We start from the raw sequence: 139556 nt of genomic DNA on the forward strand, positions 1-139556 counted from the left end.
CAGGCAGCCCCTCCAGGGCCGCAGTGGGCACCTCTTGCAGCTGGTTCCTGTCCAGGTGCAGCTTCTCCAGCTCCTGAGCGGGGCCCAGTGCCCCGGGGGACACTTGGGTGATGCGGTTCCCACTCAGGTAGAGCCAGCGCAAGGCCCGCATGCCTGCCAGGTCCCCCAGTGCCAGGCGGTCCAGAGCGTTGTCCTGCAAGTGCAGGGAGAAGAGGCTGGGCAGGGCGCGCAGGGCGGCCCCTGGCACCTGCAGGAAGCGGTTGCGCTCCAGGTACAGGTAGCCCAGGCAGGGCGCCCCTTCGAGGGAGGCAGCGCTGAGGCTGGAGAGCGTGTTGTCCGAGAGGTAGAGGTAGAGCAGGCTGCCCAGCCCCGCCAGGGCGCCTGCCTCCAACTCTGTGATGCCGCAGTGCTGCAGGTGCAGCGACACCAGCTGGCCCAGGCCCGGGAAGGCCTCTCGGGGCACCAAGGGGAAGTGGTTCTGCCTCAGGTCCAGGAGCTGGGTGTCGTTGGGGAAGCCGCGGGGCACGACCTGCAGGCCGCGGCCCTCACAGCCGCTGTGCCGGGACTCAGGGGCGCACACGCAGGCGCGCGGGCAGGGCCCGGCCGCCCCAGCCTCCTCCTTGGAGGTGCCGGCAGGGGCACGGGGCCGCGCGGCCGCCACCTCCTCCTCTTCCTCCTCCGACCCGGCTCCGGGGCAGCGCAGGTCCGAGGGCCGCAGGGCGTCCAGGGCCTCGCCGCGCAGGCGCCGCGGCTCCCCGCACGCGCCGTCCGAGCGCACGCGCGCCCGCGCCAGCCACTGGAGCAGAGGCCGAGCCCGGCAGTCGCACCGCAGCGGGTTCCCCTGCAGCCGCAGCCGGCGCAGCTGCCCCGGGCCCTGCAGCGGCTGCAGGGCATCCAGCTGGTTCCCACGGAGGTCCAGGGTGTGCAGGCGGGGGCAGTGGGCAAAGGCCCTGGGGTCCAGGTCCTGCAGGGCCCCATGGTCCAGCCTCAACTCCCGCAGGCCGGGCAGCACCAGCCCGTCCTCCTCGCCCGTGTAGGTGAAGGGGTTGTGGCCCAGCTCGAGGCGGGCCAGGCCGCGGGCCTGGGACAAGGTCGCCCCGGGCAGGGACTGCAGCTCATTGTGGTGCAGGCTGAGGCGGCGCAGGGCGGGCAGGCCGGCCAGGGCCTCGGGGGCCAGCACGCTGAGCGCGTTGTGGGACAGCTGCAGCCAGCGGGCGCGCACCAGCCCCTGGAAGGCCATGGCGGGCAGGTAGACGAGGGCGTTGTGGGCCAGATTCAGCGTGGCCAGCGCGCCCAGCGCCCCGAACGTCCCCGGCCGCAGCTCCTCCAGCAGGTTCCCCTCCAGCTCCAACCGCCGCAGTGAGCCTAGCCCGTCCAGCGCCTCCTGGGGCAGCGCGTTCAGGCGGTTGGAGGCCAGGTTGAGGAGGAGCAGGCGGCCCAGGCCTCGGAAGGCACCCTCGGCCACCAGCTCCACCTGGCAATGCCGCAGGTCCAGGTGTGTCAGGTAAGGCAGGTCCCGGAAGGCAGCTGGGGGGATCAGCTTCAGCATGTTGCCCTGGAGGTCCAGCCGCTGGGTCAGCTGAGCAGGGAGAGGTAGGGGAGGCTGAGCGGCACCAGGACCACGGCCTGTGCCCCTTGCTAACCCTGGCCTTTGCACGTGCAGTTCCCTCACCTGGAACACTCTCTTCCCCCTCACGTTTCCTTCATTCTCTTCATCCTGCTCCCTGACACCTCCTCCTGGAAGCCTTCCCTCCCAGCCGCCTGGGTATCCCCTAGTCTAGCACTTTTCACATTGAATTGTCACTGCCCCTTTACTTTCACTCTTTTCCTCTAGCTCTTGACTCCATAGGACAGAGACCATGCCTTAGTCCAGTATATCCCCAGTTCTCTGCTACAGGTCCTGTAATTAATTCAGTGCTGTATCTATATAGGTCACCTAACTTGTTCTAGTTGCATAGCATTTTAAATAGATTGTCTCCCTGTTGTTGGTTATTATCATTTCCATTTTACAGATGTGAAGACTGAGGCTCAGAGAGGAAAAGTGACTTGCCAAGGCCTCCCAGCCCGGCAATGGCAGATCCACTGGTGCCAGCCTGGGCTCCTCCTGCTATCCCCCCCACCCCATCTTGTGCTGACCTCAGGGATGGCATTCGGCACCTCGGTGAGGTTCTGGTGCCGGCAGGCAACATGCCGCCTGGAATTGTCGCAGACGCAGGTCTGTGGGCAGCGCTGGGCAGCTGCAAGCCAGGTTGGCCCCAGTGGCAGCAGCAGAGGAAGCAGCAGCACCACGGAGACACTCTGGGGCCTGGCAGAGACAAGAAGGGTCAGGTGTTCACAGGAGCAAGGGTCCCACACTGTCCACTCACTGAGCCCCAGCTCTTGTCCCAGGGCCCCTCAGATGTCTTCCTCCTTTGGCCCGGGGAAGCTGTCATTACTCTGAGCCTCCAACCCCTCCACAGAGCAGAGATTGCATTGTTATCCCTGTTTTACACCAGAGGAAACAGGCTCAGAAAGGCGACCTGGAAAGTCCCTTTGATTGTCTGCCCAGTGGCTCAGTGAGGCCTTGCCGAATGCACTTCAGAGGTGTGCCCAGGCTGTGCAGAGGCCCCCGGAGTCCAGGGGGAGTTGTGTCCTCCCAGGGTGAGGTTGGCAGTGGAGAGAGAATCAGCCGTTCCTCAGAAGGAAGTGGCATCAGCACCATGGTGGCAGGGAGCGTAATGGCACCCACCTCGAGAAGACAGCCTGGCAGCCGGAGGGGAGGACCCAAGGCTGGCACGACTTGGCGGACCAGGTGTCATGGGATCCGAAAGCCCTGAGGAGCCTTAATGGCTGGTCAGAGCCACTCTGACAGACAAGCAAGTGGCTCCGACTTCTCTCCTGTCTATTCGTCTGTTGTCCTCTCTTCATCTTAGTGCCACCCCGCTGGCCTGGCCTGGGATGGGGGGAACTGTGGGTATGGCCTGGGGCTGTGCTTTGGGCAAGGTCTGTCCACTTTCCTGTCTGTCCATCCACTCCCCGTCTACCCAATACCCAGCTGGACCCCTTTACCTCACAACTACTGCCTGCCTCTCCACAGGGAGGCCCACGCCACGGTGGCACTCCTGGCTTCCCCACTTCCGCTCACCACCAACAACCAAAGGGAACTTTCCAAGATACAGATGGGCCCTGACACCCCCGGCTGAAAACCCTCCAGCCTCTCCTCACTGCCTTTGCTGGGAAATCCTGACTCCTGATTCCCCAACTGGTACCCGCTCAGACCCTTCAGTGTCACCCCGGGCTCCCCCACCATCAGCACGCAAAGCAGCTCCCTCCTCACTGCCTCACCAGCTTTTCCCTCTGTCCTCCGCTCTCTAAGCAACCCTTCCGGACCCCTGGGCTGACTCCCACCCTGAGCCTCCCGTTTCCACTCACTGGGTTGGCTGTCACCATGCGGTTTTCAGTTTCCTTGGGGTCCCAGGGTCCAGCCCGGCCTTGGGGCTGGTGGCATCCTGTAGAGCTGTAGTGAGGCTGAGGCTCAGGGCAGGTCGGGGGGTGTGGGGACAGATCCCTGAAGGACAAGCGTCCAGGCCTCAGGCCTGCCTAGCGCTCAGACAGGCTCCTGGAGGACTAGCCCAGGGGAACTCCTGGGAGCGGCCACGTTCACCGTCTTCCTCGGAACCCATTTCAGAGAGACCCTTGGAGAATCTCTGCCCCGGGAGATCCCAGAGCCCCTGTCCCCCAGCCCCTGAGAGGCCCAGAGAGGGGCAGGGGCTTGCCTATAGGCGCTCAGCTTCTCTAACCCCCCTTGCCACCGCAGGGCCCAAAGACTCACCCCGCCATGCCGATCGCACGGCCAGTCCAGCCTGGAAATGCAGCACAGGGGAAGGCTGGCAACGGTCCCTGCCTGGACGCCAGCGGGAGCCCCCCTCCCAGCCTGCAGACCTGGCAGCGGGGACAGGGCTGAATGGGAGGCATTGTGAGGTGAGGGAGGGGCGGGCATGGCGGGAGCAGCGGCTGAAGTTGCAGGGCCTCTTGCTCAGGATCCTGGCCCAGGCCTGAGACCTGAGTTCCTGGACTGGCCAAGCAGGGAGGGGCCTCAAGGGGCTGGCCAGTGGGTCCCAGACCTAGGCTTCCTCCGGCTGTGTCCCTGGGCAGGGCTGCACCTCACCAAGCCTCAGTTTCCTACTCTGTGAAAAGACAAAGTATCAGTAACTAGCTCATAGGGTTGCTCTGGGGGTTAAGGTAGGCACCTGGCACATAGTAGGTGCTCAAGAACAGTTAACCCTGCCCTGTTTGTGCTTATGATACATTTACATACATTGTTTAACACTGTACATAAATTATTCTGCAAATTTTTTTTCACTCAACATCAGGAAACTATCTAAATTGATTCTTCTTAGTTATACTCATTCATTTTGACTTGTATAGTATTCCACTGTATAAGTGTATCAACTTATTCATTAATCTTGGATGTTTAGGTTGCCTCCAATTTTTTGTTATTACAGTGTTGCAAAGAATACCTAAATACTTATCTTCCTGGGGACGTGCATTTTTTAAAAAATGAAATAGTTCATCTAGACCATAGCAAACATTTAAAACCTTTATGTATGCTATGATTTTTCAGATCCTGTGATATTTTAGATCTGTGATTCTGGTGGAAATGCAGCTTTCATTACTTTTTTTTGGCTTTTTAAAACAAAACAAAACAAAACAAGAAATAGTGTCACACCACACACAGACTTTTTATTAACATTTATTTGGCTGTGCCGGGTCCTAGTTGTGGCATGTGAGATCTAGTTCCCTGACCAGGGATCAAACCTAGGCCCCCTGTATTGGGAATGCAGAGTCTTAACCACTGGACCACCAGGGAAGTCCTCACACAGACTTCTGCATGTGCTTTATTTCACTCAGCAAATTCTATCAACAGTATTGCACAGTGTGCATCCTTTTTCTCCCCCCTATATTTGTTTATTTATTTATTTGGCTGCGTCAGGTCTTAGTTGCAGGATCTTCGTTGCAGCACGTGGTCTTCTAGTTGCGGCCCGTGCGTGCTCAGTAGTTGCGGCATGCGGGCTTAGTTGCCCCGAGGCATGTGGGATCTTAGTTCCCTGACCAGGGATCGAACCCTGCGTCCCCCACATTGGAAGGTGGATTCTTAACCACTGGACCACCAGGGAAGTCCCCAGTGTGTATCCTTTTATGTCTGGCTTTTTTTTTGGCTGCATTGGGTCTTTGTTGCTGCGTGCGGGCTTTCTCTAGTTGCGGCGAGTGGGGGCTACTCTTCATTGCAGTGCACTGGCTTCTCATTGCGGTGGCTTCTCTTGTTGCGGAGCACGGGCTCTAGGTGCGCGGACTTTAGTTGTGGCACGCGGGCGCTAGAGCGCAGGCTCAGTAGTTGTGGCGCACGGGCTTAGTTGCTCCGCGGCATGTGGGATCTTCCCGGACCAGGGCTCGAACCCGCGTCCCCTGCATTGGCAGGCGGATTCTTAACCACTGCGCCACCAGGGAAGCCCTGTCTGGCTTTTTAAAATCAGTATTATTTTAGTGAGATTCACCTATGGTGCATATTGTAAAAATTCGTTCATTTTTATATAGCATTCCAGCATTCCCTTCTATAAATATTCCCCAACAGCGGCATGGGACAGAGGCAGGAGCGCAATCGGCCCCAGACACAGGTAATGAGGAGGTGTACTGTCTCATTCTCTCTCCTCCCTTTCTACCCAGAGGCAACCACTTTCATGAAGTAGTATAATTTTACGATATAGGGCATTAAATTTTTTAAATGTATCAAACAGTGCATATTATTTTGAAAACTTGTTTCTTTCACTCAGCAGTGTTTTTTGAAGATTTACTCAGTGGATACAGGTAGCTTCTGCATCGGGTTTACTCATTTTAACTGCTACATATGATCTTACTGCATGCATGTGCTATTATCTAACTATTCTACTTACGAACATTTGGTTATGTCTTAATTTTCTGGTATCCCTCATCAGGCTGCCGTTGTACTTGTCTCCTTGTGTACACATACAAGTTTCTCTCAAGTAGATCCTTAGAAATGGAATTTGGGGTCACGGGCTACATGCATTTTCAGCTTTCTCAGTATCTGCCAAATTGCTGTCTAAAGTGGCTTTTATTAGTTTGACATCCCTCCAGCAATGTGTAAGATGTGCCAGATTCACCTCTTTCCTGGTGTCACCTCTTTTAATCGTATTTGACAGTCTGGTCTGAAATGATATTATCTGTGGTTGTATTTCACATTTCCTTATTTTCCAGTAAAGTTGAACATAATATCCTTTTTTTTTTAATTAATTAATTTTTGGCTGTGTTGGATCTTCGTTGCTGTGCACGGGCTTTCTCTAGTTGCGGTGCGCGGGCTTCTCATTGTGGTGGCTTCTCTTGTTGCAGAGCACAGGCTCTAGGCGCGCAGGCTTCAGCAGTTCATGTGGGATCTTCCCGGGCCAGGGCTCGAACCCGTGTTCCTTGTATTGGCAGGCAGATTCTTAACCATTGTGCCACCAGGGAAGCCCGAACATAACTTCTTTTTGCTCTTCAGGTCTCCTCTTCTGTGAACTGCCTGTTTATACCCTTTGCCCAGTTTTCAACTGGATGTATATTCTCAACATGAATCCTTGTTATATATGTTGCAATGTCTTTCTACTCTCTCACCTTGTCTGCTTTTATGGTATTTTTGGTCATTGTTTTTCACTTTTTATTTTGAAATAGGCAAATTTTCTTATGGCTTGTGTTTTTGTGTCAAAAAATGCTCTCCTGTGTTTAATTTTCCTTTAAAAAATATGGCTCCTTAGGCAAATGGATTTGGATCACTTCGAATCTTGGTGCACGACGGTGGCCTGTGCTTCCACCGCGTCCTGTCTCCTGCCCTCCCCAGACTAACTCCTATCCTGAAAGCTGGGTTTGTCACACGCATACACATGCCCAAACCCATGTTCTGTTTACTGGCTTCTGAACTAAGGGCGTTAAGACAGATTTTCTTCTCTCGACGTCACTATTGATCCATCCATGGCGTGCACGGTGCACGCTGAGCCGCAGTGGATGCATTTTCACTGCTGTGTAACATTACGTTGTGCGGCTTTGCTCCTGACCCATTTTCCTGATGTGCCTGCAAGTCACTTCTAGGTTCCTGCCATCAGACAGTGCTGCTAGGAGAGCCTTCAGCCGTGCTTCCTGGGGGTTTTCCAGTCTGAGCTTTTAAAATGGAATTGATAGTTTGTGAGCTCCTGGCCCATAGCTGAGCTCCTTTTAGTGGGAACAGCCTGGTGCTGAGCAGGCCCTTCGTATGTGGGGGTCACAGGCTGCCCAGGCAAAGGCATCTGTGATCTTGCAGACCCCAAATCACGGTGCTTAGGGACCTGGAGCCTGTGTAATCTTAGGGTTGGCGTTTGAGTCTGGGGAGAAATTCCCTTTCTCAGTAAGCAGCAAGGAGAGGCCCCCAGGCCCTCCCCTGCACCGGGAGCTGCTCTGAAGGGCTGAACAGGGGCAGGCACCCTCCTCAGACCCTGGGTCCCAGGAGTCAGGCACTGCCGACCTGTTGCAAGGTTAAGGAAATGAGATCTGTGCTGCTTCTGTCAGTCTGATCTGAAGCTTGGACCCGCATTAGCTAGGAAGGAACAAGGGCCAGCCCTGGGTGGCCTGGAGGGAAGGAACACCCAGGCCAGAAAACCTTGGACAGACCCCTGTGCGGCTCCAAGCTGCAGTTTCTCCGTCTCTCAAATATTACCTGTGAAAAGTCCTGTTTGAACCTCAAGACTCAGCTCTTGCACCCCTCGCTCTTGAAGGCTTCTGTGACCTCACTGCCCACAGTCCCCACTCTGGGCCACACATGGTCTCCTGCACCAGACTGGGGCATCTGCAGCCCCAGCGCTCAAAACAGGGCCAGGCAAGGAGATGGGGGCAGGGTTGGTTGGACCTCCACCTGCCTTATCACCTGGGAGGAGGGGAGGGCAAGGGCCTGGGCATCACTTCTGCCACCGGCCTAGAAAGATGTTACTGGAGTAGTCCGTGGCCAGTAAAGACACACTGCCCCCTAAAAAACATCGGAGGGACCTCTCTGTTCCTGTGCCTGCTGTCTAGGAGGGGCAGTAAGTGCTGGGCTATCCTCACACTGCTGTGGCAGCCGGAGGGGAGGACCCCAGGGGAGGTGCCCTCCACTCTGGGCCCCGTGGCGGCTTCCCAGGCAGGCCCGGGGGCCCCTGCCTGTGCAGCCAGCAGGGCCTGTGGCAAACTCTGTGGACACCGTCCAGCTCAGCCAGGCCCACCAATGGAGCAGTGAAGGGGCCAGTGGAGCAGTAGCCCAGAGGTCGGGTAAAGGGGGAAGTGGGGCCAGGCAGGTGAGACAGGCCCCAACTCAGATCCTCCCCTGCCCAGAGCAAGAGTCCCACCACCCTCCCCAACCCCTATGAGTCGCTGCCCCTCCTGGGTACCACCCACACAGCTGTCCGAGGGGAGCCGGCATGCCCACAACAGAGGAAGCATCCAGGTCTGCCCCAGGTCATGACACAGGGCTGGCCTGGCAGCTCTTCTGCAAGATGGACTGCCCCCTACTACAGACCAAGATGGGGTCACAGTGGCCATGCTGAGGTGGGACCCCAGGTACCAAGGCCTTGAGAATAGCCCACTTTAGGTGAAAAGCTTCTCAAGTCTCCGCTGCTGCTACACATGACTTTATTTGTGAAGCCCTGGGCACAGCCCAGACACACGAAGAGCATGAGGGGAAGCACAGGTGTCACAGGGCATGCCCAGCCCCCACCCAGCCCCTGCCCCAGGTCCTTAAGGGTGCCCAAGATGCAGCTCTGGCATCAGTGGGCCCTGGCCCTGCCCTCCCAGGCTGGAGAACAGGTTTGGGCCTGCCCAGATGCCCCCTCCAGCTCAGCCCACAGGCCTGTCATAGACACCTCCACAGCCAGAGAAGAGCCCACTGGGCACGGAGCCAGCACCATCCAGGCAAGTCCAGCTCCTAGACCCTAGTGTCTGCCCACTGGCTTCTCTTCCTGTCCACACGGTGTGGGTGCCAGGGTCTTGCCCTATGCTCGTGGCCCCACGCACAGCAGTCTCTGGCCTTCAGGCTGAGGGCTCAGCACAGCGTGGGTGGATGGTAGGAAGAGTGGTGGCTGCAGGACCAGGACTGGGCGACAGGAAGCAGAGGCAGCCATCGAGTGAGCAGCCCCAGGCACGGCAGGAAACACCCAGCCATAACACGGAGGGAACAGCACACGGACAGCAACACCCCAGGCTTTGGTGCAGCCCCAGAGGATAAGGAAGGCGAGGTGGGTGGGGACAGCCACCAGGGCCTGGCGCCTGCGGCACAGATCAGCACAGCGTCCTCACATGGTGGTGAGTTTAATGGCAGAGCAGCCTGCAGCCCTTCTGCCTGGGGGCCAGCTCCCCTCCAGCGGGACCAGGGCCAGTCCAGCAGGGAGACATTAAAAATCCGAACCCCGACACGAAGCACACACCTGCACATACGCCGCACCAACACACATACTCAGGAGACACGACACACGCGACAAAGATCCTCCCTGTTGCTGGCCAGAGTCCTTCCTCTGAGTCCCTTCCCAAGGCACCGGTCCAGGCCGAGGGATGGGGAGAGACCAGATTTGCGTCTAGACCTTGTAGAGCGTCTGCAGTAGATTGTGGCGGGCAAAGGAGCAGGATTCCAGGGCGCCATTGGGCCTGCAGGGAAAGAAAGGTCAGCAGGTGGGGCCGGGAAGCTCAGGCTACAGCAGGGCCAGCTTCCCAACTGTGGAGATGGAGTGGGGGCCGTTTTTGAGGTCAAAATATACGCCAGACTCCACTGTTCTCATTTTCAGTGACTTTGCAAGGGAGACGGTAGCTCCCACCTTCTGCAGGTGGGGGTAGGTGGGGCTAAGAGAGGCGGGTGATACACACGAGGCCACACGGCCTAGAGCTGGCCAGAATACAGGCCCGCCAAGCTGGGAGGGAACCTGGGCCTCTGCTTTCCACCAGACAGGCTCTCCGAGGCCTCTCCAGTGCGCACAGGGCCAGGGAGCCCTCAGCAGCCACTAGTGCATGTGTAGGAGTGGACCACAGGAGACCCAGCTGGGCCCCTACGAGTGACAGGTTACCATCAAGATCATTAGTCTCACTGCAGAGAGAGAAACTGGTGAAAGATGCTCAGGGGGATGGGTGAGCCTGTGGTGCAGCCAGGACCGAAGCCCACAGACACCTTACCTGGTCCCGTCCGGGCTTGGATCCCAGACCACTGGGCTGGGACTTGAGGGAAGGGGGCATGCATATCACTCCACCGTAGCTCAGTCACTCCCGAGGCCTGGGGGGAGCTCTTACCAAGCCCCCCTCTTTTAAAGTGGAATAGACTGAGGCCTGCACTGGAAGGCAGGCAACAAGCCAGGAGGAGGCAGCCTGTCAACTGACCATCAAGGGCGAGGGTGTCTTCTGGGGGGTCCATGCCCAGCCCAAGGGCCACACAGGGGATGACGGGAATGCAGAGGGAACAGTCCCAACCAGGGGTTGGAAGGAGACAGGGGGAGCCGGGCTTCGTCAGGGGTTGGCAGGCGGGGGCTAGGGCCACCATGTGGGGACACCCCAGACAGCCCGAGCGAAGGCCCACGGGTTGAGGCAACATCTCCTGCAGAGGGAACAGGTGTGGGGAGAGTGCACCTCACTGCGGGGAGGCCAGGCTGCAGCCAGCACGAAATCCAGGACCAGGGTTTGGACTTGCCCTGGACTCCGGCAGAGGAGCAGCTGCAGTGCAAGGGGCGGTTTGGGTGGGGGGAGTGTGGTGGTAGAGAGGGGGGCAGACACGGCGAGGGAGTCAGGCCCAACTAAGGAGGCACTGCTATGCACACGGAACTAAGAGATGTCAGGTGGCAAAGAGGCCGAGGTGCCAACTAGGTCCTGGGGGACCGGCGCTTGCCCCTCACCCCCCACCCCAGGCGGGCTGCCCCACGACACTTCGTCACACGCTCTAAGCGCCCTGACTGATGGTCTGGACCCGCCGATGTTACATGTCCCCCAAGGCGCGGGCACCTCCTTTCTCCTACACCCCCTCCCACTTTCCCCCAAGGCGCTGGATTCACCGCCAGCGTGGCTGGTCAGAGCTCTAGGAGACAACCTCACCCACCCCTTGGTTGAGCAAATGGGGAGACTGAGGCCTGGGGATGGTCGGACCTCAACTGGGGGCCACACAGGGCCTCAGTGAGGATGGGGACAAGCCTCCCAACCTGCCCCTGATGGGCCCTGAGGTCTGGAGGCTCCTTTTTACTCGACTGTGGCCAGCACCCCACCATTCCCAGGACGCTCCAGGATGAGGCCAAGGTTTCGTGTGTCTGGGCACTTGGCGTCCCCAGGAGAGGGGCCTGCGGCTGTGGAAGGCCGAGTGGGCAGGCCCCTTCGGCCTAGGTAGCTGAGGGGATGAACACAGAACTGCTCCCAGAGACGCTGCCGGGTACAGGACCTGCATCAGCAGCACGACCGTGGGCCAACGCCTCCTTTGACCCGGAGCTCGCTTCCTCGTCTGCAAGATGGAGCCAGTGCACGTCCCCTGTCTCTCTCAGGGAGACACTGTCCCCGAGCCCTGTGTCCTCAGCTGGGCACAGGGGTGGTGAGACTCAAACACAGATGCCGAGAGCCTGAGAGGTGTGAGGGCCTCTGACACGCCCGTCACCAGGCCAGGGAAGCCTCAGCTGACCAGAGGCCTGCACGCGTGGTCACCGGCCATGGGAGCTGACGAGGGCACACTCACTTGGTCACGAATGCCAGCAGCAGAGGGGCAAGGGCCTTGGGGAAGTACTCCTGCTGCACCATGTGACTCAGCGCCATCAGGGGGCCACGTAGGTTGGTGATGGCCTTGATCTTGTCTTCACTCTGCAAGGGGGACACACAGCAGAAGGCAGGGTGAGCTTCAAAAGGTCACCTGGGGGACCCCAGGTCTCCACCACCCAGCCCCTGCAGACAGCCCCACGGCCAAGGTCAAGCTGAATCCTAAATCCTGTCACGAAGGCCGAGGCTGCTTAAGCAGACCCAGGCCTGGGGATAGTGTGGGTGACAGGTCCCGGCAGGACTCGAGGTGCGGGAGTGATGCAGCCTCTGGTGCACCCCACCCCCCGCCCCCCCGGGGCCCGCGCTCCTTCCAGCGCACCTTGAGCAGCCCCATGTGGATGAGGAGCCTGGTGAGGAAGGCATTGGAGTTGAAGGAGGATGAGCTGAAGGCCTTCTTCATCAAGGTATCTGCAAGGCAGAAGCAGCAAAGAGGCCTAAGGGCCCGCAGCCCCTGAGCACACAGGCTGGGCCCTGTCTCCTGCGCTCATCGGGAGGTGAACATGGGGGGTGGGATGTGGACACAGGTGGCAGACTGAGGGGACAGACAGCTAGCACCAGGCAAAGGGCTCCACCTGCCAGCTGTGATACCCTGGCCCTTCTCTGTCCTGGCCTCACAGATAAGACGGGCTTGGGCAGAGATAAGTGAGGCAGATCACCGCTGGGGGAGGTTTCAGCCATTCTGGGGGTGGCGGAGGGGGAATGGATGGGAAGGGAGGGGGGAGGCATGGCCAAGGGCCCGCAGGGACTGCCTGGGCCCCCGCTTCCGAGCGAGCGAGGCTGTTCTGGGAAACCGAATTCAGGTAACCCATTCCCACAAACGCCCACGGTGGGGCGGGGCTCTCAGGGAGCAGACACGGAGACTCCCACCCCCACCCCACCCAGCCTCCCCTCCCACGGACCCTCCCGCCTCAGTGTCACCCACAACCCTGGAGAAAGCCTCCCATGTGTTTCCACTCCCTTCTACCCTTTCCCTCCCCCCTCTGCCTGCCCAACCTGGCCACACTAGAGATCCTGGGAAGCCTTGGGAAAGATGTGGGGAAAGCAGGGGGGCCTCCAGGTGGAGGGTACTGTGTGTGCACAGGCTCAGAGGTGGGGCCAAGGGCTCGGCTCTCATCACCCCTCCTCTGAGAGGTCTGACCTTCCTGCAGAGGGCGCCACCTGGCCCGAGTTCTCACCATATAGAACTGTATGGCTTTGGGAAAGGCCTCAGTTTCCCCATCTGCAAAAAACAGAGAGGCGAGCACCCGGCCAGCTCTACGGCAAGAACCCAGTGGAAGAGCAGGTGAGAGGAGAATGTTCCGACCCGAGCCCCGGGGCAGCGAAAGGCAGGAGCCACGCGGGCCCCACCCACCCCACGTACCTACTGCATCCTGCACTGCCGACCTCACTGTGGCTTCGTCCTTGAACACAGAGGACACCTTCAGGAAAGCAGAGACCACCTTCTCAGGATCAGATGTGTCAGTCTGAGGACACAGGAGACAATGGCTGGTCACCAGGGGTGAGAGCCCCAGGGCCCTGGCACACAGTGGGGATGTGCCTGTGGCTAGAGGAGGCCTTGGCAAGAAATGGGCCTTCAGTAGGCAAGGACAGGTCCTGCCTCGCCCCACGCTGTTCCCTCAGAGCCTGGCATGGGCCCGGCCACAGCAGGTGTGCACAAACACTGAGAGAATTCACGTTAAAAATCATTATCCCGGGCTTCCCTGGTGGCGCAGTGGTTGAGAGTCTGCCTGCCGATGCAGACGACACGGGTTTGTACCCCGGTCCAGGAAGATCCCACATGCCGCGGAGCGGCTGGGCCTGTGGGCCAAGGCTGCTGGGCCTGCGTGTCCGGAGCCTGTGCTCCGCAACGGGAGAGGCCACAACAGTGAGAGGCCCGCGTACCGCAAAAAAAAAAAAAAAAAAAAAAAAAAAAAAAAATCATTATCCCTGTGACCCAGCGATCCCCTTCCTGCAATCTAACCTGATGAAATAATCCAGAATGCAAACGATACTTAACACGCAAGGAAACTTACCTCAATTTCACTGACAACAGAGAAAAGTGGAAATAATGTGAATCCACAGAAACAGTGGATGGCTTAAGTGCTACATCCACTCACTGAGATAAAGAGCACGAGAAGAGTTTTACTGACACAGGAAAATGATGAATGGTATTAAGTGAAAAGGTGGGCCACACGGACGTTTGCATCATATAATCTCATTTATCATGGGGGAAAAAAATAAGAGTACAGAAAAATATAAACGGGAGATAAAAAGCAAGAATATCAAGCCAGCTCTGCAAGTGGCCCCTTTTATTTCTCTGTATAGACGTACCGCAGAGATACTGCGGGTTTGGCTCCAGACCACAGCAATAAAGCAAATACCGCAGTAAAGCGATTCGTGTGAATTTTTTGGTTTCCTAGTGCGTTATTTAAGTCTGTTAAGTGTGCAACAGCACCAAGTCTAAAAAAGCCACATACGTGATTTAAAAACACTGTATGACTGAAACATGCTAACTGTCACCTGAGCCTTCAGCAAGTCATAATCTTTTTGTTGGTGGAGGGTATGAAATACTGTGAGAATTACCAAAATGTGACATTATCTAGAGACATAAAGTGAGCAAATGCTGTTGGAACAATGGCACCAATAGACGTGCTCGACACAGGGTAGCCACAAACCTTCAATTTGCAAAAAACGCAGTAACCGTGAAGCACAATGAAACAAGACGTGCCTGTTTTTATCATTTAACCTCTTTAAGCCTCAGTTTTCTCGTCTGTAAAATAAGAGTGGAAGGGTCTACATTCCAGGTTGCCAAGGTTAGATAAAATCATGCCCAAGTATTCAGAGCAGCAGCCAGCAGACAGGAGGTGCTCGATAACTGTCTCAGAATGAATGAAGTAACGACCCAACCAACGAACAAGTGAGGCTGGAGCAAGAACACAAGTAGACTGGGACCTGCACAGGGGCCTGAGGCAGGACAGCTGTTCTAGAAGCAGCTGGTCCTACAGAACACACAGAGGGAAGCCTAGGTGTGTGTGCTCACATGAGAGTCCTGGGAAGATTCCCGAATTCCAGTCAACACTGAGGTGCCACAGGCTTACCCTTCCTCGCAGCCCAAGTGTGTTTGCAGTGGGCACAGACATCCGCAACCACTGGTCACATCCATTTACACGTGTGTGTGTGTGTTACAAAAAAACAACACGTGGTAGTCCCCACTCCCCACGTCGACAGTGCCCCGCCCCCCAAATCCCATGCTCTGCCTGAACCTTTGCTCTGGCAGCTCCGGAAGCCAAGGCCGGAGCAGGTTTGGCGTCGGAAGCGCTGTTACCTGTTGGGCTATCAGCACGGAACTCTTGGGCCCGAGGCGCAGCAGCTTCTCCGGGGAGGGGAAGGCCAGGAAGGTGGAGACGTCTGCAGGAGGCAGGGAGGACAGGACAGGAGCTGGTTCCTGGGGGACAGGTGGCACAGGTGGCTCTGTAGAGGTCCAGATCCAGACTCCTTACCCAGAACATACGCCCCTCATGCAGACCAGTCAAGGCTCAGAGTCCAGAATTCCCCAAAGTTCCCCAAGGGTGGGGTGCCCACAGATGCTGGCCCTGGTCGGCTCCTTGTGTAGGAGCCTCTGGGGTCGGGGCAAGCCACCTCCCTCAGACTCCAAGAGCCTGGTGCAGCCAAGTGGATCCTCGCCATGACGTATGATGCTGCAGAAATGACGCCAGGGCTAAAGTGGCCTCACCAGGAACTAGAGTCTCAGCCCGGGTAAGCACTGCTGGCGAGCACCAGAGGGGCCCAAAGAACTAAAGACGCCCAGCCATTTATGGAACTGCTTCCATAAAACTGGACAATAAGCCAAATTCAACCGCTGTTGAATGTGTCCAACCCAAAGTCCTCCCGAAGCTTTATTTGGGAACCTCTGAGGGAACAGACGTGGCAGCCCTGAGTCCACCAGCCTCCCGGCCAGGAAAGGAACACCAAGTGTCTGAGCTGAGTCACCGAGCCAGTCAGTCTCTGGAATGGGGGCCATCCTTATGGGTCACCAAGATGGGTAGGAAAAAAACTTCTAGTTATGCTTGTTTTTTACCCTATTCTTTTAGAGATCCTTATATACGCCCAGCACAGTGGAAAATCCACGTACAACTTTACAGGTGGCCGTGTGTATCCACAGATTCAACCAGCTGCGGATCGCGCAGCGCTGCGGTACACAGTTACTGACCGCATGTAACGTAGCAGCGTCACGTGTGTTATAATTTATAAATGAATAAACACAACTAGACTAAGGTACATACAAATACAACTACGTTGGAATGGTTTCCTCTTTCCACAAGGAGTGTGCAGTCAAAACTAGTTTGCAGTCACTGCCTAAGAGGATCCCACACCCATGACCCCCGTGAAAAATGTGTCAAGATTTCACGCTTGGGGCACCAGGGCTCTGATGTGGCAAACACGGAACTCACCCCACTGTCAGGATCCAGCATCTTCCTGGGCGGCGTGATCGACTGCTCCCTTCGCTCTTCCTGCTGTGGCTCCTCCTCTTCCTCCTCCTCTTCCTCCTCCTCCTCTTCTCCTTCCTCATCCTCGTCCTCATCCTCGTCATCCTCACCCTCATCATCACTGCAGAGGAGAGGGTTGGCTAAAGCAGACCCTCCCTGCCCAGTGGCCCACGATGGCTCTGAGAACCCAAAGGCCCCAGCCGGGCAGGAGCCTGCACAGCGCAAGGGGAGCAGCTGCCGCCAGGGGGCAGAGTCAGAGTCACCAGGGAGCCCATCCCTCCTTGCTCACCACCCAGGGAAGCCCACGCTGCGGACAAGGACGACCTCGATCTCGTCCCTGTCCCAAAGAAACCCACAGGCCCACTGGGGAGACGGAGAAAAGGAAGAACACCGCCTGTCACAGCTGGGGCCCACAGCCTGGCAGGAACACTGCGCAGGCTGAGACGCCCGGGACTGTACCACCCACATCTCGCTGACCACAGGAACCTATGGTTAAGGACGAGGGAGGGGGCTGCCCTGCCTCTGAGGAAGGCTGTTCCATGTCCCCTGGACTGGGAGCCCCTTGAGCCCACCTTGGGCTAGCTCCTAGCAGCGGCACTGGGCCTGGCCCTGAGGGACACAAGCAAGGACCTGACAAGTGAATGAAGCCAACGCAGAGATTGGAGAGGCAGGCGGAGATGGGTGATGACGGCTGAACCAACTCCCATCCCGATGGAGGAGGCAGCCCCCCGCCACCTCACCCCCAGCCTCCGCGAACCCAGGAAGCCCCGCTTGCCTGCGTCAATCTCCTCCTACAGTCAAGCTCTAAGCCCGGTTTCAGGGACAATGCCGAGCCCCCCCGACCACTACCACTCGTCACCACCTCACTGCTGCCCCACCTTGCCCGTCACATCACCTGGATGATCAAAGGTCATCCCTTCAGAGGCCTCCCCAACTCACCCACTGCAAAGGGTGACCGATCTCAGCCCCCATTTGTCCCTCTGCTAAACATGTGATAACTTGATTATTCTGTCTCACTCCTTGATCCCTCGCCCACGGCAACGAGGTCTCATGAGTCAGAAACCTTGGCTGTCTTACTGTCATATCCCTGATGCCCAACACAGTGCCTGGCACATCACAGGGACTCAACCAACGTTTTCTGAATGAATAAAAGTAGTAACAAAGGAGCCACTGATCCAGATCCCCTACCTGAGGGACGCCAGCACCTTGGCCATGCTGAAGCCATCCAGCACTTCCTGGAGTTGCTCACAGCCTTCTTCTCCCAGGGTGTTGCCTGCTCTCAGGGGAGGGGACAGAGGGTCAGGACGGGGGCCGGGGCCTGCCCGGCAGGCCTGGGCTGAGGCCACCACCCCTATTACCATTGAGGTCCAGTTTCTCCAGCTCCACCTTGTCAGCCACGGCCTCAGCAACAGACAGAGCAGCATCTCTCTTGATTTCACAGAATGACAAGTTCAGCTCCTAAAAAATAATGGGAAGGGGTGGAGGCGGATGACAGAAACACGGGCTGGGAGGCCTGCCACTACTCTGAAGCCTCCGTTTCCCCCTAGTGAGGGCGCAGTATACTCCGCTATATTGCAATGACCTGCACCACTCTCCTCCTCCTTTTTGAGAAATGAGATTGCAGCTCAGAGGGGTGAAGAGACTTGCACGGAGTCACAGGCGGAGGGTGTAGAAGAAGCGGGCTATCAACCCAGGCCACCTGCCTTTGAAGGCTACAACCCTGCCACCTCCCCCCACAGCTGCTCTGCCCGTGCAGCTGTCACCCCGAACGCAGGGCAGCCTGGACCCCCGAGGGAGGAGGCAGCCAGCCAGCCAGCACCTTCAGCTTCGGCAGGCCCCCGTGGACGGCGTCTGCGATGGCCACGGCGCCCTTGGAGCGCACCAGGCAGTCCCCGAAGTTGATCACCTCCACCTGCCGCAAGGTCTTCAGTGTCTGCGGGAAGGGAGGACCAGGGTGAGGGCCCTCCTCGAGCTAGTGCCACACTCCATATTGGTCATCACACTCTGTCCCTTCTGTACCCAGTCTGGTGGACTCATCAGCTCTTCTTGTTGCCCCCAGGTGGCCTCCTGGCCTCCGGCTAAGCCCCCTTCGTGGCTCCCCGTTACTCATGGGAGCACGTCGCAAGAAGTCAGCAAGGCCACAAGGTCTTGCCTTCCCCCTCCAGCTCCTCCAGCCCTCCAGCACACCTCGAACACTGGCCTGTTCACACCAGGCCCAATGGAGCACGGCTCCTCCCATCTCTGGGCCTCCCCACGTACTGCCAACCCCTCTGCCTGAAACACCCCTCCCGCCCTCCTTGTCCAGACAAAGTCCACTTGTCCTGGAGAACTCAGCCAAAATGTGACCTCCTCCGGGAAGCCTGCCCTGCATCTGACTGGAACTTCCTGTGTGCTCCCCAACCCTTGCACACATCTCTGCTAACACCCCACGGCAGGCCTACTAGACTCCTGTGGGGTCATGGGACACCCGGCCAGCCACTGTGCTCATGGCCCTGTGCTGTTGCTGATTAGCTACTTCCTCCCCTCCTCGAATTAGGGGTCCTTGAAGGCAGAGTCTTTGACTCAACTCTATGTGGCCTGCACTTGGTACAGGGCTGGGCGCTAGACAGGGGCTCAATAAACAGCTGACGAAAGAATCAGTGAGGAAACAGGCTGAAGCAGCCTCCAAGTGGCCTCTGAGAACAAAACGAGCGCCGACAGCCAGGGCTGCATGAAGGCAGCTTAGGATGTGGCAATATGGACACGCAGAGCTGCCCGAAAGGGCACAGGCTAGCTTGTGACATACTCCCCGCTCTGGAGATGTTCTCATGGCTGAACCCACGGGATACACACCAGGTGGGTGGGTAGTGGGGAGAGCAGCCACCTGCCGATGGGTCCACCATAAAGGCAGCAGCCAGACCGTCTCCAGGGCCTGCTCTGGCCCGGCCGCACCCCCTCACCTTGGCCATGGCCATGGCACCCTTCTCGGTGAAGGTGTTGTCGTTCAGGTTGATGACCCGCAGCAGGGGGTTGATGGCGAAAGCCTGGGCCAGGGCAGTGACACCGGGGTGATTGATCCCATTCTGTGGCATGTGGACCTCCTCCAGAGTCCCGATGATCTGTGAGGGGCAGGAGGGAGACAGGTGGGCCCCCGAGGAAGGGGGACAGCCCCAGGCAGGAGGGCAGCACTACACATCAGACACCAGAGGGACTTGCCTGTTTGGGGCACGTTTGGGGCATGATGGCAAAGCACGCTTCGGGGCATGACCGCTTCTGATCCTCTCCACAACTTCACAAGGGAGACCTACCTGGGATTAGGATCACCGCTAGATAAGAGATGACTAGGCATCAGAGGGTCTACGTAACCTGCCCAGGGTCACTCAGCTCTGAGCTCAGGTGTCTTAGTCTGGTACCTTCTGCACTGTGGGGACCCTGGGCTCTGGCCTGACAGTCAGCCCTGGCTCTGCTCTATACAACGTAGCTCTGCTTGGCCTTTCTCTCTTGGGGCCCTACTGCCTTATTTACACAATATGACTGGCATCCCACACACCACGTCCTTTTCTGGGGGTGAAGAGGGTCTTTCCTCTCTCACTCTGGCTTTTGACGCCTCCTTTTCTCTGCCTGGAACACTCTGTCTCCTTATTTTGTTGGCATTTTCTTGATAGGCTGACTCCTTATGCATTCAACAGCTCTCATTTTGGATGCCTCCTCCCCCCAGGACAACTTCCTGAATTAACCCCCCAGCACAATCCAAGGCTCTTCCTCTCTGCCCCCAGAGCACCTCATCCTTCCTCTGTCATGGCGTTCATCACTCTGGAGTAGCGAAACCACCTTCTCGTCTGCACCCCAACAGCCCCCAAGAGCTCAAGGAGAGGCCCACGTCCCAATCTCCACTGCTACCCGGGACTGAGGACAGGCGGGCATAACTCTGTACCCAGGCACCTTCTGTTGTCTCTGGGCGCCCAGCACAGCATGGGGGTTCACAAATAAATACAGGCAGCCCAACTGAGGCACATTCTAAGTCAGGGCCTCTTAATATTTTCTGTGCCATGGACCCGTCGGGCAATCTGGGAAAGCCCCAGGGCTCTCCTCCTCAGGATGATTTTAAATTTTAAGTTAAATTATAGGATAACAAATTCATTTGGAAGACAATTATCAAAATATTAAGAGAAGCTGCCCAAATATGTGCTGTAGTAATATATGTACCTCTTAAGGCAATGAATAACAAGACCTAGGTGTACCATCACTGTGACCTTAATGTACGAGAAACAAAATTTCTATCTATCTCTAACAACTATTACTTGACAGGAAAGTATCTGTGATTTCTCCTGGTAACAAAGTTACAGGAATTTCTAAAGCTGCTGAGGTTTACTGTCTATATTCACAGTGGAAGGTAACACTGTATTTAACTCTGGTAGCAATAACAATCATGCAATTTCCCCCCAGCCATGTTCAAAGACTCCCTGAATTCTACCCACAGACCAGTGGGATCCCATGGACCCAAGTTAAGCGCCCCCCTGCTTCTAAGAGCACCGAGGACGCCTGCTGAAGGCCTGGCATGACGACGATGTACCCCGTCCCAGCACATGGAGGACAGCGACCAAGGGAAGGGGTGCAGAGAGGGCATAATCTTTAATGTCACCGTTGTCTATGAGGTAACCAGGCCACTCCAGCTACAGAGGAAGAGGCAGAAGCCCCTTGCAGCCAGGGGTCCAGTGAGACACAAGGCCCTTCTCCCCTGCAACGTCCACTCTCTTGAGGCAGGTGGAGTGCCGGAAGCAGCAGGACCACAGGGGATGCTGCTCTGGCCTGAGCATGGTTAATGCTGCTAGAATATCGTCTGCCAAAGGAAATGCTTAAATTAAGAGAAGCGGGAGATAGACCCCAAATTTCCTAGCCCACGGGGCAGGTGCGGCCCTCTCACTAGCAGAGACTCAGCAGTGTCCTGGGCCCGCTGGGAGGAGCGAGGGCAAAGCAGAGGGAGCAGCAGGGACAAGGACACCCAGGGGCGCCTCATCCGGCCGTGGCTCCTGCTCCTGCCCTCCCCGCTGGCTCAAGGGCAAGTCGGATGGGCTCCACAGGCAGAAACCACTCACCCCAAAAGCCTCTGCTAAGGCAGTGGCTCCATCGTTCTCCAGACGGTTTCTGCCAGCCACGAAGACCTTCAGGGCCAGCGGCTTGCCTTGGGCACTGGATTTCCGATGACACTCAGTCAGAGCTGCTGCCAGGATCTGGGGGGGAAAGGCAAGGGGCCCGGGCCTATGGCAGGAGGCCCTGGTCTTCAACAAGCCATGAAACCCCAGGATGGTGGACACGGGGACGAAGAGCTGCTCAGCAGCACAGAGGTCATACCTCACCCGCGCCCAGCACCTTGCAGGGACAAGGGCTTTGACATCCACCACTGTGTCTGCATGTCCCGTCACCCCATGGGGTTTAGCCCCGCAACAGAGATGGGGAGCCTGAACCCGGGAGAAGGGAGACACCAACGCTGAGTGGCCAACCTTAAGACAGGTCCTGGGGAAGGGGCCTCACAGCTCGCTTTACTGTCAGAAGCCCTCTGTCAGGTGGGGACCATCGCGATTCCCACTCTCCAGCTGAAGAAGCTCAGGCTCAGAGAGCGACAGAAACTCTCCTACAGTCACTAAGCAAGTGGCAGACTCTGCACAGAACCCAAATCTTCCAGGTCTTCCAGCATCTCTTCCACGCTCCACGATGCCTAAGGGGAGCCGGCCGAGTAGAGCAGGGCCCTGCCGCACCCATCTGACACACACCCGTGCTCAGGCCAGCCACACGTCAGGGGCTCAGCTGCTGGGGGTGAAACCCTAAAATCTGGTTTGCCCTGACCTTGGGGTGGTGCCAGGAGGTAGCCTCTCTCCCGTGACACCAACAGAGCAGGAGTTTAAAAATGCTGTCGGGTGCTGGGTTGGAACTGGAGAGACCAGGGTAAATAAGACATCGAAGATTCAGGGGAAGTGCAGCAGAAGCGAAATAACGTTTACAGAGCACCTACTAGGTCTGGAGCACCCTCGGCAAAGGTACTTCCACGGCTTGTTTTAACCTGAAAACGGGCCTGGGAGGCAGGTGGAACTGGCCTTACTCTATGACAAGGAAGCCGAGGCTCAGGGGGAGGCACATGAACTGGCTGAGCTCCCAGAGCAAATACGCAGAGGAGCTGCGACCGGCAGCTGGGTCAGTTTGCCTGCACACAGCTCTGTTCTTGGGGCACATACAGGACATGGGACACCACCAGCCTGACTCCGTGATGGTGGTGGGTCACGCGTGTGCTCAGGGCAGAGACTGCCGACTTCTGCTGTAGACCAGCCTCAAGGAATCTTTGCAGAGGTGGCTCTCCCAGCACATCCCACTCTGGGCTGGGCTGGACCTGTCTTCGGTGCTGATGCAAACATCTTTATGTCTTAACACATACAGCCTATTGCCCCCTAGATCGGAGGAGTGCTGGCTGAGATGGGTGCACGAGCGTGACCTGCCCCCACTCCTGCGGACAGGAGACAGGCCATCTGCAGGGGAGGCCCTTCTGGCTCCTCAGCCTGGGCCACCGTGAGCATCACATAGGTGGCGCCTCTTGCTGCTCTGAGCAGCCATGTGGATGCAGGTTCAAATCCCACATCCGTCCCACGCTAGGTACATCATCTGGGGTGCTCAACCCAACATCTCTAAGCTCAAGTGTTAGTTATCTGAAAACCTGGGGACAGCGTCACCCACCTTTCAGTACGGGTGAGAGAATTAAGGTAACACATCTTCAAAGAGAAGATGTCTCCATTCACTGTCTGTTCCTATGTCCTGGCCCTTTGCTCCTTTTGGTCAGAACGTGAGGGAAGGAGGATGGGAATGCAGATTGGTGCTCAGCCTTTCTAGAATCTGGGCCTAAAGCAGCCAGAATGGACCAAGAAGAGAATAAACAGGGCTGGCCTCCCTAGGTGCCTTTCTACATGGACCAGCCTGACTTGCTGGCAGGATGGGGGAGGCACCCTGGGCAAGGTCCTGGCCAGGAACAAAGGTGAGCTGTGCCCAGGCCTCCCAGACTGGTTTCTCTTTCTGGGCTCCCTCTCCCACATGCACACGCCAGGCCTTACATGGCTCTGCCAGCTGTTCTGAGGGCACAGCAGGTCTAGTGATGCCCAAGCCCTGCATTCTGCAGAGCCAGCAGGTCGGAGCACGTATGCAATACTGCCTATGTGTTGCCAAGGCAACACAAGAACTGAGGATGGTTGCTTGGCAACCCCACACTCACAGACTCCATCTCCTCTCCCCACTGGCCACAAGCTGCTGCCTTTGAGGCCCTTCTCCTTTGAAGAGAAAAACAATAGGCCAACCATCCCAGACCGTGGGTGGCCAAGGGCACATACTTCAGATGGACACAAATGTAGCAGGGGACTGGGCAGGGAGGGAGGCGGAGGACAATGGGGATGCGGGGAAGGGGGTTGCCGCACCCACCTTGCCGCCACCGATGCCCATGCCACAGTTGTTGAGCTTGAGCTCGTGCAGGGTGAAGCAGGTGGAGCTCTTGAGCAGGGCTTCGAAGCCTCGCACGCCGTCGGGCCCGAACGCGTTGTCACTCAGGTCCAGCTCCACCAGCTGGGCCCCGGCTGTGATGAGTCCCTCCCCGAGTGAGATCTGGGCACAGAGGGAGCTCATGTCCATTTCACAGACACGGACCAGGTGCTGCATCTATGCCAGGCCCCCCCTGCCCTCAGGGGGCACCCAGGCTGGTGGGGAACTGGCAGAGACACAGACCATTTCATTATAGAGCTGATCATGTTATATCAGACTGAAAACCCTACAGAGGGCTCTTAAATCATCCAAATCAATGTATTTAACCTGCCCGCTAACCCCAGCCTCCCCTGGTTCTCGTCCACCCTTTGAGGCTGCTATCTAACTGGAGCAGCTCTCCAGGGGCTTCCTAAATCCCCCACCCAGGGAGCCCGCCCTCCAGGGCCTCCATGGGGACACCTGTCACACCCTGGATGACCCTTAATTGTCTGCCGGACTGAACTGCTTTGGAAATGAGGTTGGTGCCCAGGCATCTCAGGAGCACCAGTGCCGGCTAGATAAACGGAGGCCTGAGAAGGCAGCGCTGGCACATGGACAATCGTGCAACAACTGACCATGAACCTCGCCCCGAGGACACTCTGTGCTAGGAGGATACACTGAGAGGCTGCCCGCTGCCAGCCCTGCCCCCTTCCCTGGAGCCATGTTCTGTCCTGTGACCCCTCCCATCCCTCCCACAAGAGCGCCTGTGCACACACAGGCTGGGAGCTCCACCCAAGAGGAGCTGAGCCCCAGGAATGGGGAAATGGAAAACAGGCAGAGGGAAGCCACCCACGAAGAGAACCAAAGCAAAAAGAGTGGTATCAAATGTAAACTAGATAGCTAGTGGGAAGCAGCCGCATAGCACAGGGAGATCAGCTCTGTGCTCTGTGACCACCTAGAGGGGTGGGATAGGGAGGGTGGGAGGGAGACGCAAGAGGGAGGAGACATGGGGATATATGTATATGTATAGGTGATTCACTTTGTTATACAGCAGAAACTAACACCCCATTGTAAAGCAGTTATACTCCAATAAAGATGTTAAAAAAAAAAAAAAAAAGAGTGGTATCGGAGAAAGGGAGGGGCTGGAGGGAGACGGGGCAGCCAAGGCAGCCTGTGTGCAGAATGAGGTCGAGAGGGACCACAGGGTGCAGGGGAGGGAGGGGCCAGGACGAGAGGGGTAATCATGTAGGGAGTGAGGTCCATGCTGCTTGCAGGGGAAACCACTAAGCTCAAGAGTGAACCCTGGGAAGTCTCTGCTGTACTTCCTGTCACCGGGCCGCCCTGTCTCACAGGGACTCTGAGTCCTCACTTCCTGGCTCCTGCTCGTCAGGACACAGGCGGAGGCTGTGCTCGCCTGGCTGCCATTTCAGCATCACAGGCACCCACAGGGCACTCAGTCTCTGGAAAGAAGAGGTCGTGAGAAAAAGTCCTGGGAAGTGCTAAAGGGGTCCCTGCAGCCGGCGGCACGAGCAGAGGCCCCATTCACTCACCAGGGCGGGTGGGATCTCACAGCGCAGCCTCCCCGTGAACATGTCGCTCCAGTGGCATCGCTTTGGAAAGAGGAAGAAAAGAGTTAGCTGAAACCCTTGGAGGTGGCCTTCGGGCAGCCCCTTGTCTCCATAGACTTGGATTACTGAGCACAACAAGACTGCTGAATTTGGGTGAAAAGTGGGACCAGCTCTGACCGAAGCTGATAGGACCTGGCAGCCCCTAAGGACCATGGGGGAATCAGCAGAAGTGTCAGGAAAATGTGCCATCTGTCCAACCCTCTGGTTCTCCAAGAGGGAAATCAGGCTGAGAGGGAAGGGACTGGCCCCAGGCCCCCTGGCAGGGCAGCGGCAGGAGCAGGAATAAGACACCAGACTCCTGGCCCAGTGCTCCTGCCCAGTGCTCGTTTCCCACACTGTGTGGGCCACAGCGACATGATTTTGGGCGGTGGAGGAACAGGAAAGGAAACAATACAGGATCCAGCAGTGAGGAAGTTACTGTCTTTTTCTTTTTTTAAAAATTTATTTATGTTTTGTTTTTTTTTTTTGGCTGCATTGGGCCTTTGTTGCTGCGCGCGGGCTTTCTCTAGTTGCGGTGAGCGGGGGCTACTCTTGTGTTGCGGTGCGTGGGCTTCTCAACGCGGTGGCTTCTCTTGTTGCGGGGTGCGGGCTTCAGTAGTTGTGGCACATGGGCTTAGTTGCTTCGTAGCATGTGGGATCTTTCAGAACCAGGGCTCGAACCCGTGTCCCCTGCATTTGCAGGCGGATTCTTAATGACTGCGCCACCGGGGAAGTCCCGGAAGTTACTCTCTTTTCAAGTCTCTTTTCAACCCTCCTGACCACCTCTAGAAGGAAGGCTCGGTTTGGGGCTGGTGGGTCTCACCCACCTCCCCACTTCCAGCTCATCTGCCTTTCTAACGAAGGGACAGCAGGCTTCAGGCTCAGAGTCTCTGGATGGCAACGGCCTCAAACTAGAATTTAATAATACTCTTTTATTTCCTTTATGGTAAGGGATGCCCTTTTCCAGTTATAGAAGGGATCATGTTTGCTTTTAAATTACTTCAAAATGAGCTGATTTAAAGGAAATATTAGGTAAATGTCACAAAGGTAGCAGCCACGTGACTGGGTCATGTATCATGCTGGTCAGCAGAGTTGAGGCTCCAAGCACACAGCCCTAATCTCTAACTCTGGTTGCTATGTCCACCAAAGTATCAACTCTGGCAGCTCTAGCCTTACCTGGGCCAAACCTGGAAATCATGGGACACAGGACAAGCAACTTTCCCCTGAAACCCAGTCCTTAAAATGTATGAACTAAACCCAACCTTAAGTACAAGAGAAGTTGATTTTTGAAGTAGAATTCTCACATCCTCCAATAATGCAAATCACTAACATACCTAGAGGCATTCTATATGGGTCTGCTCAGTGAGTTACACCTGCACACAGGTGCGCAGGGTCAGAACAGGTAGCCACAGCCTGAGCCCCTCCCAACAGACAGGGGCACCTCATCCTGAAGCTTCCCCAACCCAACTCTGATGGGCTGAGGTCAGCATGGGGCTCTGGGGCACAAGGCTGGCTTCTAGTCCTGACTTAGCTGATGCAGGCCTGCCACTCCCTGTCTCTGACCCCTTGTGTCTTATCTTTGAAATAGGCTTTAGGCCTCAATGATCTCCAAGTGGGCAGCAGAGCAGTCAAGAGACTGGGCTGGTATCTGGGCTGCAATCCTGAGATGTGTGACCCTGGGCCACACTTTCCTCATCTGTCAAGACCTAACTTGTGCACATGCTGCAAGAGTGGAAATAGCAACTTATCTCGCATCAGTACTGTGGCCAGAACAGCACCGGTGTCAAGGGCAGCTCTGGCCCTGCCACTGCTCCCACCCTGGGCTCCTTCCAGCACTGAAGCAGGCTTGAGACACGACATGGGGTGATTCAAGGCCCTGGGTCTACACAGGGTGACAAGATGCATGCGGTATTCCCACGGCTCAAGCTCTCTCACTACATGAGCCTGCATGTGGCTACCATGGCAACCTCTCAGGGAGGAAAAACTTCTTTGCATAAAGGAGCCCAGTCTCAGAGCTGAGTCCAATGCAAGGGTTCGTAATACAGCAAACAAGGTGGTGGTGCTGGGGCTTGAACCCAGGTCCTTGGATGCCAAAGCTCAGCTGCTGCGGCCTCCATGCCCGGGCCGCCTCTCCTCCGTTCCTGTCCTTCACAGGTCACTGAGGAGAGCTGAGTTCTTTCATAGGAAGATGTCCCAGCTTATGCTCAGGACAGGAGGCCCTGGGCAGGAGAGCAGAGCCAGTCCTGCCTTGGCTGTCTGTTAACCTGACCGTGATCTTCCTGAGGGAAACAAACATCAAGGGTCACTCTGACAACGAGCTCGGGGCCCTCCCTGGACAAATCCACTCCGCTTCCTCTCATGGCCCCGGCCCTGTATGCCTCCCCTTTCAGAAAGCACAGCTGTGCCACGGAAGGCGCATCGGACTTGGAAACGGGAATACGGCTCAGCCACTGACCAGTGGCAAGATCCTGGGCTGTTTGCTCAGCCCCCCTGAGCCTCAGTTCCCTTAACTCACAAAATGGACTTGAGTCGCCTTGAGGGTTAATGACACATGTAGAAGAGCCCAGCACAAGCCTAGCCTTGTACATACAAAGAGAGCCACTTCCAGCCTGTAAAGCAGGTCTCTCTCCCTCATGGCTCTTCAGAGGCTTTTTTTTTTTTTTTTTTTTTTTTTTGCGGTACACGGGCCTCTCACCGCCGTGGCCTCTCCCATTGCAGGGCACAGGCTCCGGACGCGCAGGCCCAGCAGCCATGGCTCACAGGCCCAGCCGCTCCGCAGCACGTGGGATCCTCCCGGACCGGGGCACGAACCCGTGTCCCCTGCATCGGCAGGCGGACTCCCAACCACTGCGCCACCAGGGAAGCCCCTCTTCAGAGGCTTTGATAAGCTAATACACACTGGGATTCCTGCGAAGGGGAGCAAGCAGCGACAGCCTCCGGACGGAGCAAACACATGATACCCCACTTTTCTCACGGAGCTTCCCGAAGGACCGGTGTTCAGGGGAACCCGCTTTGGGACACACCAGAATAGAAGAAGCTTTGTGTCGGCCAAGGAGGGGCACCTTCAAGAACGAACTTGCCATCCGGCTGTGAGGGGGGCAGTTAGGAGCTTTCCAACCACCGCAGCATCTGACCTGAAGTCTGGCCATTTCTGCCCAACACGAGACTCCTCCACGCGGCAAGCTTTGCTCTGGAGCTCCCCGCTGGGCAGGCTGAGTGTCCATCAGAACAGCTTCCAAACCCGAGGCTCCTGTCCTCCTCCCAGGTGCCAGATCCGCGTTGGCAGCGGAAGGCTCTCGCTGTCCGGTTCTGAGCCTTCCTCTTTATCTTTCACACGTTACCCAATAAACCTCTTACCCGCCTAACACCATCTCAGGGTGTGTTACTGCAGGGCCCAAACAGACACATCACACAGGCAGAGGGCCCTGGACAGTGCTCTGTTCTGGGGAGGCCAGGGCAAGAGGAGCTGCCCGAGGTGATCACCCACAGGGACCCAGGACAGTCTTGCACACAGGCATCGGCTGTGGGGCTGTGAGCGGAGGCTCGTCCCCAACCAGTCTGGGCCTACTCGCCCTGCAGACCTCACCTTCAACTCCGACTTCTTCTCCAAGGCCTTGGCGATGACCCTGGCTGCTTCCACGCCCACCGTGTTGCCCTCCAGGCGCAAGGCCTCTAAGCCGTCGAAATCTTCAATCTCCTTAATCACCTCTTTGGCTGCCCAGGACCAAAAAAACAGAACCTTAGACTTCTGGAGCCACGAGCGGCAGAGGCAGGAGCTGAGGCCCAGCGACTACCTCGTCACTCACAACTCCAAGGGCTACGGTGCACCTACTGGGTGCCAGACCCTGGCTCACCAGGGAGACTTGGACAGGCTCACAGTCTAGCAGGGGACATGGCTACACAGAAAATCCCTCTCTAATGAGTGTTAAAACAAAGCAGGTATGAAAGGCTTGGGAGCCAAGGGAAAAGAGGAACTGGCTGGTTCGGGTGAAGAAGGTGCTAGGGACACCTTGTGGGTTGTGTGTGTGTAGCCTGCCAAGAAGGGGAGTACACCAGGCCAAGTAGGGAAACGGCACAAGTCAGAGGCCAGCAGGCACGATGGCACACATGCTTTCATGGTGAAATCACTCACATGTGGGGTGCTCATTACTGTCCTGTTTCATTATGATGAAAAATTCCATACAACCTAAATGCCCATCAGCAGAGGACAGGTTAATTCACTGGGATACGTGATATAAATAGTTACACTGATGTCCTTGTGAATTGCGACACAGGTGATTACCTGACTTGGAAAATAATCATGTTATAGTGGTAAGTGAAAAATTAGGTTATCCAGTGGTGTTTGGTCTGATCATACTTCTAAAATGTTGTATGCATTCTCTCTCACACGCACACACTGAGGTCCAGAAACCAAATGTTAAAGGGGTTATTTCCAGGTGGTGGGATTCTGAGTGAATCTGTGTTTTTCCAGCACCTGCTCAATATATTCTCAATGCATCAGGTTAGAAAGCAGCTTTTAAAGTATCTGTAATTATGATCTCAATTATTTTAAGAAAAAAAAAAGAGGAACTCAGCTATATGTTTAGAAAAAAAACAAAAGACCAGAGAAAATGCATGAAAATTAAAAGTAGTTATATCCCTGGGCTGTGTTATAATGAAGATATGGTTTTTCGTCCTTCTTTCGATGCTTCCATATTCTATAATGAGCATGTATTAATTTTACAATCTGAAAAAAGCACGCAGGTTACACGAAAGACAAATCTAGTTTGGCTGGCACAGGATGGAGCGGGTGACGTGGTAGGGAAGAGACAGAGGAGTGTGAGAGAAGAGGAGAACACACAACCGGAGGGTTGTCGGAAAGCTTGTGACTTGCAGCCCATAAGGGGCTCCCTGAGAAGCCTCCGCACGCGCCTACCCGCCCTCGCCTCCGTGCAGCAGCACTTCCTCAGAAACCCTTGCCACCTGCCAACAACCAGGCTTCACAGCCTCTGATGTCCCACCTGCAGCCTGCTACAATTTTACACTCATCTGAATGGTTACTTTTTTTTTTTTTTTAGTTCCCCGGACCAGGAGTTGAACCCACCCAGGCCCTCAGCAGTGAAAACGAGGAGGCCGACCAGGGAACTCCCGTGACTCGATCGTTATACCATCTTCCTTACTGGGTCATGAGTTTGTGAAGAAAGGGACTCGCTTTGCCTCTGCTCGCTACCACCACATCTAAAGGTACTTACTGTTAGGTCTAGTCTACAGCTGAGTGAACTGAGACACAGAGAGGGTACGGAAATGCCTACTAAGGTCACACGGCCAGACAGCAGTGACCAGCACTCGTTTCACAACAAGAAAGACTGGACAGGTATGAGCCTCCCATTTTCTAGAAAGGAAAGCTGAGGCTCCAAGGAACTAAACCACTCTGCCCAGGAGTTCAGGGAAAACAGCAGAGCTGAGCTTCAGACTGGTTTTCCAAAACTGAACCTACGTGCTGCTCCCCAAAGCCTTGCTTCTGCAAAACCAAGGACTTTATGCAGGGCCCTGGCGGAGAAGTCCCCGAACCTCTCTCTCTGCTCTGGAGCTGCAATTCCAGAGCCCCAGGTGCCCAGGCCTCCCCTGCAGCTGGCACTCGGGGCAAGGGCTGGCGTGGCCTCTCAGCCCTTTGGAAGATTCGCTCCAAAAGAGAGTCCCCGTAGCATCCAGGGAATGGCCAGGTCACCAGGAGAAAGGATGGCTGCTCAAGGGAATGTTTACACCATTCTTAGAAGGCAGGCAACAGAGATGCCAGGGCTCCAAGGGGAGCCATGTAAGTGACACAGGTACAGAGATCCGAAGGTACTGCGCTTGCCACAAGTTTAGCCTGGGGAGAGTCACAAGTACAGAGTGAGCGTGGAAGGAAAAGCACCAAAACTGGAAGAGCAGGGACAGGACAGGGTGGGGGTCACAGCTGAGTTGCCTCTCTCACTTGATATTCAACCCATAACTCTGTTTAAACTCAAAAACAGGTGAGGGATGGGCCCCAACCACCCCTGAATAACCACCGAGTGTCACGAGGCTGCATGGAAGGGATCTGTCTGTTCAGCCTCTACTGCCTCACAAGGTAACAAGTTCCAGGTACACTGCCATGTAAGGCAGCAAGGCCTTTCTTTGGTCCTTAAATGACTTACTAGGGAGAGAAAAGGTCCTTGTTCTAATCATCAGCTTCACGGCCTCCCCTCACAGGCCCCTGCCCTCCCCAGACCTCACCCACTCACTCCCAGCCCAGATAGAGGCCCTTTCCGGGCCCACGATTAGGCCACCAGGCACCTCAGTGCAGCATTCAAGGGCCTCTGCCCTGGGCTCCCGATGAGATTCTGACTTCTCTTCTCTCAAGCCCACCCTATGTGTCTCAGCTCCTGGGCCAACTCACGTGCAGTGCCCTTTCTCTTTCAAATACCCACCTCATCCATGGAATGACTTCCTGTGCCCTCCTAAGCTAAAAGTGATCCCTTTCCTCGACCTTACTTCCCAGAGCTTTCTGTTCATGTCTCTCAGAGCATGTTTCATCTTCTCCCTCCTGTTAGTTGTCTGGGTACCTCATTCCTACTTCAGGTAAGGAGCTCCTGAGAGGCCATGGCTATAAGCTGGCCATCCCTGATGACCTCCAAAAGGGGAGGCAGCACATCCAGCCTGAGCTAGTGAAGTGGAGATGTGCATGGATTTTAGGACCAGACAAACTTAATTTTCTTCCCAGCTCCACTACTTCTAGCTGGGCCTTAGGAATGTCACATCACCTCCTTAAGCCTCAATTTTCCAATCTGCAATATGGGATGAAACCTACCTCAAGGCCTTTTGGGGGGGATAAACTGAGATACTCTTTGTATGGCACTTAAGACTGCCTGACATAGTGTTAATGACTAGTGTTTAATAGTAAATTCATGTTTACTGAGCTGAGCTGAACATCTACTGAGAAACACCAGAACGGGGATTCGGCTGGACCTCTGATAAAATCCCAGCTCTGCTATTTACCAGCTGTATGACCTTGGGTAAGTTACTGAAGTCTCCCAAGTCCTTTTCTCCTTATTTATAAAATGGCAACATTTTTACCTCCCTCCCTCAGGGATGATGCAAGGATGAAAAGTGACAAAGCACAGGGAGAAACTCTAAATTTTAAGGCCCTACAGAGACATTAGGAACATGCATCACCACACTTCCAGCAACCCAAGGACTCAAGCAGTCTCTGACCCGGCAGAGGGGAGCACGCCTGCCTGCACACCATGACAACCAGGCAAGTCCAGACCAGTTTCCCTGGTTGGGCCAGAACCTCAAGAGGCCTTACAAGTACTGACGTAGGTGCCTTTACTTCCAGATGCCAGGGGATTCAGGGTTGATCAGTGTCAGCCATGCCTTGGCTGGGGATGCTAAGACAGGGTCTGCCTTCCGATTCCTAGTTCTCTCCAGTCCTAATGCCTGTTTAGTCAGGAGCATCCATCCCTCTCCCAGGGCCATTCAGCTGCATGGACTAGACCTCCCAAGAGGGCCTGGATTGTTGTTTTAATGTAGCTCCATGAGGGCCTCAGCTCTGGGGAAGGTAACAACTATTCCCAGACCAGCTCTGGATCATGGGGGTGAAGGTGGGGCTGGATCTGAAGTAAGAAGTCAGGGCTGTATCTTGGGACTGCCGCTAACTGTGGTCCCTCATTGCCTACCATCCCTTCCAAGAGATAAAGGGGCCCTTCCCACCTTGCCAGCCTGAGCTGTCACCAGCAGGGATGCCCACCGTGTGCTCATGGGCAAATCATCTTTGAGCCTCACTGTGCTAGGACAAATTGTGTGATAATGAAGCTAAACCGGCCTGACAAGTGGGAACAGTAAGCGCTCACTCGCTGGGCCAGTCCGCACGGGAACTCACCATCTTCTGCAGTGTTTAGTTTGAGGCTCTTGCCCTTGAAACTCAGCTGTCCCCCGGCCACCTGGGTTTTGGCTAGCGTCTCTGCCAGCTTGGCAATGTCTTCAGAGGCCATGCTGGCCACGCTGGTGGGCTCCCCTGGAAATCTGCAACCTGAGGAGGTCAAAGTTCATTAAGAGACAGGATTCTCTGGGTGCCTCCAAGTTGGGGAGGGCAGGATAGGACATCAGCCATTTCAGCTACCTGACCCCACCTCCCCCTGCTAAGGAAATCCCAAGCACTAAACCACTGGGAGAAATGAAAATAGCATTTGGGAAGGAACAGTTCTAAAAAGGTGGAGGTTTCAGCCTCTTAAGAGTTACCATCTCACTACAAGTCCTCCTCTGCCCAACTGCCCTAGCTGGACACCAAGCAAAGCCATGTGAGTTGACTATTTCTTGGGTCCCCAGTGAATGGCAGTCAAGTCCCAGTCTGACGGCTACACAGAGTCTACCCAAAGCACACACAGCTGCCTGATCATCTTGGCTGCTCTCTGTTTGAGAGTCCCATTCCTCAAACGGGACATAGATGGCTATGGGATCCAGGTCATCCATCCCAAAGAATGCCCCACCACCTACGGTGGCATGGCTCTGGCGGTGGGGCACGAGGGTCAGCCCACTGCACGTATGGTTTCAGCCTTGGCCAGGAGACTGGGCAGCCCATGGTGGCCAGACTTCAAGGGTTCCTAGAAGACCAGAAGTCTCTACGTCACAACCACCAACACAACAGACCAAGGACAGAGTTGCTGAAAAAAGGAGCTTCCAGCCTGGAGTTCAGCAGACTGGCAGAAAGCATCACTACATTTCCCCAAAGAGGAATGACAGGTAATCAGGGAAGAACGAGGATATGTAGTGTCTCAAACAGTGATAAGAAAAAAATAAACAGGGAAAGGGGTAAGGAGTTTTGTTGTTTTCTTTTGGGGGGGGCTGCCATCTAAAATAGAATAGTTAGAGAAGGTATTATTAATAGATAAACAAAGACTTGAAGGATATCTGGGATTGGGTCATGCAGATATCTGGGGGAAGAGCATTCTTACAAAGGAAGCAGCAAACACAAAGTTTCTTGTGGGGGAAGAGGGGTAATTAGAGGAAGTGCAGGGAGGCCAGTGGGGCTGGAGCACAGACAGGGAGGGAGAGAAGAGGTGAGAGATGAGGAAAGACAGTCAACAAGAGGCCCGAGTCACAAAGACCATTTTAAGAACTGTGGCTGTTACTCTGAGTGACAGAGAGCCATTGGAGGGTTTCTAGCAGAAGAGAGACTGTGATCTGACGATGTTTTGACAGGATCACTCTATCTGCTGCATGAGGCAGGGCATTTCGAAGCTGCTCCAACAATGAATGAGGAGATGAAACTGAATATAAAATAGCCTCAACGCCCCCCCCCACTTGAGTTATGGAATGGGACAATTTAAGGCTAGAAAAATGGTGGTGAGGCCTCCAGATGGAATGGAAACACAAAACTTCTCAGCTGAAAGAGGACCCATTTCTCAGTCCGGTACGTACATACACACACACACACACCATCCACTGTAAAGACTAGGAAATTGAAGCACAGAGTGGTGAACTGATTGGTCCAAGGTCTGCAAAGGACCAGCGGCAAAGCACAGACAAACGGTAATTACACACACTCCTCTCCATTCCGCGCAGGAGCGTCGCAGATTTTCCTAGGTGCACATCCACGGCTCCTGCCAAGCGTCAGCAGAGACTCACGCCGGTCCGGGGGCTGCGGCGCCAGCCCAGGTGTGGGCCTATTGGGTGTGGGCCTATTGGGAGGCGGCAGCTGGGGAGCGACGCGCGAGTTCGGGCCGCAAATGACAGCCGCGCTGCACGGGAACCCCATCCCGGATCCCAGGCAGACGCGCACCGCCCCCAGATGACACCGACGCTAACAGGAGACGCCACTGCTGGCAGCTGCGGGCTGGGCGGCCAGGGTGGGCCTGACGCCCTCTCTAAGCCTCAGTCTCCCCACGTGTGAAAAGGGCCAACGCCCCCCAACTCCCTCACTCCCACCCCCATCGCGCTCTGCCATCGAGGGCACAGGGGAGAAGGCGGAGGGGGCACGCACAGAGTGCTCGGGGGCCCCACACCTTCCTCGTCCAGTTCCAGGGCCGCGCCGCCCCCCGCCCCCATCCCAGGCAGGTGACAAGGAAAGGAAAGGGACCCCGACCCTACCGTAAACAGGAGGCGCCGCCGCGTGGGGCGACCGGAGCGCGCACGTCCGTCCGGCGGGGCGGGGACTGATTTAGGGTCCGGGTCAGGTCAGGTGGGGGTCGCCGCCTCCAGTCCAGCGGCCCCGATGCCCAGCCCACTTGTCTGTCAGCTCTCCGAGCGGTCCTCGCCGCTCGAGCCTCCAACACCACCTGCTCCCCGCACGGCGGCAGATGATGGCGGAGGAGGAGGATTTTGAAAGCCGGCAGTTTCTTTCCTTCGATTTGATTTGTTGGAGGCCAAGGCCGGCTTCCCTTTCCCCCGCGCGCGTGGCCTATCGGGTATAACAGTCCAGTTCTCCGGCGCGGGGCGCGGCAGGACGCCGAAGGACCGTAAGCTTGAACTACCACTCCCGTGATGCACTGCATCCTAGAGCGCCTCCGCTCGTCCCTCTTTGCCCTCCCTTTTCGGCTTCTGGTTCTTTCTCTGGGAGGCCACTGGGCGGTGTTTAGCCGCGAGCTCCTAGGGCGACTACAGTTCCCTAAATGCCTTGCGTCCCGACCGCCTCAGCCCTTCCGGAAAGGTTCACGTTCACGTAACTTTATTGACAAAGGGTGGTACAGCGGAAGGCTCGCTGCTGCATCTATTCGGCAAGAACTAGGTGTCCATTTCCTAAAGGGAAAGCCTCGCCTATTTCGTCCCATGAAATTGGAAGGACGTTCGAGGATTTCACATAAATAGCCCCCAAATTACTTGATAATTAAAAAGGGGAGGAAGGGGGGAAATAGTAACTCTATAGTAGAGAAACTGCCACACCACCTTAACTAAGTGGTCCACTTAACGTCAATAACGGGACAAACTGACATCCATCGCACACCTCCCGCAGTGATGTACTGAGAAGGACACAGCATCACCATCCATTCAGCAACGCATAAAATTAATCGTGAGGAAACATCAGACATACCCAACTGAGGGACATGCTACAGAATAACGTGTCTGTGCTCTTCCAAAAATGTTTGTGTCATGAAAGACAAAGAAAAGCTGAGGAGCTGTGGCAGATTAAAGGAGACTAAAAAGACACGATGATTAAATGCGATACGTGGTCCTGGCTAGGATCTTGGGGGTGGGGATGGGGGGAATTACTATAGCAATATTGAGACAGCAAAATTTGTATGTTAGATCATAGCATTGTATCCACGTTAGACTTGTTGGGTTTTTTTTTTTGGCTGTGTTGGGTCTTCGTTGCTGCGCGCAGGCTTTCTCTAGTTGTGGTGAGCGGGGGCTACTCTTCTTTGTGGTGTGCGGGCTTCTCATTGCGGTGGCTTCTCTTGTGGAGCACGGGCTCTAGGCGCACAGGCTTCAGTAGTTGCAGCACGTGGGCTCAGTAGTTGTGGCACACGGGCTTAGTTGCCCCACAGCATGTGGGATCTTCCCGGACCAGGGCTTGAACCCGTGTACCCTGAATCGGCAGGCGGATTCCTGATCACTGCGCCACTGGGGAAGTCCCTGTTTTTTTGTTTTTATATTGTACTGGGTTATGTAAGAGACTGCTCTTGTTCTTGGGAAATATATGCTGAAATAATTAGGGGCATGATGTCTGCAGCCTACTCTCAAATGGCTCCAAAAAATGTGTATATACATATATATACACACATACATATATGGCAAGAGACTGCAAATGTGTCAAAATGTTAACAATAAGTAAATCTGGGGACTTCCCTGGTGGTCCAGTGATAAAGAATCCTCCTTCCAATGCAGGGGACGCGGGTTCGATCCCTGGTCGGGGATCTAAGGTCACAGATGCCATGGGGCAACTAAGCCTGTGTGCCACACCTACAGAGCCCGTGCACCTCAACTAGAGAGCCCACATGCCGCAAACTAGAGTCCACGCACTCTGGAGCCTGCGTGCCACAAGTAGGGAGAGAAAACCCACACGCCACAACTAGAGAGAAGCCCCTGCGCCACAAGGTAGAGCCCACACGCTGCAACAAAAGATCCCACGTGCCGCAATGAAGATCCCGCATACCGCAACTAAGACCCAACGCAGCCAAAAGGTAAAAAATAAATAAATAAAATAAGTAAATCTGGGCGAAGGGTCTCTGGAAGCTCTTTGAACATTTTCCCCACTTTTCTCTAGGTTCAAATTTTTTAAGGCAACTGGAACACAAACAGCTTTTCTTTTCACAAAGAACTTTTTAGCCATTATGTAAATAACATGTGTTCATTATAAACACTTCAAGCAATACAGAACAGGATAAAGAGAAAGGTAAACATTACTCAAGAAACTCTAGCTCCCAGACATAATCACCCTCAACATATGCAGCTTTCTTTTCCAAAGTTACCTCTCACAACTCAGCCCACACACGTGTTTTTGCTTTACCTGCAATTCAGGGTTAAATATATTATGTGCCAGATCCTTCCATATACAACTAATTTAATCTTTACAAAGGAAGTGGGCCTCATTGCCACCCTTCCCAGCAGAGATGAGAAAACTGAAGCTCCAGACCCCGGTTCACACAACTACTGAGATGTGGATCCTCTTTCCACCCTCCCTCTCCTTCTCTGCCTGCAAGGCCCGCATCAAATGCCACCTCCTCCAGGAGGATTTCCTGCACGACTCCAGCCAGAATGAGTCACCTTCCTCTGGGGCCCATAGCAAGCTGCAAGCCCCCAGAGCAGTCGGTCTGAGAGCTTTCTCACAGAGTTAACAGTCCTCTTGGCAGCTTCCTGGAGAGCCTCTGGGCAGGTACTGTTTCTATGTGAGCAGCGTCCTCTTGGGGTCTGGCCTATCATAGATGCTTCAGGTTTCCTCATTTGAACTGGATTCCAGTCAGGGTCACAGGGTGTTTCCTTAAAGTGAACCATCATCTGAGAAGGCTGAAAAGCTTCCACTTAGGCCTGATGCTATTCCTGTGCTGATTCCAGCTAGGACTGATCAAATCAGTCTGAATTTTCCTCGGGGTGATCCTCAGCCCTTCCATTTCCAGTTTTACTCTCTGAGACATTTCTCTGACGGAGACCTCCCAAAGGGAAGAGGTGGGCGGCAGAACATCTTAGGCGAGCGCCCCTTTCTCCTCCTCCGGGTGATGGATCATAAGGTTTTCACAACTGCAAGAGAATTCTTAGCAGAAACTCAATGGCCTTCAAAGCCCCGGGAAGTAATAGGAGGTAACAGGGGTCCAGTGGGGCTTGTGGAGAACCGGTGTGTAGGTGTTCTGCCTGCAGGTATTCACATTCAAAGCTAAAAATCACAAACCCAGGCCCTTAGCAAAGAGATTCTGTTACTCCTGAATCTAGATTTTCTCTCAAACCCCTTTAAAATGGGAAGAGGGCTTCCCTGGTGGCTCAGTGGTTGAGAATCTGCCTGCCAATGCCCGGAACACGGGTTCGAGCCCTGGTCTGGGAAGATCCCACATGCCGTGGAGCAACTAGGCCCGTGCGCCACAACTACTGAGCCTGCGTGTCTGGAGTTTGTGCTCTGCAACAAGAGAGGCCGCGACAGTGAGAGGCCCGCGCACCACGATGAAGAGTGGCCCCCGCTCGCCGCAACTAGAGAAAGCCCACGCACAGAAACGAAGACCCAACACAGCCAAAATAAATAAATAAATAAATAAATAAAATGGGGAGACTAGGGTTTAAAAAAGGAGAAGGGGGTTTGCACAGTGAGTCTGAAGAGTCCAGAACCATCAGCGTTTCCAATCAACACATTTGTCGTCATCTTTCTCTCTCTCCCTCCCTTTCTCCAACTCTCTCTCAAGTTACCACCTGAGAGCTAGTCTGTTTGCCTGGCCCCAGAAATGAAATCAAAGCTTTTGACAGACAGATAGAACCATCTTAGGCCATCCCTCTTCTCTTTTCAACAGATGGAGAACTGAAGCCCAGAGAGGTCAAGTAACCTGCCCGAATTACACAGTAATTTAAACAAGAGATAATAGAACCAGATCTCTGGGGTTCTTTTCAATACACATGGAAAACAAGTCAGTTTGTGCGTGTGAGGTGAGAATAAGGGGAGAGTGGATATTCCAGACCTCTTCTCTCTATTGTGCAGCGGTTTTTATTGTTTTCTTTCTTTCTTCCTTCCTTCCTTTCTTCTTTCTTTCTTTTAATATTTTGAAGAGAAAAGCAGACTGCCTCTGATTAGTTTGGTTTACATTAACGGAGTGTTTTAAATTCCATTCTTGTGCCTGAAAACAAACTTAATTGCCAATTGTAAATGGAATAAACGATATTTATTCTGGTTTCCTGTAGAGCTACCAAGGCTGCAGACTTGCCATTTAGTCAGATCAAAAACAAATGCCTGAACTATGTCAGACACGTGAGGAATGTAGAGAGAAAGTCCCAAGATCCAACTGGATGCTGGCCTTGAGCCCCAGGGGAGAGGCAGGTGGGCCTGGCCTACCCATATTGCTGGAGAGCCTGCCCCCTCCCCTGGTGGGAGGGGGTTGCTACATCATTTGTTAAAGATAACTCAAACCACATTCCCCCCTGGGTTCAAGCCCAGGGCTCCCTTAACTATTTTTTTTAACCGCGATAAACAACCATACTTAAAAGAATTCATGCATTCCATTACTCCATAACTACTGGATAACTACTCCAGTAGTTATCTACTATGTACAAGGCACTGTTCCAGAATCCAGTGTTGAATAAGATGGAAAAGGATGGTGTCTGGGGAGGAGCTTAAATTTGGGTCTAACGTGTATGAAGGGTTTCCTGGTACCAAATCCTTTTGGTAGATTATATTTCCTTTTAATAATTCTTTTGTTCCAAAATGGAAATTATTTCAGTTTTTAAATGAAAACTGACAGCAATTTAAAAAATTAGTACAAATGCAAAAGAGCATAAAGAAGAAAGTTAAAAATTACCTGTTTCGTTTTTAACAAAAATGTTATGTAGATTGATGAGTGGATGGATGGATGGAAGGATAAATATATGATAAAGCAAATACAGCAAAATCTTAACAAATGTAGCATAATATAGGGCTATACAGTTCTTTCAATTTTCTGTATGCTTGAGGGACTTCCTGTGGTGCTCCAAGGACAATGGTGCTTCAAGGACATAGGACGACCCTGCCTGAAAAAGTGTCAGCGTTACACACCCCCTACGGGACTTTAATCACCATCCCCACCACCATGTTGCGATGGTTACGAAATTCCTCAGCCCACCTGGGCAACGGGACCTGTCCCAAATAAGGAAAGGCATCTGCCCTGTCCCACTCTTACCCTATAGAAGGAAGGTGTAGGTGCCTTGACCAATCAGTAAACGAAATTTTCATCTCGGACCATTCCTTTGTTTTCTGGCTATAAAAACTGATCAGTAGCACGTGTTTGGGCTCCACTCTCCCTGACTACTAGGAAGTCAGCCCGCTGTTCTGGCAGCGACCCTTCCCGCTAATAAATTCTATCTTCTTTACATTCTGCCTTGTGTCTGGAAATTCTTTTCCAACCCGCGTTTGCACAAAGACATTTGGTGGCCTGTACAGGGACCTCCAGGGGGATCTCTTTCCCCACCTCCTCTCCTCATTCCTTGGGACTCTCTGTGAACAGGCAAGCTGACGTGAAAGCAACAGAGGAACTCTGGCCAGGGCAACATCCTGGTGTGCTCCGAAGGCTCCACGGCTCACTTCGCCCCAGTAACTGCCGCCCAGACGGGTGAGGATCCCTCTGTCTTCCTTCCGACTGAGGACTAGGCCGATTGGTATCCTGCGGGCACGGGTCAGGCATTTAAAAGCCGTTAGGGTGCCTGCCGCTTGAAGGCTCCCGTGGAAAGATAAGGGGGCCACGGAACGGACCAGGCTGTTAGAGTGTCCGCCCCTGCCAAGACGACTTCCGTGCAATGCGAGGCACACCGCGGACGAAGCAAAGCACAAAGCCCACAGTCCCTTGGCCACCGCCTCCTCGGCAGGGTTAGAAGGCGGAATCCTCAGTCCTCTTTTCTGTCTCTCCTGCTTCTTTCTCCTCAGCTCGGACTGACTCCAAAGGACCTCACTGCCTCTAGATTGTCCTGGGAGAGAGCTCCTTCCCATCCCTGAGAATTTTCTATCAGTGAGTCAATTCCCAGCTGGTTTCCGGGAATTCCCCTCTCTGGTCATTGGTGCCTTAGTCGCACTGAGGCTAAGAATGGGTTCAGAGACGTCTATTCCCTTAGACTCACCTCTTGGCTGTATTCTCAGGAATTGGAAGGAATTTGACCCAGACAATCTCAAGAAGAGGCTCATTTCCTTTTGTAACACGGCTTGGCCCCAGTACAAACTGAGGGACCAAGAACAATGGCTTCTTAACGGGACCCTAAATTACAACACAGTCCTCCAACTTGATCTCTACTGTTGGAAACTAGGAAAGGATTCCGAGGTTCCGTCCGTGCTGGCCTTCACGGCCCTCGGTCAGAATCTGAGCCTGAGGGACTCCTGTCGCATGTGTCTCTCCATTGCTGTTTTAATGCCTCATCCTCCCGCCCTCCTCCTTCAGCTTCACTACCTCGTCCCTCCCCATCTCCCCCTCCACCAGGTATCTTGGATGAGCCTTCTTGTCCCTGGTCTCACCAGTCTCCTCCTCAACCTTCTCCCCAACCCCTACCTCCGTACCCAGAAGCAGACCCTCCCTCCCCTCCCCACACTTGGTCACGAGCAGCCCAAAGCTCAGCATCCAGTCTCAATATGCTTCACCTACAAGAGGTCGCTAACAGAGCCCTAGGTACTATCAGGGTTCATGTACCCTTCCCCATGTCTGATCTCTCTCATATCCAAGGGAAACTGGGCTCCTTCAGCCAGGACCCCCCACCCCCACCTTCATCAGGGAATTCCAGGCCCTAACTAAAGCCTTTGACTTAACCTGGCCAGATATTCATGTGGTCCTAACTACCTGCTGCATCATGAAGAAAAGGCCAGGATCAAGGCCGTGGCTCAGGCCTGGGCAGATAAGGCACACGCCCGAAATCCTAATGAGAACCGAGCGGGGGCAGAGGCAGTCCCACGGGCAGATCCAGGATGGAGACACCAGGCAAATGAAAATGGGCCAGCAGGAGGGCTCACTAGGAGAAATTACGTGATTACCTGTCTACTAGAATGTATGAAAAAGGCAATCATCAAACCTGTCAATTATAAGAAACTCAGAGAAGTTACACAGGAACGCTCTGAGAATCTGGCCCTTTTTCAGGCCCAATGAGTAGAGGCTATGCACCAACCAAGACCCTGAGACCCCTAAGGATCAGGCTATACTTGCAGTTCACTTTATAAGCCAAGGCATCCCCTGACATCAGACAGAAATTACAGAAACTAGAGCAAGGGCCACAGACCCCATTTCCTGTTCTACTTGACACGGCCTTTAAGGTCTTTAACAACAGGGAGGAGGCTTCTAGGAACAGACGAGAACTAAGAGAGGAAGAAGAGTTACAAGGACACGCTCAGTATATGGCTCTTGCCATTGCTCAGTCCCTCCCAAAACAGACCCACGGGAGCCCCTCTCCTGTCTCAGAAACCACCGCTGAGCTGCCACCAGTGCGGTCAGCAGGGGCACAGTGTCAGGAACGGCCGCACCCCACCACCCGATCCCCCGTGCCCTTACTGTCACCAAAAGGGCCATTGGAAGACAAGTTGTCCCTGCCGCCTTCAAGCGGGGAGGCCAACGCCACGACCACCCAACACTCAGGGCATTTCGGGTCCCAGCCCCGTGGGCCGAGGTCAAGGCCAATTGCCCCTGTCGGTGGTAATTGACTAGCAGGGGCAAGAACCGGACTGCGCTCTAGATCTGGGGCTCCTGGATGCGGATGACTGCAGGTGTGCACGGCTCAATCTATAGGTGCCTATGTTCCCCATAAGACCGGAGGAGCCCCGGGTAACCCTGGATGTGGCAGGGGCTACTATAACCTTTCTAACTGACACAGGGGTTACTTGGCCCTGACCTCCTTCTCTGGTCCCACTCGCTGTTCCTCAATCCTCTTAATGGGAGTAGACGGAAAGCCCTCATATGGCCATTTTACACCTCCCTTACCCTGTTCCCTTGAGAATACTCTATTCACCCATTCTTTCCTAGTTCTCCTGGCCTGTCCAACACCCCTGTTAGGCCGGGACCTTTTAACAAAACTTGAAGCTACTTTATCATTTACCCCAGTAAATATGGCTTTAATAGCCACTGCGAAGCCTACTCTAGCTAAAATCTCACCCCATATCCTCCACCAAGTTCCCCTGGAAGTACCTCCATTGCCCGACAGCTGTCTCTTGAACTCACACAACAGATTGCCTGCCTAGCAGCTCAAATTAAGAACAAGACAAGAGGGCCTCCCTGGTGGCGCAGTGGTTGAGAGTCCGCCTGCCGATGCAGGGGATACGGGTTCGTGCCCCGATCTGGGAGGATCCCATATGCCGCGGAGCGGCTGGGCCCGTGAGCCATGGCCGCTGGGCCTGCGCATCCGGAGCCTGTGCTCCGCAACGGGGGAGGCCACAACAGTGAGAGGCCCGCATACCGCAAAAAGAAAAAAAAAAAAAAAAAAGAACAAGACAAGAACAAATAAATTCTCTAGCAGGAGTGGTTTTACAAAATAGAAGAGCTCTGGACCTCCTAACAGCTAATCAAGGAGGGACCTGTGCAGTGTTAAAGGAGGATTGCTGTTCTTTTGTCAACCAGTCGGGCAAGGTCCAGACCAATCTTCGAGCCATTATTGAAAGAGCTAATGGATTCTACAGGGGAGCAGTCTCAGGGGGACTCGACTGGTGGGACTTCAAGACTAATATCTGGTCCTGGTTCTCTTGGCTAACCCCTTTCCTAGGTCCTATAGTAGCCTTTCTACTTCTACTAATCTTCGGGCCATGTATCTTTAACCTCCTTGTTAAGTTTGTCTCTTCCAGAATACAACAAATAAACCTCCAAATGGTGATGCAACAAGAATACCGGCCAGACAACACTTGTACAACCTTTGAACAAGCTGCCATCACTTTCCATGCGGCCCGCACTCCTCCCTAGATACACCCTGACAGAGAGCAGGCAACGGGAACCCAGGGCCCCACGATGCCCCCGCTCAGCAGGAAGCAGCCAGAGAGAGTTTGTCGCCCCTTCTCCTCACAAAGGGGTTCCCGAATGCCTGAGAGGGAATTAGGCAGTTAGGTATCCATTAGGGTCAAGGAATTGGCCCTATAAATAAAAAGAGGGGGGAATGTGGTGCTCCAAGGACAATGGTGCTTCAAGGACAAAGGACAACCCTGCCTGAAAAAGTGTCAGCATTACACCCCCTACCTTAATCAGTAGCCTTCCCCACCACCATGTTGCAATGGTTATGAAATTTGGAGCCCACCTGGGCAACGGAACCTGTCCCAGATAAGGAAAGGCATCTGCCCTGTCCCACTCTTACCCTATAAAAGGAAGGTGTATGTGCCTCCACCAGTCAGTAAACAAAATTACACCTCGGACCATTCCTTTGTTTTCTGGCTATAAAAACTGATCAACAGTACATGTTCAGGCTTCACTCTCCCAGACTAGTAGGAAGTTGGCCCGCTGTTCCGGCAGCAACCCTTCCCGCTAGTAAATTCTATCTTCTTTACATTCTGCCTTGTGTCTGGAAATTCTTTTCCAACCCGCGTTCGGACCACCACACTTCCCTGGTGGTCTAGTGGTAAAGAATCCGCCTTCCAATTCAGGGGACGTGGGTTCAATCCCTAGTCAGGGAACTAAGATCCCACATGCCGAGGGGCAACTAAGCCCACGCACCTCAGCGAGAGAGCCCGCATGCCACAAACCACAGAGCCCACATGCCTGGAGCCCGCGCACCACAACTAGAGGAGAGGGAACCCACGCGCCACAACTAGAGAGAAGCCCGCACACCGCAGTGAAGATCCACCGCAGCCAAAAATAAATTAAAAAATTAATTAATTTAAATAAATAAATAAATGTGCTTTCCTCTAAAAAAAAAATCTTCTGTATGCTTGAACATTTTCAAGCATACTGGGGACAAATGTGACTATGTTTTATCACCTGCATTTCATCCACTGTATTATAACCTATCTCAGCTTCTAGGCTTATGGGTCCACCCCTCTCTTTTTTTTTAAATCACCTTCACCTTTGAGAATCTGAATTCTATGGACTGTTTCCCAGAAGAATGCATTATTTATTTATTATTTATTTAATCACACATTTATCAATGCTTTGCATGCAGGAACTCACTTAATCCTCTTAGTAACTCTATGGGAAAGTACTCATTATCCCCAACCTGAGCCTAAAATGGTGCACTTTATCTTCAAGGTCTTTCCCTAAACCCCAAGACGCCTTGCTGGAGGGCTGGGACCTGGGACTGTGCTGGAGCTGTGGGGAAAGGGGTTTATTTGCAGTCCCAGGACCTCGTGTGGGGCCTGGCAATGAATGTTTTTGAGTGAGTGAATGAACACTGTACATGGTTGCAGTTAAGACTGCCATGCACTCAGGCTCTTCCCAGGTGATAAGAAGGCATCTCTGGGGTCCAAGCCATGGCAGGCCTAAGCTTGGAGCAGGAGGTGCTCGCTGGAGAAGGGGTAACTGAATGATGTACCCGTCAGTTCCTCAAAGGTCAGAGCATGAGTGTCCACCTCCCATTCTCCAGCGACCCGCTCCTGTGACAGGCTCTTGGGGGTAACCAGTGATACATCCAGATTTAAGATATCCACATCACGATGCTGTGGTCTTACAGAGGGATGGGCCTGGGACTGAATTCTGTCTCTACCTCTTTCTTAGTCAGTTAACTGCTTTGTGTCTGTTTCTTCACCTTGAAACAGGTAAAAACAATCCCTACCTTACAGGGTTTTGAGGAGGGTAAGAGAATCAACATGTGCAAAGTGCTTGACTCATAAGTAAATAAAAAGTGGTGGCTGTTACTGCTATTTCAGCTTTAATGTGGGGACATAGGGCAACCTGTTGGTGCCACCTTTGGGGCCTTTCTCTCCAAAGTACCACCACCTCTGGTTGGGGTCTTGTAAGGGCCCATTTACCATCTCAGGCAGCTCAGATAGTTTAACTAGTTGATACGAAATTCAAGAGATGAAGGCAGCAGAGGGGAGGGCTGGTGTCCAGCTGAATCCTCCTTAAATGATGGACAGTCCTCAGTTCTTTTCTTTCTTTTTTTTTTTTTTTAGTTTCGGCATGTGGGATCTGGTTCCCTGACCAGGGATTGAACCCAGGCCCCCTGCATTGGGAGCGTGAAGTCTTAGCCACTGGACTACCAGGGAAGTCCCTCCAGTCCTTTTTTAAGGATATGTGTTATTCCACTGGCAGCCTGGGATAGTAGAATCACCACACCATTTACCAGCTAGTTCATTTGAGGCAAGATGCAGTAGTCCAACTGGCCTCAACAGCTTCACCCATAAAATGGGAGTGATAATAACAATGGAACCTAATCTGATAAATTGTCATGAGTGTTTCACTATAAATTGTACAGGAGGTATGGAAACGAACATTTATTCATCCCCGTGGGCTTGGCACTATACTATATGCTTTACAGCTATTATTTAATTGTAGTCCTTGAAACAAAATTTACGTTGATTAGGTTTTCTTATCCTTATTTTACCAATGAGGAGACTAATGCTGCAAGATAGGCTGGGGTCACACAGCTAGCAAGTGGCAGAGCTGGGACTGCAACAGACCTTGGTCTTTCTCATGCTGCCTCAGTGACAGCCCCACCATACCACCCAGGCTCCCTAAATTGCCAGGCTCATCCTGTATATGCCTTTAGCCCACGATCTTGGGACTATTACAGGTGACCTAGCCGTGCTTGTCAGAAATACTAAATCAGAACCTCTGGGAGTTCCCTGGTGGCTTAGTGGCTAGGATTCTGGGCGTTCACTGCCGTGGCATGGGTTCAATCCCTGGTTGGGGAACTGAGATCCTGCAAACCGCAGGGTGGCAAAAAAAATCTCTGAGGTGGTGGGAGGGGTTAAAGGTTTTCATTTTAAATAAGGCCCTCCTCGCAGTGAGTCAGGCCACTGGACTCTGCTTTTCGTTTCTGGACATAAATGTCCATCACCCTTATGCCAGAGGCTGCCTTTTTGTTTATTAATCTTAGCGTAGTGAGGGGAGAGATGGCACCCACAGAAGGAAGAGTTTGAGAAATTCCAGCGGTGCAGGTGCTTTTTATCCCTCTTTCAAGGCTCCCTTATGGTAGATAGTGAAAAGTGTGAGAGGTCATGTAAAGCATACAAGCTCTGGAGTCAGAACTGCCACCTTGGACAAGTCGCTTAATCTCTGAGGCTCAGTTTTCCATTTGTAAAACAGGCATGCTAAAACCAATCTCCCAGGATTATTGTGAGAAATAAATAGGCAAACTGTGCCAGTTTCTGGTCCCTCCTAGCATTTACCACAGCGTGTTTAAAATTTATCTCAGCGATGTATCTCTAGTCCCTAAGATTTTCTGGCACAAATGTGGAAAAGATAACATTTGTAGGGCTTCCCTGGTGGCGCAGTGGTTGAGAGTCCGCCTGCCTATGCAGGGGACGCAGGTTCGTGCCCCGATCCGGGAGGATCCCACATGCCGCGGAGCGGCTGGGCCTGTGAGCCATGGCCGCTGGGCCTGCGCGTCCGGAGCCTGTGCTCCGCGATGGGAGAGGCCACAGCAGTAAGAGGTCCGCGTACCGCAAAAAAAAAAAAAAAAAGATAACATTTGTAAAGATAAAATCTTTACAAATCTCACAGCTAATCCTCAATAAATAAATTAATATATATAAACACACACATATATATGTACCTATATGCACATATACATACATATGTGTGTGTGTGCGTGTAAAATGAAGAGGGTAGAGAACTCTCAGGAATCCACGGGGCAGGTGGTGGTAGGGTGGGATGACACCGTATTTGGAATCCGAAGCTCTGGATTCAAATCCAACCTGAACCTGGCCAGCTCTGTGTCAGTGCCAGGGATGCTGACAGCCGGTTTCTCCTTTGGTGACCTCCCCTTACCTTCTGGGTCTTCTAAGCAGCCTCAAATCCTTTCGGGAAAGATCCCATACATACAACAACAGTCGAGGGAGGTCCTGATTCCTCTCTGAGCCTTTGGTCCTCATCCTGAAAAGGGCACAAGGCATCTAGAGTTTTGGGGAGCCTTCACTGAAAGCATCTGGAAACCCCGGGGGCTCTTTACACACATGAGGAAGGGCGGAGGCGCTGAGTTAGAACAGCATCAGTCCAGAAATGCAGAATTGCCAAAAGAAAAGCCCCAAGAGGGAAGGACACTTTCAAAGAAGATAAAGGTGAATTCCAGGCATGAGCTTTCCAAGGGGAAGGGGGACTTCCCCGCCCCCTCCGCCCCCAGGTGCTCAGCCCGCGCCGCCCACCCCCGGCGCCCGGCGAAGGGAGCCGCGCTCTAGGACCCGAGGAGGAAGAACTGCAGGGAGACGGTGCCTCCAGCGGGTGCTGCCGCGAGCGGCCGGCCGAGGGGGCTGGAAATGAAAGTAAAGCTCTCCGGAGCCACATGGACGGAGCTGCCGGGGCGGCGGCGCCGGGAGCAGGATGCTGCCGCCCGTAATTAAATAGCATTTACTCTTATTATTACTACTAATAATAACGTAATCATACCTCTAGTCATAGCATACCATTTATCGGGCTCGGCGCAGGCCCGCGGGGAGCGCAGCCCGGCCGAGGTGAGTGAGTGCTGCGCGCGGCCCGGGCCCCACGGGGCAGAGGCCGGGGCCCGACCGCGAACCAGCGGCCGGCTCTGGAGGGCTCGGGGCGCCCGGGGGCCGCGCCGGGCTGGGAGGAGGTGCGGAAAGCCCTGACCAGGCCGGAGCTGCGCGGGGACACCCGGAGAGTGCATTTTGCAAAAATAAATAGTCCCCCAACCCCCCTTTCCTTCTTTCTGGGGCTCCCCCTCCCGGCCCCCGTGCCCTGCCCCAAAGTTTCAAAGTTATTGTGCGGGCGGGGGCACCTGCCGCTGGGAGATTTGGCTGCCTCTGCAACCCCCCGAGGGGTGTCTTGGAACTAATTGCGTGGGGGGCTCTCTCCTGGGCGTTCGAAGCTTTGGGGTGCGCGGATGCTTTGCCGATTCCCGCGATGGGGTTCGAGGCGATTGGCGGGGGCGTCGCTGGCAGCGCGCCCCTTCCTTTTGTGTGCGCCTTGGCCCGCAGCGCCGGGAGTTGGAGGGACCGCAGCGCGGGCCGAGGACCGCGGCCGCCGACGGGCCGCCCCTGCCGGCTGCGGCGGCCACGCGAGCCCGGGGATCCGGGGCCTGCGGCCCGGCCCGGGGGGAGAGGGCGGCAGGAAAGGGGGGCGCGGTCTGGGGGGGCATTTCCGGTCGCGGGATCAGTTCCTGGGCTCAGGCCTGCGAGGGGTCCGTCGTCCTACCAGGGGCGCACAGGGGCTGCGGGGGACAGCTCCAGCGCTTGGGGGGCCCCCCGGGAGATGAGTGCACGGGAGCCACCCACCCCGGCCTCGGACCCCCCCTCCTGCCCTCCGCGGGCCTCAGGGACTCCACCCGGCCTGCTCCTTCCTTTCCCCGATTTCCTCTTAAAATCTGTCTGGCTCGGATATTTATAAGGTGCCCGGTTTGGGGGTCTTTCACAGAGACAAAGCAGTATTCCCAGGGGGAAAAAAAAATGAGGATTCACTCTGATAGACTCTGATGGGTGTGATACCTACATGGCATTAATGGGTAAGAATAGGGGCTGGAGAAGGAATGGAGGGGCTGGAGAAGGGGCCTGGGCCCAGAATGAGGGACTGGGGTGTCCACATCAGCTTTCTCAGGGATGTCATTTCTCTGGGATTGCTTACTGGGACTTTTGATTCCTGGGTACAAGACTCTGAACTCCAACTTCTTAGCATATTCCTCAGTGCCTGCAATTCATCCAGTCCCATGAAAACAGCAGAATGCAGATCCTTGGATTTTCACACAAATGTGATAATTATAGTACATTTAGCAACTATTGGACACAAAATTCCAGCAGAATCTTTAATTCTACTACCAAGACTTCCCCCCCTCCCCCCGCATACTACCCTACCCACCTTGGTCGTCTTTCCCCATTTTCACTTCCCATGGAAATTGGTCTGCAAGCTAGAAATGATGCCCAGCCAATCGCAGTTGGAATAGATTTGTAGTGTGGGCTTCCTTGAGCTGGGAAGGAGAAACCTGTGTCCAGGAGGGCTGAGATCTGAAGGTAGGAGAGAGATTTTGTGAGCCCTGAGCTGGGATGAGGTTCCATGGATGCTGTGAATTCTAGGCTGTTGGCTTTTTGTTTAGGATGAACAGTTAAGAATGTGGGTTTTGGTGGATTATTTGGGGCTAAGAGCTGGGCTCTTGAGTCTTAGGTATAGGAAAGTTGAAGCATCAGTAGGTTTGGATTTGAAAATCTGAAAATAATAATCCCTTAAATAGCACTTTTTAGTTTATAACAAAAGGGCTTTCACATATGCTGGCTCGTCTGTCCTCCATAGCAACCATGTCAGCTCGACATGTTTCAGTCCTCATTTTCCAGATGAGAAACCTGAGGCTTAGAGAGTTGAAGGTTCTCCCTGGAAGGTCACATAACAGAGCTAGGATTCCCACCTGGTTTTCTGCCTCCAAATCTTCACCTTTTCCCAGAGTCCTGGCTACCTTAGCAAGTTACTTTTCAAGCGCTTCTTGTGAGCACAGTGCGATGCTGTGGGGCAGGCTTGGGTTGAGTTCGCCACTTAGAGGCTGGTTGGGAAGAGAAAGTTAACTAGCGAACCGATGAGAGAACAAGGAAATGGTCAATACTAGGGTCAATGCCGTGGGAGTGGAGAGAAGAGAGAGCTCTCAGGGTAACCTGGAAAAGTTAGGGAAGGCTTCCTTCAGCAAGTGGGTCTTGAGCTTGAAAGAATGGGGATGCTTGGCTGGGGTGGAGAAGAGGTAGGGGATTCTGGGCTCACCACAATTGCTTCCACTCTGGAAGGTTGACGTACATTCTGTCTAATTCTTACAGTGGCTCCTTGAGGGGTGGGCATTATTATCTCCATCTCACAGCTGAAGACACTGAGGAACACATGATTTATGTGACTGGCCCAAGATCACCTGACTGGATTTGAAACCAGTCCTGGGTGACTGTTAAGTGTGCTGCATGGCGTCAGAATTGGACCACCTCCATCCCAAATATGTAGACAAGAACAGAGACCAAGACAGTTTGAACTGGCAAATGTTCCGGGGTGGGGGCTTAAGCTAAAATGTCAGCAGGCTCCACAAGGCCAGGGAGTTTTTTTTTTTTTTAAGAAGATGTTGGGGGTAGGAGTTTATTAATTAATTTATTTATTTTTGTTGTGTTGGGTCTTCGTTTCTGTGCGAGGGCTTTCTCTAGTTGTGGCAAGCGGGAGCCACTCTTCATCGCGGTGCGCGGGCCTCTCACTATCGCGGCCTCTCCTATTGCGGAGCACAGGCTCCAGACGCGCAGGCTCAGTAGTTGTGGCTCACGGGCCTAGTCGCTCCGCGGCATGTGGGATCCTCCCAGAGCAGGGCTCGAACCTGTGTCCCCTGCATTAGCAGGCAGATTCTCAACCACTGCGCCACCAGGGAAGCCCGGCCAGGGAGTTTTAATGAACCAGCCCTGTGCCCCATGGCCTCACAGGTACTCTCAGGAGGTTTCTGGAAGCCTGACTGCAGAAGGCAGAATGGTGGTGGAAGGAAGACTGAGTCCTGAGTGTGGAGATCCGAGTTCAGTTCCTAGTGCCTGCCAGTGCCTGGCTTGATGCGGCGGAGGAGCTTGTGGCTTGGAAAGGAGAAAGATATGGATGATTGATTAACCTGAGCTTCCCAAGGACAGGAACTGGGTCTGATTCACCTTCTGTGTCCCAGGCCCCCGTGGAGGTGCCAGGAGGACGCATTCAGCCATTTTGTTGTCAAATTGAATTATGTCCCAGTGTAGAGGAAGATTTCTTTTGCCCTGGGGGGTGGAAGGTCTTCCGAGAAGAAGTGCCATTTAAACATTTGAAAAATGGGTTGAGGGCTTCCCTGGTGACGCAGTGGTTAAGAATCTGCCTGCCAATGCAGGGGACACGGGTTCAGTCCCTGGTTGGGAAGATCCCACGTGCCGTGGAGCAACTAAGCCCATGCACCACAACTACTGAGCCTGCGCTCTAGAGCCCGCGAGCCACAACTACTGAAGCCTGCGCGCCTGGAGCCCGTGCTCCGCAATAAGAGAAGCCACCGCAATGAGAAGCCTGCACACCACAACAAAGAGTAGCCCCTGCTCGCCGCAACTAGAGAAAGCCCGCGTGCAGCAATGCAGACCCAACGCAGCCAAAAATAAATAAATTAAATTAAATTTAAAAAAAAAAGAAAGATGGGTTGAGAAAAGCCAGAGAAAGGGCATTCTAAGGAGAGGCACTGAGCTGGACAAAGGCAGGGTGGTGTGAAGTAGGAACAGGCAGATCATCTGGTACAGCCATGGTGCAGGTGGCAGGTGTGAGTTCAGGTTCAAGTCAGGCTCTGCCACTGTGGTCCCTTGGGTTCTCCAGGCCCAGGTTTCCTTTTCCGAAAATGAGCCCTGAGGTTTGATGATGTTTGGTGGTAACCTCTCAGAGGAGCCCAGTGCCCCGGGATCGGGACAGGAGACTCAGATGAGAGGAACTAGAGGGGTTTAAAAATTTGTAGTAACTGAACAAACACCAATCCAGCAATTAGCTAGTGGCCAGCTGTCATGAGTGGTTTCTCCTAGATGAGCTCATTCAATCTTTATGATAGTCCTATAGGTGGGTGCTATAATTGTCCCCATTTTAAAGATGAAGAAACTGTGGCACAGAGCTTAAGTGACATCGTGTAAGTGACAGAGCTGGAGGGCAAACCCGGGCAGTTTGCCTCTTGAGCTGGCCCAGTGGAGGACTAGGTAAGGCTGGGAGGGAGGAGGCAGGAGGCTGACGGGGCTGGTGGTGGTGAGGTGAGACGGCAGAAGGTGGAGGTATCCTCTGAGGAAGTCTGGCTGCAGCCTCGACTGGAGCCTCAGCTGGGGTTGATGAAGTGACTGCTACGTGTCAGCTCCCAGGAGTCTCCACAGAAGCCAGCTCCTTTCATCACATTTAATGGCCCATAGAAAACAGGCTCGTTTTCCGTTCTCTGTCATCACCAGCTATGGGGCTCCTTCCCACCTTATTTATTTCTCCTAGTAAGTCTGTTTCTTTGCAGGCGCCCTGATGGCTTCTGCAGGTGTGTTAGCGCTGTTTCCCCATCAGGCTGTGGAGGCCCAGAGGGAAGGGGCGGCAGCATTTCTGCATCCAGGAGACATCTCTAGTTGACTTCAGTTCCGCAGCAATTCCTGAGCCCCGAATCGGAGGCTGAGACCCAGGCTTGATGGTGACAGTGGCAGTAGCGACAGCAGCCACCATGTCTGGAATGCGGCTGTGTGCAGGCCCTGTGCTTGTGCTTTCTGCGCTTTCTCTCACTGAATACGCTTAACGACTCTTTGAGGCAGGAACAACTATTAACAGCCCCATTTTGCAGATGGGGAGACTGAGGTTCCAAGATCACACAGCTGAGGTAGAGCAGGGGATCAGAGGGATCCAGGCCTGCTGGACTCCCGAGTCCAAGGTCTTAGCCGTCCTGCAGGAGAGATGCTGTCAAGCTCTTTCAGTCTCCATGGAGCTCTTTTCTTATCTGTCTGGAAACCCTAATGATCTAACATTTGTATCGTGCTTTTGCCCACAGTCTCTCATTAATCCTCATGATAATCTTTCAAGGTGAAAGAGGTCTCTGTTTTTCAGAAGAAACCCGAGGGGCCACCCACCCCCCAGTTCTTCCTGTCTTGTCCACACCATGACTCAGAGAGGGAACCGGGTGTCAGATTGCCGGACACTGAGAGCCGGGGTCAGCCAGCGAGAATCCATCGAGCACTTCCTCGAGGGCTGCAGGCAAAGTCGAGGCTCTGACCCTTCTGGGCTTTTCAGAGGCTCATCTAAGCTCTTGTTCTCTGGAGCATTCCATGTCATACCCTGTCCCTTTGCAGGCAGAGGAACACAGACCAGGGAGTCCAAAGTCCTGCCTTTCGTTCAGTCCCAGCACACACTTGCTGCATGAGCTGGGGCACCATCATCCCATCAGTCCTGGCCTCAGTCTCCTGTTCTGAGAAATGGCCTCGCTGATTCAGTCCCGTCTGCCTCAGGTTTGCTCTGAAACTTAAATGAAGGAACTTTGAAAGCTGTAAAGACCACCCGGTGTGAGGGCATGGTTGTGATTGCCATGAACATTTAATAACGTCCAGAGTGTTCCTGAATCTTCTCCACCGCTCACCTTGATCCAGGCCTGGACCACTGCAATAGCCTCCTAACTAATCTGACACCTTTCCCTCTTGTCATCCATCCTCAACACAGCAGCCAAGCGGATCTTCTTAAGAATGAGACCCTGTCACTCCTCTGCTGAAAACCTGCCAGTGGTTTCCTGGCACACATAGAGCACGGTGCTGGCTCTCCAGCTTGGCCCGTGTGTAGCTCTCTGACCAGCCTCAGCCTGTCCCTTGCCCCTTCCTTCCTGCTTGGCCTGCCCTCACTTCAGTACTGCAGCCTCCTTGGCCTTCTGTCTTTTCCTTGAATTCTAAACTTGTTCCCACCTCAGGGCCATTGTCTTCGCCGTACCCTGTGCCAGGTGTGCCTTTACCCCCCCCATGTTCCCGTGACTGGCTCCTAATTGTCCCTTTTAAATGCCACCTCCTTGGAAGGGCCTTCGCTAAGCTCCCAGCCCACCCCCCTCTCCGTCATTCCCTGCCACTTTTCCTATTTTAGTTTCTTTGTAACTCTTTTTTTTTTTTTTTTTTTGCCGTACGCAGGCCTCTCACTGTTGCAGCCTCTCCCGTTGCGGAGCACAGGCTCTGGACGCACAGGCTCAGTGGCCATGGCCCACGGACCCAGCCGATCCGCGGCATGTGGGATCTTCCCGGACCGGGGCACGAACCCGTGTCCCCTGCATCGGCAGGCGGACTCAACCACTGTGCCACTAGGGAAGCCCTCTTTGTAACTCTTAACTGTATCACTTGTGTATTTAACACTGGCCTTTTTATTTGTCTTTATATGCATGGACCACAAGCTGTCCAAGGCCAGGGACTTCATTAACCTTGTTCCCCCAGCATCTGGCAGAGCCCATTGCACACAAAGGTGTCCTGTGGTTATTTGTTGAGTAAATGAATAATAGTAGCAGGGTGGTCCAGAACAGCCCTTGCCAAAAAAGAGTGGCCTAGAAAGAAACTGCAAAGAAATTGGGGTTGACTGATTGAAAAGTACTTACAGGATAATTTTGAAAGTTGCCAAGTATTCTCTGATGGTGCACAGTTCAGCAGAAACACAAATTTCTGACCTCCTCTGTGTGTGTGTGTGTGTGTGTGTGTGTGTGTGTGTGTGTGTAGGCGGAGGGGACTATGTAAATCTACAAAATAGTCTTGGAAGGTGGATATCATTAGCTCCATCTTGTAAACGACAAAAAAGAGGCTCAGACTGATTCCCTGAAAGCTAGCATGGGACAGGGCTGGGACTAGAACCAGCTCAGGGCCCTGTGCAGAGCAGCCCATGAAACTCTTGGCGCCCAGGTGGGGATTTCTCCTCCCGTGAACAGGAGCAGTGACTTCAAATTGTTCAAAAAAAAAAAAAGAATGGTAACCAGTCACTCTGAGCTCTGGACTTTGGGCAAGCTCTGTGTTTTTGTTTGTTTGTTTGTTTTACAGTGAGCTTCTGTTACTTTTCTATTATATATATATAAAAAAGAGTTACTGTTTAAGTGTCTCACTTTAGCAGCCTAGCAGGTGGGTCTTGGAGGTGGAGAAGTAGGAGTAGAGCTTGGGCCCCTGGAGAAAGATGTGGGTTTGAACCCTTCTGTGCAGTTGGGCCCTTAGGTTGTTGCGAACAAGAAAGACAAGATGAAGAAAGTAAAAGCCTCTCTGGGGGACTTCCCTGGTGGCACTGGGGGACTTCCCTGGTGGCACAGTGGTTAAGAATCTGCCTGCCAATGCAGTGGACACGGGTTTGAGCCCTGGTCCGGGAAAATCCCACATGCCGCGGAGCAACTAAGCCTGTGCGCCACAACTACTGAGCCTGCGCTCTAGAGCCCACGAGCCACAACTACCGAGCCCACGTGCCACAACTACTGAAGCCCGTGTGCCTAGAGCCCATGCTCCACAACAAGAGAAGCCACTGCAATGAGAAGCCCGCACACCGCAACAAAGAGTAGCCCCTGCTCGCTGCAACCAGAGAAAGCCTGCATGCAGCAACAAAGACCCAACACAGCCAAAAATAAATAACAAAAAAAAAGCCCTTTGGAACCAGAATGCTGTGGGAGGGTGGAGATTACGCTTTGCAGCTGACTCTTAGTTTGGCTTATAGTGGGGCCGTGGAGGGGGCCTGGGGGAAGTTTCTTGAACTTTGGTTTCTATTCAAGGTGGCCAGTTAAAAGAAACAAACTGCAGGTTGCTGAGGCCTGCGGGTATCCATTGCGTGTTCATTCCTGGACAGATGTTCCTGGCGGAGCCTGGAGGTGCCAGTACCTGCAGCCTGCTTCCCATGCAGCAGTGTGGCCTTGGGCAAGTCACAGATCCTTCCAAGCCTCATTTAAAAAAAAAAAAGACTTTATTTTTGTAAGTCTTGCTTTTTGGTGGAAAGTGGGGATAATAGCACCTACTTTTGAGATTACTGTAGGGATAAATAACCTGATTCCTGAGAGCAGGGCTTCTCAAGCACCTCTGTACTGCAGACCTATCTGGCAGCCTGGGGAAGCCCATGCATGCCTTCTCAGAATACTCTTTTTTAAACGCATAAAGTAAAATACACAGGGTTACAAAGGAAACCAATTCTCTTGAACTACAGCTGGGCTTTTACATCAATGCACTAAAAAATAAGATCTGCAGTGAGTCTAATGTAACTACCGTAATTTTGAAGTTGTGGTGAGCGTGAACAATATTTTGTTGTGTCTGCAGTAGCTGAGATTTGACAGGGAAAAAGCTGTGATTTCTTGTGCTGATACTACTGAGTGTATTGCCTACATTCATAATCAAGTGGAATGTTAAGTATCAGGTAGGAGTTAGTGAAAAAAGTTGCAGATGTTTTCCCAGACCCCTGAAGAAAGGTCACATACCCCTGAATTCTCTCCCTGGGCCCCAGGTTCAAAACCCCTGCCATAGAAGCTGCTTCACGCCCAGCAGGTAACCTCCAGAAATGAGCTGAGACCCCTCCCTGACCTCCTTGGGGCAGAGGGTCCTCGGGCTCAATGCAGACCCAGAAAGCTGATGAGTGAGGTCGGGGACTGCGAAATTAAAACCTTCCTGGTCTCTCTGAGTAAGCCATTGAGGGCCTGGTGAGTCAGGAGAAGTACCAGGCATGGAGATGACGTAACCTCAGGTGGTGTTCATGTTGTGCGTGGCCTGTCTGCAGGCTGCACTGGGGCAGGTGAGTGCTCGGGGTGGGGTGGCGGGGTGCAGTGTGGGTCTAGGCTGAAGGTGGCCTGTGGGGGTGAGGGAGCACTTTTGAGTCAGGAGGTGACACTGCGTGGACTCCAGAGTCCAACTGCCAGAGTTGAAAGCCCAGCTCTGTCACTTAGTAACTAACCCTGGCAGGTCACTTCACCTCTTTGTGCCTTGGTTTCCTCATTTATAAAATGAGGATGATAGTAGTACTTTCTTAAGGGGTGTTATGAGGATCAAGTATTATACTTAAAGCTCTTAGAATAATATCTGGTAAGAGAAAGTGCTTAATAAATGATGACTGAGGGATTTCCCTGGCGGTCCAGTGGTTAGGACTCCATGCTGTCACTGCCCAAGGGCACGGGTTCCATCCCTGGTTGGGGAACTAAGATCCCGCAGGCCACGCAGTGTGCCAAAAAAAAAAAAAAAGATTACTGAAACCCACATCTTCACTGTTATTCTAGGATTTATGAGACTCCACTTACTCAGAATATGTTTCTCTGTGCTGCTCAGAGATGAATCAGACGCAGCTTCTGGCTTCAAGGAGCTCCTAGTTTAGGGAGAGAATGGGAACATGAGCACATAATTTCAGTTAACTAGGATCGGTGCGGTGCTTGTGGGCTTGGGGTGCTGTGCAAAGGTGGGGTTTGGGGAAGGAAGGCTTCCTGGTAGAGGAGCCACCTCAGTTGAGCTTTTTTTTTTTTAATTTATGTTAATCCTCTTATTTATTTATTTTTTGGCTGCATTGGGTCTTCGTTGCTGCGCGGTCTCTCTCTAGTTGCGGCGAGCAGGGTCTACTCTTTGTTGTGGCACGTGGGCTTCTCATTGCGGTGGCTTTTCTTGTTGTGGAGCACAGGCTCTAGGCATGCGGGCTTCAGTAGTTGTGGCTCGCGGGCTCAGTAGTTGTGGCTCGCGGGCTCTAGAGCACAGGCTCAGTAGTTGTGGTGCTCAGGCTTTGTTGCTCCACGGCATGTGGGATCTTCCCGGACCAGGGCTTGAACCCATGTCCCCTGCGTTGGCAGGCGGATTCTTAACTACTGTGCCACCAGGGAAGCCCTCAGCTGAGCTTTAAAGAAGCACTGGGCATTAAGGTTGTTCCAGAAAGAGCGGGCAGCTTGAACGGGAAGCTGGATGCTCCAAAGTTGCTGGAGTGTCACATTCCAGGCCTGGCCATGGGTGGGTGCTGTGTGACCTGGATGAGCAGCTTGGCCTTTGTCCTCCTGGTAGTGGGTGTCATGCAAGGTTTTGTTTGTTTTCTAACTTTCTTCACAGGAAGTTACAAAAATGGTAACAGAGTTCCCTTCACCCAGCTTCCCTTGATGGTGATATACAGCCAATATACATGATCAAAACCAGAAAACTGGCCTTGGTACATTAGTGGACTACAGAGCTTATTCACTTTCTGCCTTTTCTTAAACCTACATTCATTTGTGTGTGTGCAGGCACCTGGGAGGGTTTTGATGTTGCACGGGGGAGTGACGTTGACATGTACGTCAGATACCCCTAACCACCAAATGGCAGCAGATCGGAGGGAGCTCGATGGAGGCTGTTGGCCAAAGATGATGAGGGCCTGCTAGTGGAGATGATGGGAGAAGAGGGAAGAAGTGTTTGGGAGGTAAAGGTGGAAGGAATTGGAGTTTGAGAACAGGATGACGGTTGGATCTAGGACTAGAGCTGGGGAATAATGGAGGAGGAGCAGGATTAGGGGAGAAGCTGCTGAGTTAAGTTTGGGATGTGTTGAGTGAGAAGAACACCCAGCCCAACCGGGATGGGCGCCAGGGAGGACTTTCTGGACACGGAGGCATCCAAGCTGTGTCTTAAAGGATGAGTAGGAGTTGGCTGGGGGTGGTGTGGGGAGGAGGAGGGCGTTCCAGGTAGAGGGTTCAGGATGAGGAAAGGCACAGAGGTCATCAGCAGTCTGGGGATTGGACATCTGGGTAGCACTTCCCAGAAGGTAAGAGATGTGAATCTGAAATACTGGGGAGGGGGTGAGCCTGGTGGGAGGAATAGATTTGTGAGTCACTGACATGACTCATGAGATCATGAAATGCAAGCGCTCATCTGGGGAGAGCATGTCAAGGGAGGAGAGCAGGAGCACCATCCCTTAAATGGAAGACCTGGGCAGAGGAGGAGGAGGACCAGCAGACGCAGGCAAGAGTCCTAGAAAAGGCCAGCAAAAAACTGTCCCCCACTGGACTCAGCAGCTCGGAGGTCCCTGGGATGGGGAGGACCCTTGGCAGGCACCCTCAGTGGAGTGGGCATGGGCTTGCTGTGAGTAGGAAGTGAGGATGTGGGAACGGCGTAGACAACCCTTTCACGAAATATGACCAAGAGGCGGAAGGGATAAATTGGGAGATTGGGACTGACATATACACACTACTGTATATAAAATAAGTAACTAAGAAGAACCTGCTGTATAGCACAGGGAACTCCACTCAATACTCTGTAATGGCCTATATGGGAAAAGAATCTAAAAAAAAAGAGTGGATATATATGTATGTACAACGGATTCATTTTGTTTTTCTACAACTGATTCATTGTGCTATACACCTGAAACTAACACAACATTGTAAACTATACTCCAATAAAAAATTTTTTAAAATGTGACCAAGAAAGGGATCAAGGTTGTGCTAGCCAGAAGGGGATTCAGGAGCAGAGGAGGGAATTATTTTGGGGGTGGGGGAGCCTTGAGCATGATGACACACTCAGGGTTCTGGGGCTGGGTCTGATTACTTAATGGGCGACAGTATGGGTAATTATGGTGATGTGTGTGGGTCCTGGGGCCAGGCTGCTAGGGTTTGAATCCCAGCTCTACCTTGTTTCAGCTGTGTGACCTTGGGCAAGTCACTTAACTTCTCTGTGCCTCTGTTTCCTCCTCCACAAAATGCGAATGATAGCAGTCCCTATCTCATAGGATTGTGCAATCCTTAAGGAAGGTATTATGTGTATAGGGATCATGACAGTCCCTGGAACATGGTAGCCACTCAGGAAATGTTAATATTATTACCTGATTGTGAATTTAATCTCGGTCTCAGTTTTTCTCATTTATTTATTCAACACTCATTCATTCTTATCTAGGTAATGCTTGGATTGGATGAGTTGATACTCATTCATCCATTTCTTTTTCATCCAAACCACCGTTTCCTGAGCACTTCCTCTGTGTCAAGCATGGGCCAGACGTTGAGATTTTGGAGGGGCTACTGCAGTCCCTGCCTGGTCTGATGAAGATCTGAGTCTTTAAAATTCTGTCATTTTCAAACCCTTCTCCAAAATGGAAAAAACAATGTGTTTCCTTCATGGTTCTCAGGTCAACGGTTTGGTCTTTTTCTTGGGAAGAGCAGTCCGTGGACATTTTGGCAGTCCTGGAGCACTGGGCTTAAAATCAGGCTACTGGTTCCCATTTGGCCCCTGTCCTACTGTTGGCCTGATGTCAGTCATCTCATTTTGTATTTTAGATTACAAGGCTAATACTTGCTCTCTGCAAAAAGTCCAAACCATGCTGAGGTATATAAAGCAGAAAGGAAAGTGATCTGGGTGCTGTTGCCTCTTGGCAGATCCCAATTCCCGGAGAGAACCAGTTAAATTGGAGAATATCCTCTCACACAGATGTAATCATACAACCCAAAATGTTCTGAAATCTGCTTTTTTCCTTTCTCAACCATGTACAGAGACATGTCCATGACAGTACATATAGATTCAATAGCTGCATTGTATTCCATAATGCAAGTGATTGATTAAGCTAATTCTTCACTGGTGGACATTAAGGTTGCTTCTAGTTTTTCTCTCTTAAAAAAAAAAAAAAAAAAAAGACTCCCTGGGGACTTCCCTGGTGGTCCAGGGGTTAAGACTCCGTGCTCCCAATGCAGCGGGCCCGGGTTTGATCGCTGGTCAGGGAACTAGATCCGCATGCCTGCAACTAAAAGCCTGCATGCCGTAACTAATTCCACATGCTTAAACTAAAAGATCCCGCACGCAGCAGTGAAGATCCTGAGTGCCGCAGCTAAGACCCAGTGCAGCCAAATAAATAAATAAATAAAAATTTAAAATCCCTGTACAAATATAATTTGAGGGCGTGTACAAGGATTTTGGTAGGTTAAATTCTTGGAAGAGAAATTTCTGGGTCAAAGGGAAAGGGCATTTTATCATTTGGAAGGCTTTTAGCTGCAAGTAACAGAATTCCTTCCTCAAAATGGAGTTTATTAAAATCTCAAGTGATAAATGAGGCAGAGCAGTTCAAGGGTCAGTTTATTGAGTCAGTTTATTTTAAACACCCTTGGGCAGTCTTTCCTCTCTGCCATCTTCTTACTACACTTTGCCATACGGCAGCAGGAAAAGGGATTATTTCTCCTGTCCCATTTTAAGTGTGAAGGAAGTCTTTCCCAGAAGCCCCTTAGCTGATTTCCTCTCCTTCCTATTGGCCAGGGTGATGTCACATGCCCTCGTCCAAGCCAATCCTGGCGAGGAAGAGGACCGTTACGATTGGTCTAGCCCAGTGCAGCTTCACCGGGGTACCTGGGAAAGCAACAGTATTGGGGCAGTGCCAGGGAGGAGGAAGGGAAGCTGGCTGCTGGATAGGCGGCTTGCTCATTTTGGTAGACGTTGCTTCACAGACACCTCAGTTCACACACTCAGTGTATTGGCAGTGTTGGAGAGTGCTCATTCCTCTACCTCATCGACCTGGCTCTCTTCTCTCATTAGCCTCATGAGTGAAAAGTGTCGTCTTCTTGTTCTAACATGTGCTTCTGTCATCAGCGAGTTTTCCTTTTTTTTTGGCTGTGCCACGCAGCCTGTGGGATCTTAGTTCCCCAACCAGGGATCGAACCCAGGTCCGTAGCAGTGAAAGCACTTAGTCCTAACCACTGGATTGCCAGGGAATTCCCTGAGGATAGTTTCTTTTCTTTTTTTAAAAATAAATTTATTTATTTATTTTTCTTTATTTTTGGCTGCATTCAGTCTTCGTTGCTGTGCACAGGCTTTCTCTAGTTGTGGCGAGTGGGGGCTACTCTTCATTGCAGTGCACAGGCTTCTCATAGCGGTGGCTGTTCTTGTTGCGGAGCACGGGCTCTAGGCACGTGGGCTTCAGTAGTTGTGGCGCACGGGCTTTGTCGCTCCGCGGCATGTGGGATCTTCCTGGACCAGGGATCGAACCCCCTGCACCGACAGGCGGATTCTTAACCACTGCGCCACCAGGGAAGTCTCCCCGAGTAACTTTTCTTAATGAATTATATTTCCTATGAATTTCCTGTTCATGTTCTTTGCCCATCTTTTAAAATAATCATAATGATTATAAAATAAAAATAGTTGATATTAAATGTTTATCTTGTGTCAGACATCTTATTGAACCTTCACATCAACCCTTTACAGTAGATATTACTTTTCCTGTTTTAGAGGCGAGGGAAGTGAGACACCGAGAAATTAAGCAGCTTGTATGCAGCTAATAGGGAACACATCTTGGAGTTGAACCCAGGTGTGCACCTGGGTGTGAGGTCAGGTACTATGCTGATACATCGAGGGAATAATTTTCTGTTGGCTCTAATTCACAGCTGTATTTCTGAGAAGAGCCCATTTGAGGCAGATCCATCTTGAAATTCCTAAATTATAAGAACCTGGACCCAGAGTTGGGGGACTGCCCAGCTTGGCGGTGGGAATCTTTTTTCTTTAAAAAGGAATGAGGGGGGTTTCCCTGGTGGCGCAGTGGTTGAGAGTCCGCCTGCCGATGCAGGGGACACGGGTTCGTGCCCCGGTCCAGGAAGATCCCACATGCAGCGGAGCGGCTGGGCCCGTGAGCCATGGCCACTGAGCCTGCGCGTCCGGAGCCTGTGCTCCGCAATGGGAGAGGCCACAGCAGTGAGAGGCCCGCGTACCGCAAAAAAAAAAAAAGTATAAGAAAAGGAATGAGATTTGCTTGGCTTACATGCTCCTTGCTCCTCCACCAAGTGCCCTGTCTGAGTCGTGCCTGACCCTCACCCTCGAGGAACTCGCCTCCCTCTTTAGCTGAGAACACATGATCTTTTTTAACCACTGCCTTAGTCTGCTCTGGCTGCTATAACAAAGTATCATAGACTGGGTGTCTTAAACAACAGAAATTTATTTTCTCGCAGTTTTGGAGGGTGGACGAACCAGATCAAGGTGCTGGCGGATTTGGTTTCTAGTGAGAGCTCTCTTGTGCTTGCAGACACCTGGCTGCCTTCTCACTGTGGCCTCATCTAGATGGCCTTTCCTTGGTGATGCCTGCCTGCGGGGGGAGGGGGGAGAACTCTGGTGTCTCTTCTAATAAAGACACTAATCCTATCAGATCAGGACCCTACCCTTATAACCCCATTTAACCTTAATTACCTCCTTTGAGGCCCTATTTCCAAACAGTCACATTGAGGGTTAGGGCTTCCAACATAAGGTTTTTGGGGGACACAAACATTCAATCTATCAATTCTGCCCTTGCCCCGCCCCAAATTCATGTTCTCATCACATGCAAAATGGATTCATTCCATCCTGATAGCCCCCGAATTCTTAACTAATTCCAGCATCAAGTCTCAAGTTCAGAGTCTCATCTGAATCCGATATGGTTAAGACTGGAGGTGTGATTCATCCTGAAGCAAAATTCCTCTCCAGCTGTGAACTTATGAAACCAGACAAGTTATAAGGTTTCAAAATACAATGGTGGGACAGGCATGGGATAGACATTTCCATTCCAAAAGGGATTCATCGGAAAGAAGAAGGAGGTCACAGGTTCCAGGCAAGTCCAAAGCCCAATGGGGCAAATTCCATTCGATTTTCAGGCTTGAGAAGCATCTTTGGCTTGATATTCCCCCTTCCCGGCCCAGTGGGGCACAGCATCACCCCCACAGCTCTTCCAGCACTTTGCTCCCCAAGGCTCTGGGCCTGTTGAAAAGGAGGCAGTAACCCCACCCTTTGAAACCAAGGAGGCAGCCCTGACGATCTCTGAATTATCTTTGGGGTTGTATTTCCCTTTTGTTAAAGGATAGAGCATGTTTGCAGCCAAATCGCTCTGTGATCCTGTCCTGTAGAATTCCAGAAGTCCTGCAGCCTTCCTTCATTCCGTCATCCAGCCTTCTCTGTCCCCTTTAGTTCAAACTGGAATTACTTCTGCTGGTATAATTCCATCTCTATTTCTGACTTCTGCTGATGGCTGATTTGATCCATACTAATCTCCTTCCCAAACGGTTGCTCAGCCACACCCTAGGTGTTCTCTTCAGAACACTCCTCATTTTTTGCAATACGGATAAGCTGAGAATGTTCTAATTCTTCAAGTTCTGGTTCCTTTTGTTAAACGATTCCTTCTTCATCTCTCTTCTCTCGTATTTTACCATAAGTGGTAAGGAGGACTCATACCACAACTTCCACACCTGGCTTAGAAAGCTCCTCTGCTAAATATTGTTTCATCGCTTGCAAAGTCTACCTTCCACCAAACACTAGAACACTATTCAGCCAAGTCCTTTGCCACTTTCTAACAAGGATCACCTTTCCTCCAGTTTCCAATAACCTGTCCTTCATTTTCATCTGCAGTCTCACCAGAATTGCCTTAGTGTCCGTATTTTTACCAACAGTCCTTTCATGGCAGTCTGGGGGTTTTTCTAGCATGTACCTCAAAACTCCTTCGGCCTCTACTCATCGTCCAGCTCCAAAGCCACTTTTGTATTTTTAGTGTTTGTTATAGCAGCACCCCACTTCTCGGTACCAAAATCTCTATTCTTCTAGCCAGGCTACCAGAAGAAAATACTGGATCAGAGCCCTATCCTCCTGACCACATTTAACCTGAATTACTTCCTCAGAGGCCCCTTCTCCAAGTACAGTCACACTGGGGGTTAGGGCTTCAACATATTAATTTGGGCGGACATACAAACATTTAATTCATAACAACCACCTATAAAAATGTTCTTCCCAGGGCAGGGAAACTGAGGAAAAGGGAGGCATGTGGGGCATTAGGTGACTGGCAGTTTTGCTAATGAGATGAAATCTATTTGCCAGCCCTGGCCTAGGAACTTTACAATCAATAAAATGAATCTAGAGTGGTCGATATATAGATCCTGGGACAGGAAATTGAGAGAAACATATTTTTGTGTGGGAGCCTTCCCCCTAGTCACTCCACAGGTACATCTGCCTTCTGTGGGACACAAGCGCTCACGGACACCAAGCACAGGCTCAGGTGCCTGGGAAGGTTGCTGAGCGGTTCCGCCTCTACTGTGCCTTTGAAGGGGGAGGGCAGCAGTGTCTTTACCAACCTAAAGTCAGCAGTTGTAGGCCTTGTGAGCCGTCTGAGCTTCACTCTCTCCATCTCTCAAATGTGGGTCCCAGCATGGTCCAGCCCACCGTCAGGATCAGATAAAATGTGGAAGATGACAGTGATTTCATAAACCATCACATGCAGCCTGCCAGAAGACCTGCCCTCCCTGACACCAAGGAGCCAACTGCTACTCAACCTTCAAAACCCAATTCAGACGTTGCCCCTTTTGAGGAGCTTCCACTTTCTTTGTGCCTCATCCCAGCCTGTTTACCACAGGAGCCTGGTTTGGGGTACAGCTGCTGGGATATCTTTGCATGCCTCTAACTAGGTTGTAAGACCTGAGTAGGGAAGGCACCCTGGCCTTCTCATCTGCATATAATGGGCATATGGCAAATGTTGACTTGAATGTCCAGCACAGGAATTGTGATCTAATAGCCACCATTTATTAAGTGTCTGCGGTATACCAGGCCCTGAAATGAGTGCCTTCTATGTATTAATCCTGTTGATGGGTGCTAGTTGTAATCTCCAATTTACCCAGCAGGAAACTGCCACTCGGGGGATCTGAACCCCTCTCCATAGCCCACGTCCATGGCTGCGCTGCTCCTTTGGGATTTTGGTGGTCAGAGAAGTAGATTCACGCCCACCGGGTGAGGTGCCTTCTTCATGCTGCCTGGGGCAGAGAATGTTTATCCCCTGGCATGGGCTTCAGACTTATCAGGAATTACCACTGGGATGGTTATAGGCAGCATTTGTTACTGTTTGCTCAGACCTCAGGGCCTAGAGAACTGACTGAGAGATGCATCTCTGACCACTGAGGTTTTCTGAGAGGACTTCGGGCTGAACGAGGCCGCGGGTTGGGGGTGAGGGAGCGTAATAGGGCAGGTGTTCCCACGAGGCATGGGCTGGCGTGGGGAATTTTGTGTGTGTGTGTGTGTGTGTGTGTGTGTGTGTGTGGTTCCATAACTTTATTGGACAGTCACCAGTTAGTTCTCATCCACATTAACTGTAGATTTTTTAAAGTGGTGACAGGTACGTAGGTAACCAACTTATAGACTTTGTTTGGTGACTCTTCATTATGTTTTCTGGAAAACCACACATGGATACAGTATGGGACATTCCTTATTCCTTTGGCCTAGACAGTTTTGTTGAGCCTGGTGTCAACGCATCCATCTGGAGTTCCCACCTCCTCTGTGGCAGATTTCTGGATTTCTTTGAGTGCCCGAGGGGCGCGCTTCTTGAAACCCACCCCATGGATGCACCTGTGAATGTTGACAGTGTATTCTCTGGTCAGTACCTTGTTGATGGTGGACCAGCCCTTCTTCTTCTTGCCACCCTTCTTTGCGGGAGCCGTCCTGCCGGGCCGGGGTTGGAAAAGATGGTGTGGGGAACTGGACCAGCAAAGGTAAAGAGAGGCTCTAGGCTGGGTAGGACAGAGTCTGATTTGTGGTTTGAAAGACCCCTCTGATGACCTTGAGGAGATGGGGGCAGTGAGGAGTCTGGTCCTTGTCTGGGGCAGGTGGTGTGGAGGGATGGGCGTGGCAGCTGTGGCCACACCTGTGTGTGATGGCCAGCGGCACCTTCCCCCATCCCACAGCTCCCCTGCCAGTGCTGGGCCTCCCTGGGTGGTGATGGGTGCACCCTTGTCTTCCCCACCCGAAGACCCTCTCTTCCAGGGCAAGGATTGGGCCTGACCCCAGGCCCCCAGGAAATAGGGTGAATGAGTGTGTGATGGTCGTGTTGACGGGACCAGGAGCGTCTCCATGGAGGAGCCAGGCTTTGAAGGATGGATGTAATTTCGTTCACAGGCTGGAGAGGAGCATGGCTGCACAGGTGGAAGGAACTGCAGAGGCGCAGGCTAGGAGACAGGAAACCCCCGCAGCCTGTTCCGGCTGGACGTCTGCGTGGGGCGTGGGTGTGAGGATGATGAGAGCTTGTGTCACAGACAGGGACACTGAGGACAGAGAGACCGACCAGGAGACCTGCTCAGCGAGGCACAGGCGGCCCAGGGCCACTGCAGCCTGCCTCCTGCAGGAGAACAGGATCTTTGTGTCCATCCCAGGAGACACTTGCAGAGGTTTGGGCAGGATGGAGGAGCGGTGCTGGAGGACACACACTTCTGCGGTTGTTGGGCTGTTGCTCTGAGCCAGGCGCTCTGCACGAGTCTAACCCCTCACGACAGCCAATGCGGTGGGAGTGCCATCAGCCCCACTTTCCCCATCAGGAATATGACTGAGGTCCAAAGTCACGTTGTGTGCACATGCTGGCCTTCACACCCAGGTCTGAGTCCGGAGCCCTGGCCCAAGGCCCTGGCAGGGTGAGCAGGTGTGTAGTGAGCGCTTACCAGTGGCCCTGGCCCTGCCTGGGGTGGGGAGCTGCTGTGTGCGACAGTGTTCTGGGAGCCTGAAGACGTGGTGTGGCTCTACCCTTCCTGGGAAGGACAAGCAGGAGGAGGGAGGTTCCGGTGGCCTGAGCTCTTTGCTCCGTACTCTCGTCTCCTTGGAGCTTCACAGACACCCTGACGGCCCCGGGCCACACGGCGTCTCACAGCTCAGAGTGTGGGACAGGATGTGGCCCTTGACATGCTGGGTTTCCAGCCCTGTTTGCCCGCTCACTGGTCGAATGACCTTGGGATAGAGACTTCACTTCGTGCCCCAGTTTCCTCATCTGTAAAATGGGCTTAGTGACCCCTGCCTGCTTACCTTATGTGAGGACAACGTGGTAGAACCCAGGTGGAAATAAAGGACAAGAAATAGAGAATTTTTAGAAGGTGTCAATTTGATACACTTGCTGCCTCTCCAAAGTAGCTGGGTGTTTTTTACGCCCTTTTACACCTCTTTGCCAGTGAGGCAGTGAGGATCCACTCCCCGTGTCCGCATACCGGCCCTCTGTGGATGCTGTGCGGGGGCCGAGGTACAAAGCGGGAGGCCCGTCTCCCAGTCCCAGGCTGGGCAGTCCCACCTCCCGGCCTTGCCCGTATCCTCTTGCAGTAACGGTTTGATGGGGCAGAGCATGGAAAGGGCCCATGAATGGCTGGGGCAGAAAGTGCTGGCCAGCTGGGCCGTGGGCACCCCAGCCTCAGATTCTGACCCGGGGAAGGCCCAGCCCCCTCCTGGCTGTCACTGCGTGGGACCAGCTGACCTCCATGGTTGCAGGTAAGGGGAGCCAGGCGGGCTATCTGGATCTGGCCATGAGCTCCCAGCTCCTGGGGGCTCACCCTGGAGGTACCAGACCCCTAGCTGCTCTGTCTGAGCCTCCCTTCTCCTTAAGCACCCCCGCCTTCAGTTTTCACTCCCTTCATCTCCGGAGCACATCCCTGCACGAGTTCGGTGCCTTTCACTTGCTGTGCAACTTCGGGCCATCCCTCAGCCTCGCTGAGCCTCGGTCTCCCTCATCCGTAACGTGGGGAATTCCCTCCACCTCACTGAGATAGTGCAGGTACCGGGCCACCCCAGCCTGGTGCAGTGGGGGCCAGCCAGCTCGTGAAGGGGGCTCCCTGAGCTTTGGTTTCCTCCTTGGTAAACTGGGGACAAAATGACACCCGCCTCATGGCAGATTCAGTGAGACCCTCATACAGAGTGCCTGGCCCACGTGTGGCGCTACATTGTAGCTGTGATCATCGGCATTGTTTTTCTGTGTCTCTTCTCCCCAAATTGTGCTTAGTGGTAAAACAAGGTTTCTCCCTTGAACTTGAGGGTATCCTGTGCAGTATTGCAGCCCCAGCCATGCATGGGAAAGGGCAGGTGGCCTCCAAGCAGCCCGGGCCCATCAAAGTCACTGTGCAAACTCAAGAGTCCAGTGGGACATGGGTGTGGAGGGCAGAGCTGTGTACCTGGTTCAGACACTTTGTGTAGACCTCGAGACAGGTCACTGCCCTCGGGGACACTCCCGCCACCCGCCGCGGCACCTGTGAGGTGGGGTGAGCACGGGAGTGAGGGAGCACACGTTGGGGGCTTGGGGGTTGGACGGTGACTGGCCCCTGCTGACTGCCTGATGGACTGTGTTCTCTCCCCAGAGACTGATGGAGAGGCAGAGACGGAAAGCGGACATCGAGAAGGGGCTGCAGTTCATTCAGTGAGTGTGCGGTGGGCCCGGCTGGGCAGGGTCCTCCGAGGCATCCCCGGAGCACGCGCTTTCCAGCTCCCCCTTTTCTTGCTCGCTGAGCCTTTGCTGCTCAGGCTGCCTGTGTGTTGGGGAGTGAGGAGGTGGGACAGGCTGGGAAGGGGCTGGCACAGCAGGGGCTGGAGCTACCCCTAACCCTGAGCCATGAACCTGCCCCACACATGTGCGCTCCCTGACCCTGGTTACCCTTTGGTCTCATCTGGCATATCATTTTACCTTCCCCCTCCATGCCTGCTCCTACGCTCCCTGTTAATTCTCTTGCTTGTCTGTGCACATCTTATAATAAATCCCTAGTTCTTGCTTACTGAGCATGTCTTTCTGGCTCCGTGCTGGGCCCTTCACATCCATCATCTCTCTAATCTTCACAGCAGCCCAGTAAAGCAGGTGGTCTTGTCTCCATTTTGCAGATGAGAAAACTGAGGCTCAGAGAGGTTAAGAAACGTGTTTACAGTCACACAGCTATTAAGTGACGGAATTGTAACCTGGGTCTCGCTGACTCCAAGCCCACATCTCTTTGCATTATTTGCCCCCTGTACCCACATGACATGTTTGTTTTTTCATCTTTTTCTTTACACGTAAAATATTTTTCCTAACGCTTTTCTTTTATCTCTCTGAAATGGACCCTCAGAGGCACGTTCATCATGATGCTAATGAAGCATAAGCTCCTGGCCCCTCGCTTGCACAGGTTCTTTCTGAAGCCCTGGAAGCCTCCCTAAGCAATTCTTTGTTTCTAATTTTGTGTTCTTTTTCTTAAATATGACTCCCCACAGAACTGGGATTTGCAGCTACACACCCTCGTATACTCCCCAATTTTGTTCTCTCACACAGACCTGCAAAACGCAACCTGCCTTTTCACCACAAGCTGGGTCCCTTTTCACACACACACACACATGCACACACACACACACAGACAGGATCTGTTCCTGTTTATATTCACACACCACGCTCTCCTTCCTCAGCTTGCAGCACAGCCACTTTTCCTGGCTCTGGCCCGCTCAGAGCTGCCCTTCACTGGGGGTTCTTCTTCCATGTGGGGGAGGGCTTTGATTTTGGGAAAGTGCCTGAGTTTTATTCAGAGGCCAGTCTGGTGAACAAGGCAAGCCTTGGGAATTCTGTCTATTTTTAAAATTTTTACTTTACATTGGAGTATAGTCGATTAACAATGTTGTGTTAGTTTCAGATGTACAGCAAAGTGATTCAGTTATACATATACAAGTATCTATTCATTTTCAACTTCCTTTCCCATTTAGGTTATTACAGAGCAGAGTTCCCTGTCCTATACAGTAGGTCCTTGTTGGTTGTCTATTTTAAGAATTCTGGGGTTTTTTAAAATAAATTTATTTATTTTTATTTATTTGTTTTTGGCTGCATTGGGTCTTTGTTGCTGCGCGTGGGCTTTCTCTAGTTGCGGTGGGCGGGGGCTGCTCTTTGTTGCGGAGCACGGGCTCTAGGCATGCAGGCTTCAGTAGTTGCAGCACGTGGGCTCAGTAGTTGTGGCTCACGGGCTCTAGAGCACAGGCTCAGTAGTTGTGGCGCACGGGCTTAGTTGCTCCACAGCCTGCGGGATTTTCCCAAACCAGGGATCGAATCCGTGTCCCCTGCATTGGCAGGCAGATTCCTAACCACTGCACCACCAGGGAAGTCCCAAGAATTCTGTTTTTAAGTCACTGATTTTTGCGGACCTGGAACTCTGAGCCCCAGACCTAGATGCACATCCCGGTGTCCCTGCTTCCTGGTGGTCTCAGTGCCTGCGAAATGGAGATGATACCACTTCCCTCCCAGGGTCATTGTGCTTGGGATAAATGTTAGCCTTGTGTCCTCCTTCCCTTTCCCAAAGGGGAGCTCTGAGAAGGTTTAGCAACAGGCTTCCTGGGAACCCATATGTTGCTCTCCTGAGGGACTGCTTTGCAGCATACATAGTAGGACCTGCTCCTTTAAAAATGACTGTTTCCTCATGTACCAACTTCGTGTGTTTAGCAAACATTTATTAGGCACCTCTGGGCACCGAGCCCCGTAGGAGCCATAAAGTGGTCTGGACAGGTGGGTGGATGGCTTGTGTAGAGCCTTAAACACCAGGACGAGGCGACCTTGAGGACAGGGTATGACCTATTGAAGACGAAGCTGATGCTGGAAGAGGAGAGGCTGGAGGTGGGAGACCAGTTAGGAGGAGAGTGGTGGGGCCAGTGCTGGGGCAGGAGGGACGGGCCCTGGTCTCTGACGGTGGGAGGCAAGTGAGAGGGCGGGTGACCGGCCCCACTGTCATAATCAGGGACACCTCCTCCCACACACACAGGGGACCTCCGGCATCTCCTCTCGCCACTTGTCACTTACTAGCTTAGGCTGCTCTTTTTCGCCCAGGTGTTCGCGGTGGCTCTGGGCAACAGAAAGAGCCCCAGCCCTGCCCTCTGGCCCTGGCTCTGATCTACTCTGTGACCTTGGGCAAGTCACTGCCCCTCCCTGAATGTCTGTTTTCCCCTCTGTGACATGAGAGACCAGAAGACAAACCCCAGCTCCCTTCCAGCCCTGCCATTTAGCCTCAGAGATGTGCCTCAAGGCTCCTGGGCTGATGCTTTCTTCTGTACTGAGCTGGCATTTTTTTGGCCATGGGCAGGAGAAGGTGTGTAAGACCCCATCTACTTTTTGAGCTGGCATAAGGGGTTAGGTTCTGAGTGCTGGGCCTTGGCTGGGGTTGTGTGGGTTTTGCGGGCAGGGACAGAAGTGCAGAGACTCCCAAACTAAGGTGCCCTGAGGTGGACTTTGGGTGCCACCCAAGGGCCTGCAGTTGCAGGTTTGGTCTGGGGGGACATGGTCGTTCCCAAGGGCTTGCTTCTTAAGCAGAGGACAGCCGGCTGGAGCTGGAGCTCTTTCTCAGCATCTGCACCTGGGAAAGCCTGGCTGCCAGGCCCTGGGGCAAACACAAGACCTTCATCCAATCTTCCATCGGAAACAGAGGGCCAGCATGGTGTTGATTTAAGGAGAAAAAACTGCTATCCCCTGACCCCGGTCCACAAGGTGATGTCTGAGGTCCGAGCTGGGGAGCCGGCTTTAGGCACAGTCTCTAATCTGAGGCTCCAGCTCCTGGGCCTCCGGGAGGCTGGGAACTCTGGGCCCACCCAGACCTTGTGTCCTTCTCCTTTTCCTATAGGTCGACCCTACCCCTGAAGCAAGAAGAATATGAGGTGAGCGTCAGGGGCTGGGCTGGGGGAAGGTGAAGGGCGGAGTGTCCCTGGTGGGGGGCATGGGGCCCGGGTGCCAGGGCTGGGGCCGAGTGGAGAAGGCCCCCTGAGCCCCCCTGCACCCTGCCCGGCAGGCCTTTCTGCTCAAGCTGGTGGAGAACCTGTTCGCTGAGGGCAATGACCTGTTCCGGGAGAAGGACTACAAGCAGGCACTGGTGCAGTACATGGAGGGCCTGAACGTGGCTGACTACGCCGCCTCCGACCAGGTGGCCCTGCCCCGGGAGCTGCTGTGCAAGCTGCACGTCAACAGGGCCGCCTGCTACTTCACCATGGTGAGCTCCTCTCCTGCTCCCGCTGCCCTGACAGCCCAGCGACTGGGGACCCGCCACCATGATCCTCTGCAGCTCCACTGTCCGCTCCCGTGGCTTTCGACGCCAGCGCACAGCAGACACACCTGGAGAGCTTTTAGAGGGCTAATACATAATAAAGAAAGGTTTAAATGATATTGGTGCCCAAGCCCTCCCCCAGATGAGTTAAGTTAGACTCTCGGGGTGGCCTGGGCCCTGGCAGGAGTCTGTGGGCCGTCAGGGCTGAGGGCTGCTGCCCTCATCGTGTCCACTGCCTCTTTCTGCAAACCTCTGAGCGCTCCTGCCCCTGCCCCGGGGCTCCTGCCCTCCTCACACCCTCAACCTTACTCCTTTCTCCAGACTTCCAGCTTCCTCCTCCTTCCCTCCTCCCTCAGTCTCCAGCCTCCTCCTCTTCTCTGTCCTTGCTCACTGACACAGTCATTCCCTGACCCTGTGGGAGCCCTGCCGTGGGCTCTGTAGAGGATCCAGGCCGTTCTGGATAAACGGGTCTACCCGATACCCGTTCCCACCGTTCTGCGCGCTGAGCTGCCTTCCGCATTTCACTTCCTCTAGAGGTGCCTTTGTTCCTCTCAGTCCATGGTCTTCGGAGTGACCGGGCTCATCACTGTACAGTTTAAAGGCCTTTCCCCTCCATGTCCTGCCAGTGCCCCACAGCAGCCCCTTCAGCTGGACACACGGATGCCCTCGACTGAGCCTGAACGCCAGAGCTGTTTCCCGGAGCTCTCCAGCCCCTCCCTGACATCCTCCTCCTCTGCAGGGAAGGGAGGCTGGTCCTCAGTCCAGGGCGGGGCAGGAGGCTGGGGGAGGGAGGGTAACAGGCTGACCGGCCGCTGCCTGCTCCTCTCTGGCAGGGCCTGTATGAGAAGGCGCTGGAAGACAGCGAGAAGGCGCTGGGCTTGGACGGAGACAACATCCGGGCGCTGTTCCGCAAGGCTCGGGCCCTGACCGAGCTGGGGCGCCATAAGGAGGCCTATGCGTGCAGCAGCCGGTGCTCCCTGGCCCTGCCCCACGTGAGTGCGGCCCTGCAGCCTTGCCCACAGAGGCCAGGCTCCCAGCCCTCTGCACTGGCCCTCTCTGGCGCCAGGCACCACACCTCTCTGAGCCTCACTTTCCTCCGCTGAGACACTGATATTAACACCAGGCATTGCTGAAAATACAGTGTGTATTGACTTACTTAATCCTTGTGGTAATCCTTAGAGATAGAGATAGACACTGTTATTATACCCATTTTAAAGATGAGGAGACAGAGGCACAGAGAGAAAGAAACTTACCCAAGATCCCAGCTAGGGGCTGGCAGAGCCAAGACTTGAACCCAGGCAGTCTGACTCTTAACTTCCACACTCTGAGAGTACAGGGTTGCAGTGGGCACCAAACGGGGTGCCACATGTGCTGGGACCTGATGTCCAGGCTGTCATCAGGTGGGGACGGTCAATGGGAAAAAAACCAATCGAGGGTCTTGCTTGCCCCAGCCCATGCACAGCTGGGTGCACAGCCCCTCTGCATTCATTCGTCAGCTTAACAACTGTTTACTAAGTGCCCACAGAGTGCCTAGATCTGTGCCTGTCAGGTACCCACAGTCTATTAGGAGACAAATGGAGACAAGCCTGGGGTCTAGGCCTGGCTCCACTACAGAGCCCTGGCATGATCTCAGACAAAGCACCGCCCATCTCTGCACAGCAGTTCCACATCTATAAAGTGCCCTTCCTACTTTATCTCTGAAATAATGGGTGTGAAAGGGCTTGGAGAAGGGTAAATGCTGCCCAGGAAGGGCTGAGAGAGTTCAGGAGTGGTCAGGATCCTGGAGGGCTCCCTGGAGGAGGCAGGGCTTGAGTGGGGCTGGAAGAAGCAATTTGGGTGGGCAAAGCAGAGAGGAGGCTGTATGCACAGTGATTAAGGATGTCAGTGCCAGAGAATTGGCCTGCGTTTCGGTTCTAATCTTGAGTCTGCCACCTACTAGCTCTGTGACCTTGGACACACGGTTTAGCCCCTCTGAGTCTTATATATAAGACTGTAAAGTGGGGGTGGTAACATACCATGCATCATAGGGCTGTGCTGAGGATGGAATCAGAAAATCACACAGGGCAGTTGGCACAGTGGCTGGACACAGTAAGTGTCCTGGTATTATACTTTCTATTTATTATTCTTGCTTCTCCAATGCAGTTTACTTTACAATTGAGAACCTCTCATATGACCTAGTGCCCAACCTGTACTACATTTTCCAGCGTCTGAAGCAGGTCCACATCCGGGTCCCATGACTACCCACTCGTTGAGGGGCAGGGTGGCTCTCACCCTACTGTACAGGTCAGGGAGCTGGGCCCCGCGAGGGCTGGTAACTCCCCTGAGGAAAGTATCCAAACAAGGACTTCTGACTTCGAGTTGGAGAATTCCCCCATTTTCCAGTCCTTATGGGTAAACACTGACTGGGCCCTGCTCCTTGCTGGGCATCAGGACCAGAGGTGACCCAGACCCTGGACTCTAGGAGTTCGTCTGTGAGGTGGGGAGGTGGACGAAGGTACAGGATGTCACAGGATCCCTGTTGTCCCTTTGTAGCCCGGACTGCAGTCACTGTTTCTCTGTTTACTGATTGGTTTCCCCACTAGACTGGCGCCTCCGTGAGGCCTGGGCCCCGTCTGCCCTGTGACTGTGGTGTCCCCGGCCCCTAGCTTGTGGCTGGCACACAGCACACAGAAAGTAGCACAGACTTGGAGGGAGGAAGGAATGCAGGTTCTGTAACTGAGCACCAACCATGGACCAGGCGCATTCTAGACTTCACTTCACTCCTTTGGGCCTGTGTTCCATCCCTGTGACCTCATTTGCAGAGAGTTCCAAAACATTTTTTGATGAAAGAAGCACGTTGTAGAACAAATAATAGGTATAATATGATCTCACTTATATAAAAAAAAGAAAAAAAAAACCCACAAAGCAAAAGTAAGCCTCCTTTGTCGTCCATATGCGCGTATGTAAATTCCCAGGTAAGATCTGTAGGGAAACACAGCAGCACTGTTGGCTGTGCTCCCCCTGGGGAGGGGCCTAGGGTGAGGGTGGGGCTGATCCAGGGAAGCAGGTGCTCTTCCTCTAACATTTCAGCCTTCTACAGTGACACTGTTACTTGACGAATTGTGGAAACAAAAGGAAAATATTGAAATAAAACCCCCAAATTAGTCCTGTCCACTCCCCTCAATACAAGGAAAAACAGAAGCATGGGTTCCTGGCCCCAGCCCTACCGCGCACTGGCTGTGTGACTGGGGAAGCCCACGTCCCCTCCCAGGGTCCTGCTTCCTTATCCATAACCTGGGGTAACAGGGACCCCCCTTGCAGGGCTGCACAGGTGTCCGGAGCATAGCTCTTGAGTCAGGGCGGACTAACCACCCTACCCTGTGTCTTTCCTTCCCAGGATGAAAGTGTAACTCACCTTGGTCAGGAACTGGCTCAGAAGCTTGGGCTGCGAGTTCGGAAGGCGTATAAGAGGCCCCAGGTAGGTGGGCCCTGGGCGCTGGGGCCTGGGCAGGGATGGAGATGGGGAGACCTGAAGAGGGTGACCAGGAGCCTTTGGGAGATGTGCGTGGACAGGACCGGGGCCAGGACAGGACAGAGGGGGTGACGGCAGCTGATCTTCCCTGTGTTGGCTGAAAGCCCTGGGACGACTTCCAGAACCTTTTGGCAAAGGAAAGAACAGCCAAAGCTTCCAGCTCACCTTAGACACCAGCCATTCAAACCCGCTCCGTCCCCTGCCCTGGCCGATTTCAACACCCTGGAGATGGCCTCAGTTGACATTGGCGTCCTTTAGCCTCGTGTTCTCAAATCACCCCTGTGTGGTGCATATTTGAAATGTTGGTACCTGTTTGGCTTGTTCAGATCCACGTGCATTCATCTGGCTCCTACATTTGGCCAGGAAGCCGCACACCGGGGAGGGTATGGCTTTAGAATCTCTGCCGTGGCCTTGAGCAAGTTAGTTCTCTCTCCACCCTCTTTTCCTGATCTGGGATGTGGGGAAAATTATGCCCGCCTCAGAGGGCTCTTGGGGGATCAAAGGGAGAGAGGTTTGAGGTGGTGCCTAGCACAGTGCTGGGCTCACAGTGGGAGCGTGTATGTGGAAGTCCTCTGCCCAGGCCATGGTTGCAGGAAGAAACGCCTGAAGCTGACCCAGGTGACTCCCTGCAGGCCTGGGGGCAGGGAGCTCAGAGGGCACCGCAGACCCCACCCGCCTTGTTAGGGCTCCTCTGCTGCCCTGGCTGGTGGGACCCTGAGCACGTTCGCAGAATCGTCATCTCTTCTCACGTCTCTCCAATCTCTGACAGGAATTGGAAACCTTTTCTCTGCTCAGTAACGGCACTGCGGCTGGTGTGGCAGATCAGGTAGGATGGGGACCAGGACCCCGAGCCTCCCTCCCCCACCCCAACCCGCCCCAGGACCAACCTATCTTGGTTCAACCATCATGAGAGCTTTAGGTTCATTCTCTGGGTTATAAATGACCTCAAGCAGCAGGGCCAGAGGTATCACACTGAAGGGTTGGGCTCAATCTGTCCTTGTCCCCCCTGCTGCAAGGCAGGCCCCTGCCTTGGGAAGAGGGGTGACTGACAGCTTGGGCCCAGGCCAGGGTCTTGAGGGCAGCCCTGGGACCCACAGCACCTCCATGTCCCAAGAGGGGCCTCCTGTGACCACAGGGGCAAAGTATGAGGATGAGCTGTGGCTGCCGGTGCTGGGAATGGTCACTGCAGGGGAACCGTCAGGGTACGCTCACTCGTGGACCCCTGAGAAAGAAAACAGATGGCAGCAGGCAGGGTGGGAGTAGGAAGGAGGGAGAAAGGCAGCTGAGACCAGACCACCAGGCCTTGTCCTGGTTGGGGGCGGGAGTGGCAGGGCCCAGCACACACATCAAACCCCACCGCCCGCCATACAGGGACTGCTCAGGTGGACTTGGGGAGGGACAGGCCGTAAGAGCGCGGCTGGCGGCTGGTGTCCTGCCTCTTCGTTGCACGTAAGGGGAGAGTGAGGCACGAGAGTGAGGAGGGGACTTGGCCAGTGTCACACAGTAGGCCCCTGTCCCCCCAGAGCATGACAACACTTTCATTCATTCACTCAACAGACTCCCAGGGAACCACTTCTTGCTCCTGAGCTGCTGCTGGGCCAGAGCTGAGTTAGGCGTGTCCTTGCCCTTGGGGCCTACCAGGCTGCAAGGGAGGCAGATATGGACCTGCCTGTGTAGCAGTCATGATGGTTTGTAACCAAAAATCGTTAGGCCTGGCACCTACTGGGTCCTCAAAAAAAATAAAATTAAGTGAATGTCTGAGTCTGTTCAGGCTGCTATAACAAGATGCCAGGAATTCCCTGGCGGTCCACTGGTTAGGACTCAGCGCTCTCACTTCTGGGGCCTGGGTTCGATCCCTGGTCGGGGCACTAAGATCCTGCAAGCCGTGAGGTGCAGCCAAAAAAAAAAAAGCCACGTATTGGGTGACTTATAAACAAAAGAAATTTATTACTCACAGTTCTGGAGACTGGGAAGTCCAAGATCAAGGTGCTGGCAGATTCGATGTCTAGAGAGGACCCATGTCCCGGTTCATAGATGGTCTTCTAGTTGTAACCTCACATGAAGGGCAGAAGGGATCTCTCTGGGGTTTCTTTTATAAGGGCCATAATCTCATTCATGAGGGCTCCACTCTTATGACCTAATCACCTCCCAAAGGCCACACCTCCTAATACCATAATTTTGGGGGTTAGGATTTCAACATACAAGTTTCTGGGGGACAAACATTCAGACCATAGCAGTGAGTGAATGAATACATAATCACAAATAATTTCACAGTGTCTGGAGGGAGGTGCTATTTACCCACTATTACAAAGGAGAAACTGAGGCACAGAGAAGTTAGGAGACTTGTCTGAGTTTGTCCAGTATGTGCCAGGCACTGAGCTGGGGCCTGGGTACATACATGCTGAATAAAACAAACATGGTCCCTGCCCTCAAAGAGCTCACAGTCCAGGGCAGATGGACACTAGCCGTTTCTGGTTACAAACCATGAGGAGAGCTCTAAAGGCAGAGGGTGGGGAGCTGTGGGCCACTGGGCCTGGGAGGCCTGATTTAGACTGGGCGTCAGCAATCTGTAAGTTGAAACCCTAAGTTGAGAGTAGGGCAGGGGCAGGGTGTGTGGGTAGAAAAATTCCAGAGGGCAAGGTATGTACAAAGGCCCTGAGGCTGGGAGGAGCTCAGAGTATAGGAGGGACCAAGTGGAGGGGGCCCAGTGGGGCTGGAACAGTAGATAGAAGCCAGAGCACCTAGTCCCTGGTGAGGTCTTCATCGTAAGAGTGTTGGGAAAGCACTGAAGGCAGATAGCACTGATTTCATTCATTAATTCAGAAGATTTATTGAGTGCTTCTGTGTGCCCATCATAGAATTGATCTAGGCACTGGGGACACAGCAGAGGGAGAAACAGCCAAAGAGCCCCACCCTCATAAACCTTGGTCTAATTGGGGGAGACAAACAAAAAGGGGTAAACAAAAAGTGATCAGTGCCTTGGAGAAGGGAGCTGGGGAGGCCAGGCTATTGGTGGGGGGTGGATGGGTTGCAGGGTTTTTAAATTTTATTTTATTTATTTATTTTAAACCTAACTTTTTTTTTAAAGATTTTTTTTGATGTGGACCATTTTTAAAGTCTTTACTGAATTTGTTACAATATTGCTTCTGTTTTGTTTTGGTTTTTTGGCCATAAGGCATGTGGGCTCTTAGCTCCCGGGCCAGGGATCCAACCCCCGCTCCCTGCATTGGGAGACAAAGTCTCAACCACTGGACCGCCAGGGAAGTCCCTGGGTTGCAGTTTTAAACAGTAAATAGTGAGAGGGAGATACATGAGCAAAGACCCAAAGGAGATGAGGAGTGAACTATGAGGGGGTCTGGGGGACCAGACAGAGGGAACAGCCAGTGCAAAGGCCGTGAAGCAGGAGTGTGCCCAGTGTGTGCGAAGAACAGCCAGGAAGCCAGCACGGCTGGAGAGGGCTGTGCAGGGCTCCTCTTCCCACCTGCCAGAGGTGAAGGGGAGGCAGGGAGCCATCCAGGCAGATCTTATACAGAGTTCCCAGATCTCGGGCTCCTGCCTCATTCCTGGAGCCAGAGAAACTAAGGCTCCCTTTTGTTTTCTGCTGATAGTGGCACGATTGTGCATTATAGGGCAACTCTGGGGAGACCCTGGCTGGGTATGTTATGGGGTATCTGCGTTCCTTCCTTCTCTTCCCACAGTGACTGCCCTGGTTCAGGTTGCATCCCACTCTTCCAGGTCGTGGCTGGCCTCCCCTCCTCGTCCCCTTGACACTGTCTGGACTCCTCTTCCTGTCCTCCAACACTGCTGCTGGATGAACTCCGACAGCCTGGCCTCGTGGGGCTCTCCCCAGCTTAGAAACCCTCAGTGGTTGTAAATTAAAGTATCTGAGGGACTTCCCTGCTGGTCCAGTGGTTAAGACTCTGCGCGCTTTCACTGCTGAGGGCCCGGGTTCAATCCCTGGTTGGGGAACTAAGATCCAACAAGCCGCACAGTGCAGCCGAATAAATAAACAAATAAATAATAAAATATCTGTTTAAAAGTACTGTTATTAATCAACATCCGGATACTGTAGCCTGACATTCAGGCCACTCCACGGTCTGCTTCCAAACTCCCTCTCTGTCCTCAGCATCTTCTCCGCACGCGCCAGACGATGTGTGCGCACCCATCCCCTCGGCTCCGTGGTGAGCTCACTCAAGAGTGGAGACGTGGGGGTCCTCTCACTGATGGCGTGACCTAGAGGAAATGACGTCATGTCCTAGCCTTATGTCCGCTCTGTACAAGGGAGATGACAGTCGTGCCCGGTTCCCAGGGTGGTGGTGCGGATGGGATGAGGGCGGTGGTGCCTGAGGCAAGGCCAATGCTCACACCCCTTCCCTCCAGCCAGCTCACAGGTCTCTTCCAGGACCAGGGACAGGGAGCCTGCCTGCAGGTCCTCGCAGGCAGCGAGGGGGTGCGTAGTGTGTCAGCTGTTCATCACAGCAAGCAGAGTGGCACTGGGCACGCACAGCAGGTGCTCGGAAGATCTTTGTTGAATGACTAAATGATCATGGCCAAAGGGCCACAGCAGATGTGGGTGGAATGCCCAGCTCCACAAGGGCCAACCCTCGGTGTCCACGGAGTCTGTAGCCAGGGGACCAGAGATGGTGCCGTGCGTGGCAGTGGCCACCCCGGCCCCTGCCAAACCAGTCACCCAGCCCTGCAAACTTTCTGGGGCCCGCACCACATGCACAGAGGCCAGGGCTGGTCACAGTGATGGGGGTCTGCGAGAAGCCCAGGCAGAGTGGACTCCACGGTGGAAGGGACCAGCTCAGACCCTGCCCCGGCGCACTAGCCTGGTGCCATACATGTGTACAGGTGTGCGCCCGTGCACCCACCCCCAACATTCACCACACACTCCCACACCCACATACCACACTCCCACACATAGTGGCCTCAGGACACACTGCGACAGGGGGAGTGTCCCAGCCAGATCCCCTGACCTTCTGTAGGTTCTTCATAGACACTGCGTGCGAGCCTGGCCATGGGGATCCCCGCGGGATTCTCCAGTGTCGGGGGTGCCAGCCAGGCAGTCATTCCACACGCGTGCCTGGGCGTGGAGACTGCACGTGCTGTGCCCACAGGGAGCTGCTTACGGCCTGGGCAACAGCAAGGGCCTGTGGGCACCGTGTCTGTGCCAGAGCTGCCTCTTGGCAGCGTGGGGAGCAAGACACAAGGAGGGCTGTGGGCTTCCCTGGTGGCGCAGTGGTTGAGAGTCCACCTGCCGATACAGGGGACACGGGTTCGTGTCCTGGTCTGGGAAGATCCCACGTGCCGCGGAGCGGCTGGGCCCATGAGCCATGGCCGCTGAGCCTGTGTATCCGGAGCCTGTGCTCCGCAACGGGAGAGGCCACAGCAGTGAGAGGCCCGCGTACCGCAAAAAAAAAAAAAAAATGGAGGGCTGTGAGTTCTAGGACCAGACAGAGCCTGAGGCAGCCTTGGCTTCAGTCTCACCTTGGATGTCACAGAGCCAGGCTGGCAGGATTGGGGCAGGTAGAGAGGAGGGAGCAGCTCGCACAAAGGCGTGCAGGCAGGTGGGGAAGTGCACGCCACAGCCCAGAGCTGGACACGAGCCAGGCAAGTCCACTCGGGCCAAATGTGGAAGCCAGTGAACGAGAACACTAGTTTACCCAGGCCAACCTCCTGGTGGCTTGGATTTAAAATTCGATGCTACACATTTAACAAACACGGCACTTCCTGTGTGTCAGGCACAGTTCTAAGCTCTGTACAAATGTCAAGTGATCTCATCCTTTATTTTTTAAATTAATTAATTTATTTATTTATTTATTTATTTATGGCTGTGTTGAGTCTTCGTTGCTGTGCACAGGCTTTCTCTAGTCTAAGCTCTGTACAAATGTCAAGTGATCTCATCCATTTATTTATTTATTTATTTATTTATTTATTTATTTATTTATTTATTTATTTATTTATGGCTGTGTTGAGTCTTCGTTGCTGTGCGCGGGCTTTTTCTAGTTGCGGCGAGCGGGGGCTACTCCTCGGTGTAGTGCATGGGCTTCTCATTGTTGCGGAGCAAGGGCTCTAGGCGCATGGGCTTCAGTAGTTGTGGCACGTGGGCTCAGTAGTTGTGGCTCAGTAGTTGTGGCGCATGGGCTTAGTTGCTCCGCGGCATGTGGGGTCTTCCTGGACCAGGGATCAAACCCATGTCCCCTGCATTGGCAGGCGGATTCTTAACCACTGTGCCACCAGGGAGGTCCTGATCTCATCCTTTTTAAGGTAGAAGGAGGTGCATGACTGTATCATTCTCACTTTACAGATAAGGAAACGGGCCCAGAGGGGATGAGGAGCTTGGCAAGGCCATAGGGCAAGCTTGGGCCCAGCTTTCCCTCCAACAGAAGGTCCACGGGTGGCAGTGGGATCCCACCTGGGCTGGTTCAGCCTGGGGCTGTAACTGGGGGAGGGGACACTGGTGATTCAGGAGTGGCACTTGCAGCTTCGAGCTTCGAACTCTCCCTGCCTGGCACATGCGTGGAGGGCTCTGTAAAACACCTCCCTTGACGGGTGAGGAGATGGAGCTCAGAGGTTATATCCCTTCCCCTGAGGGCATTCCGGCAAGGGGCAGATGTGAGGCTTGTCTGACCCCACTCCCCCTGCCTCTGGCCTGTGCCCATCCAGCCCCCTGGTTAATTAGCATCAGCAGTAGTCACTTGGGGAGGGGCCTTGAGTGCTGGGCAACGTGGCCTTCCCAGCCTGTGTCTGTCTGACCTGCCCTGTCCTCTTCTCCACAGGGATCTTCCAATGGATTGGGGTCCATAGATGACATCGAAACAGGTAGTGTCCCTGACATGAGAGGATGAGGTGGAAATGGGCCCTGGGGAGAGCTCAGCCCCTCCCTGCCAAGACCCCCGGAGGTCAGATGGGTCAAGCACCTGCCATCCCCAGCCCTGTAGACAGGGCTCCTGGGGGCTCCCTCCCCTGGGGACTACCTGAAGCATGAAAGAAAATAGTGGGTTCAGGAAAACAGACTCCCCTGCAGGGCGGGGAGAGCGTCACTCCAGCCTGGGAGGGTGAGGGGCTGCCTCAGTGGGGTAGCCGTGGCCCTACCCCCGCCAGGAGTCCACCTTTCTCCAAGTCCTCCTCTCCCTTTCTCTTCCTCACTGGCTTCCAGGAGGGGTCACATTTTAAAAGTGTCCTTGAGAGAGGGCATTGCATACCCCAGAGGTGGGCTATTCAGGCACTGACCAGGCCCATCCGAGGAACACTGCAGAACGAAAGGCCCCTCTCCCACCACACGGGGCTTCCCTTTGCTACGGCCTAGCCTCCCCCGATAGGGTCAGGCCAGCAGGGCAGGCAGGGCTCCTAGCGGGAGCCAGGGAAAGGGGAAAAGGTGTTGGAGGCGGACCTCAGGCCCTAGGACACCACCCCCGACTCCCACCAAGCAGGACCCCCTGCAGCTACTGAGCCCACCCCCATCCACAGACTGCTACATGGACCTGCGAGGCTCCCCGGCCCCCCTCCCCTCCCCGCCCCCCATGCCCCTCTTCCCTCACGTTCTGGACCTGCTGGCCCCCCTGGACAGCAGCAGCGGGGCCCTCCCCGGCACCGAGAGTCTGGATGACTTCTCCGATGGGGACGTCTTCGGTCCGGAGCTGGACACCCTCCTGGACTCACTGGTGAGCCGTGCTGCCCCCTCCTTTTCCCGGAACCCTTCTCCCCCCCTGGGACCCCATCACATCCATGCTCACGTCCCGTGTCGGGGGGAGGGAAGGCCCCATCTCACGTCGCAGTTGCAGAAACTGAGGCCTCGGGGGTAGGGGAGGGACTCGCTCTGGATAGAAACACAAAAGTGCAGAACGTTGGTCCAGAAGGGTCTGTAAAGCTCCCTGGCTCCACCTGTGGGACAGGTCGGGACTGAGGCCGCTGGGGTGCGAGGTGGGGAGCCTCACCCGGGACTGCCCAAGCCTGGGCCTGCCCAAGCCTGGGCGCTCGTGCTCTCCTCCAGCCCCTCCCTCTCCTCCCTCTGTTCCCACCTTGCAGTCTCTGGTGCAGGGTGGCCTGCCTGGCAGTGGCGTGCCCAGCGAGTTGCCCCAGCTGATACCTGTGTTCCCCGGCGGGACCCCGCTGCTGCCACCTGTGGTGGGTGGCTCCATCCCCGTCTCCAGCCCACTGCCCCCTGCCTCCTTCGGCCTCGTCATGGACCCCTCCAAGAAGCTGGCTGCCTCGGTGCTGGATGCCCTTGACCCACCAGGCTCGGCGCTGGACTCCCTGGACCTGCTGCCGTACTCGGAGACCCGACTGGACGCCCTCGACAGCTTCGGGTCAACCCGTGGCTCCCTGGACAAGCCCAGCTCCTTCATGGGTGAGGCCTGGAGGGGCACACTCACCCCCACCCCCTGTGCAGTTGGGATTACAACTCTTGTTTTGCCTCATGGTCTGGGGCCAGGTCTTCTGGCTTTGTGTCTCCTGTAGTGCCCAGCACAGGGCGGGGCTGAGGCCTGAGGGGCTGGGTGTCTTGTTTAAGGTCACAGAGCAGGGCTGGGGTAGTCCAGGATTCCAGACTTGCAGTGTGGTGCTCTTCACCCAGGCTTCCAGGGCCCTGGGTTCACCAGATTGGTGGGCGGATGGTCCTGAGGCTGGGGGAGGGGGTGCCAGGTCATGGACTCCTCCAGCACCACTCTGACCTAGGGACCCCGCAAGGAAACAGACCCGCCTGGGCCTCTGCAGGATCGGCTTTCCGACAGTCAGACCTAGCTCAGGGCGCTCACTGCCAAGGGGGGTGCGTGGGGCTGCAGGGGGCACAGATGGGCTTCACAGAGACTTCCTGGAGGAGGTGATAGCTGAGCAGGGTCATGTGCTGGCAGAGGAAGCAGTGCAACACAGGTCTAGCGATAGAGGGCCTGGCGGATGAGCAGTGGAGTTGGCCGGAGGGGGAGTGGGTTGGGGGCCTTGAAGGCCTGAGGCTAGTCTCACCGGGCCCGCGAGCCAAGCTGAGGAGCTCGGGCTTTCTCCCGGGGGCTGTGGGGTTGCAGAAGGTGTAAGCACAGGGTGGACACGCCCAGGCTGGGACATTTCTCTGTCCCCGGGCGGTGGCCCAAATGGGAGAGGATGTGTGGCCTGGATGGCTTCTCCAAGTTAGAAATACGGAAGAGAAAGTCCTTGGAGGGTCCTCATGCCCTTCAGAGCAGGGCAGGTGACCCCTGTGTCTTCTTGCCCAGAGGAAGCCAACTCACAGGACCATCGTCCCCTGAGCGGTACTCAGAAACCAGCCCCCTCGGTGAGTGACTCGGCGAGAATTGGTGCGCAGGTACCTCGTGCTCTCCAGGGGATGGAGGGAAAGTGGTTGTGGTCTCCAGAGTCAGGGGTGAGCCCTCAGTGTGGGATAAGGTGCTGCATCCCCCAAGGAGGCCAAGAGCGGACGGGCCAGAGATGGTCTCTTCCCAGCCCTTCCAAATCCTTCCTGGCCCAGCCGTGTGCTGGGAGGGTGAGCAGAGGGCACCGCCCGCCCTTGTCTGGCCAAATCGGACATCGAGGCTCAGAGGAGTTAAGTAACCTCTCCAGGGTCAGTAACATCCGTGGTCTCAGGACTCAGCCAGGTTTGAGTTGAGGACAGCACTTGACCAGGACTTAGGTGGCCTGTACTCTGGCCTTGGCCTAGACATTAGCTGTGTGGCCCTGGGGAAGCCACCTAACCTCTCTGAGTTTTGCCTTCTTCCCCATCTGTTGATGCCTTGGGGGCTTGGGAGAGAGGATGGGAATGGGGGAGGGCCTGTGCTTAGGCCCCAATCAGGGCCACTCCTGTTTCTCCACTTTCATGTTGGGTTTTAACTCAAGGAAAGGTTCTGGGCCAAGGTCACTGTCACCCTGATCTAATCCTGCTGGATTCTTGGATCATGTTACAAGGGGCTCCCCAGCTGGGAGGGTGGAGGAAGAGGGAGGGTCCTGGGCTGCAGTTCTGCTCTTGGGTGGGATTGGGGGATGTCACAGTGCCCCCCAACCTCTGGTGCCCAGGTTGGTTCTGGTGGCACCAGCCATCGTCCAGCACCCCAAATGGCCAACCTCCCCCTGTCACAGCCAGAGCCTTCCATGCCCAACACCACCTTGCTCATCAAGAACCCCTTGGCTGCCACCCACGAGTTCAAGCAGGCGTGCCAGCTCTGCTACCCCAAAACAGGTAAGGTCACACCTTCATACTCCACCCCTCTGCCCAGAGATGCCGGGAATCTCAGGAGTGTAGAATCCCAGAATGACAGAATCCTAGTGTACCAGTCAGAGATAAGTATGGGAAGACAGAAGCCCCGCCGGCTACTCCGAGCAGACAGGGATGTCATGTGGGAGGCGGGGACTTTGAAAACTGCTGGAAAGCCTAGAGGAGTGGAAGCCTGGAGATTCCACCAGGCCTTTGGGCTACTTCTCCACAAGCTGAAGCCCAGAAGCCAGGGTCCACCACTCTCACACAGAGCCCAGGGGGCTGCCGGGATTGCTGGCTGGCATCACAGCCACCCCACAGCCCAGAGGCTGAGGAAGGCAGGGTTCAGCTGGCTGCTGCAAAAACACATCTGCCGAGGAAAGGCGGCCTGCACCTCTGTCCACATCCTCTCCGTCCACCTCTTGCTGGGTGAATTCAAACCTTGCCTAGAACCCAGGGGGCAGAGGAGTCTGGGAAATGTACTTCCTAGGCTTCCAGCCCTCAAATCCAAGGGAGACTGTAGGAGCAATTCAAAGTAGATGCCCAGTGTTGGTAGACACTTTTCAGCACACCTAGAATTTCAGAATTCTAGAATCATCTTTTTTTTTTTAAATTTATTTAATTTTGGCTGCATTGGCTCTTCATTGCTGCACGCGGACTTCCTCTAGTTGCGGGGAGTGGGGGCTACTCTTCGTTGCGGTGCACGGGCTTCTCACTGTGGTGGCTTCTCTTGTTGTGGAGCACGGGCTCCAGGCGCGCAGGCTTCAGTAGTTGTGGCTCGTGGGCTCCAGAGCGCAGGCTCAGTAGTTGTGGCGCACGGGCTTAGTTGCTCCTCAGCGTGTGGGATCCTCCCGGACCAGGGCTCGAACCTGTGTCCCCCGCATTGGCAGGCGGATTCTTAACCACTGTGCCACCAGGGAAGTCCCAGAATTTCAGAATTCTAGACTCTAAGACTCGCGGTATTTCATTTGCCAGAATCCCATAGTTCCGACATTTTAGAATATTCTCTTGGTATCTCAGGGTTACAGATCTTACCAGTCTAGAGTTCTCCCTCTCAGAGGTGCTGACGCTGACAGGACCTCAGAGGTCATCGAGTTGCTGTTGTCCACCCCCTCCCCCCTCCCCCTCACACGCATGTCACCCCTGACAGAGTCGTCCTGCCAAAGCCCGCGGCCCCGTGGGGCTGGGGAGCAGAGCGCCATCTTGCTGGAGGGCTATGCCCGTGGGGAAGTGTCTTCCTTGCACAGACCACGCCAGCCTCCCTGATCCGTACGCCCACTGCTTGCTGCCCCCTGTGCTGGGGAAGCAGAGCCGCTGCACACCTGGTGCTGGCCCAGCCACGTCACATGGGTCCCCACAAGGGACCTTGGTCCTCTTGGTCATTTTGGGGAGACCCCCCCCACCCCACTGTTGGGAAGAGGAGGCCTTTGGTCAGAAGATTTGAGAGCACCAGGGAAGAGGCAAAGGAGCAGGGGAGGGAGGCTGAGTCTGGCAGCGCTTCTCCCGGGCAGGAAAAGAAAGGGACAGAGCCTGCTCTCTACCAGGCACTGTCTTCATAATTTGTTCCAAGGAAACACTGAAGTGGTCAGACTCACTGTAGAGTCGGGGTGGTGGTGGAAAGGGGGTGGGTGCTGAAAAAGGGTTCCCCTCTGCCCAAGCCCCCTGTCCCCAGGGAGCATATGGCAGGGAAGGGATGGCAGGAGCTGGCGGGAGGCCCAGGGGAAGGAGGTGGGCTTTTAGGCAGCAGGGCAGCCAATCCCCATTGCTCAGGCCCATTGGCTGTCACCCTTCAGTTCTGCTTCCGGAACCAGTCCCTGTCCTCCCTGCCCCCACAGGCCCCAGGGCGGGCGACTACACCTACCGTGAGGGCCTTGAGCACAAGTGCAAGCGGGACATCCTGCTCGGCCGCCTCCGGAGCTCCGAGGACCAGACCTGGAAGCGGATCCGGCCCCGGCCAACCAAGACCAGCTTCGTGGGCTCCTACTACCTGTGCAAAGGTGGGTGGGCTGCAGCAGGGGCAGGTGGCATGGCCCAGGCCCAGCTTCTCACGCCCGGCCGCAGCTCTGCCCCTCGTCACAGGCAGACAGGTAGACAGACAGGTGTGGTCCATGAAGGAGGGATTCCCATCTCGGATCGAGCAGCTCCTGCCCTGACCAGCTCCACAGACAGGTGGGAGTGTTTGGATGTTAGGCTCAGGCTGGGGCCTCACCAGCAGAATGCACTCCTGGGTGCAAGGCTCAGGTGGTTCACGGAGAGCTAGTTTCTGTTACACTGCAGGGTCCCAAAGGGCTGTTGGAAGGACATGGAGAGAGAATCCATGTTAAAGCACTGGGGACTGGCCCATGGTAAGGGCTTGATAAATATTAGCTTTTAAAGTTTAATATGTTGTCATTTTCCTCACTTCTGGCTCATGTCACTTGGTTGACATTTAGTTGACATTTGGCAGGTAACTCATTTGCTTTCTTCTACTCCCGAGCAGCCAAGCATCTCAGTGCAGTCTGCACAACAGGACATGAACAGTCTTGATATTGTTAAGTGCTTTATAGTGTCGCCCTTCTGTACCCACCATCACACATCCTCATGACAACTCTGGGTGAGGAAGACTTTGGGAGTCCGCTCCAGGCTCCGCCTTTGTCCCCCGACCCAGCCCGTGGCAGTAGCCCACCCAGGCTTTCTGGATCAGCTCTTTGTCTTCCCAGGTGAACCTTAAGGACTTGTCATTTCTGAGCTCGCAGGCCTCTGCCAGCCATGCCCTGGCCAGCGTGGATGAAGTCCCAATTCTGTTTTGTTTTGTTTTAAAAAAAATTTTTTTGATTGAGATGGTAAAATTTTCTTTCTTTCTTTTTTTTTTTTTTTGCTACTCATATACTGATTTTTTTTTTTTATTGGAAGTCCCAATTCTATGAGGCCTACAAGTCCCCGTCTGCCCTAACCATTCCCCAGATGCGCTGAACCCTGACTCCTCTGCACATACTGTGCCCTTTGAACTTGGTCACCCTCTGCTCCTCCTTCAAGCAGCACCTGGATCTCGGGAAGCCCTTCCCTTCAGGCCTCCCCACTGGGTGCGGAGCTGGTCGCAGTGCAGAGCAGTCTGTGGGGTCACCTCCCTGGTCATCCGGCCTGCTCGTCCTCGTGTGCCTGCAAGCTTGGCAGGGGGCTGGAATGGGGCAGACTTAGAAAGAGGGTGAGAGAGGGAGAAAAAGAAAGAAAAACAGTTCCCACCCCCAGGAAATGGCAGGTCTCTGGATTATAAACCTGCTGCCTTCCCTGCTCCCTGGCCCCCAGGGGTTTTATTTATTGTTTCACTTAATCCACACAACAACCATGTTCTCTGTTTATGGACAGACAGCTAAGGCTCAGTAATAACGGGATCCCAGCCCAAGTCTGCTGGACCCCAAGGCCCATGCCTTCCTGAACCAGTGGTATTTTCCTGGTGCAGAATAATAATAATGATAAAACGGCTTGTATATGTCTACAAAGCCCTTTTCCCACCTGTCCTCTTGCCTGACCCATACCAGGCAGCCTTGTGGGGTGGTGGAGCCACGGCGACCGCCGTGCTTTGCACGGGAAGGTGCAGATCCGGCCCCCACACCCAAATGTAGGACAAAGAAGGGCCTGGCCTAGGAAGCGCTTCCCCCGAGCTCCGCCGCTCCACCCCTGCCAAGCCCTCCTGCTCCGCAGGCCCCACCGGGGGTGCTGTGGGCTGCCATCCTGCCTGGCGGAACGTGTGTCCTGTTGCCTCTTTGCAGACATGATTAACAAGCAGGACTGTAAGTACGGGGATAACTGCACCTTCGCCTACCATCAGGAGGAGATCGACGTGTGGACGGAGGAGCGGAAGGGCACCCTCAACCGCGACCTGCTCTTCGACCCACTGGGGGGCGTCAAGCGCGGCAGCCTCACCATCGCCAAGCTCCTCAAGGAGCACCAGGGCATCTTCACTTTCCTCTGTGAGGTACCGGCCCCTCCACAGTCGATTCACAGACAGGGCTGGGGAGGGGCTCCCGTGGGCTCCACTGTGGACTGCCGGCCCTGGGACCCGCAGGTTTTGGAGGCCTGACCTTAGAATCCACAGGTCCTGGGATTTTCAGAAAGTTAGTCCCATTGCGCTAGAGCCCAGATCCTATCCGGTCCCCTCATTGTTTGGAGCTGGAAACTGAGGCCAGAAAGAGAAGTAACCACATCTGCTCTTTGCTTCCTGCCGTCGTAGGCCAGACTCAGGTGCTCTAGGAACTGATCCCAATCCGCCCCCATGCCTCCTCGTCCAGCTGTGCTGGCTTCAATGGCCACTGCACCTTCCTGCCCACTTCCCTGCCTATGTCCACGCTGTGCCCTCTCCCTGGGGTGCCCTCCCCGTGTGTCTACGTCTTGGACCCTCTGAGGCACAGCTCTGATCCCAGCAGCTCCACCAAGCTGTTCATTTCCTCCCCAAAGTTGTCACGGAAGACGCTGCTGGCCCCTGCCTCCCCACCCAGGTGTAGTGTGATGAGGGCAGGGACGGTGTCGGGTCCATCTCTGTGAAGTGAGGGTGCTGGGTCCAGGTTGCTGGCAGGGTTCAGTGCTGCTCGGCCAGCCCCCATCCATCACACAGCCAGCCCTTCCCTCCGACTCTTAGAGCAGGTGGGCTGCCCTCTCCCTTCAGGGGATCACAGCCCACAGCCTGGTGGCTGCATATACTTTACAAAGCACCTGCAGTTCTATTAGATCCTTTTCCAGCTTCACAGTGAAGCTGTGGGACAGAGCAGTTGTGGTTTTCCCCAGGTTACAGTTGAGGAAACTGAGGCTCAGAGATATGGAGTAACCCCTGCCCCAGGCGTTTGGGTGGTGGGGTCAGAGAGGTGGGGGCCACAGACCCTGGGATTCCCTTCCTCACTCCCCTGACTCAGGGCAGGGCTTGCAGGGACCCAGTCTGTTCCTCCTGGGTGGCCATGCTGGATCCCAGCCTATCCCCTCCCTGGGCAGATCTGCTTTGACAGTAAACCCCGGATCATCAGCAAAGGCACCAAGGACTCTCCGTCTGTCTGCTCCAACCTGGCTGCCAAGCATAGCTTCTATAACAACAAGTGAGTGGGACCCACAGCCGGGCCCATGGCCAGGCCTGGGGTGGGGCGGGTGGAGAGTCCCCCTGGGGCAGCTTGGATGCCTGGGGAGCAGAGGGTGGGCCTAGGATGTCAAGGCAACGGGTAGGATTTGGGACTCAGGTCCAGCATCCACCTGGAAAGGACAGAACCACATTTCTTGAGCATCTTCTATATTCCAAGCATTCTCTTGGGTATTTTAATGATCTCAGCAGTCCCGTGGGGAGGAGTGTCTCTGATGAAGATGAGAAAGCTGAGGCTTGGAAGCAGCTTACTCAGCCGGCAGGTGGGGGCCACATCCCTGACTCCCACCCAGCACCCTCCACTGTCCCGACATGGGCGTCGGACAGGGAGTGGGAGGGGCTGGGTGGGCTCTGGCACCCACCTGCGCTCCCTCTGACTCCTCTTGGCTATGCCCCGGCATGGCTGATGGAGCCCAGGCCCTGGGGTCAGACAGAGTTGGGTCCAAATCCCAGCTTGGACAATGGTCTGTTTTATGTCCTCTGGCCACTGTGACCCTTGGTTTCCTCATCCGTAAAGTGAATGATGATCCCAGTCTCCTAGGGTTGCTATGAAGGTAATTAAAATTCCCAGCCCAGAGGAGATACTCGATTATTACTCCTCCGGGTGCAGGACCAAGTCTGGAGCATCGAGCTGGGGAACCTGAGAGAGATGCCCCCTTCTCCCAGCCTCACAGCAGGTGGGGTCTGGTGCCCTCCTTCTGCTGGCAGCTGCATCTTTGAGCTGTCCGCAGGTCGAGGCCAGGAGAGGGGCACGTAGCTGAGGCCCAAACCAGAACTCCCTGAATGTAGGACCCCCACCTCTTCCCTCCTGTGCCAGCAATTAATAGGTGGGAGGCACCCAGGGAGGAGCCCCTCCCTTGGGTGAACGGCACTGACCCTGGGGAGGGGGCCCCGACCTGGAATGGGCGGGTTGCAGACTGCATTGTGCGCCCTCCATCCCACCCGCCAGGTGCCTGGTGCACATCGTCCGCTCCACCTCCCTCAAGTACTCCAAGGTCCGCCAGTTCCAGGAGCACTTCCAGTTCGACGTGTGCCGCCACGAGGTGCGCTACGGCTGCCTGCGGGAGGACAGCTGCCACTTCGCCCACAGCTTCATAGAGCTCAAAGTCTGGCTGCTGCAGCAGTACTCAGGTGAGGGCGAGGGGCTGCACAGTTCAGAGGAGGGCGGTGCCAGGCTGTGGGGCGGCAGAGGAGCCAGTGCTTCCTGGACGTCACAGGACGCGCAGGCTCTGCATCAGGGAGCTTGCAGGCCCAGAAGACCCTGGGTTTCTCCCTGTGTGGCAGTGCCAGGGGGACACGCGGGGAGAAGGGCAGGGAGGCAGAGCCCCGCGGGCCACCTGGGGGGTCTGGTCATCAGCGGCCCCTCACTGAGCCTCCACTGGTCCTCTGTGAGGGTGTGATGTCAGCTCGGCCTCAGGGATGAGGAGGTGGAAAGCCGCTTGCTTTCTCGCTCACCTAATGGGACCCCTTGAGCACCTGCGCCGTCAGGGGCTTGATCAAGAACGAGTCGGGGCCCTGGTGTGTGTACGCGAGGGCAAGGCAGACAGTGTGACGGGGAGGTAATAGGCCCTACATCCATCTGCTCTGGGGTGCACACTGTCCCCCACCGCCTGTCATCGTCTGCTTAGCAGCATTTTTGTTGTGTGTGTAGAACATAAAATAATGGCGCGTCTAACAATCATTGTCTTCTTCGAGCTGATGAAATAGGGTGATAGAATTTCAGGTGTGCGTCAGTTCTGTGAGGAAAGTAAAGCAAGCAATAGGATGGAGAGGGACTCGGGGTGGGGGCATTTGGGATAAGATAGTCTGGGAAGGCTTCTCAGAGGAGGTGACATTTGAGCAAGGAAGGGCAGGGAGAGCATTCCAGGCAGAGGAAACAGCAAGGCTGGAGGCCCTGAGGCAGGAGCAAGCTTGGTACAGAAGGAAGGATGTCCTTCTGTGTGTGAGGATGTGAGGGCAGAGCAGCTTACCCCTGGTGGGGGGGGGGGGGCGCGTGTCAGAGATGAGGCCTAAGAGGTTGGCAGGGACCCGAGCGTGAAAAAACCTCTAGATGGTAAATAGAAATAGTTGGGATTGTTCTAAATACAGTGTGGGGGGTTTGGGGGTAAGGGGTTGAGTAGGTGGAGTTGTATGACCTGATCGGTGTTTTTAAGAAGTTGCTCTGGCTGCTGCGTGGAGAACTGAGGGGCCAAGGGCAGACAGAGGGAGACCTGGGAGGGTGTGGCTCAAGCCAGGGTGGCAGCGGGTGGAAGCGGTAGAAGTGATGAGATTCTGGGTGTGTTGTTTTTTTTTTTTTTTTTTTTTTTTTTTGCTGTACGCGGGCCTCTCACTGTTGTGGCCTCTCCCGTTGCGGAGCACAGGCTCCGGACGCACAGGCTCAGCGGCCATGGCTCACGGGCCCAGCCGCTCCGCGGCATATGGGATCCTCCCAGACCGGGGCACGAACCCGTATCCCCTGCATCGGCAGGCGGACTCTCAACCACTGCGCCACCAGGGAGGCCCTCTGGGTGTGTTTTGATGGTGGAGCCAACAGGAGCTGATGGACCAGTTATGAAGTATGAGATGAAGGATGGCATCAGGTCGACCCCAGTGGGGTTGCCGTGTTCTGAGGAGGGGAGGCTGCAGGAGGAACAGGTTGGGGGGATCACATCAGGGCTCGTGTGGGACGTGGGGAGTCTGAGCTGCCTGTTGGACTTCAAGCAGAGAGGTTGAGCAGGCAGCCACGTGTGGGGGTCTGCAAGGTCATGGCAGAGCCCTGGGCTAGAGGTACATCTATCAGCAAGAAGATGGATGTCAAGCACATGCCTGGCCCAGAGTAAGCCCCTGATGGCGAGTGGCCATGGTGGAGCAGTAACCATAGGACCAGGTCGAAAACTAAATCAGCTCTGGAAAAGGGACTAGAAGGCCGTAAGGGGTTGGGAGGAGGGCGGGCCTCATGGAAGAGGCTGTGAGCTGCCCCTCGGAGGTGGGCTCAGTGTCCACAGTCAGATTGGGAGGGTCTGGGCCACAAGGTTTGGGTATTTGCCCTTTGCTGACTGGCAGTGAAGGGCCCTGGCCCCTTGGTGATCTGGGGAGCCGGGCTGGGCCAGGCACAGAGCCTTAAGAACCAGCACGCTAGAGGCTGCCAAGCAGGGGTCAGGCTTGAGGCCCCACTGAGGGAGACGGAGGCCAAGGGAGGGTGTGAGCAGCTGGCCCGAGGGACAGGGCCACTGGCGTGGGTGCGGAGAGCCCCCTGCCATGCTGCAGAGCCCACATCTTGCTCCTGCATTTTATTCTCTGTGCGAGCCTGGAGCAGGCCTCTGTTCCCAACTGCAGATGAACCAACAGGCCCAGACAGGATGAGTGGTTTCCCTGTTCCCCTTGCCTTTCCGCAGCCTAACTGGGGAGTGGGGCTGCTCCCTGGGCCTGGGGTGGCACCAGCACCTTGCAGACCCCCTGCCTTTCTCCTCACTGAGCTCCAGGGACGCTGTGTCTGCTCCCCCCTCGCCAGGCATGACCCACGAAGACATCGTCCAGGAATCCAAGAAATACTGGCAGCAGATGGAGGCACACGCAGGGAAGGCCAGCAGCAGCTTGGTAAGACCCCGGGCTGGCCTTGGGGGTGAGGTCAGCCCCCACGAGGGCCATCCCCCATCCCTTTACCTGGACATAATTTATTTACCAGAAAATTGTAAGAAGAGTATGAAGAATTTGTGTATACCTTTTTCTGGATTCCCCAGATGTTAACATTTTACTACTTTCCACATTCACTTTGTCCTGTGTGTATGCGTGTGTACATACACACATACACATTTATTTACAGAAATATACTTTTCTGAACCATTAGAGAGTAAGTTGTAGACATGATGCCCCATTACCCCTAAAAACTTAAGTGTAAAAATAAGGACTTCCCTGACCGTCCAGTGGTTAAGATGCCATGCTTCCAATGCAGGGTGCGCAGGTTCGATCCCCAGTCGGGGAACAAAGATCCCACATGCCACGTGGCCAAAAAATAAATAAATAAGTAAGTAAATATAAGGACACTTTCTTACATAATAACCACAGTACAGTCATCAACATCACAAAATTCACATTGGTGTACTTATCCAAATTGTGGTGTACTATTATTCAGATTTTGTGAATCCTCCCCAAATCCCAGCAACACACTGCATTCATTTGTAGTGTCTTTAATCGCCTTTAATCTAGAGCAGTTCCTCAGTCTTTCTTTGTCTTTCGTGACATTGGCATTTTTGAAGAGGCCGTTGTTTTGTAAAAGGCCCGTCCCTTTGGGATTGTCTGATCAGGCAGGCACCTCATCTCCATCTGTCCCTTTACCAGCGATACCTTGGTAACTTGACTAAAGGTGCCTCCACAGTAAAGCTTTCTCTACTATGAAGTTACACTTTCCTCCTTTGTAATTAATGAATGTCTTCCAGGGAGGTCCTTTGAGACCATGTAAATGTCCTGGTATTCCTCAACCTTTTCCCCCACTGCTTGTATCACCTCCCACCCCTCTGGATCCTCACCCTGGTCCTGAGGACGTGAGCTGGGGCACAGTAGCGTCTGCAGGCGGGGAGACTGAGGCTCAGAACACGCTAGAGACTTGCCCGGGGCGCACGGAGCGGAGTAGGTCCCGGGTTCTCTGACAGCTTGTCTGGAGCTCGCTCAGCTCCCTCCCCCGCCTGCACTATCCCCATCACCCCTAGGGTTCCTCATATGAAATGGGGATCATAATCCTGCCTGCCATCTCCTGGGGCGGGTGTGAGGCTCACAGGAGCTGGCTACAGCTTGCCGAGTCCCTGCTCTGCACGGGGCCCCCGTCACCCCTGATCCTCACACCCTCCCCAGGAGGTAGGGATCATTGTAACTTTAGGTGACAGTGGGAATGGAAGGGTGGTCTCAGGGCCCAGGAGACAGTGAATGTGAGGTGAGGCCTCTCGCCATCCACACACGAGGGATGACTCCCTCACCATGCCAGGCCCACGCACTGGTCACCTTGGGAGAAGCCTGGGCCTCTGGCCCCTCTTGAGGCCTGCCTGGGTGTGGCAGCGAGCCAGGGAGCAGCGCAGGCTGGCCAGTGGGGTAGGCCTGGGCCGGTCTGGCTGACAGGGCTGCCGGCCCCCTTGGCCTTCCCCCTGTCTCCCGACCCCCTCGTTCCTGGTCCTTTTCCTTCCTCTCCCCTCTTCCTACTTGCTCCTGTCCTCTGCCCCCTCTCCTGTTCAGTCCTCTTCCCCAACCGCCACATGGTTTATTTTTGCTCCTGGCCAGGAGCCTGGCTGGGAAGCAGTGCGGGGCTCAGGTTGGACCTGCAGCGTCATCTGCTAAGGAGAGAACACTGAGTCTTCACCACCTCCTATCCCCCTGACCCCCCTGCATTCTGCTCACCCAAGATGCCACTCTCAGGCCTGGCTCAGGAATGGGGCTTCTGTGCCGGACCTGGCTGTGGCCCAGGCATGAGGCATCTTGCTTGCTTGCCATCAGAGGGTGGGGCCAGTGGCAGTGTGAGGCCAAGGACAGGATGCCAGGGTAGAAGCTGCTCGTGCCTGGTGCCCATGGTGCAGCTGTGCCATCCTAGAGAAAAGCAGGAGCCCCTGCCTCGCACCAGGTCCCTATCCTCGGGCCACTTACCCGTGGCGGGGTTAGTCACCTCTCTGAGCCTCTGCTTCTGCTCAGTCAAATGGGAATGACCCCTACCCCCCCAGGGCTGTCGAGTCTGTGCAGTTGTGAAAAGGAAGCTCAGTGGACCGGCATGGCTGTTCCCTAGAGCAGTGGCTAAGCCACAGCACCCCTCCGGACCCCACTTACCTCACCCGTGAAATGGGCCTTCTTACGCTTCTGTGAGAATCAGTGGAACATCTAGAAATCTATAGTGACACGGATAAACCTCCTGTCTGCTTTAGCCAGACTGTGTCCCAGTTACAGAGGCAGGATTTTACTTTGTTGTCGGGATGTGTATTATCCTGGGGCCGAGCCAGGCCGCAAGTCTCCCAGCCAGGGGTCAATCAGCACCCAACGAAGCGAGAGCCCCCTGCTGCTCAGGGGAGGCCCTGGGCTAGGCGGTGCCGAGGACACAGGTACTCCTGTGTCAGAGGAGGAAGAGCAGAGGGGTGACTCCACATCTGAGGCTCCAGGGAGGATGGGGAGGCTCTAGCTAACAGGAGGGACAGCAGGGTGGCCAGCACAGCTGGGCAAGGGGGCTTCAGGTGGCAGGAGACAAGGCTGGGTGGGCACTTTTTCTGCCTCTCACCCCCCCACCCTTTCCCAGGCAGGGGTGCAGAAGAGCAGGCCCTCCTGCCTGCAAAGGAAGGGCTGAGGCAGAGGATGGGGAATGAACATGGTGGGGTCTTTGAGAGTCCAGGGCTGCCCAGAGGTCTGTCCCACCACCTGAGGCAGCCTCCTCCATCCCCACCCTCTGCAGGTGCATCGCACCTTCTAGGCCCTGCTCTCCACCAGGCCTGGCCCTCATAACTAGATGAGTCAGTCAACATGAGGTAATTCAGGTACTATGGGGGCCCATAGGATGGGCAGCTGCCACCTAGGAGAGCTTCAGGGAAAAGCTTCCTGAAGGAGGTAGTGCTTGAGCTGGGTTTTGAAAGTTTTCAGAACAAGCCTGATGAAGAATGGAGAAGGGCATTCCAGGCAGAGGGAATAGCATGTGCAAAAGCAGGGAGATGTGAGGTCGAATGCTGTGCCCAGGGACATGCCAGCAGCGCCAGTAAGCGGGCCCGTGGGAAACAGCCAGTTAAGGCAGAGAGCACTCCATCAGGAGTCCAAGGCCTGGCTCCCACCCTGAGAGGCCATGGGCCTGGAGTTAGGGGGTCACTTCCCACCACCAAGTGGTAATGGACCAGCCCACAAGGCTCCAGGTGGCCCTGATGCTCCCGGAGGCCACCTGTATATCAGACCCCGGGGCCTCAGCCTGGTGCCTGCGGCTTCATCAGGCCTTTTCTTCCGCAGGGTGCCCCGCGGACCCATGGGCCTAGCACCTTTGACCTGCAGATGAAGTTTGTGTGTGGCCAGTGCTGGAGGAACGGGCAGGTGGTGGAGCCTGACAAGGACCTCAAGTACTGCAGCGCCAAGGCCCGGCACTGGTGAGCCGGGTGCCGGGCGGGGGCACGGGCAGGGTGGGGACCACCTAAGCACCGCAGGCGAGGAAGCCGGGCTCTCCGTGGAGGTCACACAGCCTGCTCTATCCTGCAGCTGGACCAAGGAGCGGCGGGTCCTCCTGGTGATGTCCAAGGCCAAGAGGAAGTGGGTGTCAGTGAGGCCACTGCCGTCCATTCGCAACTTCCCACAGCAATACGATGTGAGCGCCGGGGTGGGGTGCAGGGTGGCAGCGGGACCTCGGATATGGGGCTGTGGGGCCCCAGGAGGGCTTGCCCGCTGGCGGGGCAGTGACACAGTCCTGCGGGACTCAGCAGGGTCTCCCCATGCCTGCCCTGCAGCTCTGCATCCATGCGCAGAACGGCCGCAAGTGCCAGTATGTGGGGAACTGCTCCTTTGCGCACAGCCCGGAGGAGAGGGACATGTGGACATTCATGAAGGAGAACAAGAGTGAGTGGGCAGGGCGGGGCTGACCCGGACAGCCCCCCTCGTCGGCAGGCCCAAGCGCACCTGCTGAGCCTCACTTGGCCACCCGGACCCCACTCCAGCTGCACCGGGCTGAGCCCTCTCTGGGTCTCCAGTTGACCGGGCAGCCCAGCAGCAAGGGTCCTGTAGGGGTCGTGGGACAGAGCAGAGGGAGAATCCCCTCTCACCAGGCCCTGCATTCTCTATTGCCCACCAGTCCTGGACATGCAGCAGACCTATGACATGTGGCTGAAGAAGCACAACCCAGGGAAGCCGGGGGAAGGGACGCCCATCAGTTCTCGGGAGGGGGAGAAGCAGATCCAGATGCCCACGGACTACGCCGACATCATGGTAACACCCCATCGCCTGGGGGCCCTGGTCCGAGCCTGACCCGGAGGGGCTGTGCGGAGGGGCTCAGCCTCCCTGGGGGAAGTGGTCCCGGCAGAGGTGGGAGGAGCGGGCGCCCACGGTGGCTGTGTCCCCAGATGGGTTACCACTGCTGGCTCTGCGGCAAGAACAGCAACAGCAAGAAGCAGTGGCAGCAGCACATCCAGTCTGAGAAGCACAAGGAGAAGGTCTTCACGTCTGACAGCGACGCTAGTGGCTGGGCCTACCGCTTCCCCATGGGCGAGTTCCGGCTCTGCGAAAGGTGCCCCCGGGAGGGCAGGGCCGGGCGGGCTGTGGGGTGGCCTGAAAAGGCAGAGGCCATGGCCAGCTCTGGCTCCACTTGGCCTGGAGGTGGCATGAGGCGGGGTGGGGATGTCCAGAAAGACACCTGCTCCTGGGTGTGAGGACCCAGGAGTGGGGCAGAGTGGCGTTGGAGGTGGGGACCCGTCCTCTGCAGCCCGGCATCAGATCCTCGCAAAGGCCAGGCCACGCCCGCTTTCCCCGGGGGCTGATGCTGCATGGGGAGAGGCTTGTCGGGGGAGGCGGAGTGGCCGGCCCCAGGTCCGGCAGCCCGTGGAGGAAAGGGCACAGGGCTCGGGCAGTGAGCCTCCTGCCGCCCACAGGCTCCAGAAGGGCAAGGCCTGCCCGGACGGGGACAAGTGCCGCTGCGCTCACGGGCAGGAGGAGCTCAACGAGTGGCTGGACCGGCGCGAGGTGCTGAAGCAGAAGCTGGCCAAGGCCCGCAAGGACATGCTTCTGTGCCCACGGGATGACGACTTCGGCAAATACAACTTCCTGCTGCAAGAGGACGGGAATGCCACTGGTGCCGCCCCAGAAGCCCCTGCTGCTGCCACCGTCACTGGGGAGTAGGCCAGCTCCTGGCCATGGGTGAAGTCCTAGGATCGGGGGCAGGGGTGGGCACGGAGCGCCTGATAGGAGGGCCGGGGCAGGCCAGGGCTGGGGCTGGGGCTGGGTCCCCCGGCCATCCTCTCTGCCCCCACTGCCCCAGTGCATACCCAGGTGCACGAGCTGCAGCCCCACTCGGTCCCAGGGTCCTCATCCTGCTGAAGCCCTGGGCAGGTCCTCCCCTCCTCCACCCCGGCTCTCCTGGTTGCGGAGGGAGGGGCCTGGTTGACCCCTCCAGCTTCAGCCTACAGCTTTAACTTCCGTCTACTCCTAAAGGGGGCCCAACGCTCAGGGCTGGGGAGCCTGGGGTCCCCACTTGAATCTGCAGCAGAAGGGTCCTTCCCCCTGCCCCCCCTCACCCCCCCACCTCCCCTGGGGGCAGATCAGGATAGAACAGAGGGCAGGAGGCCCCACCCAGCTTTAAAATGCAGCCCCAGGATGGACTGGGGATACTGTACAAGTCACTTACCCTCCGGGGCCTCAGTTTCCCCTCTGGTTGGAAGAGTGGGAGGGGCTGGGCTACATGATCTCTGGAGCCTGACCAAGGAGCGTGGCTCTCTGGTGAGGCCACCAGCCCAGCCCCTCTCCTTTGTGGGCCGCTGAATGTAGATTGTAGGTCGTCAGAGGCTTCAGAGATGACCCAGCCCAGACCCCCGTTTTGCAGATAGAAAAACAGGCCTAGAAGGAAGGAGTTCTCTACCCAGCATCTCCAGCCCACAGCACGGTAGAGCTGGAATGCAAACTGCGGCCACAAGACTCAGGGCCATTTATCAGCTGGAACCTCCAGGCTCTTGGCAGGGATGTGACAGTCTCTGAATCAGCTGGGATCGCGGCAGCACCGCCCAGGGGTTGGTCGTGTCAGCGCCCTGTAGGGGGACAGTCCCCTCTGAGGATGGTCATAAGGAGTATAGCAGCAAAGGTCACTTCCCCATGGCTGCTCCCGGAGAGGTGGTACCTGGCAGGGCACCCGTGGGCTCAGGTTCTGCACGAGGTACTGGGGAGATGGGGAGGGTGGGCGGTCAGGGGACATGGAGAGAAGGGAGACTTGACCATGGGCTACTCCAGGATCGGACACAGCCCCTCTTTCTTGGGGACTCAGAAGAGTCCTTTCCCTTTCTCCCCTAGACCCAGACATACAATTAGGACCATCCATCCCAGCCCCTCCCTGGTCCCGACCCTGCCAGCTGCCTGGGACCCCAGTTGACCCCCAACCCCTGCCCCCCCCAAGCCCTCTCCCATCCCTCTCGTCTGACGTGTCTGCGTGCACCCCCTCCTCTCCATCCCACCCCTTGTGGGCAGACCCAGCCTCCCCTGGTTCCCTAGACATTCCAGAATGCCCCACACCATTGGCACAAGGGGTGGGGCCCCCCGGAAGGAGCTGGGGACCGAGGCTGGAGTTGGTGGGAGGGTGAGACAGACAGAATGGAATACCCTTTATTTCTCCTCCAACAAGCATTTCGAGTGTGCGCTGAGATGATGGCGGGCACCCTGGGCCGCAGAGAACCCTGTTCTCGCTGCCACTGCCCAGCCTTTTCCTGGTAATTGTGGCATGCACCCTTTCCTCTCCCTGCCCCTTCCCCCAGCAGGCCAGCACTGCGGAGCTTGGGTGCTGGTGGCGTGGCTGGAGGGGAGGAGAGGCCCAAGGTGGGGCCTGTGGCCGTGAATGTTGATGACACTTGTTTTCCCTGATCCGTGCTGTTTCAGTCTGTCGTCACCAGCCTTGTTTTTAGTGTGTATATATGTCGCCCCCGTGATGCATATATACACAGGTATTAAATATATCGCTCTATATAATATTACATATGTGTGTGGTATCCAAGGAATCACGTCTGATGAGGGCTAAAGATAAAGAATTTGGCCGGAAAATGCAGCCATCCTGCCATAATGAGGAGGGACTTTCAGGGTCATCATGCCATTTGCAAGGACTGAGGGACTGGAGCGAGGGGTCAGAGGTGATATGGGCAGCGGGGGCAGAAGCGGCCCCTGCCTGGGCCCAACTCCTCCTGATGGCGTCCAGACCACCCCAGCCTAGTGGGGAGAGAGCACGAGTGCTCGGGGAAGGAAAAGGATTGGTGTTTGTCTCCCACCCAAAAGAATAGGATTAGAATCCAGATTTTTCTTCTCCATCCTGTTATCCCTGCAGGGGCCTTGGGATGTGGTGCTCCCTGGCTTGGCCAGAGCTGGTTCCCCCGCAGGGTTGGAGGAAAGCGAGGGGCAGGCGGGGAGTAGGAGGTGTGGCACAGTACACTTTGAATGATGAGTGTGATTATTTCACTTGTGACTCGGAGAGGCTCAGAGAGTTGGCTCGGGCCTGTGCCCCTCACCAGCAGGCAGGGACAAGACATCATGGCAAATGTGGTGAAGGGGGAACAGGCACCCTTGATGTGAGTGTCCCTTTGGGATGGGGCAAAGAGGGATGCTGCGTTTCTCAGCTGGGCAGTGATAAATTTAATGGTCCTTTAAAAATGTCTGTGTATTGAAAAATTTAAGAATACCACACTTTAATATTAAATATTCATAAGGTCTAGTATCTTGATAATAATGTAGATGTTTTAATAACAATTTTTGTCCTTCTTAAAATAAAATGAAAGAAACTTCCTTCTTTTAGCCTTTGTTCTAGAAAATAAACGTGTGCACTTTGACCTCTGTCCCTGAGGTGTTGCTCCTGTTCCTCGCCTCCTGGCACTTCTGCCCAGGGACCTGGGCCTCTCTTTACTCGTGGGGCAGAGCTGGCTGGCTCAGGGCATGCCCCAAGGCAGACATTCCAAGGGGTGAGGGGCAGAAGGTCTGTGTCCTTGTGTAAACAGGGCAGCCCAGCTGACCCCGGCTCACACAGTGCCTCACTGGCAGGGACAAGTTGTGCTCTGTACAGGTGGCCCCGGTGGTCAGGGGGCTCATGGCCTTCCATGTGGGGCCTTCCACCTGTACCCACACTTCCCTGCTTTTACTGTGTGCACTGTCCTGGGTTCCAGAGGGCTGTCTCTGTGCCCTTTCTCAGTATGGCTTTTCTAGAAAGGTAGGAGGCTATGACATGCTTTGGAATGTGATCCCAACTGCAACCTGGACTCCTCTGGGCCTGAGGGAGATCCAAGTCACATGGTCCCAGCTTCCTCCTCCTTAAAAGAGAACATATTAGATCAGGGATTTTCAATCAGGGACACTTGTATCTGCTAGAGACACTTTTTTTTTTCTTGGCCGCGTGGCATGCGGGATCTTAGTTCCCCAACCAGGGATCGAACCCTCCCTCCCTGCTGTGGAAGCCCAGAGTCTTAACCGCTGGACCACCAGGGAAGTCCCTGGAGGCACCTTTTCAAATCTCTTGGATTGTGTGCGGTTACAGTGATGGAGGGGGTCCTGATGGGAGGGGCTGCACACGTTTAAGAGTAAGCTCTCGCCAGACAACTTCATACTACAGTATGCAGTGATCCCAGGAGCAGAGGTCCAAGCCCTGTGAATTCTCTCAGGACAGGGAATCATTTGGGCCGGCTACGCAGTAGGAGCTCAAATACTTGATTAATGACCAGATGAGTAACAGGAGCAGCTGACTTGATTGAGCATCATGCGCGCCAGGCATGATGGATGCAGCAAGTCTGTCTCCATAGCAACCTGTACACTTGGTGTCCACATCTTGGCCCCCAGAGGTTCAGTGAAGGTTCCAAGGACCCTCAGAAAGGAGACAAAAAAAGATCAAGAACACTGGGAACTGGGTGATCAGCAAGGTCCCTTCAGCGCTGACGTTCCAGGGTTCTTAGCAACCCTGGCTGCACCGTGAAAAACCAGAGGGGCATGGCAAGGCCCAGCTCCCAGAAGAAAATGCAGACCCATCCTCAGGCTGAAGAGATTGTAAACCTGCATCAGGACCTCCCTTAAACTTAGAAAATCAAAGAAAAAGATAAGCAGTATTTCAGTGAACCTAGTGGACTAAATTCTTAAATTCTCATAAATTCCCCTAAATTCTCTTCTAGTTCTCTTTTAGCTCAGGTTGGTAAGCACTAACTGAGCACTTGCCCCATATCAGATCCTAGAGATACAAGATTACAGACAAAACGTGGCCTTCCTTGAATCCAGTCTGCCAGGGGAGATGGCTCTGCATGGAAGAGTGTAGGATGATGTGACAGGCGCAGTGGTGGGAGATGCCAGGTGCCATGGAAGGCAACTCATCCAAGCTGGGGAGCTGGGGAGGGCTTCCTGGAGGAGGCGAACCTGGATTTGAGCCTTAAAAAGGTTGTTGGATCATTGTAATCCACGTGTACTTACTGTTCTGCACCTTTCCTTTTTTCTCAAGTGTATTTCACATGTGCGTCTCCACGCCCCGATGTATCCTAGATATTTACGGTCAATGGCTTCATTCATCAAGGTGCCAGGTTGGCTTGAGCAGCCTGCAGTTATTGAATGTAGGCCCATTTCTGGTCTTTGGTCCTGTGATTAGGGGCTGCCATGAGCACCACCATTCCCGTGGCACCACAGCTCCTCCTCTCTGCCTCTCAGGAAGCTGCTTCTGACAGGTGGGGTGACAGGCAGAGGTGGAGATGGGGGCAGCTCTGCATCTCTCTAGAGAAAGCCCCAGAGGCCTCTGCCGGAAACTGCATCCGCATATAGCCCCCACCAGGGGAGCCATCTACAGCAGACATTAGACCTCTGAGGCAGGAAACCCAAGGAGTACAGGCAATCCCAACATGCCTGCCATGCGGGCCCCTCCGGATGTCTCCAGGCTTGTTTGTGGCCGCCCCTCTCCCCATCTCTGCCCTCCCCAGCCGCTTGACCCAGCATCCTGCTGATGTGGCCCCTGTGTGAACCATAGGTGATGCTGCCAGCTGGACACCCTGGCTGCAGAGTGCGGGGTGCCACGTGGACTGACTTTCAGTGGCAAGAAAATTCCCTAAGGCAAGGGACTTGCCTGGCCAGGTCTGTTACTTAGCTTTGAATTCCTTACAAGGTCTAGGCTGGTGCCAGGTATGCAGTGAGCAATCAGCCACAGTCTTAGAGCCTTTGTACATTCATACGTTGGAAGGGGTCTGACAGGAACAAATCTCCGAGAATGAAACATCATGCGGCAGGTGGGTGTATTTGAGACACGTTGGGGACCTCCTGTTGCCTCTGAAATCATGCTCTGTGGGCGCCTGCCCACCCCACCTTTGGGGTAAGCCAGTCTCGAACACAAAAGTGTTTTGGGGCCAAGGAATGGTTAATGCACTGGCCCAGCCTCAGCCCCAGCCTGCGAGCCACAGGTCAACTTAAGACAGCCTGCGCGCCAGGTCCTCCGCACCTTCGCTGTCCCCCACTGCCAGCACCCCCGGTTTCACAGAGGCAAAGGGCACTGGAAGGATAAATAAGAAATTAAATCTGTTATGAGGAAGGGGAACGAGGAGGAGGGACACGGATAGAAATGACATTTCTAAAGTATACCTTTATCAGGGACTTCCCTGGTGGCACAGTGGTTAGGAATCCGCCTGCCAATGCAGGGAACGGGTTTGAGCCCTGGTCCGGGAAGATCCCACATGCCGCGGAGCAACTAAGCCTGTGCGCCACAACTACTGAGCCTGCGCGCTAGAGCCTGCGAGCCACAGCTACTGAGCCCTTGTGTCGCAACTACTGAAGCCCGCGCGCCTAGAGCCCGTGCTCCATAACAAGAGAAGCCACCGCAATGAGAAGCCCGCGCACCGCAACGAAGAGCAGCCCCCACTCGCCACAACTAGAGAAAGCCTGTGAGCAGCAACAGAAAAACAACCCAACGCAGCCAAAAATAAATAAAAAGTATACCTTTATCAAAAGTTTTGAGCTTTGAGCCATATACTGTTTTTTGTATTCAAAACTTGAAATTAATTTTGAATTAATTTGGGAAAAGAACATGGTTTGGGGAGGACTATTAGGGTGGCAAAGAGGGTAACTGGAGGATAAGCTGGGGCTGTTGGGAAGAGGAGAGGCTAGAAGGCGTCCTGAAGTATTTGCTGTTTGTGCAAAATGGAATTTTAGAAAGTGGGGAAAGACTACATAGAAATCAGCTATGGTGCAGGGAACCAAATGCTTACTGCATCCAACCTGGAGCGTCAGAGACAGAACCAGAGCTGAAAGGAACCTTGGAGGTCACAACATTCAGTGGTTTTGGAACTGAGACCCAGCAGCTTGCTCTAGATGCCACATCAGTGCGTGGAGAGGTGGAGCCAAGGCCCCCTCCCCCACCCCACCCCCAGCCCCAGCCGGCCAAGGCAGGTGTTGGTCTTTGTGGAGGGCGACATACAGAACTTTGGCTTCAACCACACGTTCAGGTAAGTGGCCTGGGGACCTCCGAGGCCAGTGTCCTGGTGAGAGGGCCAGGGAGGGGACTACAGCAAACAGCCAATTGCCACCAGGTTCCGCAGGCTGGGACACAGGCTGGGAAGCAGGACATCGTCCAGGACGAGCCTGAGCCCGGTTGACAGAGCTGTCCCCCTTCAGTGGTGCCTGCTCTGCCTGCCCTCCAGCACCTGTCCGCTAGGCACCTGCCTCTTCTCCCCGTCCCCGAAGACCAAAGGAACCCCAGGCTGCAGGTTTGTCACTCCCCTTAGAAGAGCAGGCTTCAGGCTCTGCAGATGGTGTAAAGCCCCAATTATGCATGCCACATGCACACCGTATGCCTGGGAGGGTACGTGTGCATTCATAGCATATGGACCAGCATCAAAACATGCCAACAGCCCCTTGAGACTCACAAGCCCACAGGTAGGTGCGTGACGCCCACTCGTGTGCCTGTGCGTGCCAACACAGTACATCCTTGGGCTGAGCTACCTGCTGCCGGGGTCTTGGGGCCCAGCCCTGGCTGGTTTCCTCGGCAGGCCCTGCTCTCCGCGGGGCCCAGCCTCCAGGGATCCTCTGCCCAGTGGGCCAGAGTGTGTAGTGCATGCTCACTGTTCTCACCTGGCAGGCCCGGTCCTGGCTCCCAGCCTGGGGGAGAACTTCCCTTTGCAAAGTTAGATAACACCGGGCTCTCTGTCAGAGGATTGGTGCTGTGTCTCCACGTGCTGAGGCTGGCGCAGGGCCAGGTCCGCCCTGCCAGGCAGCAGGAAGGGAAGGCCTGACTGCAGCCGGAGCTGGCAGGTGGCCGAGCCGGGGGTGGACGGGCGGGCCGGGGCCCGTGATGCCCATTGGCTGCCTCGGGCTCCCGCCCAGCCTGCCTCCAGAGCCTGTGGCTCCCAGGCCAGCTCCTGCCTCTCCAGCTGCTTCTAAACTCCCCCAGCAAGCACCCCCTGCCGGGCCATGTCGAGCTGCGACAGGATTGGAGTGGCCCCTGCCATGGACATGCCTGAGGTCCTCAAGTCCCTTCTGGAGCACTCTCTGCCTTGGCCAGAGAAGAAGACAGGTAGGAGAGGACGTGGTCTGTGATGGCTGGCTGCCCAGGTGCCCAAGGGGTGGAGGCCGCCATAGGCACATTGGCCGGACAGGCATCTCCAAGCAAGGGAGGGTTCCCAGCAGCAGTCTGCCCTTGGCCTCTTCCTGGGCGAGGAAGGGCTGGACTGCAGAGAGGGACATGGTAGGGAGTGGCACTGTCACTCAGGGACTGCCCCCAGGGCCTGCTAGCTTTGGGAAGCCGCGGCCAGCGTGTGGCCACTGACAGGTGCCGTGCTCACGCGGGACAAGGACAGGACCAGAGGGCCCCGCTGAGAGTACGCACTGGATGCTGACTGCTTATTAAGTTCCCTCCCTCTGGATGTTGGGGCGGCAGGGGACCGGCAGAGACTGTAGATTCGGGCAGCCTCCCATGTCTGGAGAAGACGCTTTTCTTTGGGCGTCTGCTTCGGCTCCCGCTCGCTGGAGGGCTGAACCCGTGGATGGGATGGAAGCTGTTATGTAACAGGACCACAGGCTGGAAGCCCCGGTTCCTAGGATACCACAGGCAAACACGGGGCGAGGGAGCCGGCGGAGGAGGGTGTGAACCGAGGGGCAGAGCGGGCAGCCAGCACCAGGTGTCTCCCGAGTCCTGCCTGAGAGACCCAGGGCCATGCGAACTTTGGGTGCCAGCCTGCTCAGGGGGCCCCCTCTTGCCAAATATTTCTCCAAATTGCTTCTCTTCTAAGATGCCAGGTCCTCATTGCTCAAACTCCACAGGCGCCTTTAAAGGAGCCCAGCTGCCCTCGGCTGCCAGAGTCTGACTTAGGAGTCCCAGGTGTCCCCTCAAGGGACCTTACTCGGGCCTCTCCCTCACCTGCTGTGCTGGCACCTGATACATCTCATCACCAGGCAGCCCTGGCTGTCCCCACAGGACTTCCTCCCATGGGACCCTTAGGCCACTCCCAAACTGGAGGCCGAGGACACATACCACAGCCCCTGCCCTGACACAGCTCGGGGAGCCAGGCTCAGGAAAGGAGGGCGGCAGGCTCCATTCATGGAGACACTGCCCCAGGGAAGAAGGCGGCTCCCAGAGCTCGGGGCAGGGTCCCCCGTGGGCTCTCTCATCTAGCTCCAGGCCCCCCTCAGGCCTCACCTGTGGGCAGTCTGTGCCCTCCTGGCACTCAGGACCCCAGCTGCTCAGCAGGAGAAGCCCATCACCTCGAAACTCTCAACTCAGCCTGGCCGATGAACCACAGCTGACTTTTTCTTGCCATCTCTGAACACCCCGTGTGGGTAGGTGAGGCTGGAAGTCCTTCCAAAAGCTGGAGGAATAGGGCTCCCTTCTTGGTCTGGGCACCCAGGGAAGGTAGGGTGGCCCAGGTGGCCCAGTGCGGGCACAGGGAGCAGCTGGGCTGCCGGCAGATCTGCAGGGTCAGCTCCCAGCTGGGCAGGGAAGGGGTCTTGGGGGCAACTCAGGGCGCTGCTCCTCGGACCTGAATAACGAGGTCTGTGAAGAGCGGCAGCAGCTGCTGGTCCCCGGCTCCCAGCTGGTCCCCAGGGCCCCGCGACAGCTGCAAAGTCCCCACTGCGCACCGTGGACAGCAAAGTCAGGGCCCAGCACGCAGGGGACTCGCCCAGGGTCTCAGGGAGAGCTCTGCTGAGAACTGGCAACCTCACAGAGGACAGTTGGTTTGGTACAGCTGGGTTGGCCCACGGGGGATGGACCAGAGTCTCAGGCCACCTCCTGTCACTTCTCTACGTGGTGTCTCACTGAGAGTCAGAAGCATGAGACCCGGACAGACTGACAGATGCCAATGGGTGGATGAAATAAGGGGACGAGGGTTGAAGAGTCAAGGGGGTCAGTGTAACCCACAAAGACCTCGCTCTTATTACTGCCCCTAACCTGCCATCGCCACTTTCCAAAGCTCCCAGACTCTCCAAATCTTTCAAAAAATTAAAAGTATCCACCTGAAGGCAATATACCTTGGTGAAGAGAGTACACACACCCTCAGAACTAGGATTTCCAGTGGGCACGTAGCAAGCATAGTTGACCCTTGAACAACATGGGGGTCAGGGGCCCAACCCCCCTCACAGTTGAAAATCTGCGTATAACTTTATAGTCACCCCATGAGTACATGTTTCCACATCCTTGGATTCAACCAACCACAGATCAGATAGTACTGTACGTAGTTAGTGGAAAAATCCACGTGTAAGTGGACCCGCGCGGTTCAAACCCGTGTCGTTCAAGGGCTTCTCCCCCGCGTGCATCCCTCACTCTGGCTTCGGACACCCGGGAGGAGGGCAACAGAGGCGCTGGTTGCCCCTCAGGATTGCTCGCCCGGTGCTTTGGTGTGAGCGGCGCAGGTTTCTCCGGGGTGGGGGACGGGAACCTCTTTACAAAGAGTCCCCACTCTCCCCAGCCCGGTGACTGTGCTTCAGCTCACACGGGGGTCACCTGCAGAGCACACCTTGGGTCCAGCAGGAGGGGGCATCAGAGGAGAGCCGTGCGGAGGGTGAGAACGTGCCCTCACGAGACTCTGACCTCCCTGCAGCCTCTCCATTTTCTAACTCAAGGACGCTCCCTGAGCCCCGACCTCGGGGCCTCTACCTTTTGCTGCCCTGGGCCTCCCACCCCAGCCCCCCCTTTCCTGGTTAAGCAGACTTCCTCCAACAGTGCTGACCAGGCTCGAGACTCCTCGGCTTCAGGCTACAGCCACCAGCCGGTGGTCCCTCACTCTGGGCCACCCGTTCAACCAACTTTCTTGTAGGCAGAGAAATCTACGTCCAGCCAGAGAGTGGGTCTGTGCCCCAAGCTCTGACTCAGTTTCCCCTCTGCCTCTGGGCCCTGACCCCTAAGGACTGTTCTTCCTGTTTCCACACCTGCCTTTTCCCCCAAGGATCCTCTTCCAAGAGGCCATTCTTTCTGTTCCAGGCTCTCACACTTCCTTCTCCAGATTCTGGAAAGACCTGGCTTCTCCAAACCACACTGTTAGCTCTTTACACCCTATCCTTCCCTCATTCCCTGGCTGTGCTCAGAGGCCGCCCCTCATCCTTCTGCCAACTTTGGTCACTCAGGCCTCTTTTTCAGGGAACCATGTAGCATGAAAGCATACCAGAGGTTGAACAAGGCCATCACTTTGAGCTGAGCAGGCAGGTTCCCCATGTCAGGAGCTCCTAACCAGAATCGCTGCAGGCCACCCAGCACGGTATCCTTGACATGCCTCTCTCCATCCCCAATCTGTGAGAAGAATACTTGCTTCACAGGCTTGTGGCCAGGATTCAATGAGCTATCCCATGTGAAAACGTTTGCAAACTGTGAAGTACCACACTGTTTTCTCTGCAAAAGGCAAGCAGCAGCTGGGCCTGGCACTATGCTCCTTCCACGGACATCACATTTGCAATCCGACCTTCACTCCCTCATTTCCACCCTCCTTTCCATGGATATCCTCCTTGAAAGAAGGGGACGTTGCAAGTTTGTGGGAGCATACTCAGGGCTGTCTCCTTGGAAACACGCGCTGAGGCTCCTGGGGGCATGGTGCCAACAGCCCCGCAGCAAACAGGACAGCCCAGCTGAGCTGGCCAGAGAAAGGGCCGAATGATAACAGGCCCGATCTCAGTGGGACTCGCTGGGGCAGAGGCAGGGGTCTGGGTAGCCTCCTCTTGGGGGATTGAGGTGAACAGGCGAGAGAGTGGACTCAGTGCAGCCTGGGCTGTCCTGGGCTTGGCGTCAGTAAGGTCCATGTGGTCGCCTCCACTCCCTGTCTTGGGGAACCAGAGCAAACCTGAGAAATCATGAAGTTTGCTTCCAGGGAAGAAGTGCGGGAAGGGACCTTCTTTGTACGGGATGTGCTAGTTCTAATCCTCACTACCACCTCCTAAATGGCAAGGAAACATGCTCAGAGGAACTGGCTACCCTCGGGGCCAGCATGCAGGCCTGCCTCTTCTTCACCCCAGCGTCAGGGACTCATCCTTCTTCTCTACCTGTCCCCCCACCCCGTCCCATCCCCATCACCAATCAGGGAAACGTGAGAAACTCATTCTCACCGAGTGCCAGAAGCTGACAGCAGCGTCCAGCAGTCCAGATGGCTTTTACATCTTAATGGGCCTGTCCCAAGGCTAGGTTGCTACAGGAATGAATCCTGGTTTTAATGGCCCCTGTTCCCTAGGTGTGTCCTGGGAACCGTGCTCAGTGCTTTTACATCTCCGTCTGCGAAATGGCTTTGCAAGGGAGTTGTGATGATCCATTGTACAGATGAGGAGGCTGAGGCTCAGCGATGGGAAGGCCACATGTTGTCGAGGGGCTCCAACCCAGCTTGGCGGGCTTCCAGGCTCCTCCCTGCCCACAGGATTCCCCGGGGTCTCTGGAACCAGGTCTCAGGGCAGTGCCTTTCCAGTCATCCAAACATTCATCGCGTTGAGTCCTTGCTACACTTGTGGCACTGGGTGAGTGAGACAAACGCTGCCCCTGTTCGCTGCTGTTTGCATTCCAGTGGGGAGACAGAGAGTCAGCAATCGGGAAGGTCAGGGCCAGCCTCTCTGAGGGGGTGACATTTGAGCCAAGGCCTGGAGGGTGACGAAGAGCCAGGTACATCAAGAACTTTCAGGCTGAGGGAACCACACTTGCAAAGGCCCTGTCCTGGGGCAAGAAAGACACATGTGTCTGAGGAATGAAAGGCCACTGTGGCTGCAGGAGGTGTTTTATTAAGTGGGAAGGAAGGAAGAGGTGAGGTTGGAGAGACCCGCAACGGGGAGAGCCTGCAGGGCCTTGAAGGTCATAAAGAAGAGTGAGGGGCTTCCCTGGTGGCGCAGTGGTTGAGAGTCCGCCTGCCGATGCAGGGGACACGGGTTCGTGCCCCAGTCCGGGAAGATCCCACATGCCACGGAGCGGCTGGGCCCGTGAGCCATGGCCGCTGAGCCTGTGCGTCTGGAGCCTGTGCTCCGCAATGGGAGAGACCACGACAGTGAGAGGCCCGCGTACCGCAAAAAAAAAAAAAAAAAAAAGAGTGAGGCCATCACTTCCCTGCCTGCAAAGTCTGCCTCACACACTCTCACACACACACACACACACACACACACACACACACACACACACACACACACACACACAACCCATTCTTGGGGAAGTGGTAGCTTAGGAGGAACAGGGTGTTTCCAGGACAACCCAACATGAAATTGTGGTAAGTGATAACCTCAGGTGAGCACTTGCTATGCTCCAGGTGCTAGTCTCAGCAGTGCACCTGAATTGACTCCTTTCCTTCTCAGGCTCAGAGGTTAAGTAACTTGCCCAAGGTCACACAGGAAGTAGTCAAAGCAGGAATCAGACGTAGATGTTCCAGCTCCAGAGCCCACACCCTACCACTGCACCAACACGGCTTCCACTGGAGAGCCCTTGGCTGTCAGGAAGTGGCTGTTGAGACATGGCAGAGCCCGGAGGTGAGGGCTGCTCTCTGGAAATGGCACTCTTGGGGCATTCCCTTCTACAATCTGAAACTGGGCAGCGGACAAAATGCAAGCCGAACAGGAAACTAGCGCTCTTCTTGAGAGTATTGAAGAGGTGGGCAAGCGTTAGCCAAGGGCCTCCACCTGCCACTTCTCCCCTAGGACACACTGAGACCGAGGTACAAACCACAGCCCAGAACCACGCAGCCACAGGTATGTGGGCTCAAAAGGAGGCAGTTGTTGGCAAGGCCAGTGGCAGGAGACTTGCCATTAAGATGGCTCATGTTTGTTATTCCAGGTTTGATTGTGAATCAAACACAGTGACCGTTATTTAACGTTAATAACGTTCCAGATGTATATGACTTGGCTCTGAAAGGTTTTGTTAACCCTCCTACCAGCACCAACAACAAAGCGAGCCAACAAATACTTACTGAGTTGCTACCCTGAACAAAGCTCTGTGCTCTCCTGCATTTGGTATCGCAAAGCACACAGATAACTGGGCTTTGTTAGAGCTCAATGGAAGCCTTCTCACCGTCCTGCTCTTACAGACACCAGGCTCATGTCACATTGTGCTGTAAGTCAGAAGACGGAGTCGTACTGTGTCCTGTTCAATGCTGACTATGTGGCCAAAGAGATCATCATGCGGTATCTGGTCAAAGGCTCCCATGCTGGAGTTTTAGCTCCTCTGAACTTCAAATTTAAATAATTCAAATTGGTAAAGAGGCTTAATGAAAGGCACCTGTTCTGCATATGCTCAACTGAATTAAATTTTTAACTTGGGTTGGTTAGCAAGTTTCTGGAACACTAAAGAGTAGAATTTAAAGCCAGTCCAGCTCTGGAAAATGGACATTGCACATCCCTTCTCTGCAGTAGCTTAGACTGTAGAACCCACCCACAGCCTTGTCCCCTCACCCAAAATAATCCTACGCCTCACCCGACACAACCTGAATGAAGGGGAAGGGTGGAGGCCCACGCACTCCATGCCATGCACTGTTCAGGCTGGCACTTGACATTGCTTCCCACACATAATCCTCATAGCCACCCTATGAGGTAAGCAGATCCATTTCTGTTTCCAAGAGAAAAATAACTGAGACTCAGGCAGCAGAAGTACCTAGCTCAAGGACAAGTGGCTGGACAGCGCTGTGGAGAGACTCTACCCAGGTCTGCATCCCATCCCCACAAAGTCACTGTTGCCCCAGGACCACACTTCCCTCAAGAAGTTGCTGCACTGAAACCCTATTACTATAAAATACTAAGGTATCACTTCATAGCTTTACGGTCTTAACCATGTAATAACATGTTCTTTTTATAGAGTTTCTTTCTTTGTTGGGCTCACAAACACTATGGAAATTAGCTAATTACTTCTCACAACATTTATTCCTCCACTAAGAGAAGGGGCAAGGCTGAGCTGTTATTCCCACTTTACTGATAGGAGGCAGAGGTAGAAACAGGATGCTGTGGCTCTTCTCGGATCAGCCGGAGAAGGAAGACAAGAGCATAATGGCTCCCGCCTCCAGGATGGTGCTGTTGAGGGCTGCCAGTTGGCAGCGTAGCTCACCTCCCAGCTTGCAAGGAAGCACGAGAGAGAACACGTTTATAATGCTCCTGCCATGGTGCTTGTGACACACCATTTACCCTGCGGTTGTCCAGGGGAAAAAAAAAACCCTCTTTGGGGAGTGTTGGTACATGAACAGAGGACCAAATCAAAACTAAGTTTTAAGGCCCTAAGCTGCTTACTGAGCTTCTCACCACTGCCACTCGCCTGTTAAATCAGTTGCTCCAGGATGGGTGATAAGCAGAGTAGGCATTATCCCTTTTGGACAACTGCAGCTTTAAAAAAAAATCTAAATCTGTACTCCCTCTTACTACATACCACCTTTGTCATAAAACGAATGTTATAACCTTCCACTGTTATGTTACTACAAATCCTCCTCTAGTACCTTGAGAAATTTTTTCTCCTCAATAATGTCACATTAGCTATGAAAATATACATTGAACTCTAATCCAGCAAGCTGCTCTGCGGCCAAACTAGCCATTTTAAAAAAAAACTTCATATGTTGTTTTAATCAATTTCCTCGGACCGTCCTTTGAAATTTGTTTCTAAAAACCTCTAGGTCAGGGCTTCCCTGGTGGCGCGGTGGTTGACAGTCCGCCCGCCGATGCAGGGGACATGGGTTCGTGCCCTGGTCCGGGAAGATCCCATATGCTGCGGAGCGGCTGGGCCCGTGAGCCACGGCCGCTGAGCCTGCGCGTCCGGAGCCTGTGCTCCGCAACAGGAGAGGCCAAAAAAAAAAAAAAAACCCACTAGGTCAGTTTATCCTAAAGATATATTAGTTTAGCCACATACAGAATACCACTAACAACAACACAACAAATTTTCTGTACACAATTTAGCACTTTCACTAAATAGTGACATGGGCACCATACCTGCCTCTAGGATGATGGATACACCAAGCAGTGGATTTGTACCCATCAGTGGTAGTAAAACTATGAAAACTACTGTTTGTGGCAGGGTTGCAATTGTACATTTTATATGAACTGGCTTAGGAAGCCTCACAAGGTCAATCCTGCCCTATCGCCGTCTGACATATAAGGAAAGGTGGCCTGGAGAGATGAAGCAATTGGCTGGAGGTATCAGAGTCAGACAGTGACTGAAGTCTAATTAGTGTGGCCATAAGAACTTGAATTTTGGAGTCAAGCTCCATCCCCTGGCCTCGACCACCACCCAGATTTTCTTCAAACCTCTGTTATTTTATTTATTTATCTTTTTGCAGTATGCAGGTCTCTCACTGTTGTGGCCTCTCCTGTTGCAGAGCACAGGCTCCGGACGCGCAGGCTCAGTGGCCATGGCTCACGGGGTCATGGCTTATGGCATGTGGGGTCTTCCTGGACCGGGGCACGAACCCACATCCCCTGCATCGGCAGGTGGACTCTCAACCACTGCGCCACCAGGGAAGCCCTCTTCAAACCTCTTGATTTCCAGGCTTGCTCAGGGGCCCAGCCTCTTCTTCCTCCTCAACTCCCAGTTTTGATTGTACCTAGCTGGGTGTCGCGGTCACGCACCTACCCTATGAACCAGGGACTAGGCCCTGCCATTCCCCCAGCCCTGTTCGTGGAAGGCGGGAGTCACTGGCCGATACAGAGCAAATAAGCCGAAGTCCCTGCCCTCTCAGGGAGGGAGAGTCTAGTTTTGTTTGGGTTCAAGGCAGGGTATGATCTGTGCTGTAAAGAGGTACAAAGTTCTGGGTGCCACTTAGGAGCAGCTTCCTAGAAGGCCTCCACACTTGTGTACCCCCTCACGTTTCATATTTTTAGCCGTTTCCTGAGGAACTCCGAGTATTTGTAAATATTTTGAGAAGAGGTAGTTGTCCCACAAAATGTGTAACCGGTACCCTGTGTAAAGGAATTTTGTTTTATTTTTTACCCTAGGAAAAAGAAGGGAAGGTCCTAGAGAGGAACAGAATTTCAGAGCTGTTTAGGGCTTTAGAGATTATCTAGACCAACCCCTAAATTTTATGGACGAAGAAACAGGCTCAAGTGAAGCAACTGGACTTTCCCAAGGTCACAAGCTAGTAAGTGCGAGGACGGAAGCGTGTACTCTGACTCTGGCTCAGGGCCGGGCTCTCTCTCTCCACCCGCGGCCTCAAGAATGCTCCCTCCACGCTAGTGTTTATCTGGCCGCCACGCCCGCACCAGAAACCCGGGATCAGTGAGGAACCTGACACCCCCTTCAGCGGCGGCCAAGCCTGCTCCGGCCGTCCCTACGGGAACAGGTCGCCGTCCCCGGCCCTGCCCTCAGCCAACCTCTAGGTCGCGCGGGAGGTAGGGTGAGGACTGGCCTCTGCGTCTCTGTCCCACGACCCTGGGCAGAGTCCCCGGAATAGAAAGGCCCGCTGCGCCCCGCCCCGCCGCAGCCCCGCACGTGCTGCGCCTCGTGCACCGCCCCGGGCCCCGCCCCCGCCCTCCATTGGCTGTTCCGCGCCTTCCTTCTTCCCCCTCCCCACGCGACTGGACTCGGCTGCATCTCCACGTGACCCGCGGGGGGGGGGCTCTCTGATAGGCTTCCTTTCTGGCATGGCTGCTCCCAGCCCCGCCTCCCTTCAGCGCGTCCAGAAGGTGGTGAGATTGGGATGCGAGGGAAGGGAGAGCGGTTACAGTGGTCCGAAAGAAGGGCAGGGGTTACGAAGAAGGAGGCGAAGGTGAAACCGCTGGTAGAGGGGAAGGGGCTGTCGCCGAAAGGGGCCTACGACCAAGACTCCAGCAGGCACCAATCAGGTGACAGAGAGGCGAACGGGGCGGGGCCTTCGGCCCTGCTCCTCACCTGGCCCCGCACGTGTCTCGTTTACCCGGGAGGCCTAACCAATTACGGCCCGGAAGGCTGAGCCTGCCCTTCTCGTGGGGCGGGCCAATCTAAGGCTGCCATCCGGGGAAGTTGGCCTGGCCTTATGAATAATTAATATGACAGAGCCTGTCCGCAGGCGGGGTAGGGATGGAGGGAGGCGGGGGTGCCGCTGGGCGCCTGCGCAATAGCTGCCCGTGTCGGCAGCTGCGGCGGGTCGCACGGCTCAGTCCCATCTCGGGGGGCGGGCGGGGGAGGCGAGGCGCGCGAGCAGAGCGCGGGGCACGATGTCCGACGCGGGCGGCGGAAAGAAGCCGCCTGTAGAGCCGCAGGCGGGGCCGGGCCCGGGGCCGGGGCGCGCAGCCGGGGAAAGGGGCCTGCCGGGCTCCTTCCCTCTGGTCCTGAAGAAGCTGATGGAGAACCCCCCGCGCGAGGCGCGCCTAGGTGAGGGGAGGGGGTCCACGCGCTCCTGGGGGCGGGGTTTCTGCAGGGGCGGGGCCTTTTGAGGGCGGGGCCTCGGAGGTCGGAGGTCGGGGTGAAGTGGTCCAGCGGAGGGGTATGGGGCCAGGGATGATGAGGGGCCCGGAGGGCGAGGCAAAGGGGGTGGGAAGAGAAGGTCGGGGACGAGTTGAGAGAGGTTGGGTCAGATGGGGGTTGACGGGGAAGGGTCAGGAGGGAGATGGTAGAGTGGGGGTCGCAGTGAGGAGGTTTACTGGGGCGGCCGGGAGCGCGCGCGACGTGTAAGGTTTACTGAAGAGGCTGATGGGGGTCGCAGCAGCCCCTTAAACGAGGCTCCAGGGCGCCTTCTCTGGGGACGCCTGCATCAGAATCACTTGGGGTGCTTGCTTAAAATGCCGATTTCTGGGCCCCACCCTTTACCCACCGACTCTGCGGCTCCTGGGACAGGAATCTGCATTTTAAGGAGAGCCCCACCCCACCTCCGTGATTCCAAAGTCCACTAAAGTTTGAGATGCCCTGATAGCGAATTGTCTTCGTATATGGCCGTCCCCCCTCCAGAGAGGAGGACCTGTCTTCATCCCTGCGTGTGAGTATCCCCAGGTACTAGGTACTCACTGGAGATTTTCTGGAAATGAGTTTCAGGGCTGCTGCTGAGGTGGGGGAGGGGTGTCAGGAGAAGGAATGGGAGGCGCCTTCTGAGGGGGAGGTTGGGATGAGACAGGTAGAGGGATGAGGGTTAGAACGAGGCCACTGAGGCCCTTCTCCTGGTTGTTTGGGGCTGACCCTAGTCTTTGGGGCCACAGTGGCAGGGCTGGGCTTTGTCTTGTTTCCTAGGCCACAAGGGTCCCTGGGGCTTATGTGGAAAGCAGGTTTGGCCTTGTTTTTTGGCCTGGGAACATGAGGTTCAGGGAGCAGCAGGAGTGCCACCTACAGTGGAGTTCTAGGTGCACTGAGGTAGGATTTCAGTCTGAGAGATTTGAATTTCGTAGAACCGCTGGTGTAGTTCAGGGATTTGGGAAGGAATGGGCCTTTTGTGAATTACCTGTCTGGGGGGATTAATTTTATTTTTTAAAACGCCATTTCTCTTCCTTTCCTGGGTGTGTTCTCAGGCTCCCATCCCTATGGGTTGGGTTACCAGTAGCTTCCGCACATCAGGTGAGGCCAGGCTCTCTTCTCCTGCTTCAGGACCTCATATGCACAGACCCTTTTGTTTGTTTTTAAGGCAATGCTTTGTTCCAAATCTGGGGCTGAGTTAAGCTGCCTCAGGACAGGTGTACACATCTGTCAGGTTCTGTCCGATTACCAAATAATAACCATCCATCACAATAATTCTCCCTTACATTTGCAGAATGCTCACAAAGCACTTTGGCATAATCTTTATTTAGTCTTCCACAGCCATCCAGTAGGGTATTACCCCACTTCTCAGATGAAGAAAGCTGAGACTCAGAGAGGTGAGGATGTTTCCTCAAGGTCACGTAGCTAGCCCTTACATGCTCTTTACTGTATCACTGGCAACCACTGATGATGTCAATCCCTCTGACCTGAGTGAGGGGCCTAATCCTTTATCATCTCTTACAATTAAAACTCCATCTTATAAAAACACTGATTAAAAATACGCTTAATTGCTTAAGCCAGACAAAACCTGGAACTCAGTGTTACTTGTCCTTTTAGTAGGGCTGTTTTTCTGTCTCCTCCCTTCTGCTGCCTCCTTTGATCCCCATGACCCCGCCCAACATGGATCTCAGTCATTTCTGAACAGAATGTAGAGTCAGTATCCCAAGGAAGGAGACCAGGGAGGCCATCTGGCCCACCCAGCCCACCAAAGCTTGGCTTTCTTACTTCCCATTTGGTTTTAAACCAAAGCCCGGTACAGAAGGCAGTTGCAAGAATTCGAGTTAATTTGTATTAGAAGCCATGACCAAATTATGTTTGTCAAAACCTCCACCTTCTTAACTCACTGGGTGTGTCCATTTTTATTGGACCAACAGGCTGCTTTTTGGCTGTCTGTGGTCTAGGAGTCCGTGCATGACTGGTTCACTTCCAACATAATCATATTTGATTTCTCTTTTTCATTTCAGAATCCAGAATTCAAAGTTGTCTCCCTCAATTTGAAAACCCGTTATGAACTTGTCATGATTTTATCTCCCACTTCTCTGATTAACCTCCCTGTCACTTTGATTTTCTTCCAACCTTGTCACATTTTTCTCATCTTTTTTTCTTAATTTACCCTTTCTTGGATATCCAATCCATGTGTATAACTTTGGGGCTGAAACAATTAGGTAGGATCCCGTCCCCGCTGATTGATTAGTTTTGCTTTGAATGGGAGCAGGCCTCCTTCTACAGCTCCGCCCCTCTCTTCCCTCCCAGAAAACCTGCCTTAAGTCTTCTCTGCTTATTCAGGGATAGAAGTCTCTTGAAATGGTTGCTCTGAAAAAGGTCCTGAAAAGACAGCTCCAGGCCCTCTCTTTTTGAGAAACCTGAAGGGAGTCTGTTTACAAACCCAGCCTTCTTCATTCATTATACACATCTTCCTATGGCTCACTGTCTGCCTGCTCCTGTATTGGTCCCCGAGATCTAGAAATGAATCAGACACAATCCCTGCCCTGAACAAGCTCACGGTAATAATGAATGCCTGCTGTGTGCCAGGAGCTCTACAAGACACTTTCAAATGTTACCTCTGATCTTCACCAAAGAGGCAGCTTTATCCTTATTTACAGTGGAGGACACTGAGGCTGGGAGAGGTTGAGTAACATGGCTAAAGTCACACATCACTGCAGTGGGTGGCAGAGCTGGGATTCAAGCCCCGGACTGGGTTGCTGTGGAGAAGCGCAGCTGGAGGGGATAGGACAGGAGAACACAAAAGTTCTTGGCCTGAGGAATCAGCCCTTTCCTAAGATATCAGGAAGGGTCAGAAACTCCATTTCCTCCCTGTAGTACCTCTCCGGCAGATGGTAGTCCCACAGCCCATCCTGAATTAACCCTGGGGATGCAGCAGGCCTCAGAGCTTATGGAGAGCATCCTAGGAAACCCAGGCGTGGATGAGGGTCTGCTGCCACCTCTAAAGGAGACCAGTGCCCCTGGTTCAAGCACCAGGTTATAACTGGAGAATAGAGTGGGCTCTTGACATTCATGGATGGATCAGGACTCCAAGAGAGGTGGGTCCACCCTGTGAGGCTCACTGCTCGCCTCCTGGGATTGAGTTACCCTCTCGAGTGATGTGTCATCACAGATTTTGTGTCTGCAGATAAGGAAAAGGGGAAGGAAAAGCTGGAGGAAGACGAGGCTGCAGCAGCCAGCACCATGGCCGTCTCTGCCTCCCTCATGCCACCCATCTGGGACAAGACCATCCCATATGATGGCGAGTCTTTCCACCTGGAGTACATGGACCTGGATGAGTTCCTGCTGGAGAACGGCATCCCTGCCAGCCCCACCCACCTGGCCCAGAACCTGCTGCTGCCTGTGGCTGAGCTAGAAGGGAAGGAGTCGGCCAGCTCCTCCACGGCGTCCCCACCATCCTCCTCCACCGCTGTCTTTCAGCCCTCGGAAACCGTGTCTAGCACAGGTTGGTGATGGGCCTTCGGGCAGGGCCACCTGCCGCATCCGGGGAAATCTGCTTCCCACTGAGGGCTGCTTGTGTCCACGCACCTAGTGAGCCCCTCCTCTCGGGAGGTCCTGGTGGGCCTGCAGGGAGCAGAAACCCTCTGCTTCTCACCCTTCAGGACGGGCCCCCAAGGCTGGACGTGAAAACAGCAGTCCCCTCGGCAGCAGCCGGAGCCTGTCTGTTGGTTGGTTGCCGCAGGTGGTTAGCCCGGTGGAGCGAGCCCTCCCAGCCAGAGGCTTCACAGGATAGGAACCCATTCTGCATTTGCTCAGTGCTGCTCTTTACCCCCGTGCGCGCCTTGCCACAGATGATTAGAGAACTCAGGCGACAATAATAGTAACAGCAGCAGCTAACATTTATAATATTTAGCACGTACCGTGTGCCGGGCATTAACACGTAATCCTCACAAAAACCTCCTTATGAGACTGATGCTATTTTCCTCATTTTATAGGTGAGGAGACCGAGAAGTCAGGTAACTCGCTCAAGGTAACACAGCTGGTAGGAGGTGGAGGCAACATTGAACCCAGGATGTTTGGCTGTTTAGCCAGGTACTGCTCAGGCACTGGCATGAAGAAGGCATTTCTGCTGCCAGGACAGATAGCATCTTTGGGATTCCTCCCGCATCCTCTTGTCCTTTTTCTGTTTTACCTCTGGAGATCCGTTGGTTGGTTTTCATGCCCCTGGGTCACAAACCCACCAGAGGAGGCATGGCCCCTGTTTTAGGGGCTCTGCAAAGCTTTCTGCAGGTTCAGTTCGAGGCGTATAGGCTGATGTCTCCCAGGAAAGACCCCAGGAACTGGTGTGGAACCCAGGGAACCTGCACACAAGGAATTGTCAGGCTCAATTTTTTTTTCTTTTTATTTTGGAAAAACGTTCAAATACAAAAGTAAAGCGCTGCTGTAATGAACCTCCAGTAAACATCACTCAGCTTCTATAATAATTAACTTGTAATCTATCTTGTTTTCTGTAACCTCTTCCATTCCCTTAACCCGATTATTTTCATTCAAATCCTAGGTATTATATCATTTCATCGATAAATATTTCAATATATATATAAACTGTAAGGGCTCTTTTAAAAAACAGAACAAAAATATCAATTTAACATCTGAAATTGACAATAAATCCATCAGCATTCAAATTTCCAAAAAGTTGTCTCATAAATGTTATTGCTTTACAGTTCATTTGAATCAGGAGCCAAACAAGACCCACATGTTTCAATTACTTATGTTTCTTAAATCTCGTGTCATCTATGGGGCCCCCTCTCCTTTTTATTTCTTTGCAGTTTATTTGTTGAAGAAGCTGAATTGTTTGTCCTGTAAAGTATTGCACATGCTAGATTTTTCTGACTATATCCCTGTACTGCCTTTTAACATGTTCCCCTGCCCCTCATTTCTTTCCTGTAAACTGTTCAGCTTGAGAGGCTTCAGCTGATTCCAGCCAAATTTTTGTTTGAAGGCAGCGCATTTATTTTTTAATTTATTTTTTTAATTTTTGGCTGCGTTGGGTCTTTGCACGTGGGCTTTCTCTAGTTGCAGCGAGCAGGGGCTTCTCTTGTTCTCTTGTTGCGGAGCACGGGCTCTAGGTGCGCAGGCTTCAGTAGTTGCAGCACGTAGGCGCAGTAGTTGTGGCTTGCAGGCTCTCGGGCACAGGCTCAGTAGTTGTGGCACAAGGGCTTAGTTGCTTCACAGTATGTGCGATCTTCCCAGACCAGGGATCGAACCCGTGTCCCCTGCATTGGCAGGTGGATTCTTAACCACTGCGCCACCAGGGAGGTCCCTGCTTATTTTTGTGCTGGTCAGGTTGTGCTGCAAGGCCGGTTCCATGTGTGGGTAGGGGCAGAACTGGAAATGAGCCCTCTTCTTACACCTTAGACCACCTAGGTGGCATTTGCCTTTGATTTTGTTTTTAAGTAAACCTTCTTAATGAAGTATGGCATCCAGAAGTGCCAGTATCATAAGTATACCACTCAATGAATCTTCACAGAGTGAACCCACCTGTGTAACTACCACCCAGATCAGGATAGAGAACACTGTTGGTATCCCCAGAGTGCCTTGGGACCCGTCTTGGTTCTTACTCCCCAGAGGTAATCACTATCCTTATTTCCATCACCAAAGATTCATTTTGCTTATAGTCGAATGTTCTATAAATGGAACTGTATATTATGTTCTCTTCTTTTTTTAAACAATCATAAGTTAATTACATTTATACTCTCACATTTACAGCTTCCTATAACTAGCCTTATAGTAACATATAAGTCATGTGGGCAGCAGTAACTAACAAAATAGATTTACAGAACATACTTATGGAAAATCCCTGTGACAGAGAGAAAAGCCACGATATAGATGAAGTAAGAGTTGTACACATGGTAGAAATGAAAGAGTTCATTTTTCAGTTCCTTCTGTAGAAAAGACATAAGTAGTACGTATTCTTTTGTGTCTAGCTTCTTTCCTCAACTCCATTTGTGAAAATCATCCATGTTGTTGCCTGTAGCAGAACTTTGTTCATTTTCATTGGTGAATGGTATTCCATTGTTGTATTGTATGACTACACCACAGTTTATCCACTCTTCAGCTGATGGGCACATGAGATGTTTCTAGTTTGGGATTGTGCATAGCACTGCTATGAACATTTGCATGTGAGTCTTTGGTAAATACCTGTATGCATTTCTGTCGGGCATTTACCAAGGAATAGAGCAGCTGGGTCATCAGACATGTACCCAATCAGCATTTGTAGGTGTTGCCAAATAGTGTACAAAATGGCTGTAGCCATTTATACTTCCACCAGCAGGACAGGGGAGGTCTAGTTGCCAGCCTTGGGTGCCTTGACTGTTGTTTATTCCTATAGTTACCACATTGGTCCCTGGTCATTCACTCCTCTGACACTCATCGTTGTTTGTAATTAACCCCTTTGATAGGATACAGTTAGTTTACATGCATGATCCAGTTAAAACCTAAGTCTGATCATGTCACACGTCTGCTCAGAACCCTCCAATGACTTCTTTCAACTCAGGGTGAAAGTCAAAATCAGTGGCCCTATTGACATTTGGACCAGATAATTTTTTTGTTGGGGTTGGGGAGGGACTGTCCTGTGCACTATGGGATGTTTAGCAGCATCCTTGGCTTCTACCCACTAGATGCCAGTAGAACATACCCCCCCCATCCTAACATGGTCACATATCCCCTGCAGAACAAAATCGTCCCCTATTGAGAACCACTGCTTTATTGGGATTAAAGCCCCCATGTTTTCTGTTCTGGGCCTTTCCGGTTACTCCTGCCTCATTCACCCACTGCAGCCACATTGGTCTCCTTTGCTCTTCCTTGACTATCCCAGTGCTTGCCTGTGCACAGACCATGCACCTGGTGTTCACTCTCTGAAATGTTCTTCTCTCAAATATCCACCTGGCATCTAACAGTTTTATATAGATATTTGTAATTTATCTTGTGTAATGTTGGCCTTCCCCACTAGAATAACATTCCATGAAGGCAAGGACTTTTACTTGTTTTGTTCACTGCTTTGTCTTTGGCACGACAGTTCCTGGCATATAGTAGGTGCTCAATAAGTATCTGTGGACTGAATAATTATTTTGTGTACTCCTATCAGTAGCATTGAACAAGTAGGCCAAAGGTGTAGATTTTTAAAATAAATTGTCTCTAATAACACATCAGCTTTGAACAGGTTTTTTTGTTTGTTTGTTTGTTTGTTTGTTTGTTTTGGCCGCTCCACACAGCTTGTGGGAACTTAGTTCCCTATCCAGGGATCGAACCCACGCCTCATGCAGTGGAAGCGCGGAGTCCCAACCACTGGACCACCAGGGGATTCTTCCTAACACATAACCTTTGAATTCTGAAAGTTCCTTAAATCCAATGTCCACTATAAAGCCACAGCCAGGTAGGGCGGAGGAGAACAAGGATTCAGAGTCAGCCAGACCCAGACTTAAATTTTAGTTCAGTCATTTACCATCCATGTGATCCTGGGAAAACCATGTCATTTCTTTGAGCCTTAGTTTCCTCATCTGTAAAATAAGGTTAACACCCGTCTCCTTTTCAGAGTTGTTATAAGACTAAATGAGCCACTGATTTCTCTCAGGGGATTCAGAAATGGAAGCCATTTCGTTATTCAGTCTGTGTCCCTAACCCATTACAGTTCCTGGTGAGATTCAGCTGTTTCTCATTACTTGAGAACTTGAAACCACAGGAAGTTAAGGGGGTATGATGATTTAATGTTTTGCTTAACATTTCTGGGGGGGAAAAAACAATCGGAAAATTTTGTCATTTTCGAGGGCCTCTGTTTCCTTTTGAGCATTTTGTTCCTAAAGGGAAGAATTCTTTCCATGTTTGTGTTGTTGAATTGAATCACATATGCCAATCTGGCTTGGGGGCTGGTGCTGTTGTAGTTTTTCTTCCCTCCAAGCGGCAGTGGCTTGTGCAACCTTGAGATTCAAGCAGGTGTGTCTGGGTGTGTGATGTGAGTCTTGGCTGTCCGGTGAGTCTAGACTCTTTCAGGACCACCTGCCTCTGTGTCTTTCAGAATCCTCCCTGGAAAAGGAGAGGGAGACACCCAGTCCCATCGACCCCAACTGCGTGGAGGTGGATGTGAACTTCAATCCCGACCCTGCCGACCTGGTCCTCTCCAGTGTGCCAGGCGGGGAGCTGTTCAACCCTCGGAAGCACAAGTTTGCAGAGGAGGACCTGAAGCCCCAGCCCATGATCAAAAAGGCCAAGAAGGTCTTTGTCCCCGATGAGCAGAAGGTAACCTGGTATATCCACTATAGTGAAGGTACCGTGTTGGTTCAGAAGCCAAGGGGCTGTGCTTCTTCACATTCGATTTCATCTAGAGGACGCTCCCTCCTTGTGGACATGTTTAGAAAGGCATGAGTTCAGAGCTTAGAGCCACATCCTGCAGCAATTGAGAGAAAGAAAAGGAGTTGGGTGGCATTTGGCCCCAGCATGACTCCCTGCAGCAGTTGAGAGAAAGAAAGGGAGTAGGGTGGCATTTGGCCCCAGCATGACTCCCTGCAGCTTCTCTCTTTCCTTTCTGGCAGCCAGCTGTGCTGATGCTCTCACTTCCCTGGCTTCAACCCAGCCTTTGGGCAAGAGCTCACTAGGCCACAGAAACTGGGGTTGAACAAGCCCTCACTTTGAAGGACAGAGGATAGTTGTGTATTGCCATCCCAGGGATTAGCAAGCAGCCTTCAAGCTGGTGGTTTTGTAGGAACTGGGAGTGGGGAGAGAGAGGAGGATTTTGCAGTTTTTCCCTTCCCTCTGGTGAAAAACTCATAAGGACTTTTCTTATAAGCTTTGGAGTCAAGCAGACCTCAGGTTCCTCATCTGTAAAGTAGGAATAACCATACCTGCCTCTTGAGATGTTTCTGAGGCTTTAATAATAACAACAATAAATACGGTAAACCTTTATGTGGTCCTTACTGTAAGCCAGGCACTGGTAAGGCAAGCACCTTGTACATATTAACTCATTTTATCCTCAAGCAACTGTATGAGGTAATTACTGTAATTATCCCCTGTTGTAAAGATGAGGGGCACGAGACATTGAGAGGTTAAGGAACTCGCACGGTTCCACTGCTAGAAAGTGGCAGAACCAAGCTGTGAACTCAGGGGACTGGACTCAGAGCGCCCACCCTTAGCCACAGCCAGAGTGCCTAAGGGAGGCAAGAGTATAGGCAGTGCTTTATGTTGGAGCAGCACAGGGCAGGCCACCAGTAGGTGCAGCGCCCTTCCTTCCACCGTGGATGCCACCAAAGGCTTGCATTCTCATCCCGCCTCCCTGGGAAAGGGCGGGGCCCCTCGGTGTCCCAGGCACATGCAGCTCCTTCCCCGGGGTCCCAGCTCTCATTCTGGCTGGACCATGTGGGTTAAAAGAGGAATCGGGTGTGTGCAGTGCTGGCAGGAGGGGAAGGTTGGGTTCCCTCATGGCAAAGAGGAGAGACCCACAGAGGACCCTTCCCGACAGGACGAGAAGTACTGGACGAGACGCAAGAAGAACAACGTGGCGGCCAAGCGGTCCCGGGACGCCCGGCGCCTGAAGGAGAACCAGATCACCATCCGGGCGGCCTTCCTGGAGAAGGAGAACACAGCCCTGCGGACGGAGGTGGCGGAGCTGCGCAAGGAGGTGGGCAAGTGCAAGACCATCGTGTCCAAGTATGAGACCAAGTACGGGCCCTTGTAACCCGTGCCCCTGCCCGGGCGCGCTGCCTCACCTCAGACCTCTGCCTGGGACCCCTGAAACCCACCCCTGCGTGGAGACTTATGACTCGTCGTGGGCGCATGGTGGTGCACCTGCCCCAGGAGCCTTCACGTTCAAGCTTCATTATCACATGGCCAGCACGGCTACTTCCCTGGGGGCCAGCCTCCTCCCTGGCGGGATGCGAGAGAATCTACGAGGTGGTGACTCAGCCTTAGTCTCTGTTCTTGGCTGTCTCAGTTGGACCGGAAGGGGACCTCTGGAGCATGGGCTCTTCTTTTCCAGGGTACCCAGGCTTCCCTGACTCTCCCTGCTTCTCCAGCCTGGGCCGTCCAGGCCTGTCTCTGCAGAATGAGTCATGATGGCTGTTGCCCTTACATCTTCTCAGGTAGCAGGGCGCATTTCCAGGCAGGGAGGGTCTGTTGTCCTCCCCAGAAAGTCTTAGAGAAAAACATCCGTTCCCATCTTCCTCAAAGGTAAAAAGACATGCCAGCTCCTCTGTAGTGTCCACGTGGGTGCCAGGCCGCAGCCGCTGCGTGTCTGCACAGCCTGGGACGGGCTTTGCGTCTGGGCCTGCAACAGAAGTGCACCCAACCATTCCTGGCTCCCTCACCCCTTTTCTCTGTGGTTCCGAGGCCTGGAAGGAGGAGGCCCTGGTGAGGGGTTCCCTCTGCGTTCCATCCGCCATTGGGGAGAGACTCCCAGGGTGGTGGTCTCTGAGCCTTGGTCGCCGTGCATTATCTCCTCTTCTCCAGGTCACTTGTGGAGGCCGCCTGAGTCAAATTTGTCCCACCAGACTGGGCCTCTGGGCCTGCTGTTTCTTTTCATCCAGTGACCAAGCTCAGATCTTGGACTTAAAAGAAAAAGTCTCTTAACTTCCTGGAGCTGGGATGCACCTTCTGCATGGTGTTCAGAAAACCGGTCTCCACAGCCCCTCACGCTGTAGGTGGGGAGCTGGGGCATGTTTCTCGAGAAGCTCCCGCTCTTTCTTGCTCTGCTTTCCCGTGCGGGCCAGGCCTGAGTCCGCTGTCCCTGAAAAGCAGAAGAGGGCTTCCCAGTTCTGGCTTCAGGATCCACCCCGTGCGAGCGGCCTGGAGGGCGTCACCGGGCAGGACACGTGGTCACCTGGTCGCAGCACCACTCTTTTGGAACAGCGGGCTCTTGGGACATTTACATAGGCTAGAGTCCCCTCGATCTCGGTCCCAGGAGACAGCCACCCATGCAAGCCTGGCTGTGGTGTGGTGCGGAGGGGCCCACCTCCCAGCTGCTCCTTTCTCTTGTGTCCAGCTGGACTCGTCCTTTGGCTCTGCCCGAAAGATTAATTAGGGAGATCCATGGAAGCGTCTGCTCGCTGTGGTCAGCTGGGGCACCCAGAGATGGGTGTATTTATTTGCTCAGGGCAGGCAGCCTGTGGTAAGCAGGGGTCAGAGGTAACGGGCACACTTTGTCACATTCACCACTGGCTTTATTTAAAGTGGTGGCTTGGAGTCCTGGGCCTTGACCCCTAAAGACTTTTCATAACAGATGTTAAGAGCAGGGGAAGCCATCCACTGGCCGTGGACCACACCCCAGGGGAACGCCACGGCCTTCCAGGGACCTGCACACCTGTCTCTCCAGGGGACTTGACAAGGGTCCCTGAGGCCAAGGGATGTCAGCGCCCTCCCTGCAGGCCCCTGACTTTTACTTTGTGGTTATATGAAAACCGTGTTCACACTTTTCACTCTATTGTAACCACAACAGGGCAGTTGCATCCGGCATGTCAGTGTCCTGCCCTGGGCAGCTCGCCCGCCCGGGCACACTCCCTCTGGTCTGGCCACCCACCAAGAGGTAGAAGAGCCACCAGCTTAAAAGCTCTTCATTTTCTTTGGCCAGAAGTGTATGGTTTGTGTTTTTTTCTGTTTTTTTCCCTAAGGGATGGACATTTAGTCTCCGGGTGGCGTCCGCTTTCCGACCCCAGCGGGTGAGATGATGGCCTGATGTCTCTTCTCTTTGTCCCACCTTCTGCCTGGCCAGCACCCTCCCCTTTTACACCTCCCCCCCGCCCCTGCCGCCAGCCAGTGGGTGTCTGGTTCTCTCCTTACTTGGGAAGAGTGTGGTGCTGGCTTCTTTTAGAAGAGCCCCTTTGAGCCAGGAGCCTGGCAGGGACAGGAAGGAGATGTCCGTGGAGGTTGACATTTTGGGGAAAAGGGTGCTCAGGTAAGCATGTCTTCTTCCCAGGCTTAAGGATCAAGTCCTTGCAGGAGGAGAGGGTGGTGCCTACTCAGTTTCCATTGTGGAGTTAGGAGTCTCCTTGACTCCCCGCTGGACCCTCTCTTGGGGCTGACAGCCAAAGACTGAGGTGCCTATGCTCAGATCTTTGACATCCTCTAAAAAGCACTGGAGACTAGAGACGCCAATGTAAATGGCTTTCTATGGGCTTGTAGTGGGCTGGGAAGCGCCATCCCTACCTAAACACCCTGTCTTCAGCCTCACTGCAACCTCAGAACAGACAAATCATGAATGAATGAGCTAGAATGTTGCAAGAATATGCATATAATAAATGTATATCTAGATAGAGAAATATATATATTTAGAGAGAGAGAGCTTTCACAGTGGCCAGCAGCCTTGTGGAGGACCTGGGTTACTCTTACCCTTGGCCAAAGGAAAGGGTTTGCCTGTCTGGGTCCTGAGGTTGCGGAAGGCACGTAGTAGTGAACCTTGACTCGGTAAGCCTCACCCTGGTGAGGGGACCTGCTGTGGCCCTGGCAGGCAGCTCCTGCTTGAGGTGGGGTGGCAGGCGTAGGGGGCCAGCAGAAAAGGGCCCCTTCGTGCTGTGCAGCTCTCCATCCAGGGCCCTGGGAGCAAAGGGCTGAAAGCCCCTGGTTTTCATGGCAGAGCCCCACCCCAGAGCTCCTTTAACATCTGTTAATTAAGTGCAATAAATTTTTCTAGAAAATGGCAAAGATGACTTCCAGGTGGATATTGCTGTCTTACAGTGTTGGGGATGCCAGAACACCACTTGGTTTTATTTTTCTAAGTGCATGTGACGTGACAGAGTGTGTGGGGCTCTGCGTCCTCCCCTGGGAGCTGGCATTCCAGCAGGCCTCTCTCTCCTTTACCTTTGCTGGGGAAGGAGGCAAGGCGCAAACCCTTCTTCCCAGCCGGTGAGGGCAGAGGCAGAGCGTAGCCCACTGGCCTTACGTGCGTGTGTGCGTGCGAGTGTGCCGCTGCCGGTGGGCCGGAGTGATGTGGCGGGAGGGAAGCGGGGAATGTATCCTTTTCAAATGAAATTAAATATTTTGAGACGAGAATTGTGGGGCTGTCTTTTCTCTCCTCCCCACTTAAAGGCCAAGTCACCTAACCACACTGTGCCTCAGTTTCCTTGTCTGTCAGCTAGAAGTAATTTTTGCCCCCTAACCTCACAGTTTACTCAGCAAGGACAAGTATCAGGCCCCAAGCAGTTAGAACAAATAAAAGTGCTGCACAGCTGATAGAACTACAGGGAACTGCTCATGAAAAATGTCCCCAAATGGAACCGTCAGTGGCAACGTGGAAAAGGGGCTGGTGGTGGGATCCTAGAGGTCTTCCTTTTGCCAAATTTTGTCTACAGCCATGAGACCGTCACAATTAAGACAAGGTTACAGGGCTTCCCTGGTGGCGCAGTGGTTAAGAATCCGCCTGCCAATGCAGGGGACACGGGTTCGAGCCCTGGTCTGGGAAGATCCCACGTGCCGCGGAGCAGCTAAGCCTGCGTGCCACAACTACTGAGCCTGCACTCTGGAGCCCGCGAGCTGCAACTGCTGCACCCACGTGCCACAACTACTAAAGCCCGCGTGCCTAGAGCCTGTGCTCCACAACAAGAGAAGCTACTGTAGTGAGAAGCCCATGCACCGCAATGAAGAATAGCCCCCGCTCGCCAAAACTAGAGAGAGCTTGCACACAGCAACGAAGACCCCACGCAGCCAAAAATAAATAAATAAATAAAATTTATATATATATAAGAAAAGACAAGTTTATGGACTTCCCTGGCAGTCCAGTGGTTAAGACTCCGTGCTCCCACTGCAGGGGGTGTGGGTTCGATCCCTGGGATCCCTGGTCAGGGAAGTTTGGACACGGTTATACACAAGGATGCAGCTATTTGCTCAGCACCAGAACCCTCTTGTTGATCCGCTCAGCATTGGCGTCCTCAAGACCCCTACTCAGGACGGGCCCAGGCTCCTGGGGTGGGTGCGGAATAGGGTGGCCCACCCTTGGCAGAGCCTGCTGCAAATTCCACCCCCTTTCTGCATCTCCACCCACTCTTCACGCTGCTTCCGCTCACTCTGTGTGCATGTGCGGAGCTAGTGCTGCCTGCTTCCTCAGTGAGGCCCAGAGCTGCCTGTGGACAACCGTGGCTGTTTTCTGCTTCCCGTGCTGCGTGTTGTTAATGCTCAGGGTTCCTGTGGTTTGAGGGACCAGGAACTATTTTGTTTCTAAGGGGAAAAACATGCATTTGGAGTTTGGAGATGGGCTGGCAAGGTGGACTTTTTTTTTTTTTTTTTTTTTTTTTTTGGCTGTGTTGGTCTTTATTGCTACGTGCAGGCTTTCTCTAGTTGCAGATTCTTATTGTGGTGGCTTTTCTTGTTGTGGAGCACGGGCTCTAGGCACATGGGCTTCAGTAGCAGCACACGGGCTCAGTAGTTGTGGAGCACGGGCTCTAGAGTGCAGGCTCAGTAGTTGTGGCTCGCGGGCTCTAGAGTGCAGGCTCAGTAGTTGGGGTGCACGGGCTTAGTTGCTCCGCGGCATGTGGGATCTTCCCAGACCAGGGATCGAACCCGTGTCCCCTGCATTGACAGCCGGATTCTTAACCACTGCGCCACCAGGGAAGTCCCAAGGTGGGCTTTTTAAAATGGCTATTTTACAGTAAACATTGAAGCTCAGAAAAGCAAAGTGATATGCCCCAAACCAAAGCAGCAGGGCTAAAATTCAAACCCAGGGTGGGTTTCAACTTTTCAAATTCAAATTCCTAGACGGTTCTTGACCTTGGGCTCAGGGCAGTGTCACACACCCCATCTTTTCACCAACTTCACCCTTGGATCTTTCCATTCGTGACAGCTTACAGAGCCTTCCAGCTCAGCCTCCCCCCCCATCCCTGCTCCCAGCATCGTGGACACCTACCACATTCCTAGGTCTGGGTGCTTTGAGGCACTATCTTATTTGAACTTCACGGGGGGATGTTGTTACCCCCTTGTACAGATGGGGAAACCAAAGGTTAGAGAAACTTCATTCGGCAAATATTTATTAAATGTCTATTTTGTGTCAGCCCTGCCTCCAGACTTCACAATCTGCTTGGAAAGACAAACGTTACACGGGTAAAAATAAGAGAATGACGGATTGTGGTAAGTGATGTGGCTGAGAAGATTGGGAATCTGGGAGAGAACGTTTATATTGGAGGGGTCAGGGAAGACCTCTTTGTGGGTGGCGTTTAAGCTGAGACCAGAGGATGAATGGATGTGACTTGCCCCCAAGGCTCCCACACAAGTTGGGCACAGAGTCAAGTCCTCAGGCAGCTGCTTTTTTTTTTTTTTTCCCCTTTCTTTGCAAAGATTTATTTATTTATTTATGGCCGCGTTGGGTCTTAGTTGCAGCACACAGGATCTTCGTTGAGGCACGCGGGCTCTTCGTTGTGGTGTGCGGGCTTCTCTTTAGTTGTGGTGCGCGGGTTTTCTCTTCTCTAGTTGTGGCGCACGGGTTCCAGAGTGCGTGGGCTCTGTAGTTTGCAGCATGTGGGCTCTAGTTGAGGCGTGCAAGCTCAGTAGTTGTGGCACGTGGGCTTAGTTGCCCTGCAGCATGTGGGATCTTAGTTCCCCACCCAGAGATCAAACCCATGTCCCCTGCATTGTAAGGCGGATTCTTTACCACTGGACCACCAGGGAAGTCCCCTCAGGCAGCTTCTGGCCTCCATCCATACACCTCAGTTTCCCGGGCAGATGTGGCCAGACCAGCTGGCCAAAAAGGAATGGGCACAGAAAAGCAGTTACGAGAGGACCCAGGGTGCATGGAACCCTGACACCCCAGCCTCCTGTTACTGAGGTTGGGAATAAGATGCCAAGAAGCCTGGGGAGGCAGATGTAACTCAAACAGAACTTTTGGTCCAGGGGTCAAATCTTTAGGCAAAGGCCTTGTGCAGGCCCTGCCCCACCCCTGAGCCACGTTGTGGTCTCCAGGGGCTGCTACATGGTTAGCTGACCCTAGCCCTGGGCACAGTTGATTGGTCAAAGAGTGAACATGTGACCCAACTGGGCCTTCGAGGCCCTTCTCTGAGATTTGTGAACTTGGGGTTTCTCTCTGGAGATGAACTGTTGTAACCCACTGTGTTTTCTGCTCTGCATACAAATGCTCTCACCCACAGCAGAGATTTGTGCAGCCACGGGAAGCACAGGGGCTGTGGGCTTGGACTATGTCAAAGCTGGGAGATCTCTGCCGAGCATGTAGCAGATAAGAGCACAGGCTTGGAATTAGTCCTGGGATCAGATCTGCCTCCATCACCAATTTGGGGTGTGATCTTGGGCGAGTCACTTCCCCTGTCTGGGTTTCTGTTTTTTTATCTATAGAATGGGCACCAGCCTCACAGGCACCTGGCACAGGGTGGGTGCTCCCCACATGGCAGCTGCTGTTGTGGCAATGCTGCAGAGGGTAGTGAGCTGCACGGAGATGAGCCCTCAAGGCCTGGCAGCTGCCAGCCATGGCAAGGGGTATGGGGGTGTCCACCGGATGGTGTGGGTTGCAGCCAGTGTTGGAGCAGCTCTGTGGCCCCAGGCAAGTGGCTCCACCTCCCTGAGCTGTTTCCCTCTCTGTACAGCAAGGATGTGCTACACAGATAACGTGCGAGTGCCTGACACAGTGCAGCTCCTCTGACACAGTCCTCCCTCCCACCTGCCTCCCTGGAGGACAAATCTCCAAAGCTGGACACATGCCCCCTTCCTTGACTGTACCCAACTACCACACAGCCCCATACACCCCCCGCGGCTGTGCCACACTGGCCCAGCTGGCAGCTCCTGACGTCAGCACCTAATCCGGGAAAGCTGCCAGCCAGAGATAGGGCTGAGCAGCAGAGGAAATCAGAGACAGGTTTGAAGGTGGGTGCCCCCAGCCCCCAGCCCCCAGCCAGCGCTCCCTGCGCTCTCATCAGCTTCTCACTTCAGCAAACCCTCCCAACCGAGCAGGTTGATGCCGGGACCCCGTGCATGGTGCTCAGCCTCTGTCAGCTCCCAGGCTACAGGTGTCTCCAAGCTGGGTGGGGGGCACCCGCTCCCACCTAGATTCCAGGCTGACTCCAAGTCCCTGTGGGCCAGGTGGTTGGGGATGGTGGCGAGCAGAAGGGGCTGGAAGCCAGCAGGGCCGGGTCACTCAGGGTTGAAGAGCATGGCTGTTTTCCTGGGGTCTGAGTCCAGACTGCTTTGACCCAGGTCTGTGGCAAGGCTGGGCCATGCCCCCAACCCCAGGCCTCTGAGAAGCTGCTAGACCAAGCTCAAATCGCCCTAAGAGCCTACCCTAGAGCCTTGCCAAGCCTGCAGGGGCGTGACTAGAGCAAGTGGAGGTGCCAAAAGCTGGGGCCGGAGTCCTGAGCCAGGAGCCAGTGCCCAACCCACCAGACTTGCTGGGCTCCTCCTTGCTCTGGGCCTCAATTTCCCCACCTGCCCAAGAGCCCTGGACTTGTGGATCTCAGTACTGAGGTTCAGACTCGGGAACACCCCAGGCGTGGGCAAGCCCAGCCTTCCCTTCAGTCTCTTCTCTGCCTCACAAACTCCTAGTCATCCCTCTAGGCCCCAGTCACCTCCACCAGGAAGGCTTCACCAACACTCTTGGGAACCAGCTGCTCCCCCTGCATGGTCCCACACCTTCTGCAGGCCACCCAGCCAGGCCCCCTCCCTCCCTCACACTTAAGGTGAGGATCCAATGAGTTAAAACTTGTGAAATGCTTAGAATAGTGCCTGACGTGGAGCAAGCAGCTGTAGATGCCAGCTATTACTCTGATCACCACCTGTATTTTACAGATGAGGAAGCTGAGGCTCAGAAAAAAGGAATGACTTTTTTTTTTTTTGGCCACACTGCACAGCATGTGGGATCCTAGTTCCCCAACCAGGGATTGAACCCAAGCCCCCTGCATTGGAAGCATGGAGTCTTAACCACTGGACCACCAGGGAAGTCCCAGGAATGACTTGTTCTAATCCCACACCTTGTCAGTGGTTAAGCCAGGATTTGGACGCAGGCAGCCCAACTCCAGGGCCCTCCCTCTCAGCCTTCCCGCCTGTTACTAGGGATGAAGTGTCCTGCCCCCAGTAACCCAGTCCCTTCCCAAGGGCACCCATCCCATCCCCACTTGCCTGGGAAAGGACATTGCCCCTGAGATTCTCTCTCCCGTGTCATCAGTCCCTCCCTCTCCACAAGATCATTCCGTCAGCCCAAAACATGTTCTAAAATCTTCCATCCTAAAAATTAAATAACCTGAGCCCCCATTGCCCTCCGGCTACCACCATTCTTCTGCTCCCTTTACTGTGAAACTCCACAGGAGTGAGTCCTACATTCACAGTCCCCCTCAGACTTCCACCCTCCACTGAAACCACCTTCTCAAGGTCACACTGATGACCGCCTTGGTGTTGCCACATCAACCTGGGTCGATCTCAAGCTCATCTTTCTCTGCTTCTGAGCAGCGTTTGGCCCAGTTGCTCACTCCTGCCTTCTAGAAACCCTCTCTCCCCGGCTCCAGATTCACCTCCCTCCGTGGCTGCTCCTCCTGTCTCCCCGAACTCTAAATGTCAGAGGCCCCAGGGTCAGCAGGTGCCCTGCTCCCCGGGTCTTTCACTCTGTTCAAGGCCTGGAGTGCCATCCATGCCCTGGCAACTCCCACAGGTGTCTACAGCCCCATCCTCTCCCCTGGGCTCCAGACTCGTGCCTCCACCTGCTCCCTTGCCAGCTCCACCTTGACCTGCCCAGAGGCTCCTGGTCTCCCCATAGCTACTCCTCCTCAGTTTTCCCTTCAAAGTGAGGGGCCCCACCATTCCTCAGGTGCTCAGAATAAAGCCTTGGGGTCATCCTTGATCACCTGCTTTATCTCACAGCCCCATCCAATCCGTCCACAATTCCTGTCAGTTCTAGAATCCAGCCATTTCCTCCCACCCCCAAGGCCACCCCGTGGTGTCCGAGCCACCATATGTCCTGCCTGGGGTTATGGCAGCCTCCTCCTGATTTCCTGTTTTCACCCTGAAGACTGTCCTCCTCACAGCTGCCTATAACCATCGTCATATCCCGTGGCTCCCAACACACTCAGAAACAAATCCAAACTTGTCACCTCAGCCTAAAAAGCCCTTTGAGACCTGGCTGTCTAACTGGTCCACTTCCCCTCCCTCTCCACCCCTGGCACTTTGATGCTTTTGCTCCACCTGGGTCACGCCCAACTCCTTCCCATCTCAGAGCCTTTGCACTTGCCGTTCCATCTGCCTGGAGCGCTGTCCCCCAGATCTTCTCAGCCCAGCCCCATTCACGGTGCCTGGCCTGCCTGGTGCTTGGCACTGTCTGCCAAACCCACAGGGACAGGATGACAAGACCAGGGCTGGTGTGGCAGGAGCGCCACTGTCACCACCAGGTGGCGCTGCAGACACAGCCCTGGGCGGTGACCTCTGGTCCAGCCTCCGGATTTGTCCTCTCAGCAAAGCCTCACGGGGCCTCCCCGTGCCAGGCGGTGCTGTGAGGCACCAGCTGCCTCGGCCCCGCCCTGCCTGCGCTCCAGCGGCTGCTGGCAGACACTGTCTAGAGGTATCCAAGGAGCCTGAAAGAGGGGAAGGCTGCCTGCCTCCCAGGGCCTGTACTTTTAGGCTCTTTCTGGGCAGGGAGTAGACGTGTAAGCCTGAGAGGGACGTGTGGGGAGAACGGGGGCTCAGCCAGAGCAAGGTGTCTGGAATGAGGAGTTCCTGGGAGGACTTGCACTCAGAGTCTGCCCATCGAGCCTGGGTTTGCATCCCACCTCCTTCTGTCCTCTGTACGTCAGCCCTTGCCCAGCCTCCCAGAGCAGCGGTGAGGAGTCAAGGCTCAAGTCATTTTCAAATGGATTTTTCCAACAGAACCTCGTTTTTCAGCCATAATCTTCTCCAGAAGGCCAGCATATGACACTGATAAAAGGGGTGTTGATCAACATAAGTTTCCAAGCTCAGGGTGCTGACAGGTCCTTAGTCTAAAGTCACTTGAGAGGGTAAGTGTGTGACAACCATGATGGACACACCCTACCCAGGGTGTTGGTGAGGGCCGTGGTCCCACTGGGAGCTGCCCCAGCACTCCGTCTATTTCTGCAGCTGGTCTGAGCTGCACGGCATCAAGAAAGACTTGAGGCCCGCAGGCAAAAAGCTGTTTTTAAAAAGGAATTCAAGAGTGGGTATATGTATACGTATGACTGATTCACTTTGCTGTACAGCAAGAAACTAACACAATATTGTAAAGCAAGTATACTCCAAAAAAAATTAATTTTAAAAAATGAATTCAAATCAAGACGGTGACAACCCCAAGGCCCAGTCACGGATTCCAGGTGTCTACAGTGCCTTTCTGATGACCCCCAGCCCTGGTTGTGGGACCCTGGCAAGTCCCTTGCCCTCTCTGGACTTCAGGAGGCACAGGAGGCCACGGTCTACCTCCAGGGGCCCATCTGTTTACCTTGGCAGGTCTGGATTTGGTGATCAGACACATTTGGCCAATGGCCTGGCTCTGCATGGCCCTCAGAAGCCTGGTGGATGCAGTCAGGAAAGCAGAGCATGTGTGAAGAGAAGCTTCAAGGAGGGCCTGGGGGCTTGGGCTGTGGGAGACAGGGTAGACAGGGTGGGGTGGGGAGGGGGCAAGGAGCTGACCAAGCCCTGAGAGTTTAAAACTAAACCCTGCCTGGGGCTTCCCTGGTGGCGCAGTGGTTAAGAATCCGCCTGCCAATGCAGGGGACACGA

The 139556-nt window shown here is 54.3% G+C and overlaps 4 protein-coding genes and 1 pseudogene across 8 annotated transcripts in view; 2 read left to right on the forward strand and 3 right to left on the reverse strand.

Moving 5' to 3' along the window:
- Positions 1–1564, reverse strand: part of CHADL (chondroadherin like) — a gene marked incomplete at its 3' end in the record, with an annotated part of 3277 nt that extends 1713 nt beyond the window's left edge. Inside the window, exon 1 of the mRNA XM_082634492.1 lies at positions 1–1564. This exon is cut by the window's left edge and continues 116 nt beyond it. Coding sequence (XP_082490618.1) covers positions 1–1549 — 1549 coding nt within the window. The 5' untranslated portion in view covers positions 1550–1564.
- A 7080-nt stretch (positions 1565–8644) lies between these two features.
- Positions 8645–35695, reverse strand: RANGAP1 (Ran GTPase activating protein 1). The gene is made up of 16 exons (XM_082634858.1): positions 35426–35695; positions 33219–33368; positions 28926–29053; positions 25283–25342; positions 23697–23876; positions 21338–21472; positions 19202–19360; positions 18082–18195; positions 17621–17720; positions 17451–17535; positions 16227–16383; positions 15101–15220; positions 13157–13259; positions 12116–12204; positions 11720–11841; positions 8645–9669 (listed from the first exon to the last, which is right to left on the reverse strand). Exons 2-16 carry the CDS (start codon positions 33328–33330, stop codon positions 9600–9602), a joined length of 1734 nt encoding a protein of 577 aa, XP_082490984.1. The 5' UTR covers positions 33331–33368; positions 35426–35695; the 3' UTR covers positions 8645–9599.
- Positions 35696–48705: 13010 nt separating this feature from the next.
- ZC3H7B (zinc finger CCCH-type containing 7B) lies at positions 48706–103920 on the forward strand. 2 transcript variants are annotated; one of them, XM_082635139.1, is made up of 23 exons: positions 48706–48989; positions 69977–70035; positions 73229–73262; positions 73394–73591; positions 74479–74637; positions 77022–77102; positions 77926–77982; positions 83939–83981; positions 84630–84823; positions 85188–85509; positions 86366–86424; positions 87222–87321; positions 89172–89333; positions 91086–91291; positions 92299–92399; positions 93387–93568; positions 95928–96013; positions 99374–99507; positions 99617–99722; positions 99862–99970; positions 100203–100336; positions 100471–100634; positions 100996–103920. In XM_082635139.1, the coding sequence occupies exons 2-23, from the start codon at positions 69983–69985 to the stop codon at positions 101240–101242; spliced, it is 2931 nt and encodes a 976-aa protein (XP_082491265.1). In that variant the 5' UTR covers positions 48706–48989; positions 69977–69982; the 3' UTR covers positions 101243–103920. The 2 variants fall into 2 exon arrangements, with proteins under 2 accessions (XP_082491265.1, XP_082491266.1); XM_082635140.1 differs by lacking the exon at positions 77926–77982.
- Positions 65866–69190, reverse strand: LOC309812228 (annotated as a pseudogene). Its single transcript has one exon. The product of its transcript is annotated as an uncharacterized misc_RNA (transcript).
- A 4570-nt stretch (positions 103921–108490) lies between the features above and the next one.
- On the forward strand, positions 108491–130480 carry TEF (TEF transcription factor, PAR bZIP family member). Of its 3 annotated transcripts, none has more exons than XM_082635142.1 (4): positions 108491–108611; positions 122062–122379; positions 126946–127166; positions 128383–130480. In XM_082635142.1, the coding sequence occupies exons 1-4, from the start codon at positions 108509–108511 to the stop codon at positions 128596–128598; spliced, it is 858 nt and encodes a 285-aa protein (XP_082491268.1). In that variant the 5' UTR covers positions 108491–108508; the 3' UTR covers positions 128599–130480. The 3 variants fall into 3 exon arrangements, with proteins under 3 accessions (XP_082491268.1, XP_082491269.1, XP_082491267.1); XM_082635141.1 differs by lacking the exon at positions 108491–108611 and adding an exon at positions 117605–118802; XM_082635143.1 differs by lacking the exons at positions 108491–108611; positions 126946–127166; positions 128383–130480 and adding exons at positions 117585–118802; positions 122870–124190.
- The last annotated feature ends 9076 nt before the right edge of the window (positions 130481–139556 follow it).

This window comes from Mesoplodon mirus, assembly GCF_964341445.2.
Source record: "Mesoplodon mirus genome assembly, chromosome: 11".
NCBI classification, from domain to species: domain Eukaryota; kingdom Metazoa; phylum Chordata; class Mammalia; order Artiodactyla; family Ziphiidae; genus Mesoplodon; species Mesoplodon mirus.

Coding starts and splice junctions, on each gene's coding strand:
- ZC3H7B (XM_082635139.1), top strand. CDS start 69,983: ATGGAGAGGCAGAGACGGAAAGCGGACATCGAGAAGGGGCTGCAGTTC. Junction 77,983..83,938: donor CGGCTGGTGTGGCAGATCAG/GTAGGATGGGGA, acceptor TCTTCTCCACAG/GGATCTTCCAATGGATTGGG. Junction 99,723..99,861: donor ACTTCCCACAGCAATACGAT/GTGAGCGCCGGG, acceptor CCTGCCCTGCAG/CTCTGCATCCATGCGCAGAA.
- RANGAP1 (XM_082634858.1), bottom strand. CDS start 33,330: ATGGCCTCTGAAGACATTGCCAAGCTGGCAGAGACGCTAGCCAAAACC. Junction 18,196..19,201: donor GTGCCATGGCCATGGCCAAG/GTGAGGGGGTGC, acceptor CCCTTCCCGCAG/ACACTGAAGACCTTGCGGCA. Junction 13,260..15,100: donor CCGTGCTGATAGCCCAACAG/GTAACAGCGCTT, acceptor CTGTGTCCTCAG/ACTGACACATCTGATCCTGA.
- TEF (XM_082635141.1), top strand. CDS start 118,646: ATGTCCGACGCGGGCGGCGGAAAGAAGCCGCCTGTAGAGCCGCAGGCG. Junction 122,380..126,945: donor GGAAACCGTGTCTAGCACAG/GTTGGTGATGGG, acceptor TGTGTCTTTCAG/AATCCTCCCTGGAAAAGGAG. Junction 127,167..128,382: donor TTGTCCCCGATGAGCAGAAG/GTAACCTGGTAT, acceptor CCTTCCCGACAG/GACGAGAAGTACTGGACGAG.